The following is a 140,233-nucleotide window of genomic DNA, read 5'->3' on the forward strand; positions in this document are numbered from 1 at the left end:
CATGCATTTTAATGGCTGCATAGCACTGTTAGGGCCTTTGGAAAGCGTTTCAAGGGTATTCTACTTGAAACCCCGGGAAGTGGTGAGGCTTGGTGTTACTATCCCTGTTTCACAGAGAGACAACAAATTGAGGTTGAAAGGAGAACCTAGCTCCTCTGTCCAGGCTCCAGTCCAAAGTTCTTTCCACTACTCCGTGCTGCCTCTTTATAAGCTTGGATTCAGGGTGAGAAGTTGAATTATGTGATGGGATTCACATTCATATGAGTGAGCATTTTTTTTTGATACTTAACAGAACTTCCTGTTTCTTGCAGGAAGTAGAAGAGGAATAAGGAAAGAAATTCTCTGCCTTTGAGGAGTTTAGAATCAACTGCGTATAATACATAACGTTGGGAAAAAGAATTCTAGAACACTTGTTATACAACATGTAGATAAACAGATTGCTAAAATGAAAACAGGAGGAAATGAGCACTGAGAGAATTGATGTGTTCGTTCATCAAACATTTATGAACAGCTCTCTGCCGTGTCCTACAGGAGATATTCCTGTCATGTCTGTAACACATATTTTATACCTGCATTAATATTACCATTTCAACGCTGAGGTTTTTTTTTTTTTTGAGATCTCGTTATTTTTTATTTATTTAAATAGTTTGTCTTCCCTGGCAGATTCTGAGCTTCTAAAAGATGTTGATGATTACGGAGAGAGACGATGATGGAGAAGGATGAATTGCCCAGTAGAGTTAATTAGGGAAAAGCAGAATGAGGTACCACAGTTTTGAGATGAATTCTTTGGTAGGGGAAGGAAAGAAGTTGAGCCAGCTGAATCGGTATGCTTGAGGAAGTGGTTACTACTTACAAATAAAAGCCATTGACTGTGAAAAATTCCCAGAGAATGAAATTCCCTAGGTCTTTCACTCACGCCCCAAACCTCACCTACCCGCCCCCGTTAATGAGCGCCAGATTCTCTATCTCATACAACCAATGGAAGGAGCATGGCTGGAAGATAAAGGGAAAACTGGAGGTCGCCACGGTACTCATTTCAGCGTCCCTAAAAAACTGTATATTAAAAGAATTAAATGAAAGGCTACACCCTTTTTTCCTACTAACCCAAACCGCTTGAGTTCCAAGTAAGTTCTTTTTGTTGTCCAGCCTAATTTTCTTCTCTTGAAATAAATACTCTTGCCTGAGCTCTCCAGATAAAGAGGGGAAGGAGGTATGGGGCTGACCTTCCCGAAAGCGACTTAGCGACAGGTAGCTGAAGAACTAAACCCTGACTGGTAAAAGGAAGAAACCCGCGCCCCCAAGAGGCCTTAACGCCCAAAGCAACAGGACCTCGCAGGCTTGCATCACGTGACGATGAAGCGCTGCAGATAAACTACAACTCCCAGGGTGCCGCGCGGCCCGCCGGCGTTACGCAGCTCTCGCTGATTGGTCGGTGAGATATTTGAAAGGAGGGGCTGGCGCGGAAAAGCGAAGGTTACATTTTGAGCCCTCGCGAAGTAACTCCGGCTGTTAAGCCCTGGGCCTGCAACGAAGGGGGACCCCTGGGGCGGTAAGTCCAGGAGGAACTCGTGGTCTTGTGTACGCGCGGAGGCGAATGGGACTCCCAGTGTACTGATTTGGGGAAGAGGCGGCGGCCGCTCTGCGGGGAGGGTCGGGAGATTTTTGGACGTCTTGGTAAGCTCTGAAGAGCTCTGTGGAGGCCTCTGGGGTGGCGTTGGGGTGGTGAGGGCCGGGATCGGCCGGGAGGAAAGAAAAGCTGTAGTGGCAGTTTACACTGGGAGCCCGGTGTCCTGGCAGGTTTTTTTTTTTTTTTTTTTAATAGGATTCTTTACCACCTTCTTCCATGGCCTTTAAGCCCTTCGCCCATTCTCTATTTAGCGCCATACTAATCTATGCCTTCCCTAATCCGTCGCCTCCCTAGCTCTTCGGCGCCATGAGGAACTTTAAAGGAGTCAACTTTGGGACTCTGCTAAGCAGTCAGAAGGAAGCTGAAGAGTTGCTGCCTGAATTGAAGGTGGGGAGCTGTCTGGCTTGGGATATTCCTGGCTCTCCGAGCTGAGGGAGGAGTTGAGGGCCTGCTGCTCAGAGGAATGGGAAGGAGGGCCTGGGACTGTGGCCACCAAGATGGGGAAAGCAACTGAAGTTGCTTGGAGATGTGATCTAAACAAACTTGACCAGGATTTATTTTTTACATTGTTTTCAAGGGAAAGACAAGAAGGGAACCCTATTCTGAACTAGTGTGTTCCAGTTCTTTTCCCTACCTCTTTTCCTTTCTTTGGTAGCCAATTCACACCTTCCACTTCTCCTAGGAGTTCCTGTCCAAGCCTCCAGCTGGTCCTCCCAGCTGCCGATATGATGTAGAAAGAAGACAAGCCTGTGATGCTATCCTGAGGGCTTGCAATCAGCAGCTGACTGCCAAACTGGCTTGCCGTGAACACCTGGGGAGCCTGCTGGAGCTGGCAGAACTGGCCTGCCATGGCTACTTGATGTGTACTCCCCAACGCCCTCCCCTCTACTTAGAACGCATTCTCTTCATCTTCTTGCGGAATGTTGCCGCACAGGGCAGCCCAGAGGCTACGCTTCGCCTCGCCCAGCCCCTCCATGCCTGCTTGGTGCAGTGCTCTCACCAAGCTGCTTCCCAGGACTATGAGGCTGTGGCCCGGGGCAGCTTTTCTCTGCTTTGGAAGGGGGCAGAAGCCCTGGTGGAGCCGAGAGCTGCATTCTCAGCTCGGCTGAAGGCCTTGAGCTTCCTAGTGCTCTTAGAAGATGAAAGTACCCCCTGTGAGGTTCCCCACTTTGCTTCTCCAACAGCCTGTCGAGTAGTAGCTGCCCATCAGCTGTTTGATTCCAGTGGGCATGGTTTGAGTGAAGCAGATGCTGATTTCCTAGAAGACCTGCTCTCCAGGCATGTGATCAGAGTCTTGGTGGGTGAGGGAGGGAGCTGTCCTGGCCCCCTTTCTCCCCAGAGGGCCCTCTGCTTCTTAGAGCTCACCCTGGAACATTGTCGTCGTTTCTGCTGGAGCCACCACCACAGCAGAGCCACCAGAGTGGTCAAAAAGGCCCATGGTTACCTAAAGAACACAGATCTGGCCCCCAGTCTCCAGCTGTGCCAGCTGGGGGTTGAGCTGCTGCAGGTCGGAGAGGGAGGACCCCAGGGAGTGGCCAAGCTTCTGATCAAGGCATCAGCTGTCCTGACTGCCAGTATGGAGGCACCATCACCACCGCTGCGGGCATTGTGTGACAGCTGCCAGTTCTTCCTCTCAGGCCTGGAGAGGGGCTCCAAGAGGTGCTACAGACCTGAAGCTGTTCTGGGCCTCTTCGCTTTCCTTGGCAGCTACTGCTCCCTTATCCGGCAGCTGCGGGATGGTGTGAGTTAAGGACCCGGAGGTAGGGTGGGTACGTGGTTCTATGGATTCACTACCAGTCTGTGGTCTCTGGCAAGATCCAGAAGCCCTGGCTTCCTCCTTGGCATGCTCTCTAGACTATGCCTGGCCAACCAGCTAGCAGCTTGGGCTATCTTGAGAGGGCAGTGGCTCCCCCTGATATCCTTCCTCCTCTTTGGACTGTGTCAGCTCTCCAGAACCCTGCACCACGATTTTCAACTTGGAACTTTTCATCTCGGGCCCTAAACCAACCTCCTCTTCCTTCCTCAGGTCTGTGGGAACTCATCTAAGCAGCAGCAGTCTTTGGTTCAGATGCACTTTCAGGGACTTCACCTCTACACTGTGATGGTTTATGACTTTGCTCAAGGCTGTCAGGTACCATCTGGGACCCAAGGAACCTGGGTAGTGTCAGAGGGTCTGGGGCTGCTCAGCTGCCCTAGGTGGAGCTTTTGGGTTGCTTTGGCTTTGGCTTTTACGACCCTGGACCTGTCGTAACTCCTCTCACCCTCAAACCTTCTCGTTCCTTCAGGTAGCTGATTTGGCTGACCTGGCCCAGATAGTGGAGAGCTGCAAATCGACTGTTGTCTGGATGCTGGAGGCCTTAGAGGGTCTGTCAGGCCCAGAGCTGACGGACTATCTGGGGATGACTGGTTAGTGCCCTGGGCCCAGATATGGGCTCTTGGTGGATCATCACTCAGGAGGAAGGCAAATAGCACTTGGTGGATGGTTCTGATCATTGTGGAGGGGGTGCTGGCGGGGCGGGGGGGTGGGAGTGCTGTTTATGATTTAAGGAGACAGTGAAAAAGGTGTTTATAAGTATCAGTTACTCTAACACCAGTAGACAAGTGATGAGGCTGATTTAAAACAGCAGACACTAAGTTCTTTCTCATTGACTTTGAAATCTGACTGGGTATTTGTTTCATGAAAACATTCGTACCTAATATACAACTTCATGACCTTTCTATATATTAAGATTTAAAGGACATTTATAACTTTTTTTTTAAACCAGGTAGACCATTCACATAGTTCAAAATTCAAATTGTACAAAAGAGTATACAGTGAAAAGTCCCTCTTCCACCCCTAACCCATAGCCATCCAAGTTCCTCTCCAGAGGCAATTATTACCAATTTGTTAGCCTTTTGGAGATATTCTATGTATATATAAACACACATGCATATACATTTCTCTCCACCCTTTTTTATTGAAGTATATGTATATACATCATAAGTGTATATAGCTCGATGAGTTTTCTCAAACTGCGCACTTTGTAACCAATATCTGAGTCAAGTAACTTCACGAGTTGAACCCTAGAAAACTGCTCCTTACGCATTCTTCCAGTCACAGTCCGCCCCCAACAGTAACCACTATTTTAACAGCATAGTTTAGTTTTGCCTATTTTTATACTTCATAATAAATTTCTCTTTCATTTTAAAAAAAGCATGGATCTTCAGTTTAAGTCATGTGGTCCCAATGAGTTCTGTCACTGGAAGATCCTGGAGAACTTTTCATATTCTCAGTGGTTGAACCAAGCTAGAGAGATGAGAATATCATCATAAGTCACAAAACTTATTAGTGTGAATGTTCCTTCCGTGGAGGATTGAAAACTGACTTTATTTTTTTCCAACGGTCTATGTTGCTACATGAGTAAGTTATTGGAATTTAGGAAAATTTCATTCAGCAAATATTTATTGAGTATTTACTGTGTGCCAAGTACTATTCTGAGTATCTGGGATGTGTCAGTGAACAAAACAATGATCCCTGTCCTCATGGAGCCACATTTTAGTTGGAGGAGAAAGATACTAAACAGACAGAATAAATAAGCAAACTATAAACATGCTAGAAAGTGGTAAGAAAAAGAAAAAGTAGAGCAGGATAAGAAAGGGGACTAAGAGTTCAAGGTGGGTGAGGAGAGAGGGTTACCATTAAATGGGGTGATCAGGGCAGGCCTCACTGAGAGGGTGACATGAGCAAAGAGTTGGAGGATGTGAGGGAGTTAGCCGTGTAGATACCTGGAAAAGAGCATCCCTGGCAGAGGAGACAGCCAGTGACAAGGCCCTAACGCAGGACAGTGTCTGGTATGTTCAAGGAAAGCAAGCAGGCCAGTGTGGCTTCAGTGCAATGAGTGAGGGAGAGGGAGGTAAGAGACAGACCAGAGTATTTCCCCTAAAATGCTGACTTTTGGGGCATTGGGCAGAAATTGAATTTCTGGGGTGGTACAAATAGTTAATGCATTCAGCTGCTAACTGAAAGGTTGGAGGTTTGAGTCCACCCAGAGGCACCTCAGAAGACAGGCCTGGTGATCTACTACTGAAAAATCAGCCATGGAAAACAGTTCTACTCTGACACACACGGAGTCACTGTGAGTCGGAGTCGACTGCAAATGTTCCGTCATGTTAGGCAGAGATTGGCATGTGAGGAGAGGTGGGCCACGTGTAGGAATGAGGACTTAGAGCATGCAGAGGGCCTGGTGGTGTGGACTTCCTTAATGGAATGGAGGGCATTGGCTGAACTGCTCCTTCCTCATTCCCTAGCAGTAGGGGTTCCTGTCTGACCTAGAAGCTGATGAGCAGACCCCAGTCAAGCCTCTCTGTTACTTCCTCTCTGACAGGACGTCAATGGTCTTTTTTCTCCCCTGCAGCTTCTTACACCAGTAACTTGGCCTACAGCTTCTACAGTCACAAGCTCTATGCCGAGGCTTGTGCCATCTCTGAGCCCCTCTGTCAGCACTTGGGCTTGGCGAAGCCAGGCGCCTGTCCTGAGGTGCCTCCTGAGAAGGTATGAGGGAATGTGAAGGACAGGAAGGGAGGTTAGGGGTTTGAGGGGAGAGGGAGCTTGGGTAGAATGAGAGGGCCTGGCCAGGAGGGTGTCAGGAGCTGCATGCTGGCATAAGTATCTGGTACAGCATTTGCCAAACCTCACCTGTACTATTGTTTATTATTTACTTATGCTTCTTTTAAATTGATTCACTTGTCCTAAGCCAATATTTCTCAACCTGGCTACACATTAGAATTGCCTGAGAAAATGTTAAAAAAAGTAGTAATGTCTGTCCCAGACCAATCGCATCAGAATCTGTGGTGCTGAACCCCAGGCAAGTGGATTTTTAAAAAGTTTCCTAGTGGTCTTTTGGGCAGCCACAGTGAGAAGCCATTCTTAAGCAAGAATATCCATGAAATCATAGATTGGTAGACAGGATGGGTCATAGAGGGCCTTGGGTTTCGTCCCTGAGTGAGATGATGAGGCTCTAAATGATTTGAGCAGAGGTGTGGACGTCAGATTTGCATTTTGGATTTCTGTGTCATCCCTGTGGAAAGTGGAACGCAAGGGACAAGACTGGCAGCAGGGCCCCCAGGCTGTTACAGGAGCCTAGGTAGGAAAGGATGGGGGTCAGAGCTGAAGCAGCTGTTCTAGGGATGGAAAGAAATGAATACGTGCAAGGAGTTTAGGATTAACCTGGTAAGTGACTGGCCTGAAGGAGGGAGAAAGAAGAGTCAAAGATAGCCTACATTTCTGACTCGAGGAGAAGGTGCTGTTTGCTAGGTAGAGGATTATAGGAGGGGTGCAGATTGTTGCCTCTGAAGTTAAGAGCTCCCAGGGTATTCTTAATGAGATTGTCCCCTGCCTTGAGCCCAAGGTAGAGAGTGGGGGCAAGAGGACCACTGCCCACCCCTTACTGTGTGTGTGTATACATCTACCTGTGTATACAAGTATTCTCCCACTGTACAGACTCATTGGCTCCTCTCAGTTTGGTCTGTTCCTTTTCTCTGCAGCTGCATAGGTGCTTCCGGCTACATGTGGAGAGTTTGAAGAAACTGGGTAAGCAGGCCCAGGGCTGCAAGATGGTGACTTTGTGGCTGGCAGCCCTGAGGCCCTGTGGCCCTGAACACATGGCTGAGCCAGTCAACTTCTGGGTTCGGGTCAAGATGGATGCGGCCAGGGCTGGAGACAAGGAGCTACAGCTGAAGTGAGTCAGTGGGAAGGGAAATAACCATGTCTGCACCATGGATAGGCTGGCTTTTTGGATCCACGGTCATGTCATTCCATCCTTATGTCTGAAAAAGGCACTGATTCCTTCGTTCATCAGTTATCCATTTAGTGCCTACTATGTGCCAGCCAGTGTGCTAGGTACTGGCACTGAGGGTATGGTGGTGAATCAAATAATGTTCATGCTCTCATGGAGTTTATATTATACTTGGGGAGACATAAAAAACCAGTACATTTCGTATATATTCTATGAAGATAAATGATGCTTTGCTAAAGAGGGAGCCCCTTTAGATGGTTTATTTAGAGGAATGCCTTTTTGAAGAAGTGATACATGAGATGAGACCTGATGATGTGGCATAATCCACCATTTTTTTTTTTAATTATTGTGCTTTAGATGAAGGTTTATGGAACAAACTAGCTTCTCAGTAAACATTAGTACACATATTGTTTTGTCACATTTGTTACCAATCCCACGACATGTTAACACTCTCCCTTCTCAACCTTGGGTTCCCTATTACCAGCTTTCCTGACCCCTCCTGCCTTCTATTCCTTGCCCCAGGGCTGGTGTGCCCCTTTAATCTCGTTTTGTTTTATGGGCCTATGTAATCTGGCTGAAGGGTGAACCTCAGGAGTGACTCCGTTACTGAACTAAAAGGGTGTCCGGGGACCATACTCGGGGTTTCTCCAGTCTCTGTCAGACCACTATCCGGTCTTTTTTTGTGATTTAGAATTTTGTTCTGCATTTTTCTCCAGCTGTGTCCGGGACCCCCCTATTGTAATCCCTGTCAGAGTAGGCGGTGGTGGTAGCCGGGCACCATCTAGTTCTGGACTCAGGAGTCTGGTGGAGGCTGTGGTAATTGTGGTCATTTAGTCATTAGTCCTTTAGAATAATCTTTCCCTTGTGTCTTTAGTTTTCTTCCTTCTTCCTTGCTCCCGACAGGGTGAGACCAGTGGAGTATCTCAGATGGCCGCTCACAAGCTTTTAAGACCCCATGTGCTACTCACCAAAGTAGAATGTAGAACATTTTCTTCATAAACTGTGTTATGCTGATTGAGCTAGATGTTCCCAGAGACCATGGTCCCCACAGACCTCAGCCTAGTAATTCGGTCCCTCAGGGAGTTTGGATGTGTCCATGGAGCTTTCATGACCTTGCCTTGGAAAAGTTGTGCTGGCTTCCCCGTATTGTGTACTGTCTTATCCTTCACCAAAGTTACCACATATCTATTGTCTGTTTAGTGTTTTTCCATCCCCATCCCTTCCCTCCCTTGTAACTATCAAAGATTGTTTCTTTTTTTTTTTATAATTTTTATTGTGCTTTAAGTGAAAGTTTACAAATCAAGTCAGTCTCTCACACAAAAACCCATATACACCTTACTATGCACTCCCAATTACTCTCCACCTAATGAAACAGTCTGCTTTCTCCCTCCACTCTCTTTTCATGTCCATTTCGCCAGCTTCTAATCCCGTCCACCCTCTCCTCTCCCCTCCAGGCAGGAGATGCCAACATAGTCTCAAGTGTCCACCTAATCCAAGAAGCTCACTCCTCACCAGCATTCCTTTCCAAACCATTGTCCAGTAAAGATTGTTTCTTTTTGTATGTAAACCTTTTCATGAGTTTTTACAGTAGCGGTCTCATACAATATTTGTCCTTTTGTGATTGCCTTATTTCACTCAGCATAATGCCCTTCAGATTCATCCATGTTGTGAGATGCTTTGCAGATTACCATTGTTCTTTATTGTTGCTTAGTACTCCGTTGTGTGTATGTAGCATAGCTTGTTTATCCATTCATCTGTTGATGGGCATCTAGGTTGTTTCCATCTTTTTGCTATTGTGAACAATGCTGCAGTGAACATAGGCTACACAAATGCACACCCATGTTCATTGCAGCATTGTTCACAATAACAACCCACCATTTTAATGCCTCAGGGGAGAAAATTCCAGGCAGAGGGAATACAGAGGCCCTGCATGGAAATAAGCCGGTTGTGTTTGAGAAAGCCAGCCTGGCTGGAAGGTAGTTAAAAGGGACATAGGGTGGGGAGCAGTGTGGAATGAGGTGGTCAAGGTAGACAGAGGCCAGATCACATAGGGGTTTATAGGCCATGGGAAGGGGTTTGGATATAACTCCTAGTGGAAGCCCACTGCAATGTATTACAGAGGAACGATGTGATCTGATTTATATTTTAAAGCCACAACTAGAAAATCACTGAGCTCTCAGCAAGCCAAGGCTGGGACTAATGGCCATGGGGGCAGAGTCTCCATGCTTCACTGGCCCCACCTCATACTGAGCCTCCCCTCTCTCAGGACTCTGCGTGACAGCCTGAGTGACTGGGACCTGGAGACCCTCAGCCTTCTGCTCAGGGAGGAGCTGCAGGCCTACAAGGCAGTGCGGGCTGACACAGGGCAGGAACGGTTCAACGTCATCTGTGACCTGTTGGAGCTGAGCCCCGAGGAGACACCTGCTGGGGCGTGGGCGCGAGCCACCCACCTGGTGGAACTGGCTCAAGTGCTCTGCTACCACAACTTTGCCCAGCAAACTGACTGGTGAGGAGGAATAGCTGGGGAGGCCACTTGTGCTCCTTGCCCTAGGTCCTCTTACCCTTTTCATACCCCGTGGTGCAGTGGTTAAGAGCTCAGCTACTAACCAGAAGGCCAGCAGTTTGAATCCAAGAGCTGCTCCTTGGAAACTCTCTGGGGACAGTTCTACTCTGTCCTGTAGGATCGTTATGATTTGAAATAGACTCGACAGCAACGGGTTTGTTTTTTCCTTCTCTATGTCCCTGAGTGTCCGCTTCAGTTTGGGGCCATAGGAGCTCATTCAGAGGGTAAGGCCAACTGTTCTGCAGAAGGCTCTTCCCAGGACACTGGCAGCTGTTTATAGTGGGCCCTTCTTAAGTACATTCTCTCCCTGCAGCTCTGCCCTGGATGCTGTCCGGGAAGCCCTGCAGCTTCTGAAGTCTGTGAGGCCCAAGGCCCAAACTGAGGATCGGCTCCTGGACGATAAAGCACAGGCCCTGCTGTGGCTCTACATCTGCACCCTGGAGGCCAAAATGCAGGAAGTGAGCGTAGCTACTGTAGGGCTGAGCAGAACTGGGTGTGAGGGTTGTTCTCCTGGGATCCCAGTAAACTGGTACTGCCCTGTTTCTTACTTTGATCATCCTTTCCAGGGTATTGAGCGGGATCGGAGAGCCCAGGCCCCTCATAACCTGGAGGAATTTGAAGTCAATGACCTGAACTATGAAGATAAACTCCAAGAAGATCGTTTCCTGTACAGTAACATTGCCTTCAACCTGGCTGCAGATGCTGGTGAGGGGCAGTAAGAATGCAGTGTGGTGGGACGGGGTCTCCTCCATGGCTTCCTAAGCAGGATAGGGACCCCGTGTGTGGGAGAGGCTTGCCTTAGGAGGGGTTGGGCGGGGGGCAGGTTGGCACAAAGGGCAGAGGATGTTAATGGAGAAAGCCAAGTTCTCCCCACATGGCCCATGATGAAGGAGACTGGTTCCATTATTCTGACTTACAGCTCAGTCCAAATGCCTGGATCAAGCCCTGGCCCTGTGGAAGGAGGTGCTTACAAGGGGGCAGGCCCCAGGTGTACGGTGTCTCCAGCAGACAGCAGCCTCGCTGCAAATCCTCGCAGCCCTCTATCAACTGGTCGCAAAGGTAATGGGGTAGGGCATCAATGGAGAGCCATACATACAAGGGCCAGACCAGAAGCTGAACTTCCCTTTTTTGGCCTATGAACCTGCTAAGAAGCCAGATAACCCAGGAATTAAGAGTGTGGGCTCTATAATCAGTCTCCTTGAGTTCAAATCTAAGCTCCATCATTTACTAGTACATGGCCTTAGGTTTCTTCACCTCTAAAATGGGGTTGCAAATAAATAATACCTATCTCATAAAAAAAAAAAATTTTTTTTTTATCTCATAGGGTTGTTAGCATTCAGTGAGATAATGCATGGAAGAGACTTTGTATGAATGGAGTGTTCAGCTGTTAGCCATAATTTTTATTCGTTATTATCAGGTTAATTTGAGACCTGTATAACCACAGATGCCTATAAACACAATTTTACATTTTTAAATGTGGTTCTAGAGGGCTTTACAGAGCCCCTCAGCTCTTCCCTAGGCCCCACATTAGGACCCTCCAAAAGACAACTTTGTACACAAAAGGTTACTGTGGGCCATTAGGCTATACTTCTAGCACCAGGGTCCTGGGAAGCTGCCTTAGCCCTAGACTTGAGTCTTGGCTCTACCACATACCTGTTATGTGAACTTGGATAAGCAACCTAACCTATGGGAATCTTGGTTTCCTCATCTGTAAAATTGGGATTAGAATCTCTACGAGGACTGAGTTACTATGAGCCATGTAAACCTCTTGCCTGGCACACAGTAAGTACTCAGGGAATCCTGGCTATTGATGATTGGCATCTAGGCTTTAAAACAGAAGGGGTTAGGCTGATTAGCAGGTTCCCTCACTGCTCTGATCTCAAGGTTCCCTGAGGGTGGCTGATGGTTGCTCTGTTTTCGGAGCCACATTTTGTCCAGGCCCTGAGGTCAGGCCACAGTCCAGGGTCCCAAAGGACTGGGGACCAGAGGGTAGAAGTGGAGGCATGAGCAGGAGTGGGGTAAATTTGATGCTCCTGGATGACCAGCCCCTGCAGACTCTGGAGGTGCTCCTGCTTCTACGAATCGTCTCCAAGAGACTGGAGGACCCCGCGAAGGTAGCTGGCTCCTCCTGCCACATCACCCAGCTCCTCTTGATGCTCGGCTGTCCCAGCTATGCCCAGGTGAGTGCCTGGCCAGCCTAGCCTGGGGGCTATAGGGGGAGGCCTGGCCTTATTGGCCCATCTTTTGTTTGAGAAGATAAGATACTAGAGGGGAAGCTTCTCTGCCTTCTACTGCAACACTCTTCTGGGGTATTAGAAAGTGTGAAGTGGTTGGAAGGCAGCAGTGGGAAGAGGAGACTTCTTTCTCCTTCTCATTGTAAAACCAGTTGTTCATCAAGTCTTAAAGATTCTATGCCAGGAATATACTGGTAATCCTTTCTTTCCCAGTCATTTCTGATGCCCTGCTTGATGCGTTATCACTCGCTTACTCGTTGCCATTGAGTCGATTCCAACTCATAGCGCCCCAGGAGGATGGAATAGAACTGCCCCATAGGGTTTCCAAGGAGCAACTGGTGGATTTGAACTGCCACTCTTTTGGTTAGCAGGCCAGCTCTTAACCACTGTGCCACCAAGGCTCCTCATCACTCACTTAGGACTATTAAAATGTTCTTCTAGCAAGTTTCTCCCTTTTCTACTTGATCTTCTCATTATTGCTAGGGTGACCTTTTTAGGTATAGGTCTGATCTTATCTCTTTCTTGCTTAAAAGATTTCAGTGGCTTCTCCATTACCTGAAGGATACTGTTTTGACTCTTATGTTTGTATTGCATACCTTTTTTTTTTTTTAATTTTTATTGTGCTTTAAGTGAAAGTTTACAAATCAAGTCAGTCTCTCACACAAAAACTTATATACACCTTGCTACATACTCCCAGTTGCTCTCCCCCAATGAGACAGCCCACTCCCTCCCTGTACTCTCTCTTTTCTTGTCCCTTTCGCCAGCTTCTAACCCCCTCTACCCTCTCATCGCTCCTCCAGGCAGGAGATAACCAACATAGTCTCAAGTGTCCACCTGATCCAAGAAGCTAACTCCTCACCAGCATCCATTCTCCAACCCATTGTCCAGTCCAATCCATGTCTGAAGAGTTGGCTTTGGGAATGGTTCCTCACCTGGGCCAACAGAAGGCCTGGGGGCCATGACCACTGGGGTCCTTCTAGTCTTAGTCAGACCACTAAGTCTGGTCTTTTTATGAGAATTTGGGGTCTGCATCCCACTGCTCTCCTGCTCCCTCAGGGGTTCTCTGTTGTGTTCTCTGTCAGGACAGTCATTGGTTGCAGCCAGGCACCATCTAGTTCTTCTGGTCTCAGGCTGATGTAGTTTCTGGTTTATGTGGCCCTTTCTGTCTCTTGGGCTCGTAATTACCTTGTGTCCTTGGTGTTGTATTGCATACCTTTTATATTCTGGTCCTACACTTTTTCTTGCCACTTCCTACCAAGAACCTTATTCCACATCCATACAGGTTATTTCATATTCACTGTATATGCTTCTCTGTCTTTGATTGTGTTAGTGTCTCCATCCTGAATGTACCCTTTCCGCCACTTTTTTTGTTTCATTCAGCAAACTTGTACTTTCTTTTCAAGTTCTAGGTCAATGGTCCCCTCCTTTCTAAAGCATTTTCTACATCCTCTTTCAAGGCAGGACCAGTCATTTTCCCTGGGCTCCCCCCGCCACCCCCCACCACTAGACAGCGTTTCTGTTATTGTATCATGATTACATGTGCCTGTCTGTGCCCCCACTGCGTTGCAAGGTATTAGGAGATAGGGATGTTTACTCTTCATTCAGCTTTGTCTCTCTAGTTAGTGGTTAACCCCAAGGTTAATAAACATTTGAGTGAGTAAGTAAGTGAGTAACTCCTGTGTAGATTGCAGTTTTTGAGATAGTTTAATTTTTCATTGTACAAGTTCAGTGTTTTACTCGCGAATGCTTTAACTCCTGATATTTGCAGAGTGTGACTGGCTGCCTCTCCTCACCAGTGCATTCGCTCACCCTCTGATTGTTTCCTCAGTTGTACCTAAAAGAGGCAGAATCAAGCCTGAGGCTTCTCAGTCGTACCACTGACACGTACCTGCTCCTTAGCCTGACCTGTGATCTACTTCGAAGTCAACTCTACTGTACTACTCAGAAGGTATTTCTCACTTTCTTAATCTCTGAAGGTCCTGGGTATTGGAAGGAATTCAGAATTTTCTGGCTTCTGAGATTTCCCTGGAGTGAAGAAGAATGTTCCTGTCCCTGGGAAGCAGTAATATTTCCTAGTCTTGCCCTCTCCGATGAATTGTTCACCACTTTTCCTCTAGCAGAGATATTATTTTTTGTTTCCTTTTTTTTTCAGTTTCCTGAGGGGCAAAGTCTGTGCTCTTACTAGAAACTGAGATGGTGGTTACTCTGGGAAGGCACTGGAGCCCTGGACTAGAAATCCACTGGGATCCGAAAGGCCTAAGTTTTCTGACAAACAAGCTATGTGACTTGGCCAAGACCCGCGCCCCGTCAGGCTCTAGTTTTCTATACCGCTTTTATCATTCTTAAAAGCAGAGGATTGGGCCAGGTGATCTCCAAGGGCATCTCAAGCTCTGAAATGCTTATCTGACTTCACTCATGCTCTCCGCCGGCTTTCCCCTTCTCCCAGGTGACTGAGGGTGCCTCTCTGCTGCTGTCTGTGCTTCAGGATCCTGGTCTCCAGAAGTCATCTAAGGCTTGGTACTTGCTGCGGGTCCAGGCCCTGCAGTTGGTGGCAGTCTACCTTAGCCTCTCCTCGAACACCCTTCCAGTCTCCCTGTGGGAGCAGCTCTGTGCCCAAGGTGAACGAATGGGGTGGCTGGCCCTCCTTGGACAGCGTGTATGGTTTTTCCTCTCTGCCCTCCTCCACCCTCATCTCTCTGCTGTCCAGTTGTATGGACTAGCCTACCTAGAACCTGCATAGAGTAGATCTGGAATGCCTAAGAAAGCAAATAGGTAGTAATTCACCTGCAGACTCTAATTGGTTAATTAGTTATAGCGGGATTACTATGGGGCCCTGGTGGCGGTTAAGTGTTTGGTTGTTAACCAAAAGGTCAGCTGTTCGAATCCATCAGCTGCTCCTTGGAATCCCTATGGGGCAGTTCTACTCTGTCCTATAGGGTCGCTATGAATTGGAATCAACTCGACGGCAACTGGTTTGGTTTCTTGGTTTTGAATTACTGAGAAGGATTCTGGACACCATGTGACCTCAGAGGGAAAGAATTCTGTGACTGGGCAGTGTCTTAGGCTGGGTTCTCTAGAGAAGCAAAACCAGTAATGCGTATAAATGTATATAGAGAGATTTATATTAAGGAAACAGCTCATGGGATTGTAGGGGTTGGAACATCCCAAGTGCTTGGATCAGGAGAGGGTCCCCTCCCAATTTACAGAGCCACAGAAGCTGGTGAACCCAACATGAGCAGGTTAGAGAGCAGGGATCTTGCTCACAGGTTGTGACAGTCGAGGAATCCCCACGGTCAGCAGGCAAGACCGCAAGGTTTCTTGAGCCACTTAGTTGCAGGGGTTGGCGAACCCAAATAGGCAAGTCACGGCTTGCTCGCAGGCCGTGAAGATCCACAAATCCCAAAATGGACAGGTAAGCTGCTAGCTCAAGTCCCAAGAACCAGAGGTCAGACGAGAGACACCTGCTGGATCCAGAACAAGCCAACAACCTTTGCAAGGCGAGCAGGAAAAGGAAGTAGGTGGTAGAAGGCAGAGAGATGAATGCTAAGGGGGCGGTGAGCTGCCACAGGCCCCACCCCTGCTGGCACCACTCAGCAGATTCCATCATGGGAGTGATCATATATCATATTTCAACAGTAAAGTGATCACAGCATTATACAACTGCCAAAACACTGAGAATCATGGCCCAGCCAAGCTGACACACAGTCTTAACCATCACAGTCAGCTATGTCTTCAATGCAGGAGAAGGGTGGCAGTGTGCTTTGTGTTTGCTATCTTAGTAGTCAGAGGTGGTAGATGCTATCTCCCTTTCCCAGCCCCTTCTTCTCTATGCCAGATAGACTACTGAGCTGTCTGCTGCTTCACATGAGCTGAGGAAGTCTGGCCATATCATCTGCTTTCTCTTCTCTGCCCCACCTACCACAGGCTGGCAGACACCCGAGGTAGCGCTCATCGACTCCCATAAACTCCTCCGAAGCATCCTCCTCCTGCTACTGGGTAGTGATGTGCTCTCAGTTCAAAAAGTGGCTGTGGAGACATCATTTCTGGACTATGGTGAGTCTGAGGAGGAGAGCAAGGCCCTGTGGGAATGGATGGTGGCACTGGCAGTTTTATCTTCTTACAATGTGGGCCGTGACTGAGTGATAATGGTCTTGTCTCTGTCTTTGCTGCAGGTGAAAATCTGGTACAAAAATGGCAGGTTCTTACAGAGGTGCTGAGCTGCTCAGAGAAGCTGGTCTCCCGCCTGGGCCACCTGGGCAATGTGAGTGAAGCCAAGGCCTTTTGCTTGGAGGCCCTAAAACTGACGATGAAGCTACAGATACCACGCCAGTGAGTGCAAGGCCCAAGAGATGCCAATTCTGAGACCTGAGGTCCATGTGCCCTTGACCATGGGTTCCCAAACTGTTCTACATATTAACATGTTATGTTTGGAGGGGTTGGTGGAAGAATGTATTCTATGGCTAAATAAGTGGGAAATTCTGGGTTAATCAAGGTTCCAAACCCACTGCCGTTGAGTCGATTTCCAACTCATAGCGACCCTATAGAACAGAGTAGAACTGCCCCATAGAGTTTCCAAGGAGCCCCTGGTGGATTCGAACTGCTGACCTCTTGGTTAGCAGCTGTAGCACTTAACCATTACGCCACCAGGGTTTCCCTAATCAAGATTAGATGTTTTTATTTCCAGTAGGACTTCTAATGTCCTGTGATACGCTAATATGCATTGTAAGGGAGGTCTAGTATGCTATGTTTTTCTAAATCTATTTGCCCATAGGATTCTTTTTTTTTCAAGGAATGCAGTTTGGGAAACCCTGCCCTAATGCATAAAGATGAGTTGGGATAAGAGAAAAGGGCAGAGGGCTTTCCCCAGGAGCCTTTAAGTTAGCTTAGGGAGTGAAGGCTTTTGGATGCAGGAAAGAATGTGACAGCCCTGCTTGTGAAAGGGACGAAGAGAAAGAATCTCCAGGGACACAAAGGATTCCACTGAAGGGTCTCATCTCTTCTACCAACAAGGTGTGCCCTGTTCCTGGTGCTGAAGGGGGAGCTGGAGCTGGCACGCAGTGACCTGGACCTCTGTCAGTCAGACCTGCAGCAGGTTCTGTTCTTGCTGGAGTCATGTACAAGTGAGCAGCCATCCCCACATGCTCATGGGTGGCGGCTAGAGTCACACATATACTACAACACATCTTTATGTGAAAGGTTTGGTTCCCTTCTAAATCAGGGGCTTACTTCTGGTCCCAAGGCTTGACCAGGACTAACCTACCTGGTTCTAGTTTTCTGTGCCACCCAATGCATTTTGGCTATTTACATTTAAGTTTAATTTAAATAAAATAAAAAATTCATTTCCTTGATCACACCAACCACATTTCAAATGCTCAGTAGCCACATGTGGCTAGTGGCTACTGGGTCAGGTAGCACAAATGTGCTGTCCTTGGGAGGGCTTAAGCTAATAATAAAACATTCCATTTTATGGTATTGTATTATATGGTATTGCATTTTTTCTTATGACCCACTTTTAACTTTAGTATTTTATTTGACCCACACAAAAACCCTTGAAGTTACATGAGAGCATAGATTTTTTTTTCCACCTGTGAAGTGAGAAAGCCTGAGATCTATTCAATGTTTTGGGCCAGCTGACCGGGCTAGACAGGGGCAGGAGCCAGGATTAAGAATTGGGTTTCCCTGTGCCAGCCTGCTTTGCTGAGCCATGTAACCTTCTGAGCTGCAGATGTGGGGGCTTTATGGGCTGCAGAAGTATGTGTTGATCCATTGTTATGTGGGAAGAAAATATTAGGAACTTATCTAAATAATAAGCCATACTAATATTTAGTATGTTAGCATAGGTATTTATGTGGTTTATAAACAAATAACACATTTAGCAGGGGGCTAGGCCCTGGGGTAATTCAGGAAGCTCTTGGCACCATTTCTCCCAGTCTTGTAATGCTTGTTCTGCTCTCTCCCCAGAGTTTGGTGGGCCTGCCCAGCACCCGGACTCTGTGAAGAAGGTCCACCCTCAGAAGGGGAAGCAGCAGGCCGGGGTCTCCTGTCCTCCAGAGCTCCTGGAGGAGGAGCTCTTCCTAAGAGGCCCTGCTCTGGAGCTGGTGGCCACTGTGGCCAAGGAGCCTGGCCCCACAGCACCGTCTACTATCTCCTCCCCGATCCTGAAAACCAAGCCCCAGGCTAGCCCTGGCTTCCTATCCCACCCGCCCACCTGTGACTGTTCACTCTGTGCCAGTCCTGTCCTCTCAGCAGTCTGTCTGCGCTGGGCTTTGGTCACAGCAGGGGTGAGGCTGGCCATGGGCCATCAGGCCCAGGGTCTGGACCTGCTGCAGACTGTACTGAAGGGTTGCCCTGCAGCCACTAAGCGCGTCGCTCAAGCTCTACAGGCTTCCCTGAATCACAGAGCACCCCCTGACCCGAGCCTCTTGGATGAGATCTTGGCTCAAGCATACACACAGCTGGCACTGGAGGGCCTGAGCCAGCCATCAGACAAGAGCCTGGGTAAGATCCTAGAGTCAGGGCTGAAGTTTGTGGCAGCGCGGATACCCCTCCTGGAGCCCTGGCGAGCCAGCCTGCTGTTGACTCAAGCCCTTGCAAAGCTGGCTGGCCTCAACTGCTGTACTACCCAACTTTTTGCAAGCTTCTGGGGCTGGCAGCCACCAGTAATAAAGACCCCCCCAGCCTCAGAGCCATCTAAGACTCAGAGCAAAAAACATCTGACCTCTGCTACACTGCCTGTCCATAACACCTCTTTGAAGGGCCTGGAAGGTGGAGGACCACCCTGTACACCCAAGCCCCTAGGCCGGGTTAGGCAGGCTGGCCCTCGCATCCCCTTTACTGTGTTTGAAGAAGTCTTCCCTACGAAGAGCAAGCCTGAGGTTCCCAAGGCCCCCAGGGTACGACAGAAGGTCCAGACGCGCCTCAAGGTGAGGTGGGACTATGGCTAGGTTGTGTGGTGTTGGGTGGGCATGGTCCTGGGGAAGAAAGTTCTGCAGAGCAAGTGTCCCTGTGGGATAGATTCCCAGGGCCCAGTGAAACCTTAATCACTCCTGTTACCTACCTGACCCCTAGGTATTCCACAGCAAGACGTGGTTCCACGTCTACCTTTGTTTCAGATGGACTTTCCTTAACTCTTTTTCTTCTCCCTTCTCATCCATATCTTTTGTTCCCTCCTCTCCCTCCTTCCACATCCTAGAGTAACTGCCTCTGATTGAGAGTTGGGGGAGTGTATGCGGCAAGGTAATTCTTAAATCTTGAGGGGTGACTCCATAGCGCCACCTGCTGCCAGAAGGTGTGTTGCCACTGAAGGCCTCTTGGCTCTTTTCCCTTTTCCATCCATCCCAGGTGAACTTCAGTGATGACAGTGACTTGGAAGACTCTGTCTCAGCTGAGGCACAGCTTACAGAAGAGCCTAAGAGATGTGGCTCTGCTTCCCGGGGCCGGGGCCGGACTAGGAAGGGCTCAAGCTCGAAGGCTAATGCGGTGGTTGTCCCAGGTAGTGTCCCTGGGCACCCTGGCCCAAGTGGCAGGAGTCGGAGCGCCAAGAAGGTGGTATCAGGACATTGTGAAGAGCGGGCCCAGAGGGCCCCCGAGATCATGAGGACTATCCCAGAGGAGGAACTGGCTGGCAACCAGATGGAAATGAGCTTTGAGATCCTCAGGGGTTCAGATGGGGAAGATTCAGCCTCAGGTATGATGGCAAGGGTGCAGGGTAGAGAGTGAATATATTTCTTGGGGGCTGTTCTGGGACTAAAGCTGAAGAAATTACTGGTGCCAATGGCAGTACAGAAAGGAAGTTCTTTTGCTGGCTCTGAGGAAATGGCTCCAAAAGGGAGAACAAAGGGGATGGCAGGAGAGAACTCTGTGAAACAGTCATATTCTCTCCCCAGGTAAGAAGGCACCAGCTCCAGGACCTGATGCAGCCGTAGGAGAATGTGAGGTATTGAGACGGGATTTCAGCAAGGAGGAGCTGCCCACTCCGTGCCCAGACAAGAAACGCAACAAGGACCTCGGCCCTCGTCTCCAGCTCCCCTCAGCCCCTGTAGCCATTGGTGAATATGCTGACCCCTGAAGATTGGTCCCTTGGAGAGGGTGCACCTCTAGGTCTCTTGATCCCAATGCCTTTCCAGTCTGTCCATGCATGGTTCTGGCTTTGGATCCTAGTCTGGAACTGGTAGCCTTTGAACCTGGGTCTGAGTCTCAGCACTCTCACTCTGCTGGCTGTGCACAAGTCACTTCACATCTCTGAGCTTCTGTTTCCTTAACTGTAAAATGGAAGTGATATCTACCCACAGGGTTTTTGGGAGGATGGAGTAAGTTGACCCATGGTAAATGGTAGCTGCTGCTTTCATATGGGAGATAGGGATTCCTTCTTGGAAAATTCCTGTCAACTAGGAAGAAGGGGATTCATCTGTAGAAGTGTTTTGACTTACCTCTAGGTCTCTCCACCCTGGATTCCATCTGTGACTCACTGAGCCTTGCTTTCCGTGGGGTCAGTCACTGCCCTCCTAGTGGACTGTATGCTCACCTCTGCCGCTTCCTGGCCTTGTGTCTGGGCCACCGGGATCCCTATGCCACTGCCTTCCTTGTCACCGAGTCTGTCTCTATCACCTGTCGCCACCAGCTGCTCACCCACCTCCACAGGCAGCTCAGGTGAGTGCCCACCATCCCTAAGGCTCCTACTAAGAGCAGAGGGACCCAGGTTGGGACAGACTGGAGGAGGGTCTCGATTTTGAAGGAGTGGGAAGCTCACCCCTACCTGTATTGCTTGCAGCAAGGCCCAGAAGCACCAAGGATCACTGGAAGTGTCAGAGCAGCTGCAGAGGCTAAGCCTCCAGGAGAAGGCTGGAGATGTCCCCCTGGCCCACATCCAGCGCCTCTTTTCCTTCAGAGCTTCGGGATCTGGCCACTTTCCCCAGCCCGAGAAGGAGAGTTTCAAGGAGCGCCTGGCTCTGATCCCCAGTGGTACAGTGGCAGGCTTCTGGCCTGCTCTTTTATATATCTCCTTCCTGAGAAGTTGGATAAAGGTGTTTAAGGCATTAGTTAATTTATGATCCTTATGGAAAGACATGTCATACCTTTTCCTGTGTTCGTTATTTTGTATCTCTCACCAGACATCTTAAATCTGGAAATCTTTTCCTTTTTTAAGCCTCAACTTTGAGTTATCAGCAAATTCAGTGTCTTCAGGGGTGAGCTCAGCTGTCTGGTGTCTCCCTGCTGTAATATGAAATGCTTAACAGATGATTTGAGTGCCCTACTCTGTGCAAGGCCCTTTGTTAGTTGCTGTGAGAGACACAAAGAACTCCAAACATGGTCTCTGTCCACAGGGAGCTGTTAGGGCAAGGGAGAGCACCTTGAACCCCACGGCAAGGGAAGACTTCGTGCATTATCTCGAGTGTTGGATAGGGATTAGTACAGAAGCCAGAGAAGGGAATTCTTTGCAACAGCTGAAATAACTTGGGGTATGTCCTCTGTGTCAGGGGTGACTGTGTGTGTGTTGGCCCTGGCCACCCTCCAGCCTGGAACTGTGGGCAACACCCTCCTGCTGACCCGGCTGGAAAAAGACAATCCCCCGGTCACTGTGCAGATCCCCACTTCCCAAAGCAAGGTAGGCTTCCTGGGCCAGGGGACAAAGTAGGGCTGGCGTGGGTTTCTGGTCAGGCTGCTCAGGCTCTGTGGCTGGGGCATGGAGAGATGGCAGTCATGCAGACAAGCAGAGATCTCATGACCCTGTCTCCCAAAGCTTTCTCTGAGCTCAGCCCTAAAGGAGTTTGATGCCATCCAGAAGGAACAGAAAGAGAACAGCAGCTGTACTGACAAGCGAGAATGGTGGAAGGGGCGACTCGAACTGGATCATAGGATGGAGGTGTGTGCCCCCAGGGTGGGGTGAAGGCAGACCTGCCCTAGGAATGGCTCAGGGGATGCCAGAGCGTAGTTCTAATCTGATACACATGGGGTCACCATTAGTCAAAATTGACAGCAACTGGATTTGGTCACATTTGTCAAAATAGAGTGACACCATGTCAGAGTCCCAGCCCCTGGTTTCTTACCTTCTATGACTGGCAGAAAGATATACAAGACAAATACACACATTGGAAAACTCATTTCTTTCCAGAATGCTGGTACCCATGGGGAAAGAAACTTAGCTTCCTCTCTGACTCAAGATTCTGTTCTCCCACCTTCAGGTTCTCATCACTTCCCTAGAGAAGTATGTGTTGGGCTGCTGGCGGGGGCTGTTGCTGCCATCCAGTGAGGACCCAGGCCTTGGCCAGGAGGCTTCCCATTTAGAGGAGTTGCTGCAGGAATGTGGCTGGAAATATCCCAATCCCACTCTGCTGAAAGTGAGTTAAGAAAGCAGGGAGGGGAAGAAGCAGTTAGCCTGCGGACTTAATTCTCTTCCACTAGCAAAAAGGCCACTGTGAGTGGGTGATGGCACCCACTAACCACTGTTCCCCTGCAGATCCTGCTCAGCGGTGCCAGTACTCTCACCCCTCAGGACATTCAGGCCTTGGCCTATGGGCTGTGCCCAGCCCAGCCGGAGAGAGCCCGAGAGCTCCTAAGTGAGGCAGTGGGACATCTACAAGGTCTGACAGTGCCAAGCAATAGGCACCTTGTCTTGGTGCTAGATAAGGTAAGGAGCTGGAGGAGCAGATGGACAATGGGTGCTGTCCCATCCCTGTGCGCCTTCTGCCTGTTATGTATACCTGGCTGGGGACAGTAACCTCTGAGTACTTTTTGCCCAGGACCTGCAGAAGCTGCCATGGGAGACCATGCCCAGCCTCCGGGCACTGCCTCTCACCCGTCTGCCCTCCTTCCGCTTTCTACTCACCTACTCCATCATCAAAGAGGTGAGGCTCAAGGTGTGGAGCTGGGGATGATTGGCTACTGGGGGAGACCTGAGGCAAGACACAGGCAGAATGCTCTAGAGACATGAGTGGGCCTTAGGAATGCGTCAGAAATGGAAAGGGGCTTGGAGCATGCCGGAACTTGGGCCTACTGGCCAGACCAGTATCCTGATCACCAGTGTCTCCTCCTCAGTCCGGGGCCTCATCAGTGCTGAGCCAAGGCGTGGATCCACGTAGCACCTTCTATGTCCTGAACCCTCACAATAACCTGTCAAGCACAGAGGAGCAATTTCGAGCCACTTTTAGCAGGTCAGAGGGGTGAGAGTAAGAAAGGCGGGTGGGAAGGGTAGAGACAACATGTCCTTTTCTCCAGAATTTTGCTGTAGTCCGCCTTCTACCTAGCGTCCTCTTTGCTTCATGGCCCCTGCCATGCCATTCCCTGTTCTAACTGCTGCCTTTTCCCTGCAGTGAAGCCGGCTGGAGAGGGGTGGTTGGGGAGACCCCAAGCCCGGAGCAGGTGCAGGCGGCCCTGACGGAGCATGACTTATATATGTGAGTGCTCAGAGAGGGGGAGATGCGGGGAGGGGCATCCCAGGAGGGGACCACTGTGGTTTGCCTTGGGGCAGAGACACGATGCTGGTAGGTCAAGGCTCATCTCTCCCCTTTCTACTCTAGCTATGCAGGACATGGGGCTGGTGCCCGCTTCCTAGATGGGCAGGCTGTCCTGCGGCTGAGCTGCCGGGCAGTGGCCCTGCTGTTTGGCTGCAGCAGTGCGGCCCTGGCTGTGCATGGAAACCTGGAGGGAGCTGGCATTGTGCTCAAGTATATCATGGCTGGCTGGTGAGTCTTGAGGGGCAGGCCCATCCTGGGGCGTCAAGACTCCTGCTCCCACTCCACCTTCTTTCCCAGCTTTGAACCCTGAACCTACCTCTCTTATGCTCTACTTTCTTCCTGTCTTAGCTCCCTGGTATGCCAGGACTTTTAACCCTTAGAACTCTGGGCCAAGGGAGTTCCTCATTAGTTCAGCCCTCTTTACTTACCCCATACACACCCAATCATGTTTTCCTATGTATTCTCTTTCAGAGCCCTTACTTTGTATTTCTTCCCTTCTCTTCCCAGCCCCTTGTTTCTGGGTAATCTCTGGGATGTGACTGACCGTGACATTGATCGCTACACGGCGGCTCTGCTGCAGGGCTGGCTTGGAGCAGGTCCAGGGGCCCCCCTTCTCTACTATGTCAGCCAGGCCCGCCAGGCTCCCAGACTCAAGTATCTTATTGGAGCTGCACCAGTCGCCTATGGCTTGCCTGTCTCTCTCCGGTAACCCATTGGAAGTGTCGTATCTCTGACAGAAGCCATGTGACTATTCTATCTCCAAACTTAGATTAAACCATTAGGCTAAATATTTTAAGTGATTTTCCCCGCTGTTTTATATGAAACATTTCCTTTCGACTTAATATAATAAAGATGTTATTTAAACTCTCTTTTATGCAACTCGTCTTGAGAACATTTAAAGACAAGATTACTGCCCCACTCCTACTATGTGGTATGTGGCACTTAAGTGAGTGGGAACAGATTGCAGGAATTCAAGTCTGAGAGCCTTGGGAAGACAAAGCCATTGAACAGCTGGTTTGGCCTGGCCTCAACAGACAGAGCTGAAGGAGAGAAGTGCATCAAAATACTCTTCAGTGGGGATAGAGGCCCAAGGGTAGAGATAGACTCACTGAGAGCATCTTGGCCAGTTACCATCATGTCTATATCCTGGGAGTGACACTAGCTTTAGTCCTCAGTTGCCCTGCCCCTCTCCTAAGTGGATATTAGAGACTAGCTATTCTCTTCTGAAGGTGCAGCTATTACACTTGGCAGTGCCATGTACTGTAGCAGCAGATTGTGTGTGGAATTCTGCTTATGGACTGTAAGCTCCTCTGAAGCACAAATAGCATTTTACATTCCATATATCCCTCCTAACTTATGTTTATCTGTATGTTAGCTGCTATTGAGTCCACTCCAACTCATGGACAACACGTACAACTCATGTACAACAGAACAAAATATTGCCTAGGCTTGTCATCCTCACAATCACCAGCATTTTCAAGTCCATCGTTGTGGTTATTGTGTCAATCCATCTCACCAAGGGTTTTTCCATCACCTTTGCTGGCTCTCTGCTTCACCAAATATGATGTCCTCTTCCAGTGACTGATTGATCCCTCCTGATGATGTGTCCAAAGCGAAACAATCAGACAATATTCTGTTGTGATCCATAAAGTTTTCCTTGTCTAATTTTCAGAAGTAGATCACCAGGCCTTTCTTCCTAGTCTTTCTTAGTCTGGAAGCTCTGCTCAAAACTGTGCACCATGGCTGACCCTACTGGTATTTAAAATACTGATGGCATTGCTTCCAACATCATAGCAACATGCAAGCCAGCACAGTAAGAAACTGGATGATGGATGCCTCATACAACACATGGTAAAATAGATTGCATTAATCAATAAACTCTGCTGTACTTGTTGGTTGACAATGGTACCTCCTTACCGTTCTCTCCGCCTCCAGACTCATATTCATTTGTCCAAAGAACTTGCTCCTTGCCTATCAGTCACTACCACCCACGTGGAGTAGCATACATTACGTTGCTTTCCAATACTGTGGTTTTAAGACCCGGCAGTGTTTTCATTCTGTTGTACACAGGGTCGCTATGAAACGGAATCAACTCAACAGTACTTGTCTTATTTTTAAGTTCCTGGATGGCAGGAGTCTTGTTTGCTACAACTTTACTGAACTAGGTTTAGGTTTCTTTATAGAATGAGCGTCGTTAACTTCTCTAACCAAACGGGAGCGCCGGAGAGGTGGCAGTCCCTCCTTCCCTTCCGAGACGGAGGATCATAGAGATGTCCGGCGCAGCGAGGCCTCCCGGCGCAGCCATAGAGATGTGCAGTGGACGCCTAGAGCGTTGCCGGCGAACAGGCTTTCCCTTCGTTAGTCCTTCCCAACATGGCGCAGTCGGTTAATATCACGGAGCTGAATTTACCGCAGCTAGAAATGCTGAAGAACCAGCTGGACCAGGTGGGGACGGGCCCCTGAGACGCCCCTTTTCCGCCTCATATCTCCCCTGCCCACACTACTCCCTCGCCCGCATTCCTCCCCAGTTTGGAAAGCTTCCGTTCCCAGCCGAAAGCCCCACCGCGTCCCAGGTGCCGCCCCCTCCCCGGCCGTGCTCCCCTCTTTCTCAAGCCCCTGTACGGACCCTGTTTCCCGTTATATGCAGGAAGTGGAATTCCTGTCCACGTCCATTGCCCAGCTCAAAGTGGTACAGACCAAGTACGTGGAAGCCAAGGACTGTCTGAACGTGCTGAACAAGAGCAACGAGGGTATGGGTTAGGCGGGTGAGGGCAACCTGAGGAATGTGGCAAGCCGGCTTCTCCTCTCGTACCACCTCCTAATCTAGTTTTCCTTACCTGAGGGAAGAAAACAATCCATTACATATTGTATACTGCTTCATGAACCCTTTGCATGTTGCTTAGCTAGAGCTGCCCCTGTTTCTGTTCTTTTCATTCTTTCTCTGGGTGCTGTGCCATGTTTGAACTCCCTTTAACGTCTTAACGTTGGAGCTGCCAACTTTCCCCAGGTGTTTGTCTTTATTGCTTTCACAGGGAAAGAATTACTTGTCCCACTGACGAGTTCTGTATCCTTTCGGCAAGAACTGCTCTCCTGCTTTCTCCTTTCCTTCCCTCTGGGGAACAAAAGGGGGGAAGGTAATTTTGATTATTCCACGGTCCCCCATGATTTTGAGAACACCCCTCTTATTATACACACTTCCCTTTTGCTGTTTGAAGATATTAATGTAATATGGAGATAAAACTGGGGGTTTACACTTTGGCTAGTAAACTAGGTAGAAGACACGAGCAATAGAAGAATAGGATATAGAAACTGTTCCTAAACTGCGGTCGCTAAGCAACAGGGATTGTGTCCACCTGTTGAGTGTTTTACTTGCATGAGCAGGTTATGGTGGTACAGCGTTTGTAATCTGTAGTCTGAGAACTGACAGGCTAAAAGAACTGCTCTCCTGCCTTCTTCCTTTCCCCTGGGGAAAAAAGGGCCGGAAGGTAGTTTTGATTACTCCACAGTCCCCCATGATTTTGAGAACACTCCTCTTATTATACACACTTTCCAGCTCCCCTATCTAACTTGGGGCCAACATCCAGCTAACAGCTTGTGAGTACCAGGGAGTACATAGACTTGAAGTGTGATAGCACTGTAGTGAAGGGCTAGCAGTGTAGTTGGGAATGGTTAAATAATGAACATTAAATCCCTTAGGAATTATCTAGTCCATGGTTGGAGATGTTAAGGAAAAACAAGGCTGACTTTTCACTTTCACTACGCTAGAGCAGTGGGAAAACATTGTGTCTAGACTTTCTGGAATAGCTAATATGAAGTCTTAATGAAAACTGCTTGGAGGGTGGGGGATGGGGTCAGGGCAAGAGAGTGTTCCATCTTATGTCATTTTCTCCATAGGGAACCAACTTTTCTCTGTCTTTCCCCATCTGGAGTTTAGAGGTATAGTTCTCAAGCCTCTAGATTATTCAGTACCTGTGTCTCAGCATTTTAGAAAAGAAGTGTCTTAGGAGGTCAAGTAGGCTGGCTGACAGGGAACCAAGGGTAATGCTAGGCTAGTTTTTCCCTTAATCCTTGCTTCTCAGATGTATGTCCCTGGGAAACTACATGATGTGGAACATGTGCTCATCGATGTGGGAACTGGCTACTATGTAGAGAAGGTGAGCTGGAGGAAACGTGGATGCCCTTCTAAACAGGGAAATATCTAAGGTGCAGCATGAGGTCTGCTCTTATCCCCCATTAACCTCTGACCTATGTAGACAGCTGAGGATGCCAAGGACTTCTTCAAGAGGAAGGTAGACTTCCTTACCAAGCAGATGGAGAAAATCCAGCCAGCTCTGCAGGAAAAGCATGCCATGAAACAGGGTAAGCTTGGCCTGGGGCACCTCCTGACACTGTTTTTGACCTCCATGGTAAAGAAGTGGATTGCAGGGTGAATCATGGGTGTGTTCCTTTTGCTAAATTAAAACCATGTTTTTGTATCTCTTTCTGTGGTGCTTTCACGTATCATTCTTTAGATCTGTGTTACTCTTTCGACCTATGTACCCACTATTTGTAGATCCCTGGTTGGGTGCTTGAGAAATTTGGAGGAAGGAAATCATGTCTGTGTTCTTGTGGAGCTCCTATCTAATTGGAATAGAATGGCAGGAAAGAAACATAGCCCAAACTAATACTAGCAATTGTAGCCCTGGCTGTGCGTTGAATCACCTGGGAAGTTTAAAAAGCAAGCCTGGGTCCACTCCCGGCCAACTAAATCAATCTCTGGGAATTGTTCCCAGGGGTCAGTGTTTTTTAAAAGTTCCCCAGGTGATTCTGTTGCAGTCAGGACTTAGAACTACTTCTAAAGGCAAAAATCTATCACATTATAATTTTCTGGTTATGTCTGACTCATTAAAAAATAGCTTTGCTCATTCGTTAATGTATTGATGACTTAACACATTGTAGGATCTGAATTTGTGTTACTGTGTGTCTCCCACAGTGGATCACTGTGTTAAAAACTTTATTAACAAACTGTAAATAGTGGTCTGCCTTCAAACCTGTCATTTTTCCTTACCTCTAGGTTAGGTTCTGACCAGGGTCTTACTCTTCCTTTTTCGTCCACAGCTGTTATGGAGATGATGAGCCAGAAGATTCAGCAGCTCACAGCTCTGGGAGCAGCTCAGGCCACTGCCAAGGCCTGAACTTGTTGCAGAAATAGAGCGGAGGGACCCTGCTTCAGGGGCCTGGGACTCTGTGGGCATGGCTTCTTAGGGCGGGGGCGGGGGTCTCGTCGAGCTTGTGTTTAACGCTAATAAAAGTGCCAGCTGGCCAGAATGTTTTTGTTTTTGCATTAATCAGGGACTAGGAATGGGGTGGTCCAGTGGGCGAGGTAAACCGAGGTGAAGCGGAGTGTATCTTGGCGACTCCACCCAAGGGGCCCTTCGAGGAGCTGAGAGTCTGTGCTGGCCCGCGAGTTCTTGCCAGGCCTGTTGCCGTGGGAACGGCCGGCAAGCGGAAGTGGGGTCGCAAGGGAACTTCCTATTCCGGGTCGGCGCCCCGCTTCCCCGCCGGGGGATCTGCATGGGCCACCGCTTCCTGGGCCGTCTCGTACCGCTGCTGCAGCTGCTGCCGCCCCTGCAGGCTCGGCGCCGCATGCTCGGCCCAGTGTCTGTCCCGCCCTCCAAACGTCCCCGTGGCGACTTCATGGCACCACCCCGAATTGGGACGCACAACGGCACTTTTCACTGCGACGAGGCGCTGGCATGCGCGCTCCTTCGCCTCCTGCCCGAGTACCGGGTACAGTCCCACAAAACTGATCCTGGTCCCACCCAACTGCCTCCGGGGCGCCCCAGCCCGTTCCTGTCACAGGGTCCCTCGTAGCTCTTCAGCGGCCCGAGCACCCTGCCTCCCCCGGAAACCCAACGTTAATCGTCTGCCCGCGCGACTCCGGCAGCCTCCTCATCTCCTATGTCACCCGCAGGATGCAGAGATTGTGCGGACCCGGGACCCGGAAAAACTGGCCTCGTGTGACATAGTGGTGGATGTGGGTGGCGAGTACGACCCTCAGAGACATCGATATGACCATCACCAAAGGTGGGTTTCCGGATCCCATTTCCTTAACCTCCTTGACTTTATCTTCCCTTCGTGCTCTGCTTTAGCTGTCCATTACCGTGGTCCCTCTCAGCAGAGGGAACTGCCTTATTGAAATCAAACTCCTTTGTCTCTCTGGGACTATAGCCTTCCATCCATCCAGCTGCCTGCCCTTTACCCATCTACCTGTCCTTGGACTTCCCTGACCCCTCAAGTCAGCCCACATCTCCCTAGGCTTCCCAGCAGTCAGTCCCTCAGGCCCCTCCTGACTTACCTCCTTCTTTGGCTTAGGCAGGCTTTTCTCCCACCAGCACAGCCATCACCCCAAGTAATACCTTATCTGGATTAATCCATTCTGCCTTTGCTGCCCCGTATCAGGCTGGTTGGGCCCAGTAATTGTGGACGCAGGATGGTTCGGATGTGTATACTCTCCTACTTCACTTAGACTCTTCCACTGGGAAATCTTTCTTGTCCGAGGGTAGTCCATTATCCGCATTGCCATTCGATCCTTTTTCCCTCTCTTCAAGCCCCTATCTCATTAAACTCCCTCCATGATTGTCCCTGCCTCCTGCTTAAAGAAAATTGAGCTTTTCCTTCATGGACTCCTCAGTTTCCCACTCCTGAACACCCTCAGCCTCCTCCTTCCAATTGAAGCAAAGTGTCCCCTTCTGTTGGAGGTCAGTCCTTTGCCCACGTTTCTGTTACTTTGTCCTCTGGGACTTCCTGTCATGATTCTCCGACCAGTGTTTTCTACTTTTTCTTCTCTGCTGCCTAAAACTTTGCTCAAGCATCTCCCATCTTGAAAACAAAGAACTGAATTTTAAAAAAAGAAAGAAAACCCTCTCTGAGGCATTATGATGATGTTTTAGGTTTTTTTTTTTTTTTTTAAACACTACTTATTACTTTTATAAATGGTGTCTGGAGGGACGTGTCCCTCTAGTTACAGTCTAATCGCTTGCCCTCATTTCTCTAAGCTACTCTTTTTACTCTTCAAAAGAATACCTGACCCTGGCTCCACCTCTTCCCATTAGATTAATTTCCATCCCCAGCCTGCTGCAGTAGTTTTTACCTTGTCGCTCCATTGGAACTGCTCATGGAAAGGGCACCCGTGGCTTCCACACCAAACTAGAGTTGCCTCAGGGTGTTACCTTAACTGACCTTTGTGGGGCACTTGTGGCACTCCTTTTTGCCCCCCCCCCTTTTTTCTTATAGTTCTTTTTTATATACATTTTAACATAGAAAAACCAAGCCCACTGCTGACAAGTCATTCTGACTCAGGCACCCCGTAGGGTTTCCAAGGCTGTAAATCTCTGCGGAAACAGACTGCCACATCTTTCTCCTGAGGAGCAGCTGGTGGTTTCGGACCACCGACCTTTTGGTTAGCAGTCGAGTGCTTTAACCACTGTGCCACGAGGGCCCCCTAATTTTGACATATCTAGAATATAAAACATAAGATGGTTACCTATGATCTTATGTCCCAAACTAAGAACTAGAACATTACCATTACCTTTGCCTCTGTACCTGTGTACTTCTTCCTGTCGCGTTCCTTGCCCCACCCCAAGCAAGCAGTATCCTGAATTTTGTATTCGTCATACCTTTGTTCTTGGGTAGTTTTAACACATGTGAGTCTTTCCATAAACAACACATTGTTTGGTTTTGCTTGTTTTTGAACTTTACCTGGGGGGTTATTATATCACTAGTCTTTATACCAGATGTATATTTTATAATTAATTTTTTGTATTTACTCAATAGTTAATCAAAATCATTAAAACAAAAGTGAGCTCCTTAGGTGTTTCTGATGGACTGGTATCTGGAAATCACAGCGGTAGTTTCTGCTTCTTTACCACATCTGTCACACCTATTCTCTGTTCCACTGCTGTTCAAATTCTGCTTTCCTCACTCACCTTCATCATCGCAGGTAATCTCTTCCTGCATCCATTCTCCACGCTGGCTGGCACAGTCCTTTTTCGAACATGCACTTGCCTGCTAAAAAATCCCTCTGTGGCTTCCCATTAACCTACAAATAAAGTCCAAGCTTGTTAGCATGGCATCCAAGGCTTGCCGAGATCTGGCCCTGCCTGCCGTTACAGCTTTATCTTTTGCCACCTCCTTCTCACACCCGAGCTGGCTTTCGTGCAGTTGCGTGAAGAGACCTGTCTCTTAGCCCTTGCACATTTGTTCCCTCTGCCTGGAATGCTATTTCTCCTTCACCCCGTGTCTGTCTGGTGAATACCCACTGATTGATCTTTTAGGACTGACTTTAAAGGTCTTTTTCTCAGGAGCGTTTCCTCATCTCCTCCGTTTATAATCTCTCTAGAGCACTTGCTTGGTTGGTTGTGTGTTTGTCTGCCTCCAGCTGATGGTGAACTACTTGAAGGCAGGGAGACTCCAAGCCAAGGTCCATGTTGACTCCCGAGGAAAAGTCAAAGCTCTCCCAGCTGAACTTTTGCCTCCCAGCTGGTGCAATACTTTCCACACGCCCTACCCTATAAATGTCTGTGCATGTACAAACACTGTGGGGTAACTGGGGCCAGCCCCTTCACCTCAGCCCCATCTCCCTGTGCTCCTCAGGTCTTTCACTGAGACCATGAGCTCCCTATCCCCTGGGAAGCCTTGGCAGACCAAGCTGAGCAGTGCAGGACTCGTCTATCTGCACTTCGGGCACAAGCTGCTGGCCCAGTTGCTGAGTACTAGTGAAGAGGACAGCATGGTGGGCACCCTCTATGACAAGGTGGGACCTAAGGACAGAGATGCCCCACATGCATCTCCACCGGGTCAGCAGGGAGAGGTGCTCACACAGCACTCAGACTTGGGTCTCAGGTGGTCAGGGTTGCAGGCCCCAGCACTCACCCTTTTCTCAGTCAGGTTCATCCTCTCACAAGGGGATGGTAAAGCTCCCCCACCTATGTCCTGGGATGGTCTGTGAGTAGTGGATGAGATAATATGTGGGGAAGGGCTTTGAAAACCATAAACAGTGTTTCCCAGTCTTTTTCTCGACCTGACACACAAAAAATGGCTGCACAGGACATTTGGGTAAACAGAGGCTGCTTATGTTTGGTCTCATATGGTAAGCTCGGCTGGGAAGGGTTTGATTATGACAGTATCTTCAGGTTCCACCAGTGTCCCCTGCAAGCAGCGCAGCGGTTTCCTGCTGTTGGAGAAGGAACAAGGCTATTGGTCCTGGCATGCATGTTGGATCAAACAAACAATGCTGTACCTACAGGCCCTAGCATCCTATGAATTCAAAAGCAAACCTCCAATTCAGTCTTTTTTTTTTTCTTCGCATGTAGGCTACTGAGATCAGTTTTCTGTCTTGGTTGGCCTGTTTTCTGCCCCTTATGGCACAGCTTTAGTATGCACCAAAAAAGTGAAGAAATAGGAACAGGCTAAATAAAGCTTTTGGAATATCAAAGTTTTAGACTGCCTGGATCAGTTTTCACTTCCAGTGCTGAGGGGTTTCTAAGCAACTGGCTAAATTAAACCCAAGTTTTAATCAACCATCAGGTTGTGCTTCAGACCAAGAGATGCTTGGTACAGAGAAACTTCTTTTTTTGGCTGTCCCTGAGAGTAGCACTTTTTCTCTATACCACAGGTATGTTGATATGTAGGCCTATTTGAAGAGCATATTTACAGGAAAATACTGACCTAATTGAAATAATTCTTACCCAAAAACTCTTGAGGTCACATGAATGCTCACACAGTAGAATTATTGACTGTAGCCAAAAAATGGAAATCATCCAAATGTCTATCCACTGATGAATGGCTAAACAGAATGTGTTATATCCATATAACAGTGTCATCTGGCCGTAAGGAGGAATGAAGTACTGCTACATGCTATAACATGGGTGAACCCTGAAAGCATTGTTGAGCGAAAGAAGCCAGACACAAAATGTCACACATTGTATGATTCCATTTATATGAAATGTCTAAAACAGGCAAATCCATGGAGATAAAAAAAATAGATCAGTAGTTGCCAGGGGCTGAGGAGAGGGGAGATGGAAGGCAACTGCTAATGTATGGGTGTTGTTTGTTTTTTTTTTTTTAAAGAAAAGTGTTCTGGAATTAGATGGTAGTAATGGTTGTGCAACACCGTGAATATACTAAAAATGACTGAATTGTATACTTTAAAATGGTGAATTTTATGTTACATGAATTTTACCTCCAAAAATTCCATTAGGGTTTGTAAGATGGTATGTTCTGTTCCTATAATTTCTTCTGCTTTCTTAGCTGAAATTTTTCTAAAATTAAACACACACTCTTGAAACATTGTCCTCCCATTTCCTAGTTGAGGCTCAGGAGATATAGCAACTGCCGATGTCATATGGCACATTAGGGGCTTCCCTGGGACTGCATTCAGCTCTTCACATCTAGTCCAGCAGTCATCCTTTCTCCCACCTGCCTTGTGTGTTTGGCCAGTCCCTCCTGTACCTCATTAATGCCATCTTAATAGCCTCCTCTCAGCCTACCTGGAGACTTATTCTCCTTCAGCCATAAGGATCCACTCCCACAGACCCCCTCGAGGAACTTGAGACCTTCCTTGTTCAAGAGTCAGCACGCATGCCCCTCCACACACACACATGCTGACCCTGGCTCAAGCTTTCAATAATGGAGCAAGCACTGGTTTAGAAATTCCAGTCCCAGCACTGTTAGGTATCTGACCTTGAGCAAGTCGCTGAACTCCCCAGTTCCCTTTCCTCACCCAGTTGGTGCTGAGAGATCCCCACAGGGCTATTCTGAGGATTAATGAAGGAGCATGTATGAATGTACTTTGAAACCTGCCACCCTAGATGTACGAGAACTTCGTGGAGGAGGTGGATGCAGTGGACAATGGAATCTCCCAGTGGGAGGAGGGGGAGCCTCGATATGCAGTGACCACTAATCTGAGTGCGCGAGTTGCTCGACTTAATCCCACCTGGAACCAGCCCAACCAAGACACGGAGGTAGGGAGGGTCCCAGGGGAACCTCAGAGGAAGAAATGGGAGCATTTGTCCCTTCTAAACCCTAGGAAAGTCAAAAGTTTGGGCCGGTACTATAGTTCCGACTCCCCCATGATTTCCAGGCAGGGTTTCAGCGTGCGATGGATCTAGTTCGAGAGGAGTTTCTGCAGAGACTAGACTTCTACCAGCACAGCTGGCTGCCGGCCCGGGCCCTTGTGGAAGAGGCCCTGGCCCAGCGGTTCCAGGTACAGGCGTGGGCAGAGCACTGTGGGTAGGGGGCCGGTGACAGCTGACAGGCGGTGGTCACCAGGGGCTCCTGTTCTACCTTGAACCCTTTAGCCTTGCCCCACTTCCCTTTCAGGTAGATCCAAGTGGGGAGATAGTGGAACTGGCCAAAGGCGGATGCCCCTGGAAGGATCACCTCTACAACCTGGAATCTGAGCTGTCCCCTCCAGTGGCCATTGCCTTTGTTATCTACACTGACCAGGCTGGACAGTGGCGGGTACAGTGTGTGCCCAAGGAGCCCTACTCATTCCAGAGCCGGTGAGGCCCCAGACCCTGCAGATCTTTAGGCCTATCTCAGCCCTTAGTGGCTACCAACATTGGCTCTGCTCTGTTCCCCTCCCTCTCAGTTCCTCAAGTTTGCGTTTCCTCCCACCAACTCCCTTTCTGCTCACTTGTAGGCTGCCCCTGCCAGAGCCATGGCGGGGTCTCCGGGACAAAGCCCTGGACCAGGTCACTGGGATTCCTGGCTGCATCTTCGTCCATGCTAGTGGCTTCGTTGGTGGGCACCACACCCGAGAGGGTGCCTTAAGCATGGCCCGTGCCACGTTGGCCCAGCGTTCAGCACCTATGCCTCCCACAAATCCCTTAGTCCAATAAAACGTCTATCTCATACTGATCAAGTCCTTGCCTCATCATTGCCCTACACCATTCTGGGAACTTGCTCAAACGTGAGAAAAGTTAAAGATCTATTATGTGTCAGGTATTTGCTAGGTTAGGTACTTCCCTCACGATGTTTTCTGAACCATGCTGTCCTCGTTCAAAGACCAAGGCATCTGCTGAGTCTCAGCTAGGAATCAGGAGAGCAATGGCCTCAAGAGTTTATGGGCAGAAACAACCCAAGAGTCCATCAATAGATGAACAGATAAACAAAATGTGGTATATTCACACAGCCATGAAGAGAAATGAACTTCTGATACATGCTATGGCATGAATGAACCTTGAAAACATACTAAGTGAAATCAGTCAAACACAAAAGGATAAATGTTGTTTATGATCGCACTTACATGAAATAACTAGCATAGGCAAGTACATAAAGATGAGAGTTTATTAGTGGTTACTGGTGACAGGTGGAAGGGGTTAACTGGAAAAGTATTAAGGAGTAATGAGTTTAAGAGTGATGAAAAATTTGGAAACAGATTGTGGTGATGATCACACAACATGAAGGTAATTAATGTCACTGAACTGTGTAAAAATGGCTACATTGGTGAATGGTTTGATACATTTACTACAATAAAAATTTTAAAAATTTATAGGTAGACCAAATTGATTTAAAAAAGTGGCTAAAAAGGGACAGAGCCAGGATCTTGACCCAAAAACCATGCTTTTAAAAATTTCCTCCATTACACCCTATTGCGGAGCCCCTGGGTAGCCCAAATGATTAAGAACTCAACTATGAGTGGAAACCTTGTTCAAACCCACCCAGAGGCACCTTGGGAGACAGGTCTGGCAGTCAGCTTCTGAAAGTCACAACCTCGAAAACCCTATGGAGCAGTACTCTGCACATACGGAGTCTCCATGAGTCGAAGCTGACGGCAACTAACATAAAAAAATAGCCACTGCCAACTCCCTGAAAACACAGAGGTCTGGTAATTGAATGAAAAACAATGAAAGTTTATTAGGGGTGGGAGTGGGACGGAGCAGGCAGTGGCCCTGGGAGAGAGTCCCAAGGGGCAGAGGTTGGAGATGTCTCGGTAAAGAGGGGCAGGTCATGAATAGAGCCTCCGCCCCCAACTGGGGGATCCCGGGACCAGCCAAGCACTGGGCTAAACCGTGGAAACTGTGCATTGACAAAGTACAGAGGGATGTGGGCAATTCGGCCGGTGGACCAGCACTGAAGAGAAGAAAGAAAAGCCAGTCAGAGCCTGGGGCTCGAGGAAGGTCACGTGGCAGAGCCACAGCAGCCCAAGCTCTGAGCTGCTCTACCCCACCCCAAGTCTCCCAGCAGCCTGGCCTACTCACCACGCTGAGCAGGGCCCCTTTGTTGAAGGAAGGATGGAAAGTGATATGCTGGGCATGAGCTCCTGGCTCCCCCTGGATAATGCCACTAGAGGAAGGAGGAGGAAAGGTGAGCAGGCCAAGTAGAGGCAGAAGAGGGGCAGTAGAATGTGGGCTCGTGGTGGAAAGGCTGGTGACATACCCAGACCTCTAATGGCCTGCCCGGCACTTACCAGGGAAGTAGCTCAAACACAGGGCTGTTACGAGTGCGAAAAAGGAGGATGACTGGTTTACCACCCTGTACCCGTGGATTTCCTACAAGAAACAGGTCAAGGGATTAGGAGGAACTCTGGAGGCAGAATCCCAGGGCAGGGGCAGCAGAGAACTGCAGGCCAGGATATAGACACGATCAATGGGAAAGATGGCTGTGGACTAAGCATCTCCCTTCCTCGCCAGCTCTTACCTTTCATGAGTACAGCCAGACGCTCCCCGCTGGGGTCCCAGACCATGGAGTGTGCCTCTCCCCCAAGTCTATGGGCCAGAGCAGTAGGTTGGGGGGGCTCAGCATGGTTCCTCCCATCTCCCTTAACACTGGCCCACCTCACCCACCCAGCTCACCTCCTCTCTCCATCTGGTGTCTGTACTGTTGTCTCAGACAGATCTGCCACAATTGTTGCTGACTTCGCACCGCCAACACACCCCTTTCCCTCACCTGTGGAGCAGAGCAGGGGCTCTTAAGTACAGGAAACAGGAGCTTCTCACTGGCCCCCCTCCACCTCCCTATCACAGGCATCAACACCTCTGAAGTACCCTAAGCTTCTATACTTCTCTTTATCTCTCAGTATAGCATTTTGCAGATGGTTCCTGCCTCCCTCTGACCACCCCAGATACTGTGCATCCTGAAATGTTGCCAGTAACTCACCACAACGTTCTGGAAATGACAAGGAGTAAATCAGTGGTTCTCCCAATACAGTGAACAGCAGTCGGCTTCCATCTGGGCTCCAGCAGCCAGTCTGAGGTACAGGAGCAAAGGCAGGGGAAGGAGTCTACAGGGGAATCTCAGAGGAAAAGAAGCAGAGGAGGTAGGGGGCCAGGCTTGAGGGACCAGGGGCCCATTGGAATCACCACTTGCTCCGCAGTTTCTGTGAATCATAATTCCCTCTTACCTGACAGCGCCCCGACAGCGTAGGCCACCTCTCACAGGTCCACATCTGGGCCTCCCAGACTCTGAGCCAGAGAGAGGCAGGTCACAGCTTAGGCCCTCTCGGTTCCAAAATTTAGACCTACCTCACTCTGTCAGTCCCAGGGTCAGGGCAAAAAATGAAAACAGGGACAGAAGGTTCTGCCTGCATTCCTTTTCTTGCCCTCCTTCTGCCCTTCCACTCACCGAAAGACAGCTGACGGGGTGGTAGCCAGGACCTTGCTGCCATCTGGGGACCAGAGCAGGTTGGTAACCCCACCTCCTCGGAACCAGGGAAGGGGAACACAGGTCTCTGTTGAGACATCCCACACCTAGGACAGTGAGGGCAGGAGAGTGAGGCCACGGAAGCTCAAGCATCCCTATCATCTCTTGTTGACAATGGGCTGCTCTTTCTAGGCACGAAGAACCAGAAAGGGGAGGAAGTAGAAAAGGGGTGTTAAAACAGGATGAAATTGGTTTATGCTTCCAATTATAGCATGCAAATTTTAAATCTGAGGAGTCTGCACGGTAGAAGCTCCTTCACTGGGTAAGTTTAGGACTAAATGGAAAATTATCCCTCTCCTTCCCCAGTGGTATTTTCCATCACCAGGCAAAAAACATTCTTTCCTCAAGACTGAGGGGTGACTGAAATGACCATAAGAGGTATGGGGACCAACTCACGAGGACAGCAGCATCCACAGGTGAAGCTGAGAGCAGCCGGCCCCCGCTGGGGGCCCAGGCCAAGCTGGTGACAGGTGTGTGCCCAGGGTGAGAGAGCACTTGGGCACAACCAGAAGAGGGTCTGCCAGGGAAACAAAGGGTGTGGAATCAGAAGCAGACGAAAAGAAAGCCCTGTGATTCTTTTCCTTGACTCCTTCTAATAAAACCTCCCAATCCCAATGGCCACTCTGAGCTCAAATTCAGTTTGAGGAAAAGGAGTAAGGATCATGGAAAAAAAAGGGGAGGGGGGAGAACAAAGTCACCACCAGGTCTACAAAGAATGGGCAAGCTGCATGTCTGAGGCTGGGGTGAAAGAGGATTAGTTTTCACTCCAGCAAGAAGGCCTCGGGGAAAATAAAGATTTCTGACCAGTAAAGCACTTTCTAGTGCTGAGTTGAGATGTCATGCCTTGTCCTAGGCAAGAGACCTCTCCCCACAGGACCATTTAGCCTGGGGCTCTTGGGATTGCCTATGATGTTACCTCAAGGTTCCAACCTCTTCTCTTTCTGGATTATCTGCCACTCCTCAGAAAACATCCTGTGCTCCAAAACCTGCCTTTCTTTGTCAGAATTAGTCTCCCTCTTCTGTGTTCCCAGGGTCTTCTGCCTCTGTCATAAGGATGCTACATGTGGCCCACCCACATCACTGGGCTAGGAACTACCTGAGGGCACCAGCTGACTATTTAGCTTTGCATTTCCAGAGTCACACACTTTTCCTGACAGGTCCAAGCTACTACCTGAATGAATGCCACCCTCTTCCTTTTCCACCTAACTATAACCACTTTTAGCCTCAATGAGCTATCATGGCACTGATCTACAACTTATCCTTTTCAACTTTACAAGAGATCACAGGTATCTTTTCAGGTTAGTTCATGGAGCTACAGCTCATTCTTTTCAATGGCTTGACTATATTCCACTGAATAGATGAACTATACTTCACTCTATCATGCCTCCACAAATGGACTTTTAAAAAATAAGTATGCCAACAAATTATTTTCTAAAAAGTTTGTATCAACTATGTATAACATTATCTGTTTTCCTACTCTTGCCAGTACTGGGTATTAACAAACCTCTTAATTTAAAAAATACAATCATTCTGAATAGATGAGAAATATTCTTCTATATTTTCTTCTGGTGATTTTACTTATTTTTTTCCTTACTTACTTTCACATTTAGTTCTTTTGTCTACTTGGAATTCATTTGTATATAAAGTGTAAAGCAGAGGCCTAACTTTATTATTTTTTTAAATGGATAGCCAATTTTCTCAACACCATTAAAAAAAATCTAAACTTTTTTATTGCACAGAAAAGCCAGATTTATCATCACATAAATTTCTATATATTTTTAGGTCTCAAGTCTGTTGCTGTCATGTGCCACCAAGTTGATTCTGACTCATACTAACCCTGTAGGACAGAATAGAACTATCCCATACGGTTTCCAAGGCTGTAATCTTTACGGAAACAGACTGCCACATCTTTCTCCTGCAGAGCGGCTGGTGGGTTCAAACCGCTGACCTTTCAGTTAGCAGGTGAGGGTTTAACTACTGTGCTACCAGGGCTCCTTTAAGACTGTTCCAAAGAAAACCCACTGCTGTTGTGTCAATTCCAACTCACAGTGACCCTGTAGGAGAGCAGAACTGCCACATAGGGTTTCCAAGGTCATAAATCTTTACGGAAGCAGACTGCTAAATCTTTCTCCTGCAGAGTGTCTGGTGGGTTCAAACTGCCTACCTTTCGCTAGCAGCCAAGCACTCAATCACTGCACCACCAGGGCTCCTTAAGTCTGTCAGGGGATGTTATTCTGTCACATCTGTTTGTCTATTCTTGTGCCAATAACTTTCTATTATGGTAGCTTTGTAAAATATTTTACTACTAGTAGGGCAAGTCTCCCCTCACTATTCTTCCTTTTCATAATTTTCTTGGTAGTTCTTCCACATTTATTCTTTCATAACAACTAAATATCAGCACATGGAATCTAGACTTTCTGGAGCCATGGAGGCTGGATGAGCCCCAGAACTATTGTCCCGAGATAATCTTTAAACCTTAAACCAAAAATATCCCCTGAACTCTTCATAAAACCAAATAATAGTTTAGCTTAACTAGTAATTAGTAATGAGCATTATTCTCTTCTAAGATCTATCTATATGGGATCAAATTGACAACAGCAACCCAAAAGATTACATAGGAATCACAGGGGGCAGTGAGTTTATGTTAATGGGGGAGGAACAATTCAGAAAAGGAGGGTGAGAATGGTTCAGCAACACAAAGAACGTGAATTATACATGGAGAAACTGTTGAATTGGTGTATGTTTTGATGTGTATATTCTCAACAACAAAAAGAAAATAAATTATTTTTTAAAAAACTAAGTATCATTTTGTCCAGTCTACAAAAACAAAAACCCAGTTGAATTCTGATTGGAAGTACATATAACTTTACATCTTGATGATTAGATTTTCTTATCCAGGAATATAGCATGTCTCTCCATTTATTCAGCTCTTGTTTAATATTCAATAACTTTCTTCATATGTCAAATAAATCATTTATTCCTAGTAATTTAAAAATTGTTGTACCTATTGTAAACAGAGTATTTTTTTCATTTCAATTTCCCAACTGATTAGTATTAGTATAAAACCACCCAAAACCAAACCCACTGCTGTTGAGTCAATTTCAACACACAGCGACCCTGTGGGACAGAGTACAACTGCCCCATACCGTTTCCAAGGAGTACCTGGTGGATTCGAACTGCCAACCTTTTGGTTAGCAGCTGTAACTCTCAACCACTATGCCACCTGGGTTTCCAGTTAGTATAAAGGAAACTATTAATTTTAGATTTCTTATATCCTGTTTCCTTATTAAATTTCTTGTTAAAGTTTTTTTAGTTGTCTGTTGTATCTAAGTATGAAAGCATATTATATTCAAATAAGAGTAATTTTCTTTTTTCAAAATTTTGTTTCATTTTCTTGTCTTAACTGTACTCACTAGATCCTTGAAAAATAACATTGGTTAAAAACGATGGTAATGGAATGTTTTTATCTTGACTTTATTGGAAATACCTTTAGTGTTTCATATTTCACTATTTAATATGCTAGCTACTGATTTTGGTAAATACTCTTAGGTTTAGGTTGTCTCTTTCTATCCCTATTTTACTTTTTACCTTATGTTTTCAACTGGAATGTCTGCTTTTTGAGAGGGTCATTTATTGATATAAGGTTTTCCTCCTTTAATTTGCTAATGTAATATAAATCATATTAATAGAATCTCCTAATGATAGTCTTTAATTTCCAGAAAAACCTACTTGGTTAAGATATCTTTTTTTTTTTAAACATGCTTTTGGACTCCATTTACTAATATCTTATTTAGGATTTTTTATCTATCTTATACTGCGCCTTTAGGTATTAGGGTAATATTAGCTTTATAAAAATAAATCGGGATTAACAAAGAATCAAATTGACAACAGCAACTTGAAAAATTAGAAAACTTAGGGGGCAGTTAGCTTATGTTAATGTTGGAGAACACTCTGAAAAAAGAGGGTGAGAGTGGTTATACAACTTGAAGAATGTAATGAACGTCACTGAATTTCACATGTAGAAATTGCTGAATTGGTATACGTTCTGTTGTGTATATTCTCAACAAAATAAATCAGAATGGATTCTGAAACCGAAAGAGGATGTTAATGAAAAAACTCGTGAAATCCAAATAAAGTCTGTAGTTTAGTTACTAAAAAACCAAACAACCAAACCTGTTGGCACTGAGTCGATTCCAATTCATAGTGACTCTATAGGACAGAGTAGAACTGCCCCATACAGTTTCCAAGGAGCAGCTGGTGGATTCAAACTGCCGATCTTTTGATTAGTAGCTATAGCTCTTAACCGCTACGCTACCAGGGTTTCTGGTTTAGTTAATAATAATGTACAAATGTCAGTTCCTTAGTTTTGACAAATGCAATATGATGCTATGGGTGGAGAAACTGGATTAGGAGTACAGTAAAACTCTGTACTACCTTTGCAACTTTTTTAAAAGTCTAAAATTATTCCAAAATAAAAAGTTTATTAAAAAGAAAAGGTAAATAAATTGGGAGGCTTTCCAAATTTTTCTATGATCTGCAATAGTTCGAATAACAGAGACCATCTATTTTCTGACAATGAGCTACAACTGTCTTGTAAAATAATCCCTGCCTGGCATCTTTTTTAGTGGCAGAGCTCATCTTTTTCAATTTCGAGAGTTCAAAGTGGTAATTTATACTTTGCTAGAAAAGCAAACATTTCCTTTAGATTTTTTAATTTGTTGGCCTAAAATTGTATATAATATTCTTTTACAATTTTTCTCTCTTATTCCATATCTGTGGTTATCTTTCCCATTCTGAAAATAACATACTTTGGCTTTCTCTTTCTCCTTAAATAAGCTGGCCAAAAGGTTTTCTTCTTTATTCATAATTTAAAGAACCAGTTTTTGGTTTTATATTTACTTAGTTCTAGTGGAGATTTTCACTGGTTTCAGCTGATACCCATCTTCGTTCCCTCCCCCCCTTCCTTTACACCTGCATCTCACAGTCCTGTGGAAGAGACAGTCTTTCCACTCCATGATCCCCACAGATACACTCGCCTCACAATCCCAGAAGCCCTTGGTTCTATTCCTTCTCTAAATTAAAGCAATTTTGGCATTTCCACCCTGACCTTAGGTGCTTTTCCTATAGCACTGGAAGTTCTATAGTGACAAGGATCATCTTCCAGACCTCCTTACCACCCACCACCCCTAACATTGCTGCAACCCTTAGGCCAAGGTAACAAAGAGGCTGTAAGCACTCACCGTGTAGATAAGGAGGTAGGATCCAGGGTCCAGATGAGAATGCAGCTCTGGCAGGCCACAGCCAAGACAGAGGCACTGAGGGGCTTCCAGGCTAGAGCTGCCACATTTCGCTGCAGCCGGTGCTTCAAGGAGGGGACTATAGTGCTGAAGTGAAAGCGCAGGGGACTGAGCCAAAGCAGGGACACAAAGCAGACTCAGGGGACCCAAGTGCAGTGGAGGAGGGAAAGCCACAGAGAAAAAAGTCAATCCATCCAAGGCTCAGGGGTATTGTGGGACAGAGGACAGTGTTATCAAGATTAGATCCTGAAAGTGAATATGCCCAGTTATGCAGCCTCCCTGGCCCAAGCTCTGGAAGGAGCCCTGTGGAACAGATTCAGGAACTAAAGAACTAGTAGTTCCCTTGGGACCTGGGACCAAGGCTGGATCGGGAGGGGAGACTGATCTCCAAGAATGCCCCCACATACCTGTTGGCATTATACACACGGATTGAGTCATCTAGCAGTGCCACTGCAAACTTGTTGGTGTGGGGATGCCATGCAAAGACCCGCAAGCAGCAGTGGTTCCTGGGGTAGGAGTGAGCATGAAGAGTCTGGACCTGGACCTGGACCTACCCATACACCAACCCAGAAACTCAGATTCCCTTTGACCTGAAGAGACAGTTGTTTTTTCTTTTTCCTTCCTCTTTTGGAGGTACGATGAGTGAGAGTATGGTGAGCAATCAGGAAAGAGGTGGAGGGAGTCTCTGCCTTGACTTTCCTTTCCCCCCAAAAAATTCCAAGATTTGGGACTTGCTTCCCACAAAATCCCAGAGCTTGTTACACTCACCAATTTGTGACTTGGGCAAATTCAGCAATCAGATCTTCGCTCCTAAGCTGTAAGGACAGCCAGATAGAGGACACACTAGGACAAAGGTAGCTCATCCCTTCAATGTGCCCAATGGGGAGATGAACCACTCCCACCCTCTGTGGTCTTCCCCCTCACTGATTCGTCTCGTCCAACCCTAACCTTAAGAGGTGGAAATAAAAAAATGGACTGGGGGGAGGACAGAGGAAAAAGCCAAACTTACAGACAAATGGGGAAATAGGGACCCATGGAGGGAGGAGGCCCATCGATAAAGTGCCAGTGCCCAGCTGGATGCCATCTTCACCCACTCAAACACTGTGGGGTTGAGGAAACAGCTGTGATTAAACTGTTCACAGGGCCCTTACTAGACACCCTCTTAGGCCAGGGACAAGTACTCCCCAGGTCCTTCTGCCCAGTTAGCGCTCTGGACACCTCACTCTGGGATACGTGAGGCAAGTAGGGAGAGAGGAGAAGAGATGATGATACCAGTATAGACAACTTGGTCAGGACAAACAGGGTTAAACAGGAAGGGGCTGGGCCAAGCGGTGTTAGGGGGAGGAAGTTCAGGGAGAATATGGAGGAGAGATACCAGCCATGACACTAGAGAAGGCTGGGGAAAAAATACTTACCTTCTTCCTCTGAGTTTGCAATTTCATTCAGCACCCCAAAAAGGCCCACATCACGCCTGATGAGGAGAGGAAGCTGTGAGTGAGATTCCTCTAATTTCTTCAGTCCGCCTCTATAAGTTTCATTCATTCATTCAATAAATATGAATTAAAAACAAGGGCACACACAGTTTATTGTATGTCGATTATGCCTCAATAATAAAAAACATGGTTAGCATTTAAGCCCTCACTCAAACAAACAAGCAAAAAGTTTGTATAGCAAGTGTGTCTAATAGTATATAAATGTTGAAAGGACACCACAGAGAACTTACAAAAATCAGATGGCTTACTGGGAAGCAGTTCTGTGTGAGAGCTTTTGAGTCAGACAAACTGAACTCAAACTCTAGCATCTCTGCTTCCTACTTGTATGATCTTAAGAGAGTTACTGAACCTGCCTTTGCTTTAGTTTCTTCATATGACAAATGGGGATAATAAAAGTACCTACCTTATAGGGTTGTTATGAGGTTTAAATGAGATAAAAATTCTTGTGAAGTACTGGCATGTAGTAAGTACTGAATAAATATAAATTGCAATTAGAAAAAACAAAAGCACTCACATTTAATGAGCGCCAACTATGTTCCAACCAAAATCTGTTGTCATCAAGTCAATTCCAACTCATCGCAATCCTACAGGACAGAGTAGAACTGCCCCAGAGGACTTCCAAGGAGTAGCTGGTAGATTCAAACTGCCAACCTTTTGGTTAGCAACCCCGTAGCTCTTAACCACTGTACCACCAGGGCTCCAACTATATTCCAAGAACTTTATATAGTGTCCTTTTATTTAACTATCACACTAATCTGGTGAATCGCTTTATGCCCATTTTACAGATGAGACAACTAAAGCTCAGAGGTCTTACAGGGCTTTGTGAGCAGGTCAAGATGTCAGGACTTGCTTTAAGACAGTGAATGGAAAGCCATGGAAAAGTTTTAAGCAGAGGAATAAACCTATCACACTAACATTTTAGAAAGATCAGTCTGGCTGCAGATTGAGGGGGCCAAGAATGAAGAGAAGGAGATCAGTTAAAAAGCTACTTCAGGAATTCAGAAAAAAAGTGAAAGGGTTATGAACCAGTAGGGATGGAGACTGGACAGAGAGATAGAATTGGAATGAACAGAATTTGAGGACTTATTAGACATTGGTAGTGAGGGAGAGAGGATCATCAAGGGTAACACCTAAGTAATAACTGTAACAGCTAATACTGCTTGAGCATTTCAAGGTGCCAGGTGCTGGGCTGGGTGCTTCACGGGCATTATCTAGTTTAGTAGTCATGACAACAATCGGAATAGGTATCATCTACATTTTTAGATGAGAGAACAAGACACAATGAAGTTAATATGATCAAGGTGACCCGATGCATAAGCAGCGAAGCCAGGATCCAACCCCAGTCTGTCTACCCCAGAGCTACATTCAAAACACCTGCTCCTGCTACAAGACAAAAAATGATACTGGTGAGGAGTGGGCTTCTTGGATCAAGTAGACACATGAGACTATGTGGGCAGCTCCTGTCCAGAAGGGAAATGTGAAGGCCGAGGGGGAAAGAAGCTGGCTAAATGGACACGAAAACACAGGGTGGAGAGAAGGAGTGTGCTGTCTCATTAGGGCGAGAGCAATTAGGAGTATATAGCAAGGTATATAAGGTTTTATATGAGAGACTGACTTGATTTGTAAACTTTCACTTAAAGCACAATAAAAATTAAAAAAAAAAAGAAACACACCTGCTCCTGAACAAATGGTGAGGCTGTTCTTTGAGCTGACAAACCCAGTAAAGAAAGTATGGGGAGGGAAATGAAGAGACTGATTTTGAATATGCTGAGTATGTGAAAAACCAAAAACCAAACCCACTGCTGTCAAGTCGATTCCGACTCACAGCAACCCTATAGGGACAGAGTAGAACTGCCTGACAGAGTTTCCAAGGAGCGCCTGGAGGATTCGAACAGCCGACCTCTTGGTTAGCAGCTGTAGCACTTAACCGCTATGCCACCAGGGTTTCCTGAGTGTGTGATGCCTGTGGAATACCCCGTTGGGGGTGTTTGGCAGACAAGTGAAGACCCAGGAGCATCAATCAAAGAAGTCCAGGGAGAAAAGGTAGTACTAATGAAGAGGGCTGGGATAGAGCTCCAGGAACACCAACATTTAAGGGATAGCAGGGAGAAAAGACAGAGAAAAAGCTGAGAAGCAGTAGCCAGAAAGGCAGAAGGCAAGAAAGAGCCCAGCACTGAACAGCTTTTTAAGCAATGAATTAATGTGTAACCTCACTCATAAAACCAAACCCAACCCATTGCTGTCAAGTCGATTCTGACTCATAGCAACCCTATAGGACAGGGTAGAACTGCCCCATAGGGTTTCCAAGGAGCACCTGGTGGATCTGAACTGCCAATCTTTTGGTTAGCAACAGTAGCTCTTAACCACTACGCCACCATGGTTTCCACTACACTCACAGACACATGCAAATTAAACTGTACTGCAATACCAAATACCAATGGTTGATAACACATGTGGTGGGACACAGGCACTCTCATACCTGGCTGGTGGGACTGAACATATATGCAATTTCAACAGAAGACTAGTTGGCAGCAGTTCATAAAATTACAAATGAACATATCATTTGAACCCAGCAACTTCATTTTTCTAGGAATTCGTCATACAGATAACAAGAGTTAACAATTAAAGAGATCAGTATGTGCCAGGAACTGTTAAGTGATTTATGTGTATTAACTCATTTAATCATCACTACAACCTTGTAAAATAGAACCCACTTTACAGATGAGAAAACTGAGGGACAAAGTGATTAAATTACTTGTCCAAGGTCACACAGCTAGAAAGCGGCACAGCCAGGAACTGAACTCAGATAGTGGGGCTTCACTCCCACATGTGCAAAACGAATGACCTAGCGTCTGAGATTATCCAAATACCTAACCTAGCTGAGCTTCAGGTAAAGGCTCTGAAATGGTAAGGACATGAGATGGGGACAGGTGGCAGGGAGCAGGTTCACAGGATCAAAGTAGAAAGGAAGAATGGCAAATCATTCGAGATGAAAAGGAAGTACTGTTGCACAGCCTTGAGTTCTGTAACAAAGAGTGATAACTTGGTATGATTAATGATATATGGTTCTGAGCAAGAGCGAGTTTGAATGAAACAGCCTTTTAGAGAGCAGCCCAAGGCGGAGGGGCCGTAAGCTCACTTTCCCCAGATCTGCAGGCCCTAGCCCAGGAGACCCTTTGGCATGCCTCACCAACTGTTAATGCATCTCTTCCAGACTCGCTCCCGGTGGTGAATGAAAGCCGTTCTTGTGCCATGGTCCAGCCTCCCAGGAGTCTTCAGAGGATCCTTAGCCAGGTGTAGGACCGGAAGGTTGATCCACTACAGCCCAGAAGTTAGGGGTGTGACAGTGAGTCAGTCTGTTTCCCAGATCTCTGCTGAACTCCCTGCCATCTCCAACCCATGGCTGGGCTAAGGGTAGGAGACTCCAGGGACCTGTTTCCCATTTCCACGGATTTAACGCATATGGAAGTGGGAAACAGGTCTTAGCTCTTTCTCTCACGTAGCAAACGCTCAATAAATGTAAATTTCCCTTCCCTTTCCAAGGAACGCCGGGAAAACTAAATTCCAGGTTGTGCCTTCAGTTCTCGTAGACTGCCCTAACATTTCAATGCTGTCCATGACGTCACCGCCTACTCTCCCCACTTTTCTTCTGCACCCTCACATCCCCTGTAGTCGCCCTAATTCTCTCCATCCACCGAGGCCCACCCCACAGTTCCTTAGCATTCTCAGCATCCCTCATCCTCAAACCCCGATCCTAAAACACATTTCGGCCCCTTCTATTCCTTTGCCCCGGCAAGGCTGTTTCTAGTCCACCAGTCTTACCCACCCCGCTCCCACCATGCTGCCTCTATTTCCTTATTCTCCCTGCCTCTGCCCCATTTCTGTAGGTCCCCTCCCTCATCGCCCTGACCACCTGGCCCCGGAAGTCGGGAGGCGGGCTCTCATAGCTATTGCCTGTCACCAGCTCGTTATTGTGCTCGTATAGGGTGACTTGACCCCTCGACGGCGGCGGAGGGAACAACCCCAGGGAGCACATCTTGCCGGGCCCGGGGAAGTCTGAAGTTGGCTAACTGCGAGTCCGCGCCGGCGCGAACCCCGTTCTTCCCACTCTTATTTCCCGGGCTAGATTCGGATGCGGACGGGTAGCCGCATGGTACAAACAGCGAGCAAACCTCAAAGAACGTAAAGAGAAGAGCAACAGGGAAGAAGGGCGCGTGCGCGGTCCCCGGGCCAACTTCCGGAGCTTCCTCGCTGCCCTCCTGTTGGCCCGCGGAGGGCGGTGGGACGCGTCCGCAGGGACAACCTCTGGTTAAAGGGACTAAGCAGCTCTTTTCCTGTCAGACTGCTGTTTTTCCCAGGTCCGAACTCCCCAACACGTTCTCCCACTCTCTCAGCTCTCGGAAAACCCAAAATAAACCACGTTAGGGAAATATCGAATTAAACCTTCCCAGGCCTGTGGATCTCCCAGAGGAAAATACAGGCAGCTGGCTGAAAAGCTGAAGGAAAAGCCTCCGGAAGGGAAGCCAAAGGGGAAACCTTGGGAGAGACAGTGCTGCCCCTGCAGGAATCCAGGGCCCACAGGGTTAGGTGTCCTGGAAGGGAAAGTGGGAATAAGTGGAAAACAGCAACATTTCCGGGGTACTTATTACGATGTTGTTGTTAGTTGCCATCAGTCAGCTCCGACTGATAGCGACCTTATGTATAACAGAACAAAGCGTTGCGCAAAACGTCTAGTGCTGTACCATCCTATTATGATAAGGCTTAGTTTGAGAGTATATAATCCTTACAGCAATTCATGAGGTGGGTACTATTATTATATCACCATGAGGACACTGAAGCACAGAGAGATTGGAACTAGAAATACCAAATCGAGGCATTCCGGCTTCAGAGTAAAAGGTTGGTTTTATTCTAACTCCAAAGATGGAACTAGAACTACAGTCTAATGGAGAAACAGGGCTCTTATTCCTACACCTGTGTGATTTTGGAAGCACTGAATTCTCTCAGTTGCCTTGTTTGCAAAGTATCCTAATTATTTCACATACAACATAAAGAAAGTGAAACCATTTAATACAAATTGTAAAGTGCTCAGCAGAAGTCAGAGATGATTAGCCGTAACCCTGTCATTAACTAGGTGACCTTGGGCATTGGTTCATTACTTTAACAAATGTTAATGAGCATGTTAAGGACCATATTAAGGATCATGTTCTGGGGACACAGAATGTGTAAGGCTTAGTACCCACTCCCAAGAGCTAGGGGTATTCTAGTTCCAGCTTTCTTGGATTCTGTGTCAACCCCTCCTTTCTGCCCCCACCCCCCCCATTCTCACCAAGAGAGTCATTCCTGGGTCAGAAAGAAAGGGCTCCAGGAGCCCCCTCTGAAAATGCACTTCACCTGAGGGAAGGCCCAGTGAGTTACCTCTAATATTGTACTTCTCAAATATTAATGAACATATGAATCACCTGAATATTTTTTTAAATGAAGATTCTGGGGTGAATTCAGAGTCTGCATTTCCAAAAAGCCCACATGTGATACTGCACAGACAACACTTTTGAGGAGCAAGGCTCCAACCATTTCCCAGTTTAAAAAAAAAAAATACTGCCTTTGAGTCAATTCCGACTCAGTGACCCTATAGGACAGAGTAGAACTGCCCCACAGGGCTTCCAAGGAGCAGACGCCGGATTTGAACTGCCAAACCTTTTGGTTAGCAGCCCTAGCGCCTAACCACTGCACCACCAGGGCTCCCATTTTCATTAGCCCCCTATAATTTGCCAAATTGGTTCACTGTCACCTGGAAGTTACAGAAAGGTTAAAGGCCATAGACGGGGTAGTTTGGGGAATCTGGCTAGCAAAGCTCTAGTTGAGAAGAGAGTATGAGCAGACTTGAAGGAAAGGGACTCGACGATTCTGACAGATTGATGGACAGCTCTGAGGACCCACTGATAAAGTTCTTGTTTATACCTTTATCGTGGCACCATCCAACCCCAGACATCCCAAGAAATAAATCACTCCCGCCTGCAACTTTTACCACCATTCGATGAAGCCTTGATTCTCAGCCTTAAGAGGTTACGTTATAATTACTGCTTAGGTGCCTCTCACCCTGTAATGTGAACTGGAAAGGAGAAAAGAGATGTACATTCATACCCACCCCACCCCTACCCGGGCCTGGCACAAGACCTCCCCTCCCCGCCCCCTATACTGCTTATTTAACGCTTGCTGAACGGTTTTTACAATTTGCAAGTGGGCCTAGCGCGCAGTTCAGGCCTAGTGCGCTCCTCACTAACTTCACCAGGGGGCGCGGCGGCCACGGAGACACCAAGAGTGTGCGGGGCTGAGAGCGCTTTCCCCGCGGTCTCCACCCGGGCCACTCCCTACGACCTGGGCGGGAAACCCAGACTTCTAAAAGGGCCCCCACTTTGGGAGGCCGGAGGCATCGCCAGAGCCTGGGTGCTTGGAGCTCGGCCCGCGCCCCTTCCCTGGCCCGCTGAAAGCCGGGCGCCCCGGCCCAGGGCCGGTAACCAAGCGCACATGGCCCGCCCGGCCCTGTTTGTCCTGGCAGCGCGCCGCCGCTATTTGAGGCGGTTTTTATCTCCCAGAAACCAGAAAAACCCCAAGTGGAGTCTAGGAAAGATGAAAGGGGCCGGGGAGGGGAGGACCACGAGGCTGCGGCGGGCAGGAGCTGGCACCGGACAGACGGGGACCGGGAGGCGAAAGGGCCAGGCCCTGGGGGGTCCCGAGGAGTCTGCTTTGCCGGGTGGGGGCGGGAGCCCAGGGTTCCACTTAGGGCTTTCCCTCTCAGACCATCTCTAAGGCGACCCCCGCCTTTTATCCTTCCCACCCCCTTTCCCAGCTTCCCTTCCTCCACAGCCCCCAGCCCACTAAAGAAGAACTCGGAACTCGGATTTCTCCAAAGCGACTTTGAAGCTGCGCGCCCCGCCCGAGGGCAGGAGATTTCACACCTGGGCGGGGCGGGAGTGGCCGCGGGGTAAAGAGGGGACTAGTAACCGAAGAGATTCTAGCCGGCATTCTCGGACTCCCAGACCTCCTCCCACCCGTTCCAGCCAAGCCAGCGTCTCTCCGGTCCCGGCGAAGTGGACCATCCGACCCGAGGCGCCGCCCGGCGTCGAGCCCAGGCCGGGGGTGGGAAGGAGAGCGGCCTGTGAGCCCCCCTCAGCCCAGCGGGGGAGTCCTGGGGGGCGGGGGCCGTACAAAGCCCTATTGTGGCTTAGGGATGGCCGCCACAGAGTGGCTTTTGTTCCTCCACTAACTCCGTGTCGGGCACGACTGATTGCAGGCCCCGGGCAGGGGGCGGGTTACGTGCCAGGCCGGGTCCGCCCGCCGGGAGCCGGATCGCAGCGGGGCTGGGACCACACAATAGTCCGCGCTCGGACGCCGGTGCCCGCGCTCCGGCCAGGTCACTGCCCCGAGCAAGATCGGTTGGTGCAGTGTTTTAAGAAGGAAAAAACCACTCTGTGCCCCCACCTTCCCAACTGCGCAGAGGGCACCGGGCAGTCAGATGAACTCAGCAGGAGGGCCTGGCCTACGAAATATTTTACAGAGGGCATAAATTGCAAACGTGCACAATGGAATGCCCACGGGGACTCCCCAGTTTGCTAAGGAAAAAATCCTGTAGCCCACCCTTTGCCATTCGTCTTCTCCTTTTCTCACCAGTACGATATTTCAAATCAGATTTTTATTTATTAAATTTTTTAAAAAAGACTCCATGAGGGCATGGTCCCTTTCCTTTCACAATATGACCCACTCCCCAAGCTCCAGAGGCTTTAACCCTTTAACTTGGGGCTTGAGGGAGCAGGGATGGGAAAAGGAGGATCCAAAGTCACAGGAAAAGTATTCAAAGGCACGAAGCGGCTTTAAAAGTCACTGGAGGTGGAGTTGGGAGCATCAGAAGTCCTAGGTAGGGGGCCTGTGGACACACCCCTAAATCAGCTTTGGGGACCTATGCCCTCCTAGCTCGATAATTTCTTCCTTCTCATGGTTTTTAGGCACCAGGCCTAATACAGTGCCTTACTCATAGTAGGCACTCAATAAATGCTTGATCTATTTGAATCTGATCCCAGAGAAAGCTTCCCCACCCATTCAGGAGAGACACCTCCAAATCAATGTCCTCCTCCTGTTAGGTGGGTTTTCCCAAGAAAGCATGTCTAAAATGGTAGCCTCAAACTCTCCATAACCATGGCAACAGGGGATTAGCCTGATGGGGTCATGGTGTCTGAGAAGCAGTGGGAAGAACCTGCTCTGGGGTCAAGGGAGCTGGGGTACATTCCAGTCCTTCTCCCTTCCATAGGATTTGAGGTTTCACAGCTTCTGGCTGGGGCTGGGGATACTAGGGATTCCCAAATTGAGAGATATCCCCGTTAACTCTTTAACATACATCTAGCTAACCAACCCTACTAGCAGAGACTCCGTTAAAAGAGAAACGTCATTAACTGAGACCCTGATTATAGGAATTCTATTAACAAGATCTCCACTAACACTTCATTTACACAGAGATGCATTTGGCTAGAATTGCCTTAGCAGAAACGGACCCCTTTCCCTCCCCAGTTCACTCTACCTGACCTGTCATCATAACTTAGATAAATAGAATTATTATTATTATTATTCATTATTCTTGGTACATAGGGGTTAAATACACAGGCCTGGGGGCAGCCTCCCTGACCCTGGGGTCACCCCATCTTTGGGATCAGATCCCCGCTGGTCTGCCCCCATCTTGGCACCCTGCTTTCTGCCAGGTCACTAACCCCAGTCCCCCTAATCCTGGTCCCTAATGAAGGGCCACCAGGGGGCAATAAATTATCATCATTATTATCATTGTGTTTACAGAAAGGAAGAAAGCTCTGGAGAGTGGAAAGCAGTGGAGTAAGAAGTTGGGGAGACAAGCCTAGAAGCTGAGGAACAGAGATAAATAAGCTTGGAGAGCAGAAGAGATGCATGTCAAAGAGTTAGTGAGATGGAGAGATAAAGAGCTGGGAGCCCAGTTGGAAGGAAAGTGAAGTGGTATAGCAAGAACAGGGAGAGAGAACCTGTGGGCCAGAATGAGGGAAGAGCTTAGGAAGCCAGAGTGCAGGAACCAGGCACAAGGTGAGGGCCTGGGATGAGAGTTTGCTGAAAGCCAGGATTATAGTGAAGGGAGGAGATGAGATGAGGAAGCGTGCAGGGAATACTCAGGCCCGGAATGACCAGGAGAGAGATGGAGAAAACCCCAAGGGGCAGCATGCATGGGACAAAGGGGTGAGGGGCAAGCAGTGGCCCAGGAGCCAGGAGAGGCTGGCAGAACAGCCCTGAGGTGGAGACCCTCCACCCAGCTCAGATCTCCAGCAGGTTGCTCTGCTCAGGGCTGCCTCCAGGGGCTTTCTCTGGGGGTGCAGGTGAGGTGGAAGGTCTGGGGGTCTGACTGGCCTCCTCTTCCCCCGTGCTGCGGGTCTCCCCCAGCTCCTTGGGGCCGTTGGGAGGGGGCCCAGGGCCTGGCTCGCCGTGGGTGCGCTGATGTTTGCTCAGGTGGTCACTTCGGGTAAAGCGCTTAGAGCAGAGCAAGCAGGTGAACTTCTTCTCTCTGGTGTGAGTGCGTACATGGCGCTCCAGCTCATCTGAACGGGTGAACCTCTTGCCGCAGAAGAGCCAGTTGCAGACGAAGGGCCTCTCACCCGTGTGCCAGCGCAAGTGGGCCTTCAGGTGTGAGGCCTTGCCGTACACTTTGCCGCAACCGGGAATGTGGCAACTGTGGATGGGCTTCTTCCGCAGCCCGGCTGCAGCTGCCCCCAGGCGCTCTAACTCTTGGCAATTGGGGCAGTCACAAGAGGAGCGCCCCGCCCCACTGCTCCCATATCCACCACTGCCCCCGGTGCCTGCACCCCTCGGGGGTTTGGCGCCACCACTCCCCTCCAACTGCCCACTATTGCCCACTGCCTTGGGTTTATAGACATCTTGAGGCAGGACATGCTGAGGCCCTGGTTGTAGGAGGTGGGGAGCTGGGTATGGGGCTGGATTAAGGGGGGCAAAGTCAGATGGGTAGGTGGGCAGCTGGGGGTTAAGTGGAGGCTGAGCAGGGCCTGTGGGCAGTGTCCCTTGCAGCCCATCACCCTGGCCCTGACCACCACCAAGCCAGTTGCCCCCAGGATGCATGTCCCACCAAGGGGTGGGAGCATTGCCTGGGCCTGGTGAGATGCCTGCATGGATGCCCGCCTTGTACCAGGAGCCATAGGGATGTGCCATGTCCAGGGAGGTGTAGACACTGGGCAGGCAGTCAGAAGAGCTGTGCCCTTTGGGCACTAGTAGCCCAGGGTCCTGTGTGCCCGTAGGCCCAGGAAATGAATGGGAAAAGGGAGGGTAGTCATTTGCATAGCCCGAGGTGGGTGCTGGAGGACTGCCAGCAGGTGAGAGGAGCCCATTGGTGCTTGAAAAGGGGGCTGGGTAGGCATCCCCCATGGTTTTTGGGGCTGAAAGGTCACTGCCCACAGTGTATGGCTTCTTTGCTCCTACTTTGCCCAGTGTCGTTGAGTCCCGGAGAGGGCTGGAGCCACCAAATTTGCTGCACGCTGCCGTCAGCATGGCCAGGGGGCTGGAGCCATAGTGAGCTTCCTCCTGTGGGGAGAAGGGAGCACTGCTTAGAGGGAGAGGAGAGATGCAGAATGAAGGGCAAAGCTCTGGGGCTGAGCCTTGGACACATGAAGAACAAAATAGAGGGGCCAGGGAAGAATTGACAGTCAGGGGAATTAGAGGTAAGAGGGGTCAGTGAGGACCAGGGTCACAGTCAGGATGGAGTCATGGAAGGAGAGCAGAGGCCCAATTCTGCAACCCAGTAGTCCACTCCAGGAGGCATGAAGCAGAGATCATTGTGGGGTTACTAGGGGTGTGCACGGGGCCTCCCAGGAACAGGAGACTGTTCTTAAATAGCTATGAGAAGAGCTGGAAAAGAGGCAGTATCTGGGTGAGGTAAGAATTAGAGATCCCGACTTCTGGAAGAGGTCATGGGCAGGGGCTTGGAGAGGAAAGTTGACGCTTGAAGAGCAGCATGAAGTGAAAGTAATCTATTAGGGGACTGGAGTTTGCCCCCATTCCAGGTCTTTCTGATCTCATGCCATATTCCACTTCCTGTCTCTGCTTCAGCCCCTGATTAAGGCAGTGGCCTGGTCTCCCTGAGGTCAGTCCTCATGTCCCTGGTAAGGAATCTCTTGGCAGGAACGCTGGGGCAATGGCAGAGACACTGGGACATTGAGAGGGAACAGGGCTGCCGCCAAACCAGGACTGTGGCTGAGGCAAGAATGTCTTTTAAGCGGGCAGTGGGCATCTCCTGCTTTGTGGCGCCAGCTGGTACCCCTTTGGGAGGGTGGGAAGAGCTTGATGCCCTCAGACCCCTCCAAGGCTCACAGCTGGTTAACAGTTACATTCCTCCATACCTCGGTGTTCCCTAATATGCAGTCCGCAAAGTTGGTCTTTCTTCACCCTTCTAGCACAGTGAGCAAGAGAAAGTATGTATATGTGGAGCATAGGGTCTCTTAGAAACACAAAGGTATTGTCTTAATTCTAACTTTGCTGCTGCTACCAGGCAAGAGGTGGGACAAAGAGCAATCAAGATCACACTACTTAAGAGCTCATGGTGCCCTCCCTGGGTCAGCCTCAGGACCTCCCTGGAGGAGATGCCCTCCAGAACTCCTGGCATAGATAGGCATTCATTATAGAGAATTCCCCCAAAAAGTATGCCCCCCAAAGCTGACCTTGCGCAGTTCTCTGGTTTAAAAAAAAAAAAAACAACACACCCGTTGCCATTGAGTTGATTCTGGCTCATGTTGACCCCATGCGTTACAGAGTAGAACTGAGCTCCATAGGGTTTTCTTGGCTGTGATCTTTACAGTAGCAAATTGCCAGGCCTTTTTTTCATGAGCGCCACTTTCTTCCATGGGTTCAAATCACCAACCTCCCAATTAGTAGTCAAGTGCAAACCCTTTGCACCACCCAGGAGCCTTGCCTGGTGCCTTCCCAGTGAGGCTGAGAAAGAACCCAATAATCCAGGATTCCCAGCTCCTCCCTGGTGGCCCCTAGCTTTGGGGATGAGCATGTGTGTAATTTCAATCCTGGAGGTGTGTCTGGGGTCTTAAGGTTGCAGTGAGGGGTGTGTGCACTGCTCCACAAGTGCAAATCTGCTGCCCGCCCCCCCCCCATTACCTCTCTTTGAGGTCCTGCTGGCTCCATGAGTTCCTAAATTTGAGATGCCAAAAGCCTCTTCAAATCTGGCCACAATAAACCCCTAGGGTCCCTCCCAATCAGAGTTTCCCTGGAGCCTCTAATCTTCCAGGCAGAGGGTGGGTTAAGGCAGGGTAGCTGATGGGGCAGGAGTCAAATCCTAGCAGAAAGACATAGAAACATGGAGTTCGAATAAGAGAGGCAGAGACCCAGAGACATGGCCAGGAAAGGTCCCTGTGCAGCGTAAAGGACTGACATAAAAACCTCATGGGGAGGGGGAATGGGGGAACAGAGAGAGAAAGCTGGCATTAAAAGACTGAAATGGGAGGGACCCAAAACAGCAGAAAGGTAAAAAAGATAAAAGGGAGAGAGAGAGGAAAGCAGAATAAACAAAGAAGAAGAGGTGACAGAAGAGACTGGCACAGGAAAGCTAAGGAAAACAGAGAAGATGGGAAGGGGGGGAATAGGAAGGGAAGAGAGAGGAAAAAGGCTAACTTCCTACCTAAGAGAAAATCACCCTGGTGTTAGTCCCCAGAAAACCCCCAGACCAGGCCACTCCTCCCTCCTTCTCCCCCTGACCACCCCCTCCTCCTCTGCCCAGCCCAGCCCGGCTCCGGCTCCGTTGGTTTCCCTGCGGTCGGTTTATTTTTAAAAACGCCGACGCGGTCCCCCCGCCCGGCCCTCACACTGTGGCCACAAGGGCCTCAGCCAAGCCCAGGGACCCCACCCAGCTGTGGGGAGCTGAGGAGAGAAGGAGGGGTGAAAGAACACAGCCAGCCCCAGGCTAACAAGGGACCCCAGCCCTGGGAAGGGAGGCCCTCAGGACCCTTGAGGGCAGGGAAGAGGAAGCAAGGCACTGGACCCAACCTTCAGGCTGTTGTGGAGGCCAAGAGCTGGGCACCAGGCTAAGTTTCACCACAGCCTCAGTTTTCTTCTCTTGCTGATTGCTCTCGCCTGAGAATTGGGCAGGAGGTCCTGGTTAAGCATTCCGAGTGTGCTCTCCCATACCTGATCAAATGTTTTATCTTTCCAGGGCCCAGGAGGCCAGCCTTCCAGTTGTTTCCCCCCACCACCTCCACCCCATTAACAATTTTTTTTTTTTTTTTTTAATGTTTAAAGTACTGAAGGGGGAGTCTCTGGAGAAAGAAAAGATAGGAAGCTAAGAGATCCAGATATGAAGTAGAGGAAGGGGATCCCCTCTTTCCGGGGAGTCTTGGTGCCCAGCCCGACCTCCCACTGGAAAGGCTTTCTGTACATCTGAGGGCTGACGGGCCATGGACTCTGGGGACCCAAGGCCCCAGTTTTCAGATCTCATCTTTCTCAGCCCCCTCTCAAGTTTCTTAGTTTTACCAGCTTCCCAATTCTCCTGTCCCACCCAGCTCCCCACTTCTCCCTCCTCCCTGTTCCTCGCTGTCTTGCCCAGCTCAGGTGAGACTCCCATCAAGCAGGAACTGCTCCCTTTTCTGAACCCTAAGTTCTTCCCACTGCCAGAGATCCTGCCCATACCAGGCAGAGGGATTCCTGTTGGTGGTAGTAGAAGTGGCTAAGGGCCCAGGTCACCAAAAGATAGATGAAAGAGGTGGAGGGACTGGAGTATCTTTGTGTTGGGGGCATCTCTGGCTCACAGGGAGTGAGGGAACATGCAAACCCAGTTTCCTCCACACACTCCTCTTGCCCAGTGCTATCCCCATTCCATGTCTTTCCTGCAGGTTCCTGGGCCAGCCCCTCCCCCAGGCACCAGTGCCACGTTGGCAACTCTGGCATGATGCCCACCCCCACTGACACTGCCCCTGCCCTGGATGGACCCAGGATTTCCATGCATTTTTTTTTTTATTCCTCTAGCTTCCTCAGGACCACAGTGTTACAATGATGACTTAATATAGAGCTCACTGGGGAGACGGCAGGGTGGGCAATATGCCCCCATTGCTGCTGGGAGTAGAGTACAATACCTGGAGGCCCCTGACTGAATACACAGCAGTGAAAAGAGCATGGAACCCACCGTATTGGCTTGCATGCCATTCCCACAAACTCAGTCACAATCTCACTCTCACAGCCCTATAAATACACCATTCCTCATTAGAGTAGCAGACACTCAGATAGCACAGCTTGCACACATGCACACCTGTACTCTCAGGGAACCAACCACATGCAAGTGCATTGGTTTACACTCTAATGCATACGCTCAGGCCGGTGAACATAGACGCTAAAAGACTTTCATCCCATCTCAACGCATGCTCTCTCTCACAGGGGGCTAAGTCTGCTTCCTGTTTGGCCCATCGCCCCTAGGACCTGAGCTAGGGTACTGGGAACCAGGGATGGGAGCTTTAAAGGGGACAAAGAGTGGTAAAGTTTCAAGGCTACTGAAGGGAGCTGGCATTCAGGAATGGCTCTTGGCCCCAAATTTCTGCAGGGGGACCTAGAAAGCAGGACAGAGATAGAGACAGATAAATAGTCAGCGACCCAGAAGTAGGGAGAACTCAGGACATTAAAACAGACTGGAGTTCCCCATTCCCAGCAGGATGCTGCCCTCCAGGCCTCCTTCAGCTACGCACTGTGGGACCCCCAGAAACTCTGGTAGTCAGTGATTTCTCAAGGATCCAAACCCTGAACCCTTCTGGTAGCCCAGTTCCCTCCATCCCCAGTGCCAGAGGCAAGGGATGCTGGGGTCCCAGCCTGGAGGGGAAGTGGCCCAGTCCGCCCTGGAGCCTCCCACTCCCAAAATAGAGCTGAGTTTGTCTTTGGCTGAAAGCTAAATATTTGTGAGCCGGGCAGGCGGCCTCAGACCCTGTCCCTCCCCTTTGGTTCCCTCTCAGGCCTGGGCTCAGTTCCCCTGGCCAGCCCCCCCACATGCACAGGACTGCCCTTCTTCCTTCTCTCATAGCCCACCTCCTCTCCTACACACACCAGCCCAGAGGCCCAGCCCCCTGGCCACATACAGACCAGACGAGATGTTGCTAAGGCTAGGAGTCCCAGCAGACAGCACCCCCAAAGAACTGTATCCAGCTGTCACTCCATGCCCACCCAACGTGTCCCCTCTGTCCTCTATCTCTGCCCCGTCTGCTACCAACCCATCTATCTCTCACCCCTCTCTCCCCACTCTCCATCTCTTCTCCCTTCTTTCTCCATTCCTTTTTCACTCCTCAGAGTTGGACTGTTTGGTTGACACTAGGGTCCATGCCTTCTGACTTACCCTCGCCCTTCACCTGCGTTTGATTGTTCTCTGATCCCTGGTCTACTGTCTCCTCCCCCTTCTCCTATCCTCTGCTCCTCTTTCCTCTGCTCTCCCTTCCTCTGAACCCTCTCCTCTCTCCTCATCAGAGGGACCCCTGGAAGTGACAAGCACCACAGCTACTGTCTGTGTGAGTTGGGGGTTGGGTGGGCAGCGATGAGGCATTAAGATTGTTGCTGGTTTCCTGGGGAAAGGAAGGGGCAGTTACCTCAAGCAGGGAGGACGCCATCCTGAGGCTGGGGAACGGGTCCCAAGGAACCAGGCAGATGGAGACAGCCTAGCCGGAGAAAGAGGGAGAGGGAGGGAGAATGGGAGAATGGGAGAGAAGAGATCTAAAGTTAGAAGGGACTGGGGGGTGGGGGGTGGGGGGGGCTGCTCTCTGTCTGTAGGGATCCACCCTCTAATTACAGCTTTCCCAGCGGAGAAGGCTCCGGATCCAATGAGGAGGGTGAGAGAGGGAGGCAGAGGGTCCAAATTTCCTGCTCCATTTGCTGAGCTCCCCAAGAAGGGATCTGGGAGGGAGAGGAGAAAAAGGGGCACCCAGGGAAGGGATGGGAGGCCAGCAGGGGGAATAGGAACATGGGCAAGTTGTCAGGGTTTCCTTAGGTGGTGCTGAGAGGGGAAAGGTTAAAGGAATTGTGGACCCAGGTGTCCTACGCACCCCTAGCACTCCCATAGGCATCTGTGGTATCATGTACCTGGCGGGAGTCTGGGGCTGGGTGTCCTGGGTCTCTCTTCTCTGGAGGTCTGGCAGTGAGAGTGCAGGCAAGGGAAGGCCTGTGGGTCCCAGGAAGGATCTGCTCCTGTCCCAGGCCAGCTCCACTCCTGTTCCCACTCAGGCTCCGGTTCTAAGATCCTACTCTGACTCCAGAGTCCTTCCTGGTGCTTGGCTGCTGCTGCTGCTGCTGAGGCTGCTGCTGCTGAGGCTGCTGCCGCTGCTGCTGCCTCCGCCGCTACCGCTGCTGAGGAAAGGAACAGGAGGGAAAAGGAACAAACCCCAAACCACTAATTAGAGATCCGGGGGGGGATGGGGGATTGGGGACGACACTCACACAGAGAGACTGGAACACACTGACACACACACTCATGGACAAACACAGGGATGATACATGCACACGTACACACACACAGTACTACCCACACGGGTACAGCCACGGTCATGAATGAACACAGACGAACTAACACACAAATTAACACAGTGACACGGCTGGAGGCACACACATACCCAAGTTGGCCACGGAGGTGCTTACTTCTCCAGTCACCCACCCCTTGATGGGGAGACCAGTGTAGGGGTGTGTGCGTGTGTGTGTGCGCGCGTGCGCTGTTGGCTTCTACTGCTCAGACTCTCAGGGTTACTGAGGTAGGTTCCAGAGCAAGGCCTGAAGTGAATGGGTGGGGGTTGGCACAGTCTTGTGGGTTTTCCCAAGTCTTCCTCCCAGTGCCTCAGTTTCACTTCTGGGAAATAGCATTCTAGTCTATCTCACTTTGTGGGGCAGAACCTGGATCTTTTAATTCCGAGAAAATTTTAAGGCAGGCAGGAGTAAGAGTGGGCAGGGATAGAAGGTAACTGGATCAACTCATTCATGCCTTGGCCTAGCCCCTTTGAATCAACTCCTCAAAAAAGAAATGCCCTAGCCTCTATCATTCCTTGCTGGTTACCAACCCTAGGTCCCTCTTAGCCACAGATCTGATAGCCATCATTTAGTGGATAGATCTTCTCGGGAGTGATCATGCTTTCCTGGGAAGGAGCTTCTGATTTCCTTTTTCTTTGCCATACATCAGTTCCCTTTGCAGCAGGAAGAATTGAAGTTAGAACTTAGGCGGGACTTCCCAACTTTTACTTCCCACCAAAATGGGGAAGAAGAGAAGGAAGTTCAACCAGATTGGGAGAGGGAAACCCAAAAAATCTATTAACTGAAACCTGGGCTCTGGGGTAAGCTTATGGGAGAGAAAGGGCTAGGTAGGCAAGCGGTAGAACCAGCATCTCTCCCACAGAGGGGCCCAGCCAGCTGGGGTTGTTTCACAAGTTATTCCCCAGCACACACCTCTCACCCCTCCCAGCCCTGCCCCTCAGAGGAATGAAGCCCTGTCCTTTCCCATCCTCCTTACTTGCCAACACAGTCCCCTCACTTTCTCTTTTGACCACAACTGAGTGCCCACTTCCATGCTTCCTTTGCTCTCTTAACTCTTCAAGGAAAAAGTGGGGAGGGAGAAGAAACAGATGGAGGTCCAGGGGGAGTTACACAGCAGTCTCAGTTTAAACAGCAGACAGAAGCATAGTTCAGGGTAGGACCCAAGAGTTCTGGATTCCAGCCCCATTTGATTTCCAAGGAATCCTGTGAACCCAGCTTTTGGGAAAAGGGTTAAGGAACCACGGTGGCTGGGAGACAAAGAGAAAGAAGCAACAGAAGGAACACAGAAAGACACACAAAGCAACTGTAACAAACCAAGAGGAGAAGGTATGGAGCATAGGAAAGAGAGAGGGAAGAGGAAACAGATCACCAGAGACGTGGCTTTATAAAGAGAGAGGAGAAAAACCTAAAAAGAAGCAGCCCAGAGGAACAAAGATGAGGAGACAATGGGTTAGAAGGACAGGGAAAATAGCTGGAGGCATGGCCAGGTCTGGAGGAGGTGGAGGGTTAAGCAGCCTGGCAGGTGGGGGGCGGGGATGGGGTATAAATAGCACATAATTGTGTCCCATGATTACAAGGGCCACCCCACCCGTCTGCCCAAGAGGAAGTGCCAGTGGTGGGGTGTCCCAGTGGCCTCACAGTCTCCCCCTGGTGGGGGAGAAACCTGAGCGTGAGGTGCCAGATGGACCTCTGGGGTCCCCGACTCAGAAGTTGGGAAGAGTGGGAAGCTTTGAAGAAATTACTGCACCCCCAACAGAAAAATCTGAGACCAGTCAGATCAGACAGAAAACTGAGGCAGAGGAGCAAAGTTTAGAATCTAGAGAAGAGATGGCGGGTGAGAGAAAGAGTTGCGGCTCCAGTTAGAACGGGGAAGAGGGAAGGAGACTGACAGGGAAAAAGAGAGAGGATGAAAGAAAGGACAGCACTGGGGGAGAGGAGATTGAGGGAGAGAGGGTCAACTTTTTCCGCTCCACTCTGGGCTTTAGTCTGTAATCCTACCAGGGAAGGGGCAGAAGTGTTCAAATCCCAGAATGCTAGGGAAGGGAGAGGAGGAGCAGGTCAGTGTGAGTCAGGGGCCCTGATATCAATCCCAGTAATATAGTCCCTGGGCACAGAACCCGCTGCCCAAAGGCCTATGCCAAATCAGGTGGGGAGGCTGCCTGAATCCTCTGGCGGCCTTCCTTAGGCTTGCTACCCTTAGGACCCTGGCTTCTGACTTCTATGCTCTTTTTCAAGATAGTCCTGCAGCCTGGCCAAGCCCCTGGTACTCTTGGGTCCAGCCCATCATGCCCTTCCCAGTACCCTCAGGGGCTGGGGGCAGCAACTGGAAACCCTGACCAAGGACCTGCTTCCACCCTCACAGAACTCCTGCCCAGGCTCCCAGGGGGTGGGGCAGCCCAGGCAGAGGCGCCATGTGGCAGGGGCGGGTTGAGGCTGCGGCTCTGGTCCTTCCAGTATAAACCCCCTAGGCATCTGGTTTCTATCCACCACCCCCCACCACCCTGGGGGCCCCTCAGCCTCCACCCATGGCCACCCAGACGCTGAGCTCCCAGAGATGGATAGCCCTGAAGGAAGGGGTGGGATGGTGCTTTTCTGATCTCCCAACCCCAGGACTGAGCTGAACCACAAGGGACCGCTCCCTTCCCTCCCTCCCCTAGAAAAATCAGAGTGGGATTTCTAGGTTACAGAGGGTTGAATCTGGAATCTGCTTCAGTTCTCTCTAGTGGCCTTGGATCTTTTGGGAAAGAATAGTGGGAATGGAGAGAGCATGCAAGCTGGGGAGAGTGAGAGACCTCTATTCCCCTATTCCTCAGAAAGCTATCTCTTTCCACCCTGACTACCCTCTGCTTACTCTCCTGGGCTAGACACACTCTGATATTGCTAATTCAAAGGGACTCTTAACCCTTCCCTTTGCTATTACCGTAGAAGGTTTGGCTACCTAGAGAGAATCACCAACCAACAATGAATAAAAAATCCAAAACCAAAACCCTTGTTCTTAAGTCTAATCCGACTCACAGCAAACTTATAGGATAGAGTAGAACTGCCCCATCAGGTTTCCAAGGCTGTAATCTTTACAGGTGGGCGGGCCTGGACCCTCAACAAGATGAATTGACAGAGTAGCTGCAACGATGAGCTCAAGCGTAGCATGGCGCAGGACTGGGCAGTGTTTCGTTCTGTTGTACATAGGGTAGCTATGAGTTGGAACTGACTCTATGGCACCTAACCACAATCTTTACAGAAGCAGAGTGCACATCTTTCTCTCACGGAGAAGCTGGTGGGTTTGAACCACCACGGACCTTTTGGTTAGCAGCTGAGCTCTTAAGCACTGTGCCACCAGGGTTCCTTGCACAAAGAATAAAAACCAAATCCAAACCTATTGCTGTCGAGTTGATTCTGACTCATAGCGACCCTATAGGACAGAAGAGAAACTGCTCCATAGAGTTTCCAGGGAGCGCCTGGTGGATTTGAATGGGCTACCTTTTGATTAACAGCTGTAGCACTTAACCATTATGCCACCAGGGTTTCCTACACAAAGAATAGATCTCCTGAAATGCAAAGAGTAATGCATGCTCTATACATATGTAGTAAGTAACACACATTCAGACACATACTTGCACACACACTGGGTTACGTAATTCATACACACACATATATATGTACTACGCAGACATCCACCTTGACACACACTGATATATACATATACAGGTAAGGCTTACACCCTAACCCCCAATCACAAAAGTGCACACACTAGTATATGTACACACACACAGATTCAGTCATCCAGGATACCCCCCACGTGGACACACACAGACTCCCATCAATACACACATTTGCAGATATGGCAAATGTCACATACATACACACAGGCCTATCATCACAATTTTACAGTTATAAAGACACTAAGGTCTCCTAGGGGACATTTAGGGACCCCTCTTTCTAAAACAATCTGGGGATGAGGGTGATGTGGGGGGCACTGTCAGTCCTACCAATTGCTGCCTATGACTCCTACTACTGTAGAAAACTCCACCTTACTTTTGGGGGACTCACTGACCCCTTTCTCCCCACACCCATCAGAGTTCTGAGTCCCAGATGGACCCAGAGAACTCTCTGGCCCTGGGGAACCCCGGCAACCCCACACCCACCCAGGCCCCCCCTGCTCTGCGGCCCTGCTGACTCATCTCTCCCTCTGTGGAGCTCCCCAACCACAGGGGCCTGGAAGAGAAGCTTGGAAAGTTGCGCTCATGTCCCGGGCCCCTTGTCTGGCCACTACTCCCCCATGCACCTAGGCCCAGCCGTTGCCTCCGTTGGAGACTTTAGTGACAAAGAACACAGAAGGAACAGGAAAGAAAAAGGTACCAAGAGACAGAGAAACAGAACAAGAAGAGAGGCATAGAGGTGGTGGGGATACAGATAAGAGACCCAGAGGGACAGTTGCTAATCTGGTAGATTCCCCCAAGAGCGAAGGGGCTGGTGACCAGGCCTCAGAGAAGCTTGACCCTTAGAGGGGAGTTATGGGAGGAGATCCAGTCATGGCCTCAGAATTTGGACACTGCCTAGTGTCTTGACCCAGCATTCTGAGTCTAGGCTCCGGCAGCTTGGGGAAGAGGATTCAATTCTGGGAGGCAAAGCTGAGGACACAGAAAAGATGGGAAGCTTTTAAGAGGCCAGCAGCCTCTGTATACATGTATATGCATTTACACATACTTGCATACTTCAACCTCCCTCCCTCTCTGCTAGGTCTCCCTGTTCCTTCCAGCACAGAGCTACAAGGCAGGACTCCTCCTACTAGCTCTGGCTCCCCTCTTCTCTGAGCCTCAGTTTCTTTAACTGACATTTGAACCCCAAGATAACACAGTACTTGCAGAGGAAGCAGATCAGAGAAAGAAGGGCTATGGAGAGAAGGAGGAACGAGCTAGAATGCAAGGGACAAAGAGGAAAGTGGAGGGAAGGGGCTTCATGACTGAAGGCCTGATCAGGAACAAAGGAACCCACCCTAGGTGGGGGGTTGTCCCATAGGTTAGCAATGAATTAAGACCCTGCTCATCCTCAGAAAATATCCCTTTATAAAGAAGATAACCTAGCATCTGATATGTGAAATATATTAGCGTTTTTAAATAAAGAGAACCTGTAGTGATGGGGTCCTGATCGCACTTTCTATCCTAAGGAATGGGGCTAGACAACCCAGAGGAAAGGTCTTTCAAAATCTTGAAGACTCCCCCTCACCCCGCCTTTCTCTGACCTGTTTTGATTCTTCTTGGGAACACAGTTTTTTTGAGACAGGCAGTGGACATTCTTTAATTCAACAAATGCTCAGAGAGCACCTACTTTTTGAGAAGCACACAGTACTTGGCTCAGGCATGGAACCATGAAAAAACCAGACCCAGCTCTTTGCCTCATAAACAAGCAACTAACATTAAGAGTGATGAGCATTTTGATAAAGCACTGGATGTTATAGGAGACAAAAGAGTGCATATAAGCAAATCAAAGCTTCCTGGAAGAAGGGATGACTAAGTAAAGGAACTGAAAGATGAATAGGAGTTAGCCAGGCGAAGAGAGCAAAAGTGTTATAGGAAGGGGGCCCAGAGGCATGAAAGATTAACCACACTTTTGAGGTAATGATAATTGAATGTGGCTGGAGTAGAGAGAATGGAAGCTGATGAAATCTAACCAGCTGTCTAAGGGGCCTGGGATTAATCCAAAGGGCAATATAAGGGAATATTTGTATGTTAGAAAGATGACCCTGGCTACAGAGATAATAAGAGAATATGAAACCCTGGTGGCACGATGGTTAAGAGATCAGCTGCTAACAAAAAGTCAGCAGTTAGAATTCATCAGTGGCTGCATGGGAGAAAAGACCTGGCAATCTGCTCCTGTAAAGATTACAGTCTAGGAAACCCTATGGGGCAGTTCTGCTCTGTCCTACAGTGTTGCTATGAGTCGGATTCGACTCAGGGCACAGAACACCACACACCAGGCACAGAGAGAATGAAATAAATAGAGGCTTAAAGCCAAGCAGTTCTGGGTAAATTAGCCATTTACATCTGTCAGTGGAGGCTTGCATGTTACCATGCTGAACAACTTTCAGCTGAGCTTCCAGATTAAGACAGACTAGGAAGAAAAGTTTTTTCATCCACTTCCCTAAAGATCGTTGTTGTTATTGTTAGGTGCTGTCGCGTTCATTTCAGCTCATACGGACCCCATGTGACAGAGCAGAACTGCCCCATAAAGCCTTCCTGGCTGTAATCTTTGTAGGAGCAGATCTATCAGGTCTTTTTCCCGTGGAGCCGCTGAGTGGGTTCAAACCCCCAACCTTTTGGTTAGCAGCCTAGCTGTTAACCACTGTGCCTCCAGCGCTCCTCTAAAGATTACAACTTTTGAAAACCCTATGTGCAGTTCTACTCTGAAACACGTGTGGGGCCGCTATGAGTATGACTTGACTCCACCGTAATAGGTTTGTTTTTTTCATATAGCCAGGACTTGGTGACTGTATGTGAGAGGCGAGGGACAGTGCAGAGTCAAGGACTACTTTCCTGAATATGTTCGTGCACATAAAACATGCAGGCATTTTATAGTGAACTATTTGTATCTGGGAAACCCTGGTGGCGTAGTGGTGAAGAGCTACGGCTGCTAACCCAAAGGTCGGCAGTTCAAATCCACCAGGCGCTCCTTGGAAACTCTATGGGGCAGCTCTACTCTGTCCTACGGGGAATCGACTCGACGGCAAAGGGTTTGGTTTTCTTTTTCATTCAGATCTGAGGATGTCCTTGACAGCCGCTAGATCTGGTCAACAAGGGTGAAGGGACAGTGCTGTATCTGAGAACCTGGCCCCCAGCCTCCCAGGAGGGTCCCCTGTCCTGCACTTTGCCCTAATCCCTCCTTTCTCACCCATTCCTGACTTTTCCCAATCCCTTCCTCCTCCTCTGAAAAAAAAAAAAAAAAAACAACTCTGAAGTGTCTGTAAATTCTGAGTCCGCTTAGACCACCCTTCCCCATCCTTCCTTTTTCCACTGCCCGGATTAACGATAGTCTTTGGGATTTAGGCATTACCACTATCGCCTCTTCTCCACACAACCTCAACTCGACGCCCCGTCTCTATCTCAAAGCACCGCTTGACAATTTCGGCGTGGAGGTTTGAGGCAAGAGGAGCGGTAAAGTTAAAGTAGCATTGGAGGTCTCGGCCCTCAGCTCCAGCTGTTGAGGGGATAGGTGCCCCCAGACGCACAGGTCGTGAAGTCGGGGGACGCGGGGAGAAGCCGAGGGCCTCGGCCACAATCTCTCGCAGCCTACACGAGCTCAGGGCCGCCGGGGACCTCGCCTCCTTTCAGTGCCTCAGTGTCCCCGCGGGGCGGGGAGATGCAGGGGCGGGCCGGCAGGGGGGCGGGGCGCGGGCGGGGCCGGCCGGGCCGGGCGCCCGGGCAGGAGGCAGCTGCATATCTGCGGTCCCGACCACAATTGCTGGGAGTCGCGTCCCGGAGACTGGCGGCGCTGACTCTGCCCGCTGCGGCCGCCGCGCCGATTAGAGCCCGAGAAGGAGCGCCAACCGTGGGAGGGGGGAGGGTGGGCGGCGGTGGGGGAGCTCTGTGTGCCCCTTTCCCCTCCGCCCCAGCCAGCACCCCAGCTGCCGGGCTCGGTCCTTTCTAACAGCCTGAACCTAGGATTGGAGTCCTGCCTCCCCAACCCTGGCTTTCTCGAGACCTAAGTCTAAGGATTCGCCCTCTAGGCCCTGAGTGCCCGAGGTCCCTACGGTCCTAGCATCCCGGTGACCCCAGGCTGCCAGTCTCTCATGACCTCTCTCTTCCCAGCTCCCCTCACACAAAGAGGAATCTGAGTCTCAGGGCGCCCGCAACCCCCTGTTCCTCCCAAAGCAATCTCTATGCAAAGGACAGGGTCAGAGACGGGAGAAGACAGGCAGTCAGGGGCCAGAGCACCCCCTGCTGGCTGGCTTGAAGCCCCCCCTCCCCTCCCCCTCCAGCTGTGACCTCCAGCTGTGGTGGTTGGGAAGATCTGGCCTCTTTGATCTAGGAGCGTGGCCACCCCCTCCAGGCGCCCCATTAACCTCCATTATCCCAATTAGGCAGCCCTCCCAGTCCTGGATGCAAGCTTCAAAGCCCCCTCAGTGGGGAGGAGGGGGCTGAATCCTTTCTCTCCCCCCTTCTCCCAAGCCACACCACTTTCAGGCAAGACCCAGGTGTCCTGATCCTCAGCTTGGGACATGATAGCAGGCCCAGGAAAGGGGCCCCCAGGGCCACCCAGATCCCAATCCTTAAATTTTGCTAGAAAGAGAACTAGGTAGGAAAGCGGTCCCTCTTTTGCTGGCTACCAGTTTTCCTGCATTAGAAGATTTAGGCAGCTGCATCCAGGCTCCTGGATGATCTGAGCTTCCTATCATCTTATTCTGCTTTATCCTGTGGAGAGGGAAGCCAAGAGCCACTGCCTCTCCTCCCTTAATCCTATCTTAATTCTCCCTTCCCCCCTCCCCCCTGGACAATTTCCGCTGGGGGAGCCGGAGCAGGGCCCAGCACAGTGGCCGCTTCCTGGAACATTTTCCTGTATCCGAAACCGCGGCTCCCTCCCCAGGGACCGCCTGATCAAGGCCAGATGGGAGCAGAGATGGGGGAGGAGGAGAGGGAGCCAGGCTCTCACCATCATCCCCTCCCAACACATATGCACAACACAGGGAGCTCCTGCTTTGACACACAAAGGCCAACAAAGGCACACAGTACATGCCACAGTCACATATCCATGGGCACTTATGGAGGCGACACACATGAACCACAGGTGCCATGTCCTAGGAGACATACAAAGTCACATAAACATACACATACACCAATCAATGATCATACTTTCCACCCAGCCCCTTACCCCTCTAACGTGTCCTTGGGTCTTGGGTCTTCCTTGCCAGATAAACGGACCTTAGAAGTCTAAGAATACTGGGGTAGGACAACAGTGAGACCTTAGTTAACACAGGGTCAGGGACAGATTGAGACATCTAAGGCTACTTGTGCCCACCCACCTCCCCATTCCGCTTCTGGAGGACTAAGTAGCCTGACCCCTTTCTCCAGGGTCCTGGGAAGGGGTGTAGAAGACTCTAGGGTGTTCCCTCTGGAGTGCTACCCTCAGAGCACTTTCTGGTTGCCTCAAGCTCATGCCTCCAGATTCCTTCAAAAAGGCGTATGGTGTCCAGTGAGCTCACTCATGGCAAAAAATGGCAGCCAAGGGACAAAGACAGGTCAAGAATGTGCAGCTGCAGGGAGTTCTGAGAGCCTGGAGGAGGAAGGGGAACACTACACCAGGCTAACTCTTAGGGCAGACAGGAAGACTGGGGGGCCTGGGGACCTGTGGCCTCACCCCTGAACCCTCTCTTCTCCCTACCTCCTCAGCTCTCCCTGATCTCTCTATCTCAGCCAGGGTGATGGAGGAAAGCTTGGGGATTGTGTCTTCATCTCAATCCATTCTTTAGCTTCTTCTGTCCACCACGTTTCCAGTACAGGGCCCGAAATCTCAACTTCCACGTGTTCGCCTCCTCCTACGAAGGGTACAGATTTGTGGATGAATATAATATGGAACAGAGTTATGGAAAAGCTGAGGATGGAAATACATAGTTTGCTCTTTTCTGGAACAACTTACTGGTTTAGGGGAAATATTTGAAATTGGAAAATTCCAGAAAATCTGGAATACAAGGTCACCATAGAGGGATGAGGGAATATGATAATCATAAGGAGAACCAAAGACAGTCAGCCTGGCCAAAAGTCACTGTGTCCTTTCCCCAGTCTTGTGGCCCAGCTAGAAGACACATCCTCCTCTTTCTCAAGTTCACCTGGGAAGGCCATACCTCAAGACATCTTTACTCACCTGTCTAATGGGTTACCTCACAAACTATTCAAAACTCCTTTATTTGGCGTAAGCTTCATCTTCCATCTTCCTCTTTAGCAGGCAACTTCTTGCCGTAGCAAGAAGCCCATTAATTAATTTAGTAGTTAATAGCTTTTATTGAGTGCTCTCTCGGGTGAAATACTATTTAAAAAATGCTACATAGGATCCTCATTCTTGCTATTTGGGAGCTTAATGGCCTGGTTAGGAAAGCTAGATGCATGAAAAAACTAGGAAGGATATTTGAAAGCATAGATGATCTACTTTTCTTCTGAGTGTCTCCATTTCCTACTCTGAAATTGAAGGAATTTGGCTGCATCTAATTGGGAATCACTGACCTAGATGATCTCCAAGGTTCATTTCTGATTTGCCTAAGGAATGCTAGAACCATTCTTTGATAATGGAATTCACTAATAAAGATCACATTAAACGAAAACAAACAAGCAAAAAAAAAAAAGTTAATTCAATAGATGCTAAGAAGACATTTGACAACATTCAAATGGTTATTCTTAATAAATCTCATTTGGAAAACAGGATTCAACAAATGGTAAAAATATTAGTATTCGGTTACTTCTAGCCTAAAGTTCTAGAGTTTGAGGATCTTTTCTTAGAACTAAAATTAGGTTTCTTGGAGTGGAGAGGGGCCCTCTGATTTGCAAAGAAGAAGAAGAAGAGGAAAAAAAAAAAAAAAAACCCTAAAGGATGCAAAGAGGCAGGTATTAGTCACCCAGAAAGGTTGTGAAAAGGTACAGATGAGCTCCCAAGGATCATTTCAGGTAAAAACTAAAAAACAAGCATTGATTAAGCTCCTGTTATATCCCTGGCACAGTGGGGTTCCAGGAGAGACAAAGACATAAAATACAACCAGCCCATGCCCTCAAGCAGCCCATAAGTTACGTAGAGAACTGCAGGTTACTTTAGAAAAATTCTCTTTGTTCAAATCAAGGCCCAGTAAGCACTGGCACTAAAACAACGGGAAACAATTTGATAATTCATATTAAAAAAAATAAAAGTAATAAAGTAGTAATTGTGAGAAAAATCAGAATTTTGTGGTACTTCCTTACTTGTCCTTATTTTAATTTTAGTATTGTTTTTTTCTTGGCATTCTTGACGTAAAGATGTGCAACACAGTCTTTTCAGAGCTTAGGATCTCTAAGGGCCTTAAATCAGTTCAAATCAACTAAGTGGGTTAGGATAAGAGGAATGTCAAGGGTGTGCTGTGCAGAAGGAATTCCAGTGAAAGATTTCCTACAGGGAAGAGCAGGGTACAAATAGCTTCTAGCCTTTTCAGGCAAGACCCTCCATGAAGGCATTGGCTAAAAACAAAGCTTCGGGACCTTCATTGAAGGCACTGGAAGAAAAACAAGGCTCCAGGAATTGAGGGAATAACAAGTGAGATGTTTCAACAAAGGGATGCAATGCTGGAAGTGCTCATGGTTTATGCCAAGAAATTTGGAAGACAGCTACCTGGCCACCCGACTGGAAGAGATCCATACTGTATATGTGCCCACTTCAAAAAAAGTGATCCAACGGAATGCAGAAATTATTGAACAATATGGTTAATATCACACACAAGTAAAATTTTGCTGTAGATAATTAAAAAATGGTTATAGCAGTACACCGACAGGGAGCTGCCAGAAATGCAAGCCTTATTCAGAAGAGAATGTGGAATGAGGCATATCATTGCTGATGTCAGATGGATCTTGACTGAAAGCAGAGAATACCAGAAAGATGTTTACCTGTGTTTTTCTTGATTACACAAAGGTATTCAACTGCGTGGATAATAGAAAACTAATGAATAACATTGTGAAGAATGGAAATTCCAGAACACTTAGTTGTGCTCCTGTGGAACCTGTACAGACAAAGAGGCAGTCTTTGGAACAGAACAAGGGACACTGTGGTTTACAATCAGGAAAGTTGTGCATCAGGGTGGTATCCTTTCACCATTCTTATTCAAACTGTATGCTGAGCAAATAGTCTGAGAAACTGGACTATATGAAGAAGAAAATGGCATCAGGATTGGAGGAAGACTCATTAACAACCTGTGATATGCAGATGACACAACCTTGTTTGCTGAAAGTAAGGAGGACTTGAAGTACTTACTGATGAAGATCAACGACCACAACCTTCAGTATGGAATACACCTCAACATAAAGAAAACAAAAATCCTCACAACTGGACCATAAGCAACATAATGGTAAATGGAGAAAAGGTTGAAGATGTCAAGAATTTCATTTTACTGGGCTCCACAGACAACACCCATGGAAGCAGCAGTCAAGAAGTCAACTGATGTATGGCATTGGTCAAATCAGCTGCAAAAGACCTCTTTAAAGTGTTGAAAAGCAAAGATTGTCACCTTGAGGATTAAGGTGCACCTGACCCAACCCATGGTATTTTCAGTTGCCTCATATGCATGTGAAAGCTGGACAAAGAATAAGGAAGACCAAAGAAGAATTGATACTTTTGAATTATGGTGTTGTTGAAGAATATTGGATATACCATGGATTTGAGAAGAACGCACAAATCTATCTCGGAAGAAGTGCAGCCAGAATGCTACTTAGAAGCAAGGATGGCGAGATACTTTGTCTCAATTACTTTGGACATGTTACCAGGAGGGCCCAGTCCCTGGAGAAGGGCATCATGCTTGGTAAGGTAGATGGTCAGCGAAAAAAGGGGAAGACCTTCAACCAGATGGATTGATACAGTGGCTGCAACAATGGGTTCAAACATAGCAACGGTTGTGAGGATGGTGCAGGACTGGGCAGTGTTTCCTTCTGTTGTGCATAGGGCCGCTGTGAGTCTGAACCAAGCCGATTGCACCTAACTACACACCGGCTGTTCTGTAGGACAATGAGCAAGAGTGCTCAGAACCACTAGATGGCAGGAGTGTGCTGCTCCAAGACTCCGCCTATCACCCATTCTCCAGAGCTTCCGGCCGAGATGTGCCTGGAGCAGAACGTTGCCACTTTTTGAAAGGGGCAGTGACAGATCTTTCTGTGCAGAGGCAAGGGCTGGGGTGGGAAGAAGTCTCAGAGGGATATGGTACTGATTATGCCCCTCCCATCTGGAAAAAAAAAAAAAACACCGTTATCGCGATTATCATTACAGTATTATTATTTTGAAGGAGCCCTGATGGCGCAGAGGTTAAGAACTCTGCTGCTAACCAAAAGGTTGGCATTTCAAATCCTCCAGCCGCTCCTTGGAAACTCTATGGGGCAGTTCTACTCTGTCCTATAGGGTCGCTATAAGTCAGAATCAACTTGATGGCAACGGGTTTGGTTTTATCATTTGAATATTGGAAGGACATTTAAGGTCATTATCCAAACTCTGTTTAGGAGATGAGGATCCTGAGGCTTAGAGAGGGCAAGGCACTTCTCAATGGTCACAATGGTGTCCTGACTGTTGAATTGTGACCTAGTCCAGAATTCAGGTAGTGCCAGGTGTATTCCTGCCCCACCTGCCTGCCTGCCTTCCTTTCACAATCATTTCCTGAGCGTCTATTGTGTGCCAGGTTTGTGCCAGAAGTGTAAAATATAGCAATTAACAAGAGGAGTGCAATCTTGAGGGTGAGAAACTGGCTGACAGCGACACTCAAGTACGATGCTGAGAGGCCGTTCGAGTAGTTTTAAGAGCACACCCTTGAAAGTCAGACAGACAAGGGTGTGAATTCAAGTTCTATCACTTCCTAGTTGTGCATCTCCCCTGGGCCACAATCTCTTTGTAAAATGGGGGTAAATGACCTCATAAGGAGGCCAAAAGATAATGTATACAGAGGCATTGCCTGCCATGTAGTCGTTATTGTAAGTGTTGAACGCTAGGGGTGCGGCACTCAGCTCAGTTGTGATGGCAAGAGGAAACTTCCCAGAGAAGTTTCCACTGAGTGGAAACTTGAAGAATGAGTAAGAGATACATAGGTGGTGGGGTAGGGAGAAGTTGGGAATGAGGTGGGGTTGGAGCAGGTGGGCAGGGAAGGAGTAAGACAGACAAACTCTGGGGAACATCGATGCACACCCCCTGATCACCAGCAGCAGGGTTGAGGACAAGCCTAGCTTTTCATTTTGAAGTTGGCATAGCCTGAATTCTCTCCATAAATCAATATGCATTTAGTGAGCACCTACTGAGGACCTCTTTCAAGAGTTGTAAGAGATAATGAAGGTAAATGAAGAAATAAAAGCATGACCTTTATTCTCAGGAAGCCTACAGAAATTTGGGAGAAGCAAGGGAAGGGCCCCAAACCTCTTAGTCTTGCTAGCCTGGGCTTGGCTCACCTTTAGCCCTCTCACTCTCACTCTGTCATCACACCACCCAATTAACACTGAGTCCTGATCACTGCCAGGAAAATCCAATGAGTGGGATGCCCGTTCCCTACCACCCACATTTTCATACCATTCAAGTCTGGCTGAAATAAACACGAAACCTACCCTGAAGGGGAGAAAACATTATTAGAATCTACTAATAAAATCAACATGTCTATAGTTCAAACTCCTGGTTGGTAAGGTTGGTAAATGCACTTGGCTGCTAACCAAAAGGTTGGAGATTCGAGTCCACTCAGAGGTGCCTTGGAAGAAAGGCATGGCAACCTACTCCTGAAAAATCAGCCACTGAAAACCCTATGGAGCACATGCTGTACACTGATACACATGGGGTCTCCATGAGTCTGAATTGGCTGGTTTTTACAGGTTTTAGTGGTACTATTTCTACAGCAACTCATTTGATTTGATCTTTAAAAAAAAAAAAATTTTACAAGAGCCTTATCAACTAGGCAGGTATTGTTAGGTCTTCATAACAAGCAAAAGATATATAAAACGACTGGCCCAAGCTCACTCACTTGTGGAGTCCCTGGGTGGCGCAAACAGTTAGGTGCTCAACTACTAGCTGAGAGATTGGTAGTTCCAATCCTCTCAGAGGCACCTTCAAAGACAGGCCTGGCAATCTGCTTCCGAAAGGTCACAGTCTGGAAAGCCCTACGGAGCAGTTCTACTCTGTACCCTTGGCCTCACCATGAATCAGAACTGGCTCAAGGGCAACTAACTACTGAGTCTCTCAGAGTTCCTGTCTCTGCTCCCTGTGACTTCTTCTGCAGCCTGAAGGAATGTGGAAGGGCAGAAAGCAGCCTCTCTTTTACACTGGGAAAAGGACTTGACAGTACACAGACACTCTACTTAGAGATGTAGGGGAGTGGAGTGTGGGACAGACATCTCAGAGAGAGGAGGTGCTTATGCTGAGTTCTAAAAGATGTAAAATCAAAAAACCAAACTCAGTGTTGAAGCTGATTCTGATTGAGACAGAGTAGAACTGCCCCCAGAGGGTTTCCAAGGGCATAAATCTTTATGGAAGCAGAATACTCTCTCCGGGGGACCTCTGACCTTTCAGTTAGCAGCCAAGTGCTAAACCAGGGCACTGCCAGGGCTCCTAAAACCAGACTTATTGCTGCCAAGTCGATTCTGATTCATGGCGACCCTATACGACAAAGTAAAACTGCCCCATGAGGTTTCTGAGGCTGAAATCTCTACGGAAGTGAACTGCCATATTTTTCTGGCTGATGAGCTGGAGATGCCAGCCCTTTCAGTTAGCAGCTGAGCACTTTAACCACTGCACCACCAGGGCTCCTTTTAAAAGATGTAAAGGTAATAGCAAAGCCAAAAATGGAAGGGAATTCCAGGCAGAGGAAACAATGCGTGCAAAGGTGGAGTGGTGCAAAGGCGGTATGGAATATTTGGAAAGCTGCAGATACTCAGGATGGGTAGCAGAAGATGACTGGGGGTGGACAGGGGCCAGATCTAGATGGATGGCTGCCTTTGTCATCCTAAGGAGTTTGTGCTTTACCCTAAGGAAATGGGGAGACATTGAAGGACGTGGAGCAGGGAGTGAAATGGCGGGGTTTTTATTTTAGAGCAATCACCCTGAGAAAGTATCGAACAGAACCACAAGAGAACATATATGACGATATTCACCCAAGATTTGTGGTGTCAGGAAGCTGGAAGCAAGCTATCCATCTCTTAGGGGATAGTAAGTAAAGTGAGTATTATGCAACAGTTAGAAGTAATAAATTAGATATACCTATTGCAACATGGCTAAATCTTAAAAAGCATGCTAAATAAAAAAAAAAGTTAGAAATTTGATTTAGAGAATAATTAAACTCTTCATGCAAATTAAACACAAAACAAGGATATATGTATATTTAAGGGTAAATAAACACATTAGACTATGCTTATAGGAAGTAGGAGTGAAGGAGGGAATAAAATCAACAAGGGAGGAGCCTTGTATAAACCCACATGATGATAGTGCACTATGAACCAAGAAGTGTGATTAACTTAACCCCTTGCACCTAGGTTAAAAAAAAAAGTCTGTATTCTAGACTCTGATTCTTCAAAAGCTTCTCATAATCTGGAAGATCAAGTCGAAGGCTCTCTGTCTAGAATTTTATGTCCTGCAATACTTAGCTGCTTGTAAATGTCCCTCCTCCCCCACTACACCTGTGCTCTTTTTCACTTCTCTACCTTTCTCTTTGCCTGGAGTGTCTTTATGACTCAGTGGTTTTCAACTTTGGCTGCATGTTAAAGTCACATTACAGGCTTTTAAAGCATATAGATAGATGCCCGAGAGTCAGCCTCAGAGGTACTGATTTAAGCGGACCGGAGAGGGGCCCACATATGGGTGTTTTTTAAAAGATCCTTAAATTGGTTGGAAACCCTGGTGGCGTAGTGGTTAAGCGCTACAGCTGCTAACCACGAGGTCGGCAGTTCAAATCTGCCAGGCGCTCCTTGGAAACTCTATGGGGCAGTTCCACTCTGTCCTATAGGGTCGCTATGAGTCGGAATCGACTCGATGACACTGGGTTAAATTGCTTAAGAATCATGATCTCTTGCTCAGTTCAGGTACTTCCAAGCTGGATTAGGATCCCCTTACGTGTTCACTCTATCACTGTGCGATTTCTACTGTTGAATTATCAAAATCGTTCATCTCAGTCTAGTGGGACTGATTGAGTCCTTTTATACCCCATTTCTCTGCTTAACATCTTTCAGTGGTTCCCTTTAGCTCCAAGATAAAGTCCGTACTTTTTAATGAGGCCCACAATATCTTCTGGTTCTAAATCTTTAATTCATTCATCCATTCAACCTTTACCAAGTGTCTGTTATGACCCAGGCAATATACTAGACAATGAGGGTAAAGAGGCAAATAAGAGCATTACAGCCTTTGTCGAGCTTACAGTCTTTCCGGGACGACAAAGTTGAACAAATAATTGCAGGGTTATATGAAGCCTAAGGCTGTCTCAGGAGTTGCAGAAGGTTTCCCTTTGGAGGAATTTGTTAAACTGAGTCCAGAAAGGTGACTGGAAGTTAGGTGGGGGTAGAGGGAGACAGAAGAGTGCTCCAGGGAGAAAGAACAGCATGTGAAAGAACCCTGAAGTGGGGAAGACATGCACATTGGAAGAATTGAAAGCATGTGTGGACAGGAAGGAGGAGAAGGTGGCCAAGCTTGATGTAGACCAGATGGCCCAGAGCCTTACAGACCAAGTTAAGGCTGGAAGACTTTGTCCCAAGGGTATTGGAAATCCTTGAAAAGGTTTAAGCAGGGGAGTGTAAAAGCATAAGATTAGCATTTTTAAAGGATCTCTGTGGGTGTACTGTGGAGTATAGCCTGGATTTGGGTGTTCCCAAAATTTATCAGTCCCTCCTTTGCAGATAATCTCATGGGTTTTGTAAAATGGCCTGGCAGCAGCCTCTTACCTCCTCTAACTTCACTAGGGGCTCCGAGGGGCAAAGAGAATCACCATCAGCATCTGCCCAAGGCTGATTCCTATGAAGTGGAGGTCAGACATACCTCCTTCCTCCAACCTTTTCACTAATTCTAACACCAGCCTTCCCTACCACTGTACTCTCTACTTCTCTGCTGGCTTCAATACTTCATTGCAGTGGCCACACAGAACTTAGAGACCATACTCAGGATTATGGGGTTCATTAAGGAAGTAATAGGTACAACTTGGGATGAAAATCAATTTGGAAGTAACAGGAACAACTCAGGAGGCAGTTCCTCAATCAGGATAGCTTCTTCTTGCCCTCTGCTGCTGGACCCTTGCTGCCTCTGGGCCCTCCTAGGGTCCTTCAAAGCAAGTATCATAATTTTTAGCTCTGTGGGCTGGCAAACCCCAGCAAACCCCACTGCAGCCATTTGCTCTGGTCTTCTGGTTCCTGCTGTCTCATGCCACTATCACTCTTGCTATTGCTAAGCAGCTGTTTCTTTCTTTAAGCCTAGAAGGATGGCAAAATTGACCAATCCCCTTATTAGCGCTCCATATACATTATTTACATGGTCCCACCCCCACAAGGGTGCTATGTACCTTATTTACATTATTAGCAAGCTATCCAATCCCCTTGGTGGGCCACAGGCATCTCATTTACATAGTCCTACCCAATCATTTGGTGGGAGTTACAAAGCATGTAACTATGGTTCTAGAAGGGACATACTGTACTAAGGAATTCACTGTACTGCAGGCTACCCCCTGGCTCTTCTAGCCATTGGCCCTTTCATACTTGAAGGATTAACTTTCCCCTCCCAAACATTTTACCAGTCTAAAACAGTCATTAACAATTAGTCCTTCAGTAGGGCAAAGGGCAAATTGTCTTCAGAGTGAGGTTACTCGGATACCAGCCACTCAAGTCTGCTGCAGGTATCCATCTAATCTGGTCAGGTTTTCCAAAAGTCGTTTTGGCTTCACCTTCTCTGGCCTCTGATAAAATTTAGCTGAGAGAAGATTATTCCTTTGCTATGAGTCTCTCTCAAAGTATCAGCATAATGTCAGATTTCCTCTGCTGCATAACTCATTTATTCATTCCTTTACTTTCAGCCATTATTTCTTCTTCCTCCCATTTGTCATTTATTTTTACCCAAACTTTCCCACTTTGGGAAGGGACATCAAGTTCAGCTGCTGTGCTAGTTCAGAGTGCTGGTACCAAGACCAATCTAGTAAGCGCTTCCCCCTCAGTCTGCTCCCATTCACACTGGGTCAAGTTACATAGGTACGACACTAGTGGGCTATCTCGACCACTAGGCATATGGCAATATTCACTGTCAACCCCAATTTTGCCAGATGGGGGGAAGGTACAATCCATCCCATCAGTCCCTTGGGAATTCTAGCATACAGGTTCAGGGGTATAGCTACAGTCTCTCGCTAAGGGATAATCCCTGCTTCCAGCACCCACAGCTGCATCCCTGGTCCTGGGGTTGTAGCATTCTGCAGGGATAAAGCAATTTCAGGTGATGTGGGAAGAACTGTAGAGTGGCACCAGCATCCTCTCCCACCCCCTCTTCCCCAGGTTCCCCAAAGAAATGTAGGAATGTGTACAGTTCCCTTTGCCCCCTTCATGTTGAGTGTTAGCACACACTCATGAAGGCATGTGGGCCAGCCCTTTTATGCCTTTATCTCCTCCCCCCACCCCTTTAGATAGCCCATATTCAAATCGTTCGTCCCTATGAATCGTGGATTCTGAGGAGACAAGCATGTTCCTTTGTTTGAAGAATCTTCTGTTCCAGTAGGAACTTTGAGCATCTGTATCCACAAGCAAAGTCCAGCCCACAGCAAGCCATCAAGTTGCAGCAATTTACACCAGCTTACAGTGTCAAATATCTCTTCAGTCAGTCAGGTTCTGGTCAGCTCACCCCTTAGCCCCTGTGGGCTAGGTCAACGGGTACCTGCTGTGGGCTCAGGAGTCCACACACTTCCCTGCACTTTAGACAAGCCATTCCTTTTTTCTCTCTCTCTCATCCCTAGCCCCTGTGGGGTACGTCAGTGGATGCCAGTGGAACATGTCCAAACTCAGCCCATCTTTTCATTGCTGCACCTCCCCCACTTCCACTTATCTTGTGGCCCCAAGTGGCCGCCTCAAGTGAGCACACCAGGCTGTCTACTTGCTGATTCCCTTTAACTTCCAGTCCTGGAAGGGGGTTCTTCAGGTAAGCACTGACTTTTCCTGCCTCAATGCACCCAAAGGCACACCACTTGCTGAAAATTTAAAAAGCAAGTCTTTTTTTTCCTTCAAGTCCTTCCTTCAAATGCAAATTTTCCCCTCTCCCAGCAGTTCAGGTTAGGTCTGCATGTCTTTTCAAATGCAAATTTCCAGGGTGGTGCTCAGGTTTTTGGACCTAAGCCTCCGGTACTCTGGGGCTACTGCATTCAAACCTACAGCCTGTGTTTCCTTCCAGTAAATCCTAGTTCCTCTTTTAGCATATCTAAAGTCGGAATCGACTGGACCGCACTGGGTAATCAAGTATTAAACCCTGGTGGCATAGTGGTTGAGAGCTATGGCTGCTAACCAAAAGGCCAGCAGTTTGAATCCACCAGGCACTCCTTGGAAACTCTACGGGGCAGTTCTACTCTGTCCTACAGGGTCACCCTGAGTTGGAATCGACTCAACAGCCATGGGTTTGGTTTTTTGCGTAATCAAGTATTGTCTGAAGGCGGAATTACACACTCTCTGTAATCTATAATGCCCAATATTCATTTCCATCATACATTTTAGGTCTGTTTTACAACACTAAGTAGGAGAAACATATATTCATGTAAGCACATAACTGTTTTGAAAACATTCCAATTTCATCTTCTTTTTTCCACACCTTGACTACCTTCCCATTCATATACATATGGCTGGCCTTGGGTCTCTGGCTTAGTGAAGCCAGAATACCCTGGCCCCCTGTGATTATCTTGCTTATCCGGCCCAGCTTTTGCCCCATTCCAGATGCAGCTTTTCTCTACTCAACTGCAGCATAACATCTCTTAAACTTTCCTTTCAGCCATTACAGATAACAACAACCAAAGTAACCATCTAAGAAAAGTTTCACTTTCCACATCCGTTCCTTCTTTCCCTTACACAGTCCCATGATTCCATGACTCTGGAGCCATTGCAATGAATCCCACTTCTGATACCGACTGTAAAAATAGCGTGACAACATTGTCTCACATCCTCTAACTTCACAAGAGGGAGAGAGAATCACCATCAGCATCTGCCCAAGGCTGATTCCTATGAAATGGAGGTCAAACATACCGCCTCTCTCCAACCTTTTCAATAATTCTGACACCAGTGGTCCCTCCCACTGCACTCTCTACTTCTCTGCTGGTTTTGATAACTCATTGCAATGGGCACGCAGGTCTTAAGAGACCATACTCATGGACTATGGGGTTTATTAAGGAAGTATCTTGAATTGGAAGTAACAGAAACAACTCAGGATGCAGTTCCTCAATCAGGACAGCTCCTTCTTGCCCTCTGCTGGTGGGGCCTGCTGGGGCCTTGCTGCCACTGAGCCCTGCTGGGAGCCTTTTAGGGCAAGTATTACATACCATCTCATGACCATCTCCTGGTTTCTGCCATCTCATGCTGCTATTGCTCTTGCTACTCCTGTGCTGCCATCTCTCACTGTCTTCTGTATTACAACTTCTCCCTCCTTCTTCCACCCAGTGTCTCCCTTTAAGCCTAGCAGGATGGCAAAACTGACCAATCCCCTCCTTAGGGTCCCATATACCTTATTTGCATGGTCCCAACCCCACAAGTGTGCCATGAACCTTATTTACATTATTAACAAGCTACCTAATCCCCTTGGTGGGCCACAAGCACCTTATTTGCATAGTCCCACCCAGTCATTCCATGTGAGTTACAAAGACTATGGCTAAAGGGGCCTTATTAAGTCATTCACTGTGTCACAGATTTCTTTTACAGATAGTTGAATCAATCCCCTTTGACTTATATTAGCTAAATTATCAGAAAAAAAAAAAAATATCAGAAGGTGAGCCTATTTAAGAAACCCTGCTGGCATAGTGGTTAAGTGTTACGGCTGCTAACCAAAAGGTTAGCAGTTTGAATCCCAGGCGCTCCTCAGAAACTCTATGGGGCAGTTCTACTCTGTCCTATGGAGTTGCTATGAGTCACAATCAACTCAATGGCAGTGGGTTTGGTTTTTTTTTTTTTTTGGTTTTTGAGCCTATTTACACACTCTTGGGGATGGCAGTGGAATTCCTAACTCTTGCTGTTGGGACATTCTGTAAACACTTATTGGTGGGCTATTTTGTGCCCAGCACAGGTCCAAGTGTTGAGGATGCGAAGACAAGTAAGACCCAACTTGGTATAAAAAGCAAACATGAACAGATTTGATCCATACAAAATAACTTTTATTGAATAGATAAGGAGCCCTTATGGCACAGTTGAGGCAGGCAGCCTCAGATCCCAGCCCTTCTACGAGGCACCTGCTCTGACTTATCCTCCTAAAAGCAAAATAAGCTGCCCTTTCTCCTGAAATTGTCCTTGACAATATAACCACAGGACTGGCCATAGATGGCCTCAACCCACCTCTGGGTGGAGACTTAACACAATAATTAAGAAAAATTCATCCCTTCCTCCATCCTGGGGGATCAAATACTTGTCTAAAGAAAATCCATTGCCATCCCTAAACTCTGAGTGCCTGCCTGAAGGTCAATCCTGAATATTCATGACGAATTTGCATTTCCTGGTCAGCTTCCTGTGAAAGCCCATTTCCCAAACTGTCTGGGAGGCAGCATTCTGATTCCTCCTTTCCTTGTACAACAGAATAAAGATGTCTTTCTGATCTCCCACCTCAGCCTCTTGTTTATTGGCTGTAACAAATCATGCGGAGCAAAACCTGGGGTTTTCACCTAGCAACACAGTGGTTAGGTGCTGGGCTGCTAACCAAAATGTTAGCAGTTTGAATCCACCACCACTCTGAGGAAGAAAGATGTGGCAGTCTGTTTCCTTAAAGATGACAGCCTTGGAAACCTATGGAGCAGTTCTACTCTGTCCTTTAGGGTCGCTATGAGTTGGAATTGACTAGATGGTGAGGGGTACTGGTCAGCAAAAACAAATTTAAAAGGCAACCAACTGACAATAAATATTTCCAATACTTAAAAAAAGGATTAATATCCAGCATACAAAAAAAAGTATTTAAAAATGTAAAATGGTACAGTAATTTTGGAAAACAGTTTGGCAGTTTCTTATAAAGTTAAACGTAAGACTTAGCTATTTCACTCCTAAGTAGTTATCCAAGAGAAAACATATCCACACAAAAATTTGTATGACAACTCATAGCAGCTTTATTCATAATAAAAATCTGAAAACAACTCAAGTGTCCGTTGATAGGTGAAGGAATGAACAAATAGTGGTATATCCATACATTGGAATACCACTCAGTAATAACGAGGAACAAGCTACAATACACCCAGCAACGTGGGTATACCTCAAAAACAAACCGAGTGAAAGAAGCCAGACCGGGGCGGGAGTGGGGGGTGGGGGGAAGAATGTATAATTCTATTCCTGAGACTCTAGAAAAGACAAATCTAATCTATAGTGACAGAAAGCCTGTCAAAGGCTGCCTGGGGCTAGGGGGAGGGAGTGGTTAGCAGGGATTGTCTGGGAGGAGGGCACACTAGCCAACTTTTCAGGGTAATAGAATTGTTCTGTATCTTGATCGTTGTGGTAGTTACATGGGCATACACATTTGTCTAAATTCACTGAAGTGTACTTTGTATAAAAAATATACATCACTAAAGTTAGTATTTTTTTAATCTCAAAATTAAAAACAAAAACCAATTGACAGGGAAAAAACATTTGCCATATTTTAAACAAAGAATTAATATCTAGTATACATAAAAATTTTTTTATACATAAACAGAAGCCCTGATGGCACAGTGGTTAAGAGCTCAGCTGCTAAACAAAACACTGGCTGTTTGAATCCACTAGCCTCTCCTTGGAAACCCTGTGGGGCAGTTTTATTCTGTCCTATAGGGCTGCTATGAGTCAGAATCAACATAAACAGCTTCTATAAGGCGAACAATTCAACAGAAAACAGACAAAGGATATGAAAAGATAATTCACAGACCACAAAATGCATATCGACAATAATAGAGAGAAAATGCAAATTTCAATAACAGAATTATCAGATTGATAATTTTTAAAATGGGGGAGAATTTGGGAAAACTATCATTTTTACAGTGTTAGTATAAGTGAAACTGGAAATACTTTGGGTGATAATTTTTAATAATACAAACGGTTAAAAATGTTTTAAAGAAAAAAAAATTAAAACATCCATTGGCTCCTTTCACACTCCCAGTCTCAGGCCTGGGCTGCCTTTCCTTTCTGTGGAATTCAGCAGCTTCTCAGCTGTGCTCTCCTCTTTTCCCCTTGCCACATCAGCCTATGGCAGAATGCCAAAGACATGCCACCTCTTGCCATCCATCTGAGGGTTTCGTGGTTTAGAGTAGGGAAACAGAAGTCTGAGGCTTCTCCTCAACACCGTCTCAAAATCATTTACCAGGTGGTGGCGGCAAAACATGGGACGCACTGAAGCCACTCATGTCCCAGCTAATCCAGAGATGAAGAGGGCATAGGGAAAACTGAACAATCCCCACTGGGGCAAGCTTCTGATCCAGGCTGAGGTGGGAGGGAGTAGGCTGGGGAACTTCCTGCCTCCCATTCTGTGTTATTATTTACACCACTACCATACTCTGCTCCCTCCACCCCAGTTCCAGCTACTGATTCTTTGGATTCTCTTTTCCTCTGTGTTGAACTTGCTCTCTGCAAGGCAGGGCTCCAGACATTGGGGAAACTAACATGAAGGAGACGTGGTCCCATCTCAAGAAACCCATGGCTTGTTGAAAAAATAGTCAGTTGCCCTGTAGAATGTCCCACCTTTTGGATTTTTCTAATTTGCTTCTTTGTATTTTATCTTGTTCCTCTAGCCCCTATTTTCCGCAAACTGGAGATTTGATCTAAAGAGTCGCTTAGATTGAGGTTCAATATTTTTTGAAAGAATATTTGTTAGGTGATGCAGCATATTTTAGATTACATTACATCAGGGGCACATAATGCACGTATTATCTGCTTGTCTGAGCCAGTGTCTTTGAAGTTGCTGAAAGATGTTATACCTGAGGGGGCCTAAGCATGAGTGGGCTGAGGTCAGGGAGGAGGCATTCAGAGAAGCATCAGCTAAGATAGCTTGATGTTGGGGGCTGGCTCAGTTCTTGGGTAGGTAGGACTGGGCATAAGGTCTTGTAGGACAGAGATACCACATAAGCGGTGGTGCAGGGGAGCAAAGGTGAGTCGCCCTTCATTCCTGGCACGTACACCTTACATGAATGAAAATAACCAAACCAAATTCCCAAGGATTGGGGTGGGACCATTCCAAAATCTGTTCACTCTATCCTGCCACTCTCTACTTATGGAGAGCAGGAATCCTTCCTGTTTGGCTCTGGACCCTTTGGTGGTGGTTGGAGGTGGAATGACTTAGAGAAAATTCCTAACTTTATTAGCTCCATTTTTCTTGGCTCCCAGTTCCTGCCTTAAAATGGTCTTTGATTGCTCTAAAGTTTAGAATGTCAGAGGGGAAGGAACCTTGGGATAATCTAGACTCATCCTCTCACTGAACCATTGCCATTCTCCCTCATTCTTCCTTAGGAATATCTGCATGTAAGATGGTAAAATCAGTATGGTACAGCATTATATTTCCCCAAACTTCAATCATTCACACACCACCTTCATCATTTTTACCATAATCAGGTATTGCTTGTTCCACTGTATACTGTATTTTTCTTTATCCTAACAATATTTGTGAAATCATTCCCTTGATAAGTAGTTCAATTTCTTTCTAAAATTTAAGTACTAAGTGCACCACACTTTGGGAAATGCTGGATAAGTAGAACTGGAGTTAGGGATCCACAAAATTTTGCCTGTGACTTTGGCTGGGCACATCTGTCAAATTCTGAATTGATTTCCTAATCTCTAAGATGGCGCTAGTGCAATATCTACGGGTGTTAACTGGGAGTGACTGAAGATAAATTGTTCCTGGAAGACTCCCAGGGACCTTTGTCCAGGCACCTCTGACACAGTTGTGGAGGAAGACAGTGGTAAAGGTTAACACTCTAAGCCAGGGATTTGTGTCACAGGCAAAAAAAGGTAAAACCCCCTCTCAGAGGCAAAAGTCTGAGCAGCTATGCTCTCTCTCACCTTCCCCCACCCACAATCTCCCTGACTATGGCAAGAAAGAATTGAGGGTGTTTCAGGGCCTTTTCCCCACATGAACCATCCACCGCAGCATCTGCTTTTCCTCCTGGGGACAGTGAAATCTTCGGCAAGAAGAGAGGTCAGGTGTCACCCTGTACGAACTTCGGCAGGCCTCTTGGGCTCCAGCGTGGGAGGGCAAAACAGCAAGGAGGGGTTTGAGGCTGGGGAGAGCCAGATGGCCCAACTCTAGCCGGAAACTGGGGGTGGCGAGGCCCCAGCTGGGCCCAGCCCACACCAGTCATCCAGCTCCCGGCAGGGCCTGAGAAGCCTGTAAACCCCACCCCATTCCTCTGGGCACCTCGTGGCCCTGGCGGGTTTGTTTACGACTTCATCACCCTCGTCCCCAGCCCGGCCCTCCGCCCGCCCTCAGGGTGGCCCCAAGTTCCTTGGGAGGGGGAAACAGGATCAGCCCCCTGGCCTCTCCCTTTGCTTGCTCTCTTTTCTTCCTTCAACTTCTGCGGTGGGTGCCCGAAGAGGGTACGTCTTTTTCCCAGACCTGTTGACCCTGTCGGGGACACTCTCCGTTTCTGAGAATGGGAGACTGGGAGTGGTGTAGCTCTCTCCCCAACCCTGGATTCTGGTGGAGTCTCAGGGCTACTCGGCCCAGGAGAGGAAGGAGAAAAGGAAACTGCTTCATTTTTGGTTAAAAGAGAATTTATTTTATTTTTTTAATGCTGAATTGCCAGGCAGGACTCCAGTCGCCCTCGGGGTGCAGGGTGGCTGGGAGGAGTGTGTGTGTGTGTGTGTGTCTGTGAGGAGGGTACATTGGTAGTAAGGACTGGCTTCCTCTCTCCGTGTCTTGCTCTTGCTGCAGCTCCTAGCTCTGGTGAGCTCTGGCTCCCTGAGGAGTTTGAGTATTTTGGGGGAGAGAAATGTTTTGATTTTGTGTTTGTTCCAAGCAGGAACCCCTAGGGGTCAGATTTAATGTGCAGAAAAGCACTGTTTGCACTGTTTATGGTCTAGGCTGGTCTCTGACCCCTCTGGGTGCCCTGAGCCTGTCTTCTCTAGCTCTCAATTCTGAAGGATTTGGGAATTTGCAGGCTCAGGAATTTCTCTTCCTCTTCTCCACTAGACCTCAAACCACCTTTATTTGGCAAAGACTCTTCAAGGGTCAGAAACTATCAGCTAGGTTTACAGTCTGGGCTGTTTTCTTGCAGACCTCTTCAGATCTTAAGAGTATCCTTCAGAAGAGAATACTCAGGAAGGCTGGGCCAGAGTTCAGCTCCAACAAAAACTAAATTGTTTTCTTGACTGTTTCTCCCAACTGTCACAGAAAAACACATCCGGCCCTGCTCCTGCCCCCCCTTTCTTCCTCCTCCTGGGCCTTCAGGATCATCACAGCCATGGACTGAATGAATGCCTTCCTAGTACAGTTTAGGCAGGCATGAATCACAATGCTTCTCACATAAGGAAACAAAGGCACAGAAAGGGTACAGGATGAGTTGTTTTAAATAGTAATAATAATATCTGTAGCCAGGTTTTGGACTTCCCAAACAAAAAAAGCCTGCCTTGTTACAGTTCTTTTCTGGATTAGGCTCTTGCCTTTCCAGGGCCTTTAAAAGGCTGAGGGATGTGTGTGATGACCCATCCAGCCTCTACAGTCACCATTGCACTGCAAACGGTATTAGCCTACTAATTACAGACTGATGAGAAAAAAACTTAGGCTTGTTTTCTTGTTACAGAGAGCTAGAAAGTAAAGGTTAGAAGACTGTTTAGACATTATTATCTTAAGTCACTATTTTTTTTCTTCTTAGCTTTAGTTGAAAGTTTGCTGAAAGGCAAGGTTATAATGATGGTATAAAAGGAGGGTTTTGATCATCTGTATATTTTAATTTATAAAATGTTCCCAATTATCAGATAATTACCAGATCCATAACTGGGAAATTGATCAAAGCTGAAGAGTGGCTTCAGAATCAGGAAGAATGATTTATTCCATTGTGTGTCTCGAGACCTATTCAGGATGGTCACTACTAGGCCTCTCCTTTCATTTAACAGTGTTTACTGGGTGTCAACTATATGCTCTATCTTGAGAATACAAAATGAAAAGACATCATCTTTGTCCTCAAGTTGCCTAGTCTAGTTGGGGGACAATGGATACTTAGATACTTTTAATGGAGGTATGTAAAAAAGATATAGTGGACAGAATATTCAATACCTGGGAGTGGTAGGGAAGACTTCAGAGAAGTTGTACTTATCAAAGATACGAATAAGAGTTTGTCTGGTAGCCCAGAAGGAAGACGGGCTGAGTGGACTGTACTTATAAAAGTCCAGACTTTGAAGATCCCAGAAAGCATGGCTTTTGGGGGAAATTTCAACAAGAACAAAGTGAAGGGTAAGAGAGTACAGTGGACAGTAATGGATAATGAGCCTGAATAAGTGAAGGGCTGACCACTAAGAGACTTCAATGCCATGCTGCTGTGTTAGCACTTAGTATGTGTGAGGCTTACTACATCACAGCCAGGCACAATTCAAGTTCATAGGAATCACATTGCTCTTTAAAGAAAGTCCTTCGGAGTTATTTAAATGATCTTGCAAATGGTTTTGTAGACAGACACTGGAAGGATTTTGAGAAGACCTGAAATAAGTTTATGCATTAAAAACAAATTTTTTTGGTTTGGTCTAAAGAAATTTTTTTTTGCTACAGTTTTTGCAGGAGAATTGGACAAGATGGATCATGGTTCATTTGCTCTCAGAGACTATCAATAAGCAAGGATATGTCAAAGACATTCCTCATTGGTCAGGTGCTGAATTCTATCCAGTCCTAGGAAGAGCAAAGGGAAAGAATTGTGAAAGGGAGGATGGCTACTGAATTTGAGTCTAAATGTAGATCTTTTTCTCAGTACCTGGGAATAAAACCAAACCCTAGTTTCCATTTCAGGCATAGACTAGCTTATAAGAACTATGGGAAAAACAACAAAAAAACCCACAGGCTTTGGAGCTAAAACAACAGGCCATAATTTAAGTGTCTGAGCCTCTCTCTTCTCATCTGTAAAAGGGTATGGCGTCTCTTATTATCAGTTAAAAGGATTAAGTTAGACAATATATTTGAAGTGTTTAGAGAGTGTGCTAAAAATAGTTCCTTTCCCCTTCCCCAGTAAATTTAGGTGTGGTCTTTTGCTGACTATACTGAACAGCTGTTAGAATCTCCTGTGTTTAGTTTACCAAGATGAGTAATGCAGTTCTTCCCTTAGTGTTTCTCCAACTCTGGATTAGGAACTAATCACTTGAAAAAACGGCATAAAAATGCATATTCTTAAACCTCATCCCATACTCCACTACAGAGAATCTGATTTACTAGGTCTGGGGTGAGGCCTAGGAATCTGCTTCTTAAAAAAGCACCCCAGATGATTGTTACAGACTGATATTACATTTTGAGAAACTTTGATGTTGGTTAAGTGATAAAGTTTGTAATAAAGGTGTACAAGATGATGCCATTTCAGCTGCCCTGAGTGTATAAAAAAAAAAAGTGTATAGGTAGGTTTTTCTCAGGAGATAGAAAGTAACAATGCAAAAGCAGTTTTCTTCAAAAACAACAACAAAAATTGGAGAATGTCCTTATACAAATGGTTATATAAGGCATTGTTTTATTCACTTAACAATTTGTAGACTTTTTTTTGCGGAACTGTTCTGGTCTGGAATCTGGCTCAACTTAAAAGCTTTGTGACCTTGGGCAAATTATTTAACTTTTCAGCTTAAGTTTCTTCACTTATAAAATAATATTAACACTACTTAATAATATCGTTCTTATTAAGATGACAAAAGGTACGCAAAGCACCTAATCCACTTTGGCACCTAACACAGTAGGCATTCAACAATCACTTCATCGCTTCCAAGCCTTGCCCAAAGGACCAGAGCCTAAGTTCCTGCTTTCAAAGGGCTTAAAATCTTTTAGGGGAAATTCAGACTTTAAAACAGGAAAATATATAAAGAAGTGATAAGATAAAAGTGCTAAAGAGAATGACCTCATTACGTCACTTACAAGCCACCCAGTCGTCCTCCACTAAAACAGGGATAAAGAGGCAAAATGGAGGCCAGAACTTAAGGGGCCTCGGGCAAAACCATGTCCTTTAACTTTCGTCTCAAGAAACAGGAACTCGGCTATCTTGCTTTACACTTACGCGGTATTTACAATTAAGGGGGTTAAAAAAGGAAGCCGTTTAGGACCTTGGGGAGGTTCTCCAATGCACTTTAGCCCCAAAGAGAAACTCTTGAAAAGTTAACCCGCTGCAAGTAGCTTGTGCTTTCTCTGCGGGAACTTAATAGTGTTTGCTAGAGTCTCACAAAAACCTTGTAAATTGGTCAGCTCCGTATTAACTGATTTTGACAGTGCTGTCGCCAGATCTCACCTCGCCTACACTCACAGGGCTTACACCCACACTCAGAGGCATTCGTCGGCCTCGGGAGGGGTGAGAGGTACTTTCTAAGGGCGGTTCAATGAGGACTCAAACGAGCCGGGGTGGTGGGGCAGAACTGCGCGCTGAAGGGACTTCTTGGTCTTTGCCCTGACACCTGTGGAGCTACAGGGTACTGCTTAAGTGTACCATCTAATCACTGTAAAAGACGTCCCCTAAGGAGGGCCAATATGGCGACGAACTCCTCTTGGCACAGCCCTGTTCCCTTCCCCATGATGGGCGGCTCTAGTAACGCCCATTGGCCAACTTGGGGGCGGTCCCTGGCCTACTGCGCCCCTTCATTGGGCCGAGCGATTGAGGTAGACGCCAACTCTGCTCTGCCCCCTCCAGGTTCCCGCCCCCAGAGTTCATTCGGCGGATAATAGGGTTTTAGTCACGTCAATATGAGTCCTGATCTGTCTCTTTTCAGTGTCTATCCAATCATGACTTTTCTGGCTGCCCGCCTGAATTCTGATTGGTGTTGATCAACTTCATCCTCTCCCGTTCCGGCCTCTCCTCCCACAAGGACTTTGCCCAGGCATGTCCAGAATTCTGGTTGGTCGTTGTTCTGTCACTCTTATCAAAACTCTCCCTATCGCTACCGCTCAAGGAGCCCGCCTGGCAGTTGACTGGCTTCCCTCCAAGCCTATCATCTCCAGCTCCCGCCCATTTTCACTTCCTGCATCTTTCACTGGTTTTTAAAACTGAGAGGGCGGCATTTTGGGGCGGATACCAGGCACGCACTTCTGTCTTACACGCCCTAGAGAGCAATTGAGTCGTGCTATTGGATACCCTGCCCGCCTTTCTTCTACAAGTCCCGCCTTTCCCCCTCCTTCATTGGGCGGGGCAGCAGTGAAGGGGCGGGGCCTAGGCCGAGCTTGTGGCGCGCTGCTCCCTCCTCCTTACCCCCCCCCTCCCCGTCCGGTCCGGGTTCGCTTGCCTCGTCAGCGTCCGCGTTTTTCCCGGCCCCCCCCAACCCCCCCGGACAGGACCCCCTTGAGCTCGTCCCTCAGCTGCCACCATGAGCGGTAAGGATGAGTCCACTCCAAGCTTAGGGGTGGGAGGGGAGTGAGGGGGCGCGCGCGAGGGCCGACCGGGCGGTCCCCGCCGTGAGGGGGGGCGGGCGGGAGGCGGCGGCGGCGGCGGCCTTGGTCCCGCCCGGGGCGGAGGGAAGGGAGGGAGAAGGGGCAGTGGCGGGGCCTCGGAGGAGGAGGGGGATGGGCCGCCCGCCCCGGGGGAGGGGGCAGCGTGGCCTCGCCCGCCCCCTGCCCGCCCCGGCCACGGGGGACGGGCCTTACCCCCCACTACTCGACTGCCCGCCTGAGGCTCCTCCCGCCGGGGGCTGGAGCCGCGGGGGCGGCCCAAGCCGTGCAGGCCCCGCCCGGGCCAACCGCCTCTCTGGCCCGCCCTCTGGTCGCCGCCTGCCCCAAGGCCCTCCCCCCCCCCTTTTTCTGTATTTTCCCCTCCCCCCCATCGTCCCGCCCTTTCCACGCCCCTCACCCCGAAACCGCCCTTTCTCCCTAGGGCCCGCCTTCTCCCCGCCCCGAAACCTGATTTCTAATCCCAAGACCCCTTTAGCTCCTTACCTGTATTTACTAATGTGTCTCCACTCACATTTTTCATCATTTATCTTTCCCTTTTCTGTTCTCTTGTTACTTTCTATGTTTGTATTTTTTTCTTTTTCCGTGTCCTTTAACACTAATTTTAGCAAGCTTTCCATCCACCCACATGTTGTTTTTTGCCTTACCTGGCCTTCTCCCTTTTTTCCCCTGGCATGTTTTTTATTTTAAAACTCTTTCAACATACCCACAGTCCCTCACATTTCCTATCCCAAAAGCATTTTTTGAATGTTTTCTGAGTTTAATTTTGTACAAAGGAAAATTGAGGCCCAGTTCTGGCACCATAGAGCCTGGTTCACGTCATATTGTCCTACAACTGCTCCCCCCTAATCCATTTTCTTTCAACAGGCACCTTTTACCTTCCTATTAGTCATTTCTGTTTCATCATAATGTTCTTTTACCCTTTTTTTCTCCCCAATTTTATGTTGTTTATTTTTATTTCATTCTAGAACAAGATCACTCCATGGATGAAATGACAACAGTGGTGAAGATTGAAAAAGGAGTTGGTGGCAATAATGGGGGCAGTGGTAATGGTGGTGGTGCCTTTTCTCAGGCTCGCAGCAGCAGCACAGGCAGTAGCAGCAGTGGAGGAGGAGGAGGTCAGGTAAGTGATGATTAGAGATAAAGTGTGGGGAATATGTTGAGAGCATGTAAATACTCCTAGATAATTGTTTTAACTACTCACACAAAAAATTTTAGGAAAGGACTAAACAGTTTTACAGATAGAGGAAGTAAGTATAGAGAGAGAGAAATGACTTGGAGATCCCCAGAGATGGAAATTGCAGCAATACAGATAGATTGGTTTTTTTGTTTCTGGTTTTTAGTCGTTATTTGTCTGCACTATTTTGTTCTTTATTTGTTGTGCACTGTCCTCCTAGGCTGGCAGCTGGGTGTCAATAACTCCTTTTCTCTTCCTTGTTTTCTGACCAGGAGTCCCAGCCATCCCCTTTGGCTCTTTTAGCAGCAACTTGCAGCAGAATTGAGTCACCCAATGAAAACAGCAACAATTCCCAGGGCCCAAGCCAGTCAGGGGGCACAGGTGAGCTGGACCTTGCAGCCACACAACTCTCACAGGGTGCCAATGGCTGGCAGATTATCTCTTCCTCCTCTGGGGCTACCCCTACCTCAAAGGAGCAGAGTGGCAGCAGCACTAATGGCGGCAATGGCAGTGAGTCTTCCAAGAATCGCACGGTTTCTGGTGGGCAGTATGTTGTGGCTGCGGCCCCCAATTTGCAGAACCAGCAAGTCCTAACAGGACTGCCTGGGGTGATGCCCAATATTCAGTATCAAGTAATCCCACAGTTCCAGACCGTTGATGGGCAGCAGCTGCAATTTGCAGCCACTGGGGCCCAAGTGCAGCAGGATGGTTCTGGTCAAATTCAGATCATACCAGGTGCAAACCAACAGATTATCACAAATCGAGGAAGTGGAGGCAACATCATTGCTGCTATGCCAAACCTGCTCCAGCAGGCTGTCCCCCTGCAAGGCCTGGCTAATAATGTGCTCTCAGGACAGACTCAGTATGTGACCAATGTACCAGTGGCCCTGAATGGGAACATCACCTTGCTACCTGTCAACAGCGTTTCTGCAGCTACCTTGACTCCCAGCTCTCAGGCAGTCACGATCAGCAGCTCTGGGTCCCAGGAGAGTGGCTCACAGCCTGTCACCTCAGGGACTGCCATCAGTTCTGCTAGTCTGGTATCACAAGCCAGTTCCAGCTCCTTTTTCACCAATGCCAATAGCTACTCAACAACTACTACCACCAGCAACATGGGAATTATGAACTTTACCACCAGCGGATCAGCAGGGACCAACTCTCAAGGCCAGACACCCCAGAGGGTCAGTGGGCTACAGGGGTCTGATGCTCTGAACATCCAGCAGAACCAGACATCTGGAGGCTCACTGCAAACAAGTCAGCAAAAAGAGGGAGAGCAAAACCAGCAGACACAGCAACAACAGATTCTTATTCAGCCTCAGCTAGTTCAAGGGGGACAGGCCCTTCAGGCCCTTCAAGCAGCACCACTGTCAGGGCAGACCTTTACAACTCAAGCTATCTCCCAGGAAACCCTCCAGAACCTCCAGCTTCAGGCTGTTCCAAACTCTGGCCCTATCATCATCCGGACACCAACGGTGGGGCCCAATGGACAGGTCAGTTGGCAGACTCTTCAGCTGCAGAACCTCCAAGTTCAGAACCCACAGGCCCAGACAATCACCTTGGCTCCAATGCAGGGTGTTTCCTTGGGGCAGACAAGCAGCAGCAACACCACCCTTACACCCATTGCCTCAGCTGCCTCCATCCCTGCTGGCACAGTCACTGTGAATGCTGCACAGCTCTCCTCCATGCCAGGCCTCCAGACCATTAACCTCAGTGCATTGGGTGCTTCAGGAATCCAGGTGCACCAGCTTCCAGGCCTGCCATTGACTATAGCAAATGCCTCAGGTAAGACTTCCAATCTTTTGTGTTTCCAGAGCTATCTCTAGAAATTTTCCTCTGAAACTATTGGGTCTGAGGAATGGAATAGATTGCCTTTTGGGATAACACTTTCTTAAAGGTTAGTTATTTAGGCAAGTCAATTAGAGAAATAACAGTGGTTCTATTTAAGTGATACTGTTGAAACCAAATTAACAAAGTTTTTTCACTCTTCCCCTCCATTAATCTAATGAGAAAGAAGCACTTCCGGGGGATGTCCTGGAGCCTCTGTACCTCCAGTGTCTTTGGTGCTGTAGAACACGGGTTTGCAGACTTTATCTATAAGGGCCAAATAGTAAATACTTCAGGTTTTGTGGAGCACATGTGGTCTCTGTCACATATTCTTTGTTTTACAATCCTTTAAAAACATAACAGTATTCTTAGCTCGAGGGCTGTATTTGCCCTGTGGGCCATTGTTTGCCAGTTATTTTTAGAATAAAGAATTGATTATAAACTTGACCTATTTGTAAAACAATTGTTAAATCGTCAGATGTTTGTCTTGAATTGTAGCTGCTAAGCAAGAGAAAAGTGACCTAATGAATTCCAGAAAGATTTTTCAACAAAGTAAATTCCCTGGTTAATCTTTAGTTGGCTAGGGCATCTCTGAGCAAGCTGGTTGTTAACCAAGGTTTATTAATTTATTTTTACTCAGAGTTACTTTAAAAGCGGAATTCCTCGCACTAATGTGTATTTTTATAAGCTTCCAAGGTGACTCTGGTACTTCTTGGTAGAGAACCACTTCCTAGACTGCTTTAGAAAGTACTGTGTATGGTTGACAAAGGAAGGAGAGAAAAGGGGAGTAGGAAAGGTGGGCAATGGAAGGGAGAGAGTTAGTAAAGACAGCATTGAAGGAAAAATAGGGAAGAGGTATATACTGGAATATATATTGAATCAGTTGATAACAATATTTGATCATTAATTTGAACAATGTTTCACTATAGGTTAATCTGGAATTTAAAATATCCATAAAAATTGGTGGGAATGGAAGTCTCTTTAGAACTTAACATTTTAAATTTCATTACAGTGGAGTTAATCTTTTAATAAAGCAAAATGGAAGGCTACATATATATTTTTATAATCTGGGGTGATATATACAAATTATGGAAAATAGTTTAATACCATCAAACTTCAGGTTCTGTTTGAACACCTATGGGTTTATGAGTTGTTTACTTTTGCTATAGAGTTCTCTTTCCCTTTAGGTTGGTTCTTTTGTAAGTGATGATAGTAAATAGACAATTATATTTCCTGCGTCCTGCAGTTTCAGAAAATCTGGGGGGAACATTTATTAAAGTTTCTTAACTTTCTTAGATTCTCTAGTGTGTTTAAAATGACTATATTTTGATCTTTAACAAGGCAGTAATATTTTTCAGTGAATTGAAGATCTTGGAATAGAAAATTAGAGCTGCGAGGGACCTAAGAAATAATCTAATACAATGGGCTTATTTTCTAGATGAAAAAACGGGTAGTGAGAAGCAGTTAAGTAATGAGACAACAGCCAGTCATTGACAATGCTAGGCCTTGCATTAGTTCCTCGATTCCTAGTCCTGCTAGTTATAATTTAGGACTTGAGAAACCCTTAAGATTGTTAAAAATGTTTTAGAAAATGTGTCTTTCTTTTTAAAAATTTAATGTTTTAGAGCTGACAGGTTTTATAGGCTAAAAGGCTTCATCTAATAGGAGTAGAAATTGCAAAAGTTTTGTAAAAACTGAAGTCAGCAGTCTTGAAAATTGGACACTTTCTGGGCGATGTAAACCAGCATGTTTGTTTTTTCTTTACTCTTCAGTAGTTGTAGCTGTTTGGCTTTTCTTTAAAGAAAAAAAAAGGCTGTGAGATTATTCTTAAATTAATAATAATTTGAATCCTTGCAATTTCTAAAAGGTTTATAACTTAAGCTCTAGAGAAAGTTATGAGGCATTCTCATTGCTAAATCATGCTCTGGGGAAGTCTGCCATGTAATGTCACATGATAGGGCTGCCTAGCTGTTATTGATGGTCTCTGAGCTCAAGAAAATGCATGCCTTCTGTAAGATAGCAGCAGCTTGACATTCTCTAATGAGAGAATGAAGCAGCACTGAAAGGCCATTTTGTGAGGGTTGAAATTGTTTGCTTCATTAGTAGTGGTGTCTGAAGAAACAAGTTTCCTCCTTTCTAGTTAGTCATAATTGTGCAACATTTTTTCCCCTTTAATTTGACTTTATCCTTAATGAATGATAATAAAATCATTTCCTGGAAGTTTAGTGTCGTTCAGCTGTTGCCCGTCTGCTACAAAGTGTCTCACTTTACCCCCTTTTCTGGCATATAGTTTTTTTTTTTACTGGAAAATTGAACCCCTTGGCAGTACGATATAGTAGAAAGCATTGATGTGAAATCATCTTGTAAGATAGATATATGTATGTGTGTATATATATACGTATATACATATATATAGCACTCTACAAAGTGGTTGTGGAAGGCTGCATCTTACAAAGTATTCACTTTGTTTACATGTATTATTTTTTTTTTAATTACCTTTTAAAAATCTTTTAAGCCATCCGGTTGACTTTCTTTCTGCTTCAGTTTGCTGAATACACAGGCAAAGGCACAATGTTAGAACCAAAATAAACCAGCACCTATGTTGTTGTTTTTCATGGCTCTGCCCCTCACGGATGATAGTGAGGAAAGGACCACCCAGTAAACTGAGCTTAGTTTCCAAGCAGTGAAATGACTGTTTTCTTTTTTCAAGACATTACCCTTTCCTCTTTATCAGCATCCTTTCCTCTCAGTTTGTAGTCACACTGACAGACCTTGTTTTTTCAGTTTAAAGCTCAGATTTTTTTCCTCAGCCACGGCTAAATGCTGAAAACTCTTGCCCCAGGTTAAGGGGAGGCGGGTTGTGAAAGATTGAGTTTGGATGACTTCGTGGGAGTTCTGCCTGATAATGAGTGCAGGGCTGGGCTTTGGCAGGAGAATAGAACATATTTCCTTGATGGCTATAATTCACTCAAGAAGCAAATTTCAGGCACTAAAAATAAAAATTTCACATCTGCTTGGTTTTACTGGGATCAGGAAAATGTCTTTCTTCTCTTAGAAGTTAAAGTGAAGAATGTGATACCAGGTTTAGTTTGCCAGCAGGGTCACTAAACTTGGGGTCAGATTGCTGGGACCTAATTTGTTAAAAAGTTGTGCTTTAGACTAGTGCATTTGAACATTAGTGATAAGTAGGTTTATATGATTAAAATACATTTAGAATTATTCTAGTGCAAAAGGTCATATAAGAGAATTTTTAATTTAAAAAATGATACACTTTATTATAAAGTATATTTGATATAACAGCAAATATGTCTACATTTTTTGCCTCCTTTTTTTTTTATGCACTCTGCTTGTTTCTTAGAATGATAATGGTTTTTAAATAGTGATTTCAGTTTAAATAGAAAACGTTAGAAACCTAGGTGCTCTGATTGATTTGAAAATCAGTGGGATACCAAAAGGTAGTCTTCAGAGACCTTTTCAACTGCTCCTATTTATTCATTCTGGTGGCTTTCTGTAAATGACGTCATTGTTAAAATCACATTGCATTGTGTGATGTGGCCATTTTAGTTCTTAATTAAATAACAAGAGCACAAGGGTGACTAGTGTTTCAGGAAAGTTTAATATCTGTTCTGTTCTCATATCTCCCTTTTCCTTTAATTGTTCTTTTTTGTCAAGTAGCATGCAAATGTTGCCACTAATAATTCCTTGTTTTGTTTTTCCTCCTTGGAAATGTTCTAAGATGGAAGATGAACATCTGTGGAAAAGCTTTGTTATATAATGCTTTGTAAGTTACTGGTATCTGTAAATATTAATAGATAATAGTTGAATTTTTTTTCATTTAATTGAAAAACAAGCACATTGTTTTTTCGTGTTTTTTACAGAAAAAACCTCGCTGCCCTTGAGTCTGACTCATAGGGACCCTATATAGAAGGTATATAACAATAGTACTCTGAGTCTGAATCGACTCGATGGCAGCAGGTCTTCTCTAACATTTAGCAGTGTTATACAGGACCTGGTGTGCCGAAGCATTATTTAAAAATGTGGTCGCCCACACCAGGACTATATTGTTAATGCTGTGCTAGGTTTCAAGAGTTGTTCACTTTAGAAGATCCTGAAAGACATTTCTATAGAAAAAAAATTTTTTTCTAAATGACTGTCAAAGTTGGTTGCGAATCTAGGTTGTGATTTGAATTTGTACTTTTGCTCCAGTGTGTTTTAGCCTGAGTGGCTTATGGAACCTGGGCGGTATTACTTGTTTGACAAGTTTGAATGTGCCCATCTAATTTACTGTGAATCTTCCTTCTTACCTCTGTATCTTTGTACAAAATAAATAATTTAACAACTTTTTTAAATTAAAAAAAAACTTTTTATTGTGCTTTAAGTGAAAGTTTACAAATCAAGTCAGTCTCTCATACAAAAACTTATATATACCTTGCTAAAAACATACTCCCAGTTGCTCTCCCCCTGAGACAACCTGCTACCTCCCTCCACTCTCTCTTTTCGTAATAATTTAACAACTTTAAAGAAGAAATTAAAATATAAAATACCTAGATCAAGACAAACACTTGCCCTTTGAGACATGAGAGAACTAAATTAAAATCTATACATCTCTTTTGCTGCAAATAATGTAGATTCAGTTAAATGCTCTGAGGTGATTCTTTTCAAATTGTTCAATATGTTTTTCAGATCAAAGAATGGCTTAAAATTATAGCTCTTTGCAAATACACTATTGGTAATTAGACTGAAGGTTGCTAAAGCTGGAAATCCTCATCCTATTCAACACCCTTATTTTCATGGACAATTTTTTTTTTTTTTTTTTTTTTAAGGTGTAGAAGGAAACCCTGGTGGCGTAGTGGTTAAGTGCTATGGCTGGTAACCAAAGGGTGATCAGTTCGAATCCACCAGACACTCCTTGGAAACTCTATGGGGCAGTTCTACTCTGTCCTGTAGGGTCCCTATGAGTCGGAATGGACTCGACAGCACTGGGTTTGGTTTTGGTAAGGTGTAGAATTGGAAACCCTGGTGGCGTAGTGGTTAAGAGTTATGGTTGCTAAACAAAAGGTTGGCAGTTTGAATCCACCAGGTGCTCTTTGGAAACCATATAGGGAGGGTGGTTCTATTCTGTCCTGTAGGGCTGCTGTGAGTCAGAATTGACTCAACCGCAACAGGTTTTTTTGTTTGTTTGTTTTTTAAGTTGTATAAAGATACAGTAACTTGCCAAAGGTTGCTGACACAATGTACAGAGGTATTCTGACTTTCAGAGCAGTGTCCTTTCTACCACGCTTTACCTGGACTTCTCCAAAGTAGAAAAATAGATTTGTTTCTTTACCGAGTTTAATTATTTGGGTGTGTTACTAACATTTGTAGTCTAGGACAGAAAATAGGAAGAAAAAGAAGCAAAAGACATGGTTTAATAAACAACTTTTTTATAAGGTTCTTTATGAATCAGAATTTGTTGTAATCATAGTGTAGTGGAAATCTGGTAATGAAATGAAGTGTAAATGACCAGTGATATGATCAAAACATAGGAAAAGAGGAGCAAGATGGCGAAAGAGAAATCAAGGACTTATATAATCAGTCTTTGAAAACATGAAGGTCAACTGTGTCATATCTGGTGTGTGTGAATGTGTGTGTATGGGGTTACTCCTCCTCCCCACCTTTTTTTTTTTTAAAAATTAGGAAGATGTGATCTGTTTCCCTGACTGTTCCTTTCTTATTTTTTCTTTGATATGCTTGAGACATTTTTATAGCGAATTTTATCTCCTTGTTCCCTGTCTGTTGTTTTCTGTTATTCTGGAAGTTCCTTTTTAATACCTTCCTTCTTCTACCCCCCACATTTCTGTTTTTTTTTTTTTTAATTCCAGTGTACTAGTTGGGGATATGGTTTAAGCAGTCCTGTGTGAGACTATGGGTTGGTCAAACCATATCCCCAACTAGTACATTGGGATTAAAAAAAAATAAACAAAATTTACGCACCAACCACTAATGGCAAAGGTGAAGAAATTGAAGATTTTTGCCAACATCTACAGTCTGAAATTGATCAACATGTAATCAAGATGCATCGATAATTACTGGTGATTGGAATGCAAAAGTTGGAAACAAAGAAGGATCAGTAGTTGGAAAATATGGCCTTGGTGTTAGAAGCTATGCTAGAGATCCCATGGTAGAATTTTGCAATACCAGTGACTTATTCATGGTAAATACCTTTTTCTACAACATAAATGGTGACTGTGTAATGCTCCTTAGAAGCGAAGATGGTGAGATTTTGTCTCCATACTTTGGATGTATTATCTGGAGGAACCAGTCCCTGGAGAAGGACATCATGCTTGGTAAAGTAGAGGGTCAGTGAAACAGAGGAAGACCCTCAACAAGATGGATTGACACAGTGGCTGCAACAGCGGGCTTAAGTATAGCAATGATTGTGAGGATGGTGCAGGACCAGGCAGTGTTTCATTCTGTTGTGCATGGGGTCGCTGTGATTTGGAACTGACTTGATGGCAGTTAACATAACATGTGAGACTATACAGGGCTCAATTTTGTCCAGGTACTCCATGTGTACTGTTGCTCACAGTTATTGTTGACGTATCTGAAACATGCTGTGTTTTGAATTATTTGAGTTTTTTGCATTGAAAAAATGTACTTTTTACAGTTAGTTGTTTTGAAGATAAAATCCCTTAACTCTGAAAACTTCATTTAGAAATTTTCCAAATCATCAAGAAGCTTCTTTGGTTTAGTTTAGTGTTCCTTTAAAAAACTGTTTTGGCAGTATCACAATTTTAATAGTCTTCTGGTTTAGCCTTAAATGCCGTTTAGTTAGCTTATATAGGCATTTACTGGAGACCAATATACTCAATAATATAATTGCTCCCAGCAGGCCTAAGAAGAATGAGGTACAAAAGTATAAATGTAGAAATGGGTTCCAATTGTTTGATGCTTCGTTCATAAACAAATGCAACAGAATTTATTGAGCACTTCCTATGTGCCAAATGTGCTGCTAGGTTCTGGAAGTTGAATGAAGTAGACATGGCCTCTGTCTTCATGGTGCCTCAGTTGCTGTTGTGCTGTAGTTACCTATTCTTAGCGCATATCAGAGGATGCCAGTTTTCACTGTTATTCCTGAGAATTGTAGCAAAATACATGAAATAACAGGACCCACATGTATTTTGGATTTATATTATAATCTCCTGTTGCTGTATTCTGTGTTTTCAGGTCATATTATTAATTAAAAATGCTACCACATCCTTCTATTTTCTTAACTGTTTATCCCTTGGCTTATAGTTTGGGCCCAAATTATAAAAGCAAAAGTATAGAAAAGAGGAGGGAGAAATACATAAATATTGGATTTACTTAATGATATTTTTGTTCACTGTTAAATCCCTATTTATATATTTGTAGAGAAAGACATTCTTAACTGAAAGTATATACAGAACAGTACACCCCCTCCTCACTTATCAACATGGTTAGGTTCCAAAGACCGGGTTGTTATGCAGAAATTGGAGTTATGTGAACATGGAGGATAATCATGTCAGATCACAAAATGGAGGATGACTGTATCATTGCAAAACGTCCAGATTATATCATTGTGTAACTGCCAAATTACATCATTACATAATTGCAAAATTACGTCATTCCCTAATTGCCAAACTACTGAGAATCATGGTCCAGCCAAGCTGACACGTAGTCTTAACCATCACAGCCGGTTTTACTCTCACCTCGCACCTTGGTGTTCGTTACTGCCAGATGTATGTTGTAAGTGTGCAGAATAGCTGAATAGTAGATTTTTTTTTTTTTATTATTATTGTCCTAAATGCGCAATGTCAGATAATGAAATGGTGGATAAGTGAGGAGTAGGCGTTTGTTTTTTTTTTTATATACACCTTTTCTTTTAGTTCTGGGTCATTGTTAGTTGCAGTTGATTCTCACTCATTGCAGCTGATTCTGACTCATGGTTAAGAGTAGACTAGAACTGCTTCATAGGGTTTTCAAGGCTGTGACCTTTTAGAAGCAGATTGCTGGGCCTTTTTTCTGAGGCCACTCTGTGTGGGTTCTAACTGCCAGTCTTTTTGACTAGTAGTTGAATGCTTAACCATTTGCGCCACTTAGGGATTCCTTTAACTTCTATAACAAACATAAAAAACCTCACATTTTCATACTATGATTTTAGTCAGAATTGCGTTCTAAGTGTTTCTACTTCAGTGGTTTTCTATTAAGAGTGTTCCCTAATTTCCCAGCCTAATGGAGCAAGGGCATTGATACATTCCAGCTGATATCCACCTGCTTTTGTTTAAATCTTAAATATCTGTAAAGTTAGATGCTTAATATGGGGCTCAGAGGTTAAACTTGAGACAAGAATTGGTGCTGTTTAGCATTGCACAAGAAAAGTAATGATATGCAGTGCGTTTGAGCATGCTTTCAAAGATAAATCATTTTTAGGTGACGGGTAATTGTTTACCTCCTTATTTTAATTACTGCAGTGTAAAAGACCAAAGAAGGCTTGTTGCTGGGAGGGATTTCCCTTTGTTGGAGTTAATTCAGTGACCCTGTGAGGCCCAGAAGATGACAATTGCCCTGTCATCCCAGACAATGAATACTTCTCATCTCTAGTTTATACAGATGTGTAGGAAACTGCAGCATGGCCAGGCACTTTGCTGTAGTGATAATCTTTTAGTTAAATGGCTGGCTGGTCTTAATAAGAGTATTAACATATCATCACATTACATTGTTTCTAACTGAATCTTGAAGCAAATTCAGATGCAACCAGTCTTAAATTACTGATGGTTCTTTGATTTATTCCCAAGAATGTCCGACAACTAATTGACTACCAGTGTTCCATCACCTGAAGATGCTTCATAAAAGTGAAGTATCCCAGGACTCAATGGAAGATTGTTGGAGATAACTGACATTGTACTCAGCATGCGCCGCAAGTTTGTGCCTAGAGGAAACAAAAGTATAAAGGTTATGCTTGGAAAACAAGCTTTCTGTTCAGTCAGGAAGTCAAGTTCTTCAGAGACTTTTCTAGTTATGATTGTTCAAAACCTCTACCAGGCTCATACAGCTGCCTTCTAAAAGCAGAAATGGGGGCTGATAATGAAACCTGCGTATTGCACGTGAATGAAGTTCTATTTATAAATTAATCATATTGTGTCATGTCTCCAATTTTCTAATACCTCCCTCCACCCTACCCCCACTTTTATTCCCTACCTCCTATGTGACGTTGGTATTATGAACAAACTCAGGAGCTTGCTAAAGACTACTGCTTTTCTCCCCATTTGTTATGCTGCTGTTGTGAGGGAAAAATGAAGTCATTCTTTGAAAGTACAATATAAAAATCCACAAAATTGTTGGGAAATAGTTTCAAATAAAATTTCCCCACTTGATTAGCGTTCCCTTGGGTGGGCTGTTACAGATTAATGTAGTGGAATCTTAAACCCAAAATGCTGTTTGTTTGTTTTTCTTTTTTACAAACTGTTCTTTGCAGATGAACCTCTCACATCCTGTGTAGTATGGTTGAATGGTTTAGCTATGAGTATAGTCCTTAATCTGATGGAATTAATGGGGAAAATAAACTCCAGCTCTGGAATAAACAGTAATTGATTGCAAATCCTTTGTGAAAGAAAAAGAAAGTTTGTCCCTCTATGTCCTCAATGCGATATTTAGTATATGGATAGAAGTGAGAGCATGTGATTTGTAGGCAGATAGAATAGGGTCCAAATCATAGCTTTGCCTCTTATATATGGCTGTGTGGTTTAGGGAACGTTCTTTAATTTCTTTGAGATGAGGTTTCTTTTATCTGTAAAAGAAGGGTTAATACTGATATTTACCTCACGGGATTATTAGAATTAAATGAAATAGACAACAGGGAAGAGCACATAATAGGTGCTTAACACATACTAGTTCTCTTAAAGTTTCATTCTTTGCAGTCCTCCCTCTCAATTAAACATAGAATGTCACTTTTTAGTTCAAGGCTGATCTTTCAAGTTGTTATCCAGTTCTTTACATTCTTTCTTGCCCTTTGTCTCTCTTGTCCATGGTGCTATTCGCCAAACCACTACTACCAGAGGAAGTGAACTCCAGCCAGCATGCTTTGTTCTTTAAGAAGCCATTCTGGTAAAAACCATAGGTGACAGAGGAGAAGGTTTTGGGGATTACCAGTGGATTTTCTGTTTCTTAATCTCACGTTAGCATGGTTATGAACTTGCTGCAGAGTGTCTCTGTGTTTTCTCTATAGTCTGCTTGCTAGAAAAACATTCTCCTTGATGAACACCTTGTTGATACTCCATCTAGTGATCGTTTGGTTTCTCAGTTTCCTATTTCAATGAATTATTTTACTCTTCCTACTTTCATTTTAAAAGTTGTTTGGTTTTCTGTAAATTGAAAAAAAATTGTTTTCTTCTGCCATTTATCTCTCTAGAACTTGGTTTTACTTAAGCACTGTTTTACTTCTTTCATCATTTCCCATGACCAACTAATTCCTGTCTCTCACCTGTCCCGTCCTCTCAAAAAAAATCCTGGCACTTGAAAATTATTACGAAATAATTTAAGATATATATATTTTTAAGCAGGTATAAAGGATAATGCAATGGATATTCTTTTACCCATACCCCAGTTCACAAAATAATTCATTACTGGTATTAAAGCCCACAAAATGTTTGCTTTCCCTAATACTTTTTAACATTGCTGCTGAATATGTGGTCTTACCAAGTAATGATTTCTTTTTTTTTTGGTTGCATATTTTCAAGAAATAGCTTTTCCATCTTTAAATCCTTTTGTCATACTGACATTAGCAGTTTAAAGCTGTGGTGTGTTTTTTTTGTAGCACCAAGTAGGTATAAAACCAGGTATCTGCTTTTAGTACTTACCTAGTAATCTGGACAAATTAAGACAAGGTGAAGTCCATCTCTCACATTAAAAAACTACCTTAGAGTTTGTACATCAAACCAATTGCCATCGAGTCAATTCCGACTCATAGTGACTCTACAGGACAGAGTTGAACTGCCCCATAGGGTTTCTAAGCAGCTGAGCTCTTAACCATTGTCCCACCAGGGCTCCATCAGCTGTAGCATATCAGATTATATAATTGTTCTAGGGCCGTTGCTCATGCATTAATTTAGAGAGCCCTATCAAGATCTGGAATACTTGATGGCATAGTGGTTAAGAGCTACGGCTGCTAACAAAAGGGTTGGCAGTTTCAATCCACCAGGTGCTCCTTGGAAACTGTGGGGCAGTTCTGCTCTATCCTGTAGGGTCGGTATGAGTCATAATCGACTTGACGGCAACAGGTTTAGTAGTACAGGTAGGTTATCATAAAAATGTATCTACCATGTCGATGACTATTTAAATGGTCACTTCAGGAATCTGGGAGGAGCCCTAGTGGCACAGTGGTAAAGAGTTCGGCTGCTAAACAAAAGATTGGCAGTTCAGATCCACTCCTTGAAAACCCTATGGGGTGGTTCTACTCTGTCTTACAGGGTCGCTTTGAGTCAGAATCAACAGGAACAGGTTTGGTTTTTTTTTTCCCCCAGAGGTCTCTGCTCTTCTACTGCATTCTCTCATGCTTTATTACATGGCAGCTTATTCTATAGTTTATCCAGAAAATTTTCTGAAAATAGGAAATTTAATCTGTATTGTTTCTTCCTTCAAGACAGCCTTGTACATTCAGAAAGGTTATTTCTGCATTATTAATCAACCCCAAGCTATTTTTAACAGATGAAGTATAGCTTGCAGGCTCTGGCATGGTCATCCTTTTTCAATGGTAAATCCAGTGGTGAGAAACAAAATGGTAGATTCCTGTGCATTTCATATTTTGTTTGTTTTACAATATTCTTTTATTGCTGCTATTTTAGAAATATTGACAATTGAATTTGATGTTACAAAGGACTCCCCTAGGTGGATAGTAAAGGTTCATGTGTAGATGGAAGAAAAAAAATTAAACATCACAATGAGAGCTTATTTTCATAATATATATAATTATATCCTTTTTGCCAGTGAGGAAACTGAGGCCCAGTGAGGATAAGTAACTTGCTCAAAGTCATTTAGCTAATAAATGGTGAAACCAGGAGTCAAACCTAGATTTGTTCTGTTGAACCATTACAGTATATTACAGTGTGTATGTAATGACCCTATTAATTTTAAGCATCAAAGTCTCTCATTAATTTTTAAATATCAATTAATAAATCTGAACAGTGCAACAGTCAGTTATAAGAACCTGATTAAAACCCAAATGGAAGGAATTAATTTATGTTCATACTCCTTTGATTCACAGAAATGATAGGGGTGTGAAGCAAAGTCCAAAATTGTCACTCTCCTCTGGAACACTCTTGCTGTTCTTTTAGTAAACCAAAAACTGGCTGTATTCTCTTTCCTTTTTTAATTTTTATTTTTATTGAATTTTAGATGAAGGTTTACAGAATAAACTAGTTTTTCATCAAACAGTATACACTTTGTTCTATGACATTGGTTAACAACCCCACGACATGTCAACGCTCTCCCTTCTCAACCCTGGGTTCCCTGTTACCAGTTTTCCTGTTCCCTCCTGCCTTCCAATCCCTGTCCCAGGGCTGGTGCGCCCCTTTAGTCTTATTTTGTTCCCTGGGCCTGTTCAGTCTTTGGCTAAAGGGTGAACCTCAGCAGTGACCTTATTACTGAGCTGAAAGGGTGTTTGGGAGCCACACTCTCAGGGTTTCTCCAGTCTTTGTCAGGCCAGCAAGTGTGGCCTTTCTTTTTGAGTTAGAATTTTGTTCTACATTTTTCTCCAGCTCTGTCCAGGACCCTCTATTGTGATCCCTGTCAGAGCAGTCAGTGGTGGTAGCTGGGCACTATCTCACTGTACTGGACTCAGTCTGGTAGACGCCATGGTAGATGGGGTCCATTAGTCCTTTGGACTAATCTTTCCCTTGTGTCTTTAGTTTTCTTTATTCTTCCTTGCTCCATAACGGGTGAGACCAGTGGAGTGTCCTAGAGGGCCGCTCACAGGCTTGTCAGACCCCAGACACTACTCACCAAAATAGAATGTAGAACATTTTTTTTATAAACTATGTTATGCCAGTTGAGCTAGATATTCCCCAAGACCTTGGGCCCTACAGCCCTCAGCCCAGCAGTTTGGTCCCTGACTATGTTCTCTTAACCTTTATTCTCTCTCCTCTACCTTTTCCCTCTATATGCTATGTATGTATTATATTTTAAATGAATTTTTTATTTTATCAATCTGAATAATAGGTAATCATAGCTAGTTTGGGGAGGGATGCTAAAGTTAGTAGCTTTCCCCAGGAAATCATCACTATGGTGAGAGCTGGGGGAGATGATAAGAGAATTCCAATTAATATCTCTGCCTTGGAAAACAATTTTCACTATAGAATGATATTGACAGGAAAATAGGTGAAAGTCTTGGAATTCACAAGATTCTCAGTATGTTACCTATCACCAAACTAAACCTGTTGCAGTTAATTCCTACTCATAGTGACCCTACAGGACAGAATGATGTTACTGATAATCAAATTTCCAAATCCTTGATTTTCTTGGACTTGAAAAATGGGGAAATCTGTACCTTTGGATTCATAATGGAAAATGTAAAACTAGTAAGGAAACTACCAAAGCTGAAAAAAAATCTAGTTTCAGTGGAGGCATCAGAATTATTTTGTACTTTCTCAAATGGTCCCATTTAAAATTTGTGTCACCCCCATACAAACCACTTCCCCCTCTCTCCCTTCTTCATACTTAAATCTCTTGCCTGGGAGGATGGACTTTAAAAAATACCCATCTATTGCCTAGTTGGAAATCCTGGTGGCTTAGTGGTTAAGAGCTATGGCTGCTGACCTTTTGAATCCACCAGGTGCTCCTTGGAAATCTTATGGGCCGGTTCTACTCTGTCCTTATAAGGTCTTAACCTGTTGCCGTCGAAATTGACTCCATGGCAAAGTTTGGTTGTTTGTTATCACTTAGGTACAGTGACACCTGCTGGTGAGAGCCTTTGCCACCATTGTACTGATTGCCCTGTATGTAAGGAAAGCTGCCTGTTTTCTGAGTTGTGAAGAGCTAGTTCTTAAATCTGTAGAACACTGTTAATCAAAAGGGAGGGGGCACATAGGCTCAGTTTTGTTGGTTGTAGGTTTTTTTTTTTTATTTGCCATTTGCCTGAACTTTAAGAAATTAATTCCTTTTCAAATTTGCTGAAAACAACTTCCTCAAACTCTTGTTTGCTTATTTTTTAAAAAAATATTTCATTGTGATTTGGAGAAAATTTACATAGCAAATTAAGTTCTCATTTAACAGTTGACTTGATGGCAATGGGTTTGGTTTTTTGTTTGGTATGTATTACTCAGTAACATTGGTTATACTTTTCACAGTGTGTCAGCATTCTCATTATTTCCATTCTGGTTGTTCTGTCTCTATTAATCTAGCTTCCTTGTGCCCTGTGGAGCTGTGGTGGCACAGTGCTTAAGAGATTGGCTGCTAACCAAAAGGACAGCAGTTCAAATCCACCAGCCGCTCCTTGGAAAACCTACGGGGCAGTTCTATTCTGTCTTACAGGGTTGCTGTGAGTCTGAATTGACTCGAGAGTAATGGGTTTGGTTTTTTTTCTTCCCCCATACCGTCTCATTTTTGGTCTAGGGTAAATGTTAGGTCTCATTTAGATGCTTGTTTAGAGGAGTACAGTACTCATGGCAGTATTATTTATTTTATGAGTCACTGTCTTTTGGCTGGTAGGTGCTTATTTTTTTAGTACAGAAGCCATCTATTTTTATATGTCAAATGAATTAATCTTTTGTGATTTCTTTGATGGCTTAAAAAATCCTATAATATAGGGATACCTTCTAAAAGTTTGATAATTCATTTCCTTCCTCCATATTTAAAAATATATGTACTTAACTCCCCCTCCTTTATTTTTCATTGTAATTAATATTAAAAAATAGGAAGAAGGCAACCTATCATTTAAAGAAACCAATGTTAGTGTTTTGTTGAATTTCCTTCTAGTCTGTCCTTTCAGTCATTTTACTACGTGTATGTTTTTGTATTTTAGTTTGTAGTATGTGAACGTTTGTGTGCCTGTTTTAACAATTTTGTAAACATTGAACTTTACCCAGAATTATTTTCGAAGTGTGGTAACAGTTGAAGTTATTTTGAACATCAGATTTGTCTCTGAGTCTCCTGACATCTAGAGCAAAAAGGGCAACCGGAGATAACTCCCATTCTCTTAATGTGTGTCATCTCTTAGATTGTGGCTCCTTGACTGCAGTCTTAAATATAAAGTGTGTTTTTATCTTCCTTCCCTATTTCTGTGGCACCCCCCACCCCGCAATCTAGGTTCAGATTTTTTTTTCCTCAATTTCCCTCTTTGAACCTTTTCTTTAGAATTTTTTGAACCATACTTTCTTTGAACAGCTTTATTGAGCTGTAACTCACATACCCCACATAATTCATTAGTGTGTAGTTCAGTGGTTTTTAGTATATTTAGTAGTTGTGCAACCATCAACACAAACAAAGAACATTTTCATCACCCCAAAAAGAAATACCCCACCTCCATTAGCAGTCATTCCCCATTCCTGCCCCCAACCCCTAGCCCCCCCAATTTTTTTTTTTTTTTTAGGCAACCGCAAATCTACTTTCTGTCTCTATACATTTGCCTATTTTGGATGTTTCATATAAATAGAATCATATAATGTATGGTCTTTTGTGACTGGTTTCTTTAACTTAGCATAATATTTTCAAGATTCATGTTGTAGCAAGTAACAGTACTTCATTCTTTTATATTTCCAAATAATATTTCATTGTATGGACATACCACATTTTGTTTGCCCATTCGTCAGTTGATGGATATTTGAGTTGTTTCCATTTTTCGGCTATTGTGAGTAACGTTGCTATGAACGTTTGCGTACAAGTTTTTGTGTGGAAATATTTTCACTTCCCTTGGGTATATACTTAGAAGTAGAGTTGCTAGGTTAGATTCAGTTTTGATGAGTTATTTAGCCTGTATCGTTGAAAGATCTTAGGAATATCTTTTGTCCCTTTTTTGTTCATGGCAGCCTTGCTGTTTGACTTATTTACCCCAGACATTATTGAAGTTACTGTTATTCAACTACTAAATTCTATTTTTACTCCTAAATATTTCTTATCCATGTCCTTCTCTTCATCACTGCAGCTGTTTGCCTACTTGAGACCTTTATTATTTCTCGACATTATCTAATGGAATACTCTACTTTTTTTTCTTCTAATACTTCTCCATTCAACTCTTATGCTTCTTTTGTCAGAACATCTTATTAGTACTTTATTATACAAATTATAGAGCATATATTATACTTGTTTATTTCATTTTGTATCTTCCCAGTGAGATACAAGCTCTATAATGGTCAGGATTATATCTATTTTAACCACCCCTGAGCCTAATACAGCATCTGACACATAGTCCTTATTCCTAGAAGATTAGTCACACCTGGAAGACTTGATCTATATTGCCAAAAGCCCTACACACACACTGTGATGTTTTCCTGCTTATGTTTTTGTACGCTTATACTACTGGGAACTGTATGAAAGTGCTTGTTTCTCTATGCCGTATTTTCTATCACTTAAAAATTTTTTTTTAAATTTTAATACCTGTCTAGCATCTAATAATACCTGTTTCGAAGTTCATCTCTCACCTCTTCTTCCTCCACCCCACCTCCATCCCTGCACACCATGTTCTTTCTATGCAGCATTCCTTTACTCTGTTCATTGTGTTCCCTCTGCCTTGAACATCCTCCTCTTGCCACCATTCTTCACCTGGCTAACTCCTATTCTTTCTTTAAAGTTTGGCCCAAGTGTCACCTCCTCTAAGATGTTGCTTCTGCAATTTGAGGCTGGGGAAATTACTCTTTACAGTACTAGAACATCCTTTGAATGTCTTTTACTATAACGTTTATCACATTATATTGAAATTTTCTGTTTCTGTCTTCTTTAATAAGCTGTCAGCTCTTGAATAGCAAGAACAGTGTCTTTGAATCGTCAGAGCCTAGTATAGTACATGGAACAATAGACAGTAAACAATTGATAAACATTTCTGCAGTCTACATAAGAGGTCCATATGGTATAGGGCACGTAGGGATAAGTTTTAAAGGACTGTACATATTGAAGGAGACAAGTTTGTTGATGTTTGTATATATAGTAAGGCTTATTAATTATGGTTTTATGTGTACGTGTATACTGTAATTTTATCGATAATCAGGGAAGACAGTATGGAAGAAGTAAGCGTAGAAACAAGTTATGGATTTGTGTGGAGCACAGGTTACTCGTGAATGAGCAAGGGCTTGTATTCTGGCACAGAGCAAATAAGTCTTTGGTGCCCATTCTCTATTATTGTGTGATCTAATTTAATAAATTCTCACCATTAAATTTTTTTGTTAGATGCTCACTCACTTATAGCATAATTCTGGGAGTTGGACAAAGAAAATTAAAAGCTGTTATCTGTTTGATATAAAAAATGTTTTTAGGCATCATCAAGTTGGTTCTGACTCACAGCTACTCTGTGTACAACTGAACAAGGCACTGCCTGGTCCTGTGCCATCCTTAAAATCGTTGCTGTGTTTGAGCTTATTGTTGCAGCCACCGTGCCAATCCATCTCATTGAGTGTCTTCCTCTTTTTCACTGAGCCTCTACTTTATGAAGCATCATGTCCTTCTCCAGGGACTGGTCCCTCCTCATAACATGTCCAGATTACTTGAAATGAAGTCTTGCCATCATTGCTTCTAAGGAGCATTCTGGCTGTATTTCCTCCAAGACAGATTTGTTCATTCTTTGCCAACATCATAATTAAAAGGCATCAATTCTTCTTCAGTCTTCCTTGTTGTCCAGCTTTTGTGAGTATATGAGGCGATTGAAAATACCATGGCTTGTCTTGGGTCAGGTGCACCTTAGTCCTCAAAGTGACATTTTTTCTTTTTAACACTTTAAAAGAGGTCTTTTGCAGCAGATTTGCTTAGTGCAACTCATTGTTTGGTTTCTTGACTGCTGCTTCCATGGGCATTGATTGTGGATCCAAGTAAAATGAAGTTATTGACAACTTAAATATTTTCTCTGTTTATCACGATGTTGCTTATTGGTCCAGTTTTGAAGATTTTTTTTTCTTTATGTTGAGATGCCATCCATACTGATAGCCCTAGTACTACGGCCACTAACCAAGAGGTCGACAGTTCGAATCTTCCGGGTGCTCTTTGGAAACTCTATGGGGCAGTTCTACTCAGTCCTATAGGGTCACCATGAGTTGGAATCAACTAGATGGTAGTGGGTTTTGTTTTATTTGGTTTGGAATTCTCATTCTTGGCAGTGTTATCAATAATTTGTTGTGATCCACAGACAAATGCCTTTGCATATTCAGTAAAACATAGGTAAACATCTGTCTGGTATTCTCTGCCTTCAGCCAAGATCTGTCTGACATCAGCAGCGATATGCCTTGTTCCACGTCCTTTTCTCAATAAGGCTTGCATTTCTGGAGGTTCCTTTTCAATGTAGTGCTGTAACCATTTTCGAATGATCTTCAGTAAAATTTTACTTGCATGTGATATTAATGATACTATTCGATAATTTCCTCATTCTTTTGGATCGCCTTTCTTTGGAACAGGCACAGATATGAATCTTTGCCAGTCAGTTTGCCAGACAGCTGTCCTCCAAATTTCTTGGCATAGAGGAGTGAGCACTTCCAGTGCTACATCCATTTGTTGAAACATCTCAGTTGATACTCAATAAATTCCTTCAGCCTTGTTTTTACCAAAACCTTCAGTGCAACTTGGAACTCTTCCCTCAGTACCATTTGGTTCTTGATCACATGCTACCTCCTGAAATGGGTGAATGTCGATCAATTCCTTTTGGTATGGTGAATCTGTGCATTCCTTCCAACTTCTTTGGATGCTCCCTGTGTCTTTCAGTATTTTGCCCATAGAATCCTTCAGTATTGCAACTTGAGGCTTGAATTTTTTCTTCAGGTTTTTCAGCTTGAGAAATACTGAGCATATTCTTCCGTTTTGGTTTTCTAACTCAAGGTCTGCACATTTCATTATAATACTTTGTCTTCTTAAGGCACCTTTTGAAGTCTTCGGTTCTGCTCTTTTACGTCATCATTTTTCCATTCGCTTTAGCTACTCTACGATCAAGAGCAAGTTTCAGAGGTTCTTCTGACATCCATTTTGGTCTTTTCTTCGTCTCCTGTCTTTTTGATGCCCTCTTGCTTTCTGCCAGTATGATGTCCTTGATGTCATTCCACAACTCACCTGTCTTCGGTCTTAAGTGTTCAGTGCATTAATTCTGTTCTTGAGGTGGTCTCTAAATTCGTGGGTTATACTCAACGTCATATTTTGGCTCTTGTTGACTTATTCTAATTTTCTTCAGCCTCCACTTGAACTTGCACGTGAGCAATTGATGGTGTGTTTCTCAGTCAGCCTCTGACCTCGTTCTGACTGATGATATTGAGCTTTTCCATTGTCTGTTTCCAAAAATATAGCTGATTTGATTTTTGCGTATTCCGTTTGGCGAGGTCCTCATATGTAGTCACGGTTTATGTTGTTGAAAAAAGATATTTACTGTGAAGAAGTTGTTGGTCTTGCGATCTCCAGCATTGTTTCTGTTACCAAGGCCTTATTTTCCAACTACTGTTCTTTCTTCTTTATTTCCAACTTTGGCATTCCTATCACCAAACAAAAAAATTATCAGTGCATCTTGATTGCATGTTTGATCAATTTCAGACTGCAGGAGTTGGTAAAAATATTTTCTTTTTTCACCTTTGGCCTTAGTGATTGGGGCATAAATTTGAGTAATAGTTGTATTTTAACTGGTCTTCTTGTAGTAGTTATATGGATATTATCCTGTAACTGACAGCATTATACTTCAGGATAGATCTGAGATGTTCAGTAACCTAGTGGTTCAAAATAATCTAAAAAGATATTAAGGAAATGATAGAATTTATGAAGGAAAAGTATAAATTCAAATTTAAAAAAACTCAGATGAGGTAATTGGAAAAGAAGAGAATTTGAAAAGTGGCAGACCTCAGGAAAAAATAAGAAATAGATGAGAAAATAATTTCAAAAATAAAGGTGAACCTAAAAGGAACATGAGTAAGTAAATAAGCATAGCAGATGTCTCAATAAAAGAAAGAGACAAAGTAAAATTTTAATATTTTTATACATAGTATATAATAAATTTTAATTTGGTAAATTCAATAAATTTTAATAAAAGATACAAGAGAGCTAAAAGAGGTAAAATGATACACATATAGGCAAAGAAGAACCAGCATTCATATGAACAAAGTTCCAAAGGAGGCAAACCAAAGCTGTGGAACAGGAAGAAGACTTTCCCAAAGTACACCTGGGGAGATTGACCCAGAATGGCCAATGCTGAGATATATTCTAGAAAACTAGTGGACTTTAAGGGGAATAAATGATTTGTGCATCCTAGCAAAAAGACCTATTCACTTATAAATGAAAGGAAAATTAATTGTCATCAGACTTGTGACAGCATGTTTAGTGCCAGAAGACAGTGGATTAAAATTTAAGAGAAGCAAAGAAATGAAATTTGAGCCAAGAATTTTATATACAGACAGATAGACCATCAAGTATAAAGGCCACAGACAATTTAATACTAACATAAACACTCAGGGACGTATTCACATGATTCCTTTCTGTGGAATCTACTAGAGCTTCAAATAACCAGAATAACTGAAGAACCGGATTTGGTGTTTAAATACTGTTACCCATTAAAAGAACTTAGGAATACTTAAAGAAATACCTGGTCCTAGGTTTGGAGCCGAAAATTAATATACCAGACATGGAGTATCTTTTCGCACAAGAAAGTAAAGAAGGCTACAGAGATCATATCCAAAGGACTCGGAAGCTGATGTGCATATGTCTCTGTGGCCTAAGTGTGGGTCAGTTTAAGCATCAATGGGGATAATAAGTGCAATGGATCAGATATGTTTAAATCCATGAATTTTCACAGTTAAAAAAGAAACAGATGGACGGCAAGGGGCATGAGGGAACTTTTTGAGGTGCAGGTGTTCTATATCTTGCTTACAGTAGTGTTTAGACTACTGTATACATTTTCTAAACCAGGGTTTCTCAATCTAGGCACACAATCTGTTGACATTTTGAACCAGATAATCCTTTGTTATGTGGGAATATTTAGCAGCACCAGATAGCAGATGTGACAATCAAAAATGTCTCCAGTCAGGTGGACACTTGAGACTAGGGTGGAGGGGGTTAGAAGCTGGCGAAAGCACACGAAAAGAGAGAGTGGAGGGAGAGAACAGGCTGTCTCATTAGCGGGAGAGTAATTGGGAGTGTATAAAAAATAGAAAATAGAAAAAAATTGGGAGCATATAGCAAGGTGTATATGGGTTTTTGTGTGAGAGACTGACTTGGTTTGTAAACTTTCACTTAAAGCACAATAAAAATTACTTAAAAAAAAAAAGTCTCCAGACATTGACAGATGTCTCCTGGGGAGCAAAATTGTTCCCACTAGAGAATCCCTGGTCTAAACTTATCAAAAGGGTGAATTTTGTTATGTGTAAATTGTATCGCAATGAACCTGATGTTTAAGAAAAGGAAAACTCATTGGTCATTTTTAGAGGATTCTAGGAAACCATTATTTTGAAAACTGATAATTAAAAACAATGAAGTATTTATCCTGTCTCTCCTACATTAACTGTACCTCACAGTAACAAAATAGTTGATCATGGGGATAAATTTCGAAGGTCAAGTAATATAATTTTTTAGTATTAAATTTTATCATTCTTAGCTGTCAGTTTTTCTGTCATTAACAGTACAATTTTTCTATTCCCTTATATTCTCTTTCCCTCTTCCTCTCTAATTTGCAACTTCTAATTCACTTTTGACTAGGAAACCAGATAGGTAAAATTATTATTACAGTATTTAAAAAGAAAGTACCATGTATTATGAAACATCTATTTCTGTTACCTAGAGACTTTTTTCCCCCTGAATTCTGGATTCCTGATGTTCCTCACACGTCAGTGATAAATGTTACCAGTATTTTGTTTCAACATGGCTGACCACATAAATACGTCATTGTCTGAGATATGCTTCTTGGGATTAAATCTGTTGTGTAAAATGAAACATCCAGTATGTGCTTAATATAGGTATAGTTTTCAGATTCAGCCTTTCTGTATTAATACTGAATTAAAGAACACAGTTGAATAGGGGGAAGGAAAATTCTAGCCCTGCAGTATCTTTGGAAGTGCAAAGGAACCAGCCTTTTGAAAGTTACTGGGGCGTTTTCTTATTTCATCTTATTTTAGTATTGCCCAAATTTCTTCTCAGAGAGGAATAGGATATTTGACCTATCATGGTCTGCTTGAAAGTTCATGACTTTGGCACATTTTATCATTTTGAAGAAACTGAAATAAAGTGTGTAACTGCTATTGCTATTTCAGAACCTGATTGCTAGAGCCAAACAGTGGGCCAGGCAAAGCTGTCATTCAACTGTGGCTCTAGTTTACTAATTTGCTTCCATCATTGAAAGGAGAATTTTTAATTTTTTTCATTGCTTAGTTAGTGCCATATTTTAAGATAAAATTGTTCTTTAAAACTTTTTAAAGGGGGCTGGAAACTGATTCTGGTCTGATATTAGTGCTTTGTTGGTATTTCACTCTTTTTTTTTTTTTTTTGAAATTTGAAACTGTTCGTTTTATGTTACCCCATTTCCAGTTTTTATATTAAAAAATAATTCTTTGAATTTATGGTGTGGCAGCCAGGAGGATATTAGTTTTGACATCTGTTTAGTAAGAATTTGGAAGTGGGTTGGAGATAAAGTTTTAGAGTCCTACTACTTAATTATTTCTTTGTTTCCCTCCTTACCGAATGCCTGCCCTGAAACTTTTTCCTACATTTCAATAAAGTGGAGGAAGGTTTACCTCCCAATTAACTGTGTAGAAGATGGGACAGGGGAGAACTATGGTGAATAATGAACTGCTTCCCAAATTTTAGTGGAATTACGTTAGCTTGGAAAGTAGTTGAAAGAAGATGTTGGTTTGCTTATTTGCTCCTCAATTTTGACTTGTTTCTAAAGACCAAGAGTGGATAGCTGGATCTACAGTCTCATAAATTTCTCTTCCAAAGGTGATTTGGTAGATATCCATATCCACTGGCAGTACTAGATATCCTGCCTTGCCTGCCGTACTTATAATTCAAAATATAAATTCTCCACCCCCACTAGGGGGAGTTTCCATTCAGTAACAAGTAAATTTTAATAGCAGTTGATTAAACAAAATGTATATCTTGTGCCACAATTCCTCACTGGTTTTGCTACTCCTCAAGATTATTTCCCTAGTAATATTATCTACAGTGCGTTGAATGATTGCTGTGTGACAGGAACGGTGCGGAAGCACGTTACCCGTATTATTATTATTATTTTTTTTTTTGCAACTTTATCAGATTGATAATATTTTATCCAAATTTTTCTGATGGGAGAAATTGATAACTAGAAAAGTTAAGTCGCCTGCTCGCTGTTAGAAAGCAAATCAAATGGTGGTATAAGAATCCATATCTATGTTTATCTTATTCCAAAACCTCTTCTTAACCCTATACTCTAGTACTTCTTCCCAGTTTTAGCTCCACCAGTGTCATGACAATCTCAGAACATTTAAATGAATTTTAATGTCATCAGTTATTGCCTGAAAGTGGTAGAGTTAAATGGAAAGCAAAAAGCGGAGGCATGGTAACTCAAAACTATGTTGATGAGCTGAAAAGGTGGGGAATTAGGCACAGTGTAAAACCAAGAGCTTAGATTTTTACATGTTAAGCCTAAGTGACCCCCAGTTGCTTAGTTTCTTTCTTTATAAAACAGATAAAATTAAGCAGGCAATTCAACACCTACCATTTATTGGAATCTTAAACATCAATAGTTATTAACTTGTTTACAGGTTGTTTTTGTAAGTGAATACTTAATATATTAGATGCTTTGAAAACTTGAGAAAAGTGTTATCTGTCTCTATAAAACATTACGTTTTAGCCATTACCCTAGAGCAGTGTTTTTCAGATGTCAGGTGTAACCCATTAAAAAAAAAAAACCCATTAGTGGTCCTAAAATCAATAGGTTGTTGTTAGGTGCTATCAAGTCACTTCCGACTCATAGTGACCCTGTGTACAACAGAAGGAAACACTGCCTGGTCCTGCGCCATCCTCAAAATTGTTACTGTGCCTGAGCCCATTGTTGCAGCCACTGTGTCAGTCCATCTTGTTGAGGGTCTTCCTTTTCTTTGCTGACCCTCTGCTTTACCAAGCATGAGGTCCTTCTCCAAGGACGGGTGTCTCCTGATAACATGTCCAAAGTAGGTGAGACCAAGTCTCACCATTGTGGCTTCTAAGGATCATTCCAGCTTTACTTCTTCCAAAACAGTTTTGTTCATTCTTCTGGCAGTCCATGGTGTATTCAATATTCTTTGCCAACACCATAGTTCAGAGGCATCAATGCTTTTTCGGTCTTCCTTATTCATTGTCCAGCCTTCACATCCGTGTGAGGCAGTTGAAAATACCATGGCTTGGGTCAGGTGTACCTTAATCCTCACTTTCGAGGCCTTTTGCAGCAGATTTGTCTGTTTGATTTCTTGACTGCTGCTTCTGTGGGCGTTGATTTTGGATCCAATTAAAATGAAATCCTTGACAACGTCAGTATTTTCTTCATTTATCATGATGTTGCTTATTGGTCCAGCAGTGGCCAATAAGTTGTGTCAGTATATACTAGACCACGACCAGCATTAAGGAAAAAAGTAGAGTCTAGAAAATTTCAGGATACACTGTTTATAATAAGGGTAAGTATTGTTTGTGAAACTTTTGTTTCAGTTAAGTCTGTGTGTACCAGGTTACGATATCATTTTTTTTTTACTGTGGGTTGCAAGTTTTAAAAGTTTGAAAAACACTGGCCTACAGATCTGTAGCATTTATCTGTGTTAACCAGGAGAGAAATTATAGTGAGATCACAAAAAGTTTTTGTAAAAGCAGATGACATCAAATACCATACTAGAACGTATACTCGATATTTTCTTTCTTTTAGCATTTTAAGAAACATACAGTCCCAAATCAAAATCTTCTTGGAGTGTATAGCTTAGCTATACAGAATTCACTTTGACATCAGTTTTTTTCTCTCCTCATTGTGTCAAAGTTAAAAATATACATGTACTATTCTCTGCTGGATATTCAGCCACAATTTTGCTCATTTTCAGAAGGCAGAGTGATGAGTTTCTGTCTATACCATCTAAGCCTCATGCTAGCTTAGTGTCATGGACTGAATTGTGTCCTCCAAAAATATGTGTCAACTTGGTTAGGCCATGATTCCCAGTATTCTTTGGTTGCCCTCCATTTTGTGATTGTAATTTGATGTTAAAGAGGATTAGGGTGGGACTCTAACACCTTTACCAGGTCACATCCCTGACCCAGTGTAAAGAGGGTTTCCCTGGGGTGTGGCCTGCATCACCTTTTATCTTTCAAGAGATAAAAAGGAAAGGAAAGCTAGCAAAGAGGGGGGACTTCATAGCACCAAGAAAGAAGCACCTTGAACAGAGCACATCCTTTGGACCTGGGGTTCCTGCGCAGAGAAACTCCTAGTCCAGGGGAAGATTGACAAGAATGACCTTCCTCCAGAGCTGACAGAGATAGAGCCTTCCCCTGGAGTGATGCTCTGAATTTGGACTTTTACCCTACTTTACTTTGAAAAAATGAATTTCTCTTTGTTAAAGCCATCCACTTGTGGTCTTTATGTTATGGCACCACTAGATGACTAAAACACTTAGATTTTGTATGATTTCTGGTTTGGAATCTCGTGAAGCCTTACTTTCAGTCATTTCCATTTGGTTGGTTCCATAGAACTTTAGCTCTGGAGATACCCGGAAGTGAATAAGAGATTTGCCAGGCAGCTTTCTATAACAGTACATAACTATTTTGTTCTTTTTAGTGGCTATTTAATTGTCTGTTTTATAAATCTATCATTTTCTTATTTAGTTCCTTAATGGTGTACATTTAGATTGTTTCCAGTTTTTCGTTATTACAGAGCTATAGGAAACGTTATCATCACATATCTTTGTGTACTTATGAGTATATCCATTAGACACTGCTGGCTCAAAGCAGAATTGCTGGTTCAAAAAAGATGTGCTTTTAAATTTTTGATAATATTGCCAAATTGGCCTTCACAAAGGTTGTACCAATTTACCACCACATGTATATGAAAATGCCTTTTTTTTTACAAGTGCTCTGTATTATAATCTGATATGTGAAGAATGAAAAAAATTCATCATAAGTAGAGTTGCATTTTTAAAGTTGTGAGATTGACCATATTTTCATATATTTATTGACTTTTTTCCAAAGGTGATTCTTTAGATGTCAGGCATGAGTGGTATCAGTGAATGTGGCTTCAAAACTTTGAAGAAATGGTGCTGTGAATGTAGGGTGTCACTTAAATGCCTGAAGTTGTAATGACCTCCTCTGCTTTCCGCCTTGACTCTTCTCACCCAATTTCAGGTGATCATGGAGGTCAGCTTGGCCTCCATGGGGCTGGTGGTGATGGAATACACGATGACACAGCAGGTGGAGAAGAAGGAGAAAACAGCCCAGATCCCCAACCCCAGCCTGGTCGGAAGACCCGGCGGGAAGCATGCACCTGTCCCTATTGTAAAGACAGTGAAGGAAGGTGAGTTTACCCACTCAGTCTCTTAAGAGTATAAGAAAGAAAAGTTAATGGGTTTGGATATAAGAGAAAGAGGATTAACTTTTTCAAGTTTAAGACTCAGCAGCTTTACAAAGGGATCAGAGATGGTACATTTGAATAGATTGTATTACAGGATCTTGGTTCCAGCTCTGGCTGTTTCATCCATTAAGACCTTGAACCTTAATAGGTGCCTGCTTTCACCTAGAGATAAGGAAATAAGGTGAGCCAGCAGGTCTGATAGTTGCTACCAAATGTCTGTTTTGAGATGGGTTTAACAAAGTTGCCTGCTAAACAGCCTTGTAAAGAAAAAGAAACTACGCCTACCTACCTACTGTAATGATTTTTTTTTTTTTTTATAGTGGCTATGTGGGAATCATAAGTTTTTTGAGCCTTTCGTTAAAATAGACAAAAATGCTTACTCCAGATAGAAAAATTTTCCATCAGAGAATCTAAAGTGTCCTACAGAGCAAAGGTCTGATGAATTTTTTCATTAGTAATACCTGTTATTTAATATCTCTAGAGAGTTCTAAATTCTTTTCCCTGTAGTGTCACTGCTTTTGAAAGATAATAGGAAGAGTAAACTAAGCCACTTGGTCTTTTAAATGCCTTTGAAAAATCTGTTAGAAGTTTTGTCCCAATACAAATAAGTACAAAAATACAAGAAACAGGAAAAGCACCAAAACAAAAAATAGTTTGAATTCTTTATAGGTTAACCCAAGTTACAGAAAAGGAGCCCTGGTGGCATAGTGGTTAAGGAGGTTGGCTCCTAACCAAAAGGTCGACAGTTCAAATCCACCAGCTGCTCCTTGGAAGCCCTACAGGGCAGTTATACTCTGTCCGGTAGGGTCACAGTGAGTCAGAACCAACTTGACGGCACCTAACCACAACCATAAGTCACAGGAAAAGCAAAGTCCTCCTGAGTCAAAAGTACTGAGTAAAGTACAGTTTCTCTCTAGCAGAGCTTAAAGTGGATTTAAGTTTCTGAAGGAAATCGTCTGATTTCCACCTAAGTGTGATTTCATTTTTGTTAGGGTTTTTTTTCCCCTGCCAATAACGTGCTGTTAAAACCCAAGTAAAATCCCTGTTGGAAATCTCCCCAGTGCCTACTAATGGATCACACATGGAATAAATTGGTCTGACAAAAAAAAACCTTGCAGAACTAATTCTTGAGAGAACCTTGGGATCTCTTTATACAGGGAATTTTTCTTTATATACTTTGAATTAGTTAGGTTTCTTCCCTACTGGATATTTGCTCTTTTCTGCTCTCCTTTTGCTTAATCAGTTTTGATGTTCTCTTTTTTTAACTTAGATCCAACCCATCCTTTTCTTCCACTGAAATCACTAATACTGTCCCAGCTTTTCAGTTTTCAGTCTTCACCATTTTTACCTCTTGACCCTTATTCTAGGAGAAAATTTATATAGTTGCAAAATATTATATTTTCCTTAAAGTTCTCCACCAGGTCTTAAAAAGAAAACTCTTGCTCATTAAGTAAGTTCCCAGCCCAAAATATCACCAAAATCACAGTATTTCCTTGGATTGAGACTTAAACTTCCTGAAAATTTCAAGAAAATGCCTCACCAACTGCACAAGTCCCACGAGAAATATCCAAACATTCAAACATCAAAATTAAGCACCCAGAAGAACTAGATGGTGTTACTACCAGCGGCTCTGACAGGGATCACAATAGAGGGTCCTGGACAGAGCAGGAGAAGAATGTAAAACACAATTCAAATTCACAAAAAAAGGCCAGACTTAGTGGTCTGACAGAGACTGAAGAATCCCCAAGACTATGGTCTTGGACACCCTGCTAACTCAGAACTGAAGCCACTGCCAAAGGCTACTTTTCAGCCAAAGATTATACAGACGTATAAAATAAAAAATAACACAGTTGAGGAATGTGCTTCTTAGTTCAGTCAAGTATACGAGACCAAATGGGCAATACCTGCCCAAAAGCAAAGGTGAGAAGGCAGGAAAGGACAGGAAAACTGGATGAATGGACACAGGGAACCCGGGGTGGAAAGGGAAAGGAGGAGAATGCTGACACATTGTGGGGAATGCAACCAATGTCACAAAAACAATTTGTGTATAAATTTTTGAGTGAGAAACTCATTTTGCGCTGTAAACTTAGACCTAAAGGACAATAAAGTTTACCCTCCCCCCCAAAAAAAAAATTGATTAAGCAACAGTAGAGGAGGAAAGCACAAATATCCATTAGAGAACAAACCTACAACTTGAATTTGGGGTGTTAAGAACCATAATCAAATAAAGATTTATCTTCTGATACTAAAGAAAAGCCCTTTTTTAAAATAATAATTTGCGTTAGTTTTGAGTGGGTTAAGTAGTTGCTCTTGATGCTTTGTGGTTTAATTCTGTCTCTAGAATAAATGATAAATAATTGTGTCCTCACTTGCAGGGGCTCTGGGGACCCTGGCAAAAAGAAACAGCACATTTGTCACATCCAAGGTTGTGGCAAAGTATATGGCAAGACCTCACACCTAAGGGCACACTTGCGTTGGCACACAGGCGAGAGACCATTCATGTGTACCTGGTCATACTGTGGAAAACGCTTCACACGCTCAGATGAGCTGCAGAGGCACAAACGTACACACACAGGTGAGTAGAAACCAGAGGAAGAAAGAAATAATAATAGACCAAAATAGAAAGATATAAAATATACGTATGAAATAACTAAAAAATTAAGAAAAACATACATTAGAAACTGAATATATGAGCCACAAATGGAATTGGGGTTAATCTGGAAAACGTTCAAGAAGAAAGAAGCTAGGGTTTTGAGTGGAATTTTGAAGGGGGAGAGTTGACCCATTATTCTTCATGGTTTCTGTTTTGCTTTAACTTTCTGCTAAGTTCCACCTTCCTTACTGAGTGAGTACTCCCCAGCTTTATATTATTTTTCTCTCCCAAAAAGCAAAAAAGGCAGCTTTCTCTTGTTCTTATCATCTTATTCTGCCTAATATAGTTTAGTGGCAGTGAATCGGGCCAGGGTATCCCCACTTCTTACGATGTCAACTTTCTTACCTTCTTTTTCTTCCTTTATGTAGGTGAAAAGAAATTTGCCTGCCCTGAGTGTCCCAAGCGCTTCATGAGGAGTGACCATCTGTCAAAGCATATCAAGACCCACCAGAATAAGAAAGGGGGCCCCGGTGTAGCCCTGAGTGTGGGCACTTTGCCCCTGGACAGTGGGGCAGGTTCAGAAGGCAGTGGCACTGCCACTCCTTCAGCTCTTATTACCACCAATATGGTAGCCATGGAGGCCATCTGTCCTGAGGGTATTGCTCGTCTTGCCAACAGTGGCATCAACGTCATGCAGGTGGCGGATCTGCAGTCCATTAATATCAGTGGCAATGGCTTCTGAGATCAGGCTCCCGGGGCCAGAGACATATATGGGCCATACCCATCAACCCCGGGATGTAAGGTAGCATGGGTCCAAGAGACATGTGGGAGAGAGAGCCATGAGGCATTAACATGTATGGTGGTGGGATGAATTGGGGGAGGGATGCGAGAGAAAAGATGGGGTCTTGGCACCCACCTGTATCATCAGTGGCTCCTTGAAGTGTGAAACTAGTGAAAATTCTGTTGGTGCCACCCTTTGATGAGCATTTGTTTGACCCCAGACAGTTTCCTCTTACACTTCTTACCCCAGCCTCCCCTTCCTGCCTTTCCCATCTTAGCTCCCCCATGATGGATTCCCCTCCCCTTTCCTAAAGCCATCATGCCTTGATAAATATATATGATCATTGAAATACTTTTTAACAAAAAACAGATTCTATATTATATATATAAATATATATATATAAAGATATATAGAGATGCATTCACAGGGGTTGGCTGGGAGGAGGAAGGAGACCATTCTGTGACCAAAATACCTTGGTCATTTTTTATATTGCCTTATTTCCCTATGGCTGAGCCTTGTTGTGACACATCAAGCTTTTCTGTAGATGTTGTCCTGGCTTCTCACCAGATTAAGCATTCATATGCTCTGCTTTTAGTTTATATATACATACATAATGTTTTCCTCTCTTAATTTTGTCTTTATTTGGGATCAGCTTCTTGTGCTCCTTTCCTGATTCAATCTCCCCTTCTCTTACCTGATCACGTCATGTTTTATTTTTGGTAGTGATCCCTGAACGATACTCTTCTGTCAATATTTTAAGTCCTTAGTCCTAGCAGCAGAACAGAGAAGCCTTGAAGCCCAGGCTGATGCTTGAGGTAGCTGTGGAGGGAGTGTTTAAAAAACTACTGACGCAGGCACCCTGTTGGCGCTGGAGAGTCAAGGCACCTCCCTTCCCTAGCTGCTCTAAGCATCGAGATTCAGAAGTTTTCTATATAAATGGAGAAGAGACCCTCTGAAGGTGATAATCTGGGATCAGAATGAATAAACTGTCCAAAGATGGTTAAATAATAGATAGGGGTTTCAATGGGAAAACGATGTGTTCAGAAAAGGAGGTGATTCAGAGTAGTTGGATTCAGGAGTTAGTGGAGTATTTGGACTTTTGTACAGCTGTCTTCCTTCCAAGGTAGCTCTAGGCTTTGTTGTGTGGGCTTTGTGTTCTCATTCTGAAAGGAAATACATTTCTTTCGAACATCTTCAGAGTTTCTTTCCCATTGAGTTACTAAGGAGCATCAGCTAATGAATCTGTTGTGGGTTTCCATTCTGTAGAGCTCCAGAGCATGTACTAGTGGCAAGGCAGTGGTTCTTATGTTCTCTTCCCTTAACTCTTCCTGTATGTACTTGGGTGGTTCTTAAGGGAAAAGGAAGCACAGGATCATGGGAGTGATAGCCCAGAACAAAAAGAAATCTTGTCTTACCACTGTGGTTTACAGGAGAGATTGGGAGAAATCATCCTGCTTTTCTACATGGCCTGATTCCAGAAGAGACTGATCCAAAAATTACAGCGGCAGGGAACTCTTGGTGCATTTGGCACTAAGATTTAAATGCAACCAGAATTGTCCTCAAGGCCCAGCCATTAAAGCATTGTCTCTCTTGACCTTCTGGTATCTTGTCAGAGAGCTTTTCACTGTGAGGAAGTGTGGAAATGACTGTGCGTATGTGTGTAATCTGTTAGATTGGGGGATAGGTTTTCTGTTAGCCAATTCTAAAAGAGACCTGCAATAAAAATTTACCCTGATCTGATAGAAAGTGAAGTTTTTGTGTATGACTGTGTTCGAATGTGTGTTCGTGCCTGTATATATCTACACACGGATGAAACATTATATTTGAAATTGTTAGAAAGTAAATCAAATCCAGATCAAATGCCTTTCAGGCCCATTACCTAGAAATCTATCTTAAAACCTGGGTATGTTCCTGAAGTCATTTCTTTGCTTATGCTAAATCAGCTGTAATTATGAATGGGGGCTGTTCTACTGCACTTTTAAAAGAGGAAGCTGTTTTTGTGTTTGAAAGTGAAACCAGCATCCAGATCTATGGCAGAGTCCTAGTTCTTTTCATAAGTCTTTTTGCCTTGGCTACAGATAGATGATGCTGTGATTCTATTATATATTTTATATAAAATCCATCTAAATTAGGGTTTGGATAAGTTTGTATTGTTGTTGTTTAACCTAATATAGAATAATTGTTAATATTCTCAGCAATAGTTCACTTCATTTGGTCCTTTCTCGCAGACTGAATCCTGTTTGCAATACTCAGGAACTATTGCAAGGAGCTTTCCCCAGATCTAATTCATTAACGCTAAAGTAAAAGGCATGCATGCACAGCCACTATGAAACCCTCATTTCTCTACTGAAAGGTGGAATTCAGAACCTATTATTTTATGTCTGTAATCATGTACTTTGGCATCTTTTGGAGGAAAGGGCAGGATAACTCACAGGAGTGTGTAGTGTTTTGCTCTAGAGCATTTCAAGGAATGAAATCTCCAATATGAAATTATTGCATATAAACTAGCTTGATGCTGAGGACTGCAAGATTTTTGATGGTTAATTGATGATGTTGATTCTCTTTTGGATGGAAAGCTGCTGGTTTATCCTCAACCTACTTCATTAGCATTACTGTAAGTGAATTTATATTAAATTCTTCTTTCCGCTTTCCTTATTCCCTTCTCACCAAGGAAGCTCCAGATTCAGTATCTTAGTTAGCCCCAAAACTGAAACAGCTTCTGCTTTTGTCTCCCAGCAGCAGTGAGCCACTGTCTTTTCCACAGGAAGTTAGGAGTTTACATTCCTTCAGTCAGGAGCTCATTACTGAAAATTCCCTTTCCCTGAATTTTTGGCCAGCAGAAATTAATGGAACTGACAGGCATATTGATTCTGTTTTTTTTTTTTTATTAGTTTTTTTTAATGACCAAACCTTGCAGGGGTAGGTTACCCAGAGGAGTAGTAATATTAAGGCACTCATACACTTATCCTTTCAAGTTACCCATTCGTGCTCATCTGTTCATCACATTTGTCTCACTTTTAAACCAGAGCAGTAACAACCCATACCATCTTCCTTCAGGGGCCTCCCAGCTGGTATAGCTGTGGGTGCTGTGAAGATATGCAATTTAATGGATGTTTCTCAGCCTGGTTCAGAGTAAATAGAACCCTTGATCCCAGAAAGTATAGACTGAAGTGTGGGGTAAAGATTATGATTGGGGGAGGGTTGGAGACAAAAGCTGTAAATTACTATGGCTGATTTATTTCTACTATATACATATATATATTTTTTGCTTTTGTATATCCTATATAGGAAACTAAGCATTGTATTTTTTTAACAAATCTGAGAAAGCACTATGAACTGCAGGTGTTCGACTTTCAGAATATATTTTGTATTGTTGATATCTTCACGTTATGTGAATACTGGAATTTGCAGATCTTTGCTAGGACGCAATAAATTTATATACTATTTGAGGGGTTCTTCTAGGGGTGCGCATCACGCCCCTGTTTGCTTTGGGGGAGCCCCGGTGCTACTTGCTTAAAGTTTTCATTCGATTGTAAGTATCTTGATGCCTTTTGGACCTTGGGATCAGATCAAAAGATTTTTGGAAATTACATACCAAGGAAATGAGGATAGTGTAGCTGCCTGAAGTGAGGGTCCCTTTTTATAGCTCTGCTTCTCCTGTCTGAAGCTGGGTAGTCTTTTGCGGCTGGGAGGAGAATCCTGAAATCTCAGAGTTTCATCTCCCTTAGAAGAGAGCCAGTAACTGTGTGCAAGGATGAAAGGTAGAAGCAGTAGCTTTGGGGAAAGGGAGGGAGGAGGATATGGCACTTCTCCAACCCCGGAAAACATTGCTTTTGAAATCTGCTGATAAAATATGGGCAGGTTATTACTTTTGTTTGGGAGCCTGTGCTCTCTCTGGTGCCTCTCTTGGCTCTACTCCTGGGGTACAGACCTCTTCTAGGAGGATGAGCAGACCAGCTTTGAGGTTGACCTGTTTCTTTTCTTTGTCTGCCTTCCCTAAACACCAGTCCCCAGGAAGACGGTAAGCAGCCCTAAGCTTAAATTCCTACTCCCTCTTCCAGATTTGGCTCACTTGCCTCAGATTGAAGGCTGGGAAAGGAAAAGAAGGGAGTCCTTGGCTTCATTTCTCCCTACATCTTCTCCAGTCTGACTTCCCCAAACCCAAAAAGATTTCCTTCTCAATGTTCATTTGAGAGAAATGAGTATTTTGTTCCATTTTACCCTTTCCTCATCATCGAACAGTCCCGGCCTTCCTTGTCTCTGCTAAGGAAACAGATACGATGATCTGTCCCGCAGCTCCCCTAAGTTCCAGCTCAGTATTGGAAAAACGGGGTTAGGTTGGGGCTTCAGGTAATGAGGACTTTGTTGCTACCTCTCCTGGGGTGTGTGTTTTCCTATATTTCACCTTCAGGAATTACACTGTGCCTTCACCTGGGGGATGGGCTTCCTCCACTTTGTCGGCAACTGCCCTTGAACGGTGTGGACAAGGGCAGGCCTTCATATTTCTGCTTACCCTTTTCTCCCAATGGCATCCATAGCCTTCACCAGAATCTAGGGCATATAGACTTTGGGGAAAATATGCTGAGATTGACTGAGAATACCCCTTCTACACATACCCATGGCAGCTGCCCTAGGGCCTGCTTCCTCTTCCCTCCTCTGTCATCCTCTGGGGGAAGGGGCGGTGCTCCAATCTCTGGTGCCTAAAACAAGTTTATTTCTCTCTTAACACTGGCAATAACCAGTCTCCATACCACTGTTGCCTTTTTAAACCTCTTAATAATCTCATGCTGTGTTTGTTGTTGGTTCCAATCTGATTATCACCAGGGCTGTGTGGGGAAATACTTTTAAATGCACTCTCATCTTTCTTGGGCTTTTTTTTTTTTCTCTCTCTTTTCCTTGGTCTTGTGTATGTATGAAGCTAATCTCTTGTCTTTCAGTTTCTTCCTGCTCTCTTATATCTTCCTGTCTTGTCTCCCCCCCTACCTTTTTTCTCTGGGTGTTTTGGGGCTCTCTCTCTCTTTTTTTTTTTTTTTTTTGCCTTTTTGTACAAAGATTAGTTTCAATGTAGTCTGTAGCTTCTTTGTAAACCAATTAAAAAAAAGTTTTTTAATAAAAAGCCATGTCTCTGGTGTGTTGAGGGTTGGGAATGGGGGAAAGAATATGGTTATTATAACTTCAAATTCGGAAACCAACAAAGGTTTCCAGCTACAATATGTTGTGCTTCCATACATGTTAATCAGTGCAGCTGTACCACACTTACCAGGTAAGCAATCCCACGGCCAGGTTAGTGTGTCACAACTTCATAGAAATGTGGAGGACCAAGAGGATGGAGGCAGCCCCAACTTTTTTTAATAAACTTTTTTTTAAACAAATTTGGGGATAATTTTAGATTTATAGAAAAGTTGCAAAAATTGTACAGAGAGTTTTCATATACCCCTCACTCAGTTTCCGCTATTGTTAACATTAGCATGGTACATGTGTCAAAACTAAGAAGCTGACATTGGTACATTAGCTCAACTCCAGACTTTATTTGGGTTTCACCAGTTTTTACAATGATGTTACCCCAGTCTGGTCTGTGACGTTTCTCTTGTTTTTCATGACCTTGACAGTCTTGAGGAGTATTGCCCATGTGTCTTTTAGACTATCCCCTACTCTGGGTTTGTCTAATGTTTTTCTCGTAAGACTGAGCTTATGGGTTTTTGGAAAGAATACCAGAGAGGTGAGGTGCCCTCTCATCATAATGTATCAGGGGTATGTGATATTCACATGACATCGGTGATGATAACCTTCATTGCTTGGTTAAGGTAGTGTTGCCAGGTCTCCCCACTGTAAGTTAATGATTTTTTTCTCCCTGCTCTATTCTTAGGGAGCAAATCAGTAAATCTCGCCCAGCCTCAATGGGGTTGGGGTAGGGGTACTAAGCTTTACTTCCTGGAGAGGGTAATGTATACATATCCAGAATTCTGTAAGGAAGATTCGTCTGTTTATTCAATCATTTATATTAGCATGAATTCATGTACATTTATTTTATACTTTGGGTTATAATCCGTTACTATGTTATTGCTCACATTGTCCCAGCTTTGGCCATTGGGTTGGCTCCTATGTCCCTTTGACATGTCCCTATTCTTTTGCTTTTTGGGCTTTTTCTTGCTTTCTGATACACAAGATGCTTTAGGCTTATAAATTCCTGCACCAACCCTAGAATAAGCCTTTTTCGTTTTTTTTTTTATTTTTACAAGGGGCCTTGGTATGTACATTCAGTTAATACAAACCAGCATTTAACATGATTTAATCTGGACTGTGTCCCCTCTGAAATTGAAATTGAAGTTCCTGATAGCCTTTCCAATTTCCCATCAGGCTATGGCTTTCCCTTTCTACCCATCAAAGAATCCTTGGCCAGTTTATACTATGGTTAAAAAAGGCAGCTCTGCCACTAAGTACTTAATAGTTTGGTGAGTGAGACAGATAGCATTAATTGCGGGCTTCCCAACCCTGACCCCATTCTCCGCAGATGACTTGCCTCTTTCTCAATGGAGAAAATGGAAGCATGAATTTCCTTAAACGTCTTCATTTTACTACAAAAGGAAACCCTGGTAGCGTAGTGATTAAGTGCTACGGGTCGGCAGTTTGAATCCTCCAAACTCTGGGGCAGTTCTACTCTGTCCTATAGGGTCGCTATGAGTCAGAATTGACTCGACGGCACTGGGTTTTTCCTACAAACATATGTACAGTCACAAGTCTACACGGCCCCTCTCCTTTTTTTTTTTTTTTTTTCTTTTCCTAGGAGAGAAATATTCTTTTGCAGGGCCCCTCCTGCCGCTTGGCTATCAACCCCATTTTATTTGACTTCCTTTTGTTCTTTGTTTCACTGATATTTTCACCTTGTATCTTCAGTCTCTCCATTTGGTTCTCTTTTGTCAGCCCGCAAGCATAGTTAAATCACTCCCCGACCCTGTTTTGAAAAAACTTTTCTGCTTCCTCTTCAAGCTACTGATTTAATTCTATTTCCAAAATTACTGAAAGTAGTTTACACTCTTTCTTTCTTTCTTTGTTCAGCCCTCAGGCCACTGCATACTTTGTTCAGTACCCATCATATACCAACATTTTTCTCATACATATCATAACCTGGCAGCCAGGTCCAGTGATCTGGGTCTTTGGCCTCTTAGACTTCTCTGCAACAATGTACCACTGTTTACAACCCCATCTTAAAGCTTTCTTCCCATAGAATGTGAAACTGATACTCACCTGGTTCTGTTTTTCTGAATATTCTTTTTATTCTTTATGTTGTGTGTGTCAAGTCAATTCTGGTTCACAGCGACCCAAGGTGACAAAAGTAGAACTGCTTCATAGGATTTCCTAGGCTATAATCTTTATGGAAGAAACCCTGGTGGTACAGTGGTTAAGCACAGGACTGCTAACCAAAAGGTCAGCAGTTCGGATCCACCAGCCGCTCTGCTGGAAAGGTGTGGCAGTCTGCTACCTTAATAATTTACAGCCTGGAAACTGTATGGGCCAGTTCCACTCTGGCCTATCCTGTGGCCGTTGAATGGATTCATTGTAAGTTGGAATCGACTTGATGACAATGGGTTTTTTGGGGGGTTTTAATCTTTACAGGTGCAGGGAGCAGATCTCCAGGTCTTTTCTCCTGCAGAGAGGCTGGTGGGTTTGAACCACCAGACCTTTTGGTTAGTGTTTAATCTTTACCACCATGAGATTCTCCTTCTTAAAATTTTTTTTTTTTTTTTTTTTTTACTTCTAATTGTCCCTTGAACGTCGGTGTTCCTTGTCTTTCACCCTTTCCTTTACCTTTCTCACCCTTAAACAAGTCCCACCCACTCTTTAGCTATTTATATACATGTTGGGTACTCCTAAATCCTAAAGCCCTAACTTTTCTCTTGACCTGAAACCTGCCGACTGGACTTCTTCATTTGAATGTCCTACAGATAATTCAGACTCAACATGTGAAAAGAGGAAATAACCCTTATGTTCCCTATCTCCCTTGAAAGCATTACCTTCCCTTGATCACTCATACTTGAAACCTCAAAGTCATCTTTTACTTCTCTCACATTTGATTACCAAATCCTGACAATTCTACCTAGACAATGTATCTCAAAATTTTCCCTTTTAATTTTTATTTTCACTGTCCAGTAGTCTAGTACTCACCTTGGTTACTGCTCAGGTCTTAGGTCTTGTAATTAATTTCCCTGTTTTTAGTCTTCCTGAGCTCCAGTCATCCACCTTCCACATTGCCACCAGGCCTCTGCTTAAACTTTACTTTTAGGAAAAGGCTGAACTCCTTGATACAGAATTGAAGGCCTTTCCAATCTGATTCCAGTCTACCCTTCTAAGGTGATTTTCTGCCTTATATACCCGATCTCTCCTGCTCACTGTCCCCTCTTCAGCACCCCCACCAAACTATACACACATGCACACACTTTGTGTTCACCACCCTGCTTCTGTCTAAAATAACCACCTTTCTCTTGTTACATCATTGTTTACCTGTGAGACATGATTTAAATATCCCTTTCTTTATGAAACCCTCTGGGCATATTTCTTCCCTTTTTTTTATGCCCTAGGCAGAATTAGCTTATTTCATCTTTCTGCTTGTATATTTCATTGCTCATACCCCTAGTATGACACAGAATATTCTGGTTGCTTATTGATATACCTGCCTGCCTTTCTCAACCATGAGCTATGGGCAGGGATCACAGCTCTATCTTTGTACGGGCAGGACCTAATTAAGTACCTTTTTAAGACTGGGACCTACTAGATACTTGCTGAATTGAATGAATAGCCAGCTCACTGTATCCCTGTAGTCAGTGGGGTCAAAGGTAAATTATTGGGCCATTGCAGGCTTGAATTGGGGAACCCTAATGAAAATTCCTGGGTGGTGCAAAAGGTTGACTTGCTCAGCTGCTAACACGAAGGTTGGAGATTCAAGTTCACCCAGAGGCACCTGGGATCTACTTCCAAAAAATCAGCCGTTGAAAACCCTGTGGAACACAGTTCTCTGACACACATGGGGTCACCATGAGTCAGAATTGACAGCAACTGTTAATGAAGTTCCTTGTGTATGTGGAATCCAGGAAGCCTTTACTCTTCCCTTGAGGTCATTTCTCTGGACCTTCCTAATCCCTCAGCTTTCAGGTTCTTTCTCTATCACCATCTTAATTTTAAGTCCTGATCACCCAGAGCAGGTGTAGTTCCCATAAACTTGGAGGGAATGTCTGTCTTTGAGAAGGGTAATTATCTAAGGCCATGGGGTACGGAGACTTACTTCCTGCCTCTTATCCCTGCTCCCACTCTGAGGAGATAAAGTCTCCTGAGATACTCCAGACATAAGAAGCTATTTATCCTTCCATTCCTCCTCCTTGTCCCCCAGACCTATCTGATCTGAGAGCTGGTAAAGGAAGATGATGCCAGAAGTAAGAATAACATTCCACCGTCCTGTCAGGGCCCTGCAGACTCCTGGAGGGGCTGACAGAAAGATAGGCAGTAGTCCACTTGCCCCTAGCTCTGGTCATTCCTCCAGCTTCTGCTTCACAACTATTGTAGCTTTTGCCCTCTCTTTTCATCCAGGCTACCCCAGGAGAAAGGTCCTAGAATTAAAGTTAGTACTCAGACCCTCATGCCTGGTCCAAACTAGTTAATTCCCAGAAAGGGTTCCCAGGCAGCCACCAGGGGGACAGAAGGCTAGGAGAAAAAAAAAAATTTAGCAGGGAACTAATTCCCTCTGACCCTAATTCTCATGGAACCCAGCTGCTCACAGGTGTGGAAATAATTACCTATTACGTTGCTTCTTAACGCCAGGGAAGAGCCAGACGGAGCTGGACTTCGGTTGCTGCGTTGTGACACAAGCCATAGACCTCTCCTTCCATCTCCCTGCTGACATCCCTTCACATTTTATAGCTTCTGCAACTTAGGGAGGTGTAGGATGTGTGTTATTCATCACTGGAGGCGTCCTCTGCCCCCTCACCACAGCCTGAATTTCTCCTATGTCTGCTGACCTCTGGTGGTGGTAGTTTGAACTATATCCTCTTTTCCTAGTTAGTGGGCTGCTGGCAGGTAGTGTGGTGTATATTTTCTCCACAATCCAAAGTCAAATATTCAAGTATTAAATGCATTTTGATTGCTGAATTTTGTTATTTGTTTTTAGGCAGGATGATATAATGCAAAGAGCAGAGCCTGGGCTTTGGAGTCAGACTGTTGTTTTTGTGTGCCATCAAATCAGTTCTGACTCATGGCAATGCTATAGGGCAGAGTAACCTGCCCCAAAGGGTTTCCTTGGCTGAAATCTTTATGGCATCAGATCGCCAGGTCTTTTCTCCTGCTTAGAGGCTGGTGGGTTCGAACTGCTGACCTTTAGGGCTCCTGGAGTCAGACTTATCTAGGTTCAAATCCCAGCTCTATTTTCTAGCAGAGTGACTTTGGGCAGGTTACCTAAACTCAGCGTTTTCACCTATGTAGTGAAGATAATGAACATCTCAGTGGGAGAATTAGATGAGGTGATTGTAAAATGCATAGCACTAGCTGTTCCTAGTATGCAGTAGGTGCTCAGTAAAAAAAAAAAAAGTTTACCTCTTCAATAATGGTGATTTGTTCAGTGTGTGACTCGATGTGATTTTTTTGTATTGTGGTAAAATACGCATAATATAAAATTTACCTTCATAACCATTCTCAGTGTGATTTTTAAACTCTGAGAAGTTTTATATAAATGCTTCCTGATTCTGAGTTTGGAAAGTGAGGTCAATTCTAATTGTTGTTAGGTGCTGCTGAGTTGGTTCTGACTCATAGCGACCCTATCTACAACAGAACGAAACACTGCCCAGTCTTGGCACCATTCTCATGATTGTTGCTATTTTGAGCCCATTGTTGCAGCCACTGTGTCAATCCATCTCGTTGAGGGTCTTCCTCATTTTCAGTGACCCTCTACTTTAGCAAGCATGATGTCCTTCCCCAGGGACTGGGCCCTCCTGATAACTTGTCCAAAGTACGTGAGACGAAGTCTCTCCATCCTTGCTTCTAAGGAGCATTCTGGCTGTACTTCTTCCAAGACAGTTTTGTTCATTCTTCTCGCAGTCCATGGTATATTCAATATTGTTTGCCAACCCAATAATTCAAAGACATCAATTCTTCTTCGGTCTTCTTATTCATTGTTCAGCTTTCACGTGCATATGAAGTGATTGAAAATACCATGGCTTGGGGCCATGGTCCTCAAAGTGACGTCTTTGCTTTTTAGCTTTAAAGAGGTCCTATGAGTCGAAATTGACTCGACGGCAATGGGTTTGTTTTTTTTTGTTTGTTTGTAACAGATTTGCCCATTTGATTTCTTGACTGCTGCTTCCATGGGTGTTGATTGTGGATCCAAGTAAAATGAAATCCTTGACAACGTCAATATTTTCTGTGTTTATCATGATGTTCTTAATGGTCCAGTTGTGAGGATTTTTGTTTTCTTTATATTGAGGTGTAATCCATACTGTGAAGAGGATTTGAAGCACTTACTGATGAAGATCAAAGACTACAGCCTTCAGTATGGATTACAATTCTAATTATGTGCTGTGAAGGCCCTTCTGGCTGTGTGCCTCCCTCTGGGGACTGCAGACCTAAGCCCTGAAAACATAAATTAGAAAGGATCTTGGGTACTGCTGAGTGGATTTGAGCACTGGTGCATACTTAGGTTTCCAGCCTGAGAAGGGCTGACAGAGACCAGCACCTTCTTCCAGGGTCATCAAAGGGCAGAGGTTTGAACTCAGGCATCACTGGGTTCTCAGCTTGGCCCCCTCCTCTAGCTATTCAGAGAAAAGAAGAGGTAGCTGAAGAGGCTGGAGGTTATGAGATTGGTTCTCTGCTCCTCCCTTTTCTTCCCTGTTATCCCCCACAACCACCCTCTCCTCCACAGCAGCCGTCTCCCCCACAGAAACTAGGATAGGAGCAAGGGAGGCGGAGTTGGGGACTGAGGGGTGGAAAAGCCCACAGTGCCCAGTATCTGAAGGAAACTCTGGAGGAGGGCAGCTGTTCTCCTCCTGCTGCCATTTTCAGCAAGATGCTGGGGACTCTGGGGCTTTGGGCACTGCTTCCAGCAGCTGTGCAGGGTAAGTGTCTACGGGGAGGGGCGGGGTCTTTCCACCCACCCAGTGAAGGAAAAGGGCACTTGAAGTAGCAGCCAAGGAGGGTGAGCAGGGTGGGTGAGTGAGGGAGAAGGATAGAGCTATGTATCCCCATGTTAGCGGCGGGGGGGGGGGGGTCAGGTTCCAGGCCTCTGCTGACCCTATTTGCTCCTTTGGCTTTATAGGCTGACTCTGGGATATAAAACATGTTTGATCTTTCCTTTTGGCTGCTGTTTTTGCCCCTGCACTCACTCCCATCTTGAACCCTCTCCTTTCCCCATCCTGGGCTGCAGCACCCCCAAGAAAGCGAACCTGTGTATTTTTTGAAGCCCCTGGTGTACGGGGAAGTGCAAAGACACTTGGGGAGCTGCTAGATGCAGGACCAGGGCCCCCCAGGGTTATCCGCTGCCTCTACAGCCACTGCTGCTTTGGGATCTGGAACTTGACCCAAGACCAGGCACAAGTGGAAATGCAAGGTGAATGGCAAAGTATATGGCAGGTGATAACCATGGTGGGAGACAGGAGCATCCTTGGGAGGGGGGTGGCAGCAGAGGGGGAAGAGGAGAAATGGAATGTGTAGAGCAAAAGAAAGGCCCACGTGAGATGGAAGGGATGCCTCTGACAGGGAAAGAATTTATCCTTTCTGTTCTCAGACCCCATTACGCTCTCTCTCTCCTCTTAATCCCACGCTATCAGGATGTCGAGACAGTGATGAGCCAGGCTGTGAGTCCCCCCATTGTGACCCAACCCCCCGAGCCCACCCCAGCCCCGGCTCTATTCTCTTCACCTGCTCCTGTGGCACTGACTTCTGCAATGCCAATTACAGCCATCTGCCTCCTTTGGGGAGCCCTGGGACTCCTGGCTCCCAGGGTCCCCAGACTGCCCCAGGTAGCCATCCTCATGGGTGCTGGAGCTGAGTGGGGGTTGGGGCCCAGGGTAGGAAAAACAGTAGAACCAAGGGCTACTTCTCACCCTACCCCCGCCCCTTGCTTTTCTCTCCTGGCCTTGAGAAGTTGGTTGCCTTGGTGACCAGGAGATACAGTGCTTGTGACCAGGGCAGAGGTGGGTGGAGAAGCAAGCACTCTGAGGAGGGGGAGAGGAGCAGTGGGCGGGTTTGAGGCAGGGCTCACCAGCCTACGTTCTTGCTTTGATGTCCAGGCGAGTCCATCTGGATGGCGCTGGTGCTGCTGGGGCTGTTCCTCCTCCTCCTGCTGCTTCTGGGTAGCATCATCTTGAGTATTAATTTGCCCCATCCCTCTCTGCTGACCCCAAGACACTTTTCCAAAGCACTGACCCCACTCCAGGCTCCCCTGACTCCATGGTCCTGGGATCTCTAGCCTGACCTCATTACCTCTCATAAAGCTCCCTCTCCACAACCCCCCATTCCCTGTCCCTGCGCCTGTGCACCCTGACCCCAAGGTCCTTCTCTGCTCCAGGCATGCTACAGCGAAAGGCCTGCAGAGTGCGAGGGGGACCAGAACCAGAGCCAGATTCAAGCAGAGACTGGAGTGAGGAGCTGCCAGAGCTGCCAGAGCTGTGCTTCTCCCAGGTGCCCAGGAAGGAGGGAAAGGCTTCTTGGGCACTCCCGGAGGTTATGCTGGGGAGGGAGCCTGGCCCTGGCACTAGCTCAAAGGCCCGCACCCAGCATCATATTCCCACCAGGTCCTGCGGGAAGGAGGCCATGCGGTGGTGTGGGCCGGGAGACTGCACGGGGAGCCGGTAGCTATCAAGGCCTTCCCCCCGAGGGCTGTGGCCCAGTTCCGAACTGAGCGAGCGTTGTATGAGCTGCCAGGCCTAAAGCATGAGCACATTGTCCGCTTTATCACCGCCAGCCGGGGGAGCCCTGGCCCCCTGCCCTGTGGGCCCCTACTGGTGCTGGAACTGCACCCCAAGGTAAGGATCCAGGAATGTATATATGTGTGGCGGAGGAGGGGGGCGCCGG

At 45.4% G+C, this 140,233-nt stretch overlaps 7 protein-coding genes across 10 annotated transcripts in view; 5 read left to right on the forward strand and 2 right to left on the reverse strand.

The window, feature by feature from the left end:
- The first annotated feature begins 1,405 nt into the window (after positions 1–1,405).
- On the forward strand, positions 1,406–24,604 carry ESPL1 (extra spindle pole bodies like 1, separase). Of its 2 annotated transcripts, none has more exons than XM_049883266.1 (31): positions 1,406–1,549; positions 1,922–2,014; positions 2,310–3,368; positions 3,654–3,758; positions 3,913–4,033; positions 6,022–6,158; positions 7,151–7,344; positions 9,668–9,907; positions 10,278–10,422; positions 10,531–10,669; positions 10,884–11,023; positions 12,010–12,144; positions 14,027–14,146; positions 14,645–14,816; positions 16,123–16,251; positions 16,371–16,527; positions 17,209–17,318; positions 18,160–19,121; positions 19,540–19,885; positions 20,085–20,246; positions 20,634–20,847; positions 20,969–21,159; positions 21,675–21,802; positions 21,938–22,060; positions 22,380–22,535; positions 22,655–22,825; positions 22,938–23,042; positions 23,233–23,348; positions 23,508–23,591; positions 23,715–23,879; positions 24,159–24,604. In XM_049883266.1, exons 2-31 carry the CDS (start codon positions 1,934–1,936, stop codon positions 24,358–24,360), a joined length of 6,309 nt encoding a protein of 2,102 aa, XP_049739223.1. In that variant the 5' UTR covers positions 1,406–1,549; positions 1,922–1,933; the 3' UTR covers positions 24,361–24,604. The 2 variants fall into 2 exon arrangements, with proteins under 2 accessions (XP_049739223.1, XP_049739224.1); XM_049883267.1 differs by having other exon boundaries at positions 19,540–19,690.
- A 1,384-nt stretch (positions 24,605–25,988) lies between these two features.
- Positions 25,989–28,925, forward strand: PFDN5 (prefoldin subunit 5). The gene is made up of 6 exons (XM_049883269.1): positions 25,989–26,096; positions 26,299–26,401; positions 26,684–26,715; positions 27,731–27,805; positions 27,905–28,010; positions 28,749–28,925. The coding sequence occupies exons 1-6, from the start codon at positions 26,025–26,027 to the stop codon at positions 28,823–28,825; spliced, it is 465 nt and encodes a 154-aa protein (XP_049739226.1). The 5' UTR covers positions 25,989–26,024; the 3' UTR covers positions 28,826–28,925.
- A 116-nt stretch (positions 28,926–29,041) lies between these two features.
- On the forward strand, positions 29,042–35,548 carry MYG1 (MYG1 exonuclease). Its single transcript, XM_049883268.1, has 7 exons — positions 29,042–29,420; positions 29,605–29,717; positions 32,286–32,445; positions 34,502–34,654; positions 34,774–34,896; positions 35,013–35,194; positions 35,335–35,548. Exons 1-7 carry the CDS (start codon positions 29,205–29,207, stop codon positions 35,531–35,533), a joined length of 1,146 nt encoding a protein of 381 aa, XP_049739225.1. The 5' UTR covers positions 29,042–29,204; the 3' UTR covers positions 35,534–35,548.
- Positions 35,549–35,967: 419 nt separating this feature from the next.
- AAAS (aladin WD repeat nucleoporin) lies at positions 35,968–49,292 on the reverse strand. Its single transcript, XM_049883270.1, has 16 exons — positions 49,040–49,292; positions 48,317–48,444; positions 45,049–45,104; positions 44,643–44,734; positions 44,402–44,448; positions 44,041–44,139; positions 43,577–43,720; positions 38,733–38,853; positions 38,259–38,383; positions 38,038–38,098; positions 37,794–37,884; positions 37,490–37,583; positions 37,335–37,402; positions 37,105–37,186; positions 36,896–36,980; positions 35,968–36,767 (listed from the first exon to the last, which is right to left on the reverse strand). Exons 1-16 carry the CDS (start codon positions 49,160–49,162, stop codon positions 36,552–36,554), a joined length of 1,632 nt encoding a protein of 543 aa, XP_049739227.1. The 5' UTR covers positions 49,163–49,292; the 3' UTR covers positions 35,968–36,551.
- Positions 49,293–54,447: 5,155 nt separating this feature from the next.
- SP7 (Sp7 transcription factor) lies at positions 54,448–61,376 on the reverse strand. Its single transcript, XM_049881561.1, has 3 exons — positions 61,249–61,376; positions 60,759–60,827; positions 54,448–55,722 (listed from the first exon to the last, which is right to left on the reverse strand). The coding sequence occupies exons 2-3, from the start codon at positions 60,777–60,779 to the stop codon at positions 54,448–54,450; spliced, it is 1,296 nt and encodes a 431-aa protein (XP_049737518.1). The 5' UTR covers positions 60,780–60,827; positions 61,249–61,376.
- A 31,566-nt stretch (positions 61,377–92,942) lies between these two features.
- On the forward strand, positions 92,943–129,495 carry SP1 (Sp1 transcription factor). Its single transcript, XM_049883271.1, has 6 exons — positions 92,943–93,033; positions 94,074–94,228; positions 94,555–96,064; positions 122,585–122,753; positions 125,186–125,385; positions 125,832–129,495. The coding sequence occupies exons 1-6, from the start codon at positions 93,027–93,029 to the stop codon at positions 126,143–126,145; spliced, it is 2,355 nt and encodes a 784-aa protein (XP_049739228.1). The 5' UTR covers positions 92,943–93,026; the 3' UTR covers positions 126,146–129,495.
- A 96-nt stretch (positions 129,496–129,591) lies between these two features.
- Positions 129,592–140,233, forward strand: part of AMHR2 (anti-Mullerian hormone receptor type 2) — a 15,820-nt gene continuing 5,178 nt past the window's right edge. For all 3 annotated transcript variants that reach the window (XM_049883272.1, XM_049883274.1, XM_049883273.1), the window contains exons 1-6: positions 129,592–138,276; positions 138,585–138,767; positions 138,988–139,179; positions 139,450–139,512; positions 139,728–139,840; positions 139,954–140,184. In XM_049883272.1, coding sequence (XP_049739229.1) covers positions 138,228–138,276; positions 138,585–138,767; positions 138,988–139,179; positions 139,450–139,512; positions 139,728–139,840; positions 139,954–140,184 — 831 coding nt within the window. In that variant the 5' untranslated portion in view covers positions 129,592–138,227. The remainder of the gene's footprint in view (positions 138,277–138,584; positions 138,768–138,987; positions 139,180–139,449; positions 139,513–139,727; positions 139,841–139,953; positions 140,185–140,233) is intronic.

The sequence above is a fragment of the Elephas maximus genome, chromosome 4, assembly GCF_024166365.1.
Source record: "Elephas maximus indicus isolate mEleMax1 chromosome 4, mEleMax1 primary haplotype, whole genome shotgun sequence".
NCBI classification, from domain to species: domain Eukaryota; kingdom Metazoa; phylum Chordata; class Mammalia; order Proboscidea; family Elephantidae; genus Elephas; species Elephas maximus.

Coding starts and splice junctions, on each gene's coding strand:
- MYG1 (XM_049883268.1), top strand. CDS start 29,205: ATGGGCCACCGCTTCCTGGGCCGTCTCGTACCGCTGCTGCAGCTGCTG. Junction 32,446..34,501: donor TGGGCACCCTCTATGACAAG/GTGGGACCTAAG, acceptor CTGCCACCCTAG/ATGTACGAGAACTTCGTGGA. Junction 34,897..35,012: donor CCCTGGCCCAGCGGTTCCAG/GTACAGGCGTGG, acceptor CTTCCCTTTCAG/GTAGATCCAAGTGGGGAGAT.
- PFDN5 (XM_049883269.1), top strand. CDS start 26,025: ATGGCGCAGTCGGTTAATATCACGGAGCTGAATTTACCGCAGCTAGAA. Junction 26,716..27,730: donor TTGTCCCACTGACGAGTTCT/GTATCCTTTCGG, acceptor CTTGCTTCTCAG/ATGTATGTCCCTGGGAAACT. Junction 27,806..27,904: donor CTGGCTACTATGTAGAGAAG/GTGAGCTGGAGG, acceptor TGACCTATGTAG/ACAGCTGAGGATGCCAAGGA.
- AAAS (XM_049883270.1), bottom strand. CDS start 49,162: ATGTGCTCCCTGGGGTTGTTCCCTCCGCCGCCGTCGAGGGGTCAAGTC. Junction 45,105..48,316: donor AAGAGATGCATTAACAGTTG/GTGAGGCATGCC, acceptor TCTCCTCATCAG/GCGTGATGTGGGCCTTTTTG. Junction 38,384..38,732: donor CTGTGGATGCTGCTGTCCTC/GTGAGTTGGTCC, acceptor TCACTGTCCTAG/GTGTGGGATGTCTCAACAGA.
- ESPL1 (XM_049883266.1), top strand. CDS start 1,934: ATGAGGAACTTTAAAGGAGTCAACTTTGGGACTCTGCTAAGCAGTCAG. Junction 3,759..3,912: donor ACTTTGCTCAAGGCTGTCAG/GTACCATCTGGG, acceptor TCGTTCCTTCAG/GTAGCTGATTTGGCTGACCT. Junction 21,803..21,937: donor TCCCCACTTCCCAAAGCAAG/GTAGGCTTCCTG, acceptor TGTCTCCCAAAG/CTTTCTCTGAGCTCAGCCCT.
- SP1 (XM_049883271.1), top strand. Junction 122,754..125,185: donor TGTAAAGACAGTGAAGGAAG/GTGAGTTTACCC, acceptor CCTCACTTGCAG/GGGCTCTGGGGACCCTGGCA. Junction 125,386..125,831: donor GCACAAACGTACACACACAG/GTGAGTAGAAAC, acceptor TCCTTTATGTAG/GTGAAAAGAAATTTGCCTGC.
- SP7 (XM_049881561.1), bottom strand. CDS start 60,779: ATGGCGTCCTCCCTGCTTGAG. Junction 55,723..60,758: donor TGGCGTCCTCCCTGCTTGAG/GTAACTGCCCCT, acceptor TTCTCCCCACAG/GAGGAAGCTCACTATGGCTC.